General features: G+C 37.0%; 2 protein-coding genes across 2 annotated transcripts; one reads left to right on the top strand and one right to left on the bottom strand.

The window, feature by feature from the left end:
- The first annotated feature begins 5,224 nt into the window (after window positions 1–5,224).
- On the top strand, window positions 5,225–111,527 carry PSMD1 (proteasome 26S subunit, non-ATPase 1). The gene is made up of 25 exons (XM_061188366.1): window positions 5,225–5,385; window positions 9,427–9,470; window positions 10,107–10,180; window positions 10,372–10,541; window positions 13,874–14,079; window positions 16,957–17,100; window positions 19,232–19,458; window positions 21,961–22,021; window positions 23,082–23,210; window positions 24,368–24,456; window positions 24,929–25,007; window positions 25,504–25,677; window positions 27,560–27,671; window positions 28,223–28,419; window positions 29,397–29,492; window positions 31,522–31,586; window positions 71,565–71,679; window positions 80,828–80,944; window positions 87,859–87,961; window positions 93,063–93,232; window positions 94,972–95,064; window positions 96,503–96,589; window positions 97,163–97,309; window positions 109,170–109,325; window positions 111,308–111,527. Exons 1-24 carry the CDS (start codon window positions 5,370–5,372, stop codon window positions 109,314–109,316), a joined length of 2,862 nt encoding a protein of 953 aa, XP_061044349.1. The 5' UTR covers window positions 5,225–5,369; the 3' UTR covers window positions 109,317–109,325; window positions 111,308–111,527.
- On the bottom strand, window positions 39,583–54,361 carry HTR2B (5-hydroxytryptamine receptor 2B). The gene is made up of 3 exons (XM_061205769.1): window positions 53,839–54,361; window positions 44,853–45,053; window positions 39,583–40,472 (listed from the first exon to the last, which is right to left on the bottom strand). Exons 1-3 carry the CDS (start codon window positions 54,359–54,361, stop codon window positions 39,583–39,585), a joined length of 1,614 nt encoding a protein of 537 aa, XP_061061752.1.
- Window positions 111,528–111,792: the final 265 nt, after the last annotated feature.

Here is a 111,792-nt window from a genome sequence, read left to right on the forward strand (position 1 = left end):
TACCAGGCACATATGTAGCTTTAAATTTTCTAACAGCCACATTAGAAAAAAAATCTAAAGAAACAGGTGAAATTAATTTTACTAACATTTTTATTTAGCCCAGTATGTCCAAAATAGTATCATTTCAACTGTAAATATAAAAAAAATTTTTTTAATGAGACATTTTGCATCTCTGAAACCCTGTGAGAATTTTACACTTACAGCCAATTCAGATATTAAATTTTTATCCAATATACTTAATCTGTATTTAGATTTCATTAAATTTATAGTTGAAAAAATAGATTCACATCCTCAAATTGTTCCAAAGATACTTAAAAAGTTTCCCAGTGACTGAATTGGTACCAGTCTTTAAATTTCAATAAAATAAGATTTTAATTTAAAATCAGTTTCCTGGGTTGCACTAGCCACATTTCAAGTGGCCACCTGGGGCTAGTAGCCACTAGATAGGACAGCCAGAGTGCAGGAGATCTCGCTTGGGGGTTCATTGTGGCTCCTCCCACCCCTGGCCACTTGCCCAGAGCTGGTTGGTCATCATAGACCCTCCCCCCGCCCCCAGCCACCCCTCCCCCCGCGAGGGAACAGTGGCTTCCAGCATCATTTCATCCAGGGCAGATTTCCGGTTGCCCACGATAGGCGTTGCCCTCCTGGACACTGTCCTTAGAGGGAAGAGAGCCCAGCGTCTCCGATGGCTTCCGGGTTCTTTCGTGCCTCAGTCCATCCAGAACAATTCCAGCCCCAGCCGGGCGTTTCCCTCCAGCCAAGCACCTACCTACGGGAGGCCCGAGTCACCGTCTGCGTTTCACGTTTCTGCTCCCTGAATAAACGCTTTTACTCTAAAAGCACGTGGCCTGAGTGCTGTACAGGAAGCAACCACTAGCCTCGTGGCCAGTTTTATTCCTCGCTGTTCTATGCCAAGCCCTTGATTAGAGCACCTCCCCTCACAGGCGGCGCCAGGTAGGTGGACCAGCCCCCTCTACAGCAGGGCTCAGGTGACCCCAGGGCTGCTGTGCAACAGGGATTTGATCCCTGGTGTCCTGGCACCGACACCCGCCCTTTCCACCTTATCACTGTGCAGCTCAAAAAGCAGTCAAGCCCAGTTCTTGACAGGAGACCGAGCCCTCCTAAGACCCAGGATTTAAATGCCAGAAGGCTCGCGGGTTGAGGGGATGGGGGTGGGTAGAGGTGGGTGGTCATAGAGCGCTCGCCCCTTCCCATGTGCTCAGCCTTCTGGGGAGCGCCGTGACCACTAGAGGGCGCCGCGTGGGCCAGGGAGGTGCTTCGGCGAAGGTTCGGACTGAATCCTGCTCAAGGTGGGCACATCCGCAAAGAAAAAGCAGGGTCACGGTTTCCTCCCGTCACCCTGACAGAGGCCCCCGCCTAGCGCGTAACTGTGTGAGCCCACAGCTGACCTCGTTTGGGTTTTTTTTTTTTGTAAACTTTGGATTTATTTATTATTTATGGCTGTGTTGGGTCTTCGTTTCTGTGCGAGGGCTTTCTCTAGTTGCGGCAAGTGGGGGCCACTCTTCATCGCGGTGCGCGGGCCTCACTGTCGCGGCCTCTCTTGTTGCGGAGCACAGGCTCCAGACGCGCAGGCTCAGTAACTGTGGCTCACGGGCCTAGTTGCTCCGCGGCATGTGGGATCTTCCCAGACCAGGGCTCGAACCCGTGTTCCCTGCATCGGCAGGCAGATTCTCAACCACTGCGCCACCAGGGAAGCCCATCGTTTAGGGTTTTGAGATCTTTTGTGTTATTCCTATACTTGGAAGGAGATAGTTGTTTATGAACAGAGCACTGGGTAAGAATTCTTTCTGTGGTTTTACCGTGTCCTAAATGTCCTCTAAAAAGAGCTCATTTTAGAGTCTTGGAGAGGGCAGGGGTTTCTGAGACATTGGTCTGAGTTCTAGCCTTGTGCCAATAACTAACTGACCCTGTGTTCATCCATTCATCCAACAAATATTTATTGAGCACCAACTATGTGCCTGACCCTGTGCTAGTTACTGTAGGGGACACGGAGATGAATAAGATGTGGCTGTGCCCTTGAGTCGTTCCTTGTCCAGTTGGGACATAGGCAAGAAAACATGATTATAGCTGTGTGGGGTAAAGGCTGTAAGGGGACACATGGTGGGGTGGTCAAGGAAGGCTTCCTGGAGGAGGTGCTGGGGATGAGGGGGAGAGGCCTTGAAGACAGAGCGGAGAGCAGGTACTGAGGTCAGAGACAAGGTACCATGCCCGCACAGCCTTTCTGGGAATCGGAGCAGTTCAGGATGGCAGGAGTGTGGCACACAGGGCAGAGGGGTGGGACATAAAGATGGAGGGTAAGCAGGGTTGGGTGAAAGTCCTGGAGAAGCTTGGAGGAGACCGTCCCTGCCTTCCTTGTTTTGGGTAGTGCTCCAGCCTAGCTGTGAAGAATGGCCTGGAGAATTGTGCGATGGTGAGCAGGAAGTCAAGGCTGTTGGGGACTGTTGCAGCCAGGAAAGAAGAGGGGGAGATGACTAGGGGGTAATGGAGTGAGATGGGAGGCTGGGCTGGTGTAAGAGAGATTAGGGAGGACCAGATCTGGTGCAGACCAGGTAGGGGGGGACAGAACAGTCAATGGTGCCCTCTACCCACCCTCTCCCTGGGGGCCCTGCTTCAGTAGCTGATGGATGCCCTTCATCACACTGGAATCAAGGCAGGAGACACACATGCAGCGGGGGCAAGGGGGGGGGCCGCAATGTATGCAGCTTTGAGGTCGTTGAATTAAGGAGCATCAAGCAGAGATGCCTGGTAGGTGTGTGAGTCTGATGCTCTGGAGAGAGGGCAGGGCTGCAGGGGTACATTGTAGGGCCACCACCTTGTCCATGGCAATCTGAGGCATTGCACTCCCACAGGGAGAACGGGGAGTGAGAAGAAGGCTGTGCACAGAAACAGGGAAGAACAAAGCAGAAGAACAGAGCCCAAGATGGGGACTCGGGGTTTCAAGGAACAGAGGCAGTGGTCAGAGCTGAGTTTTGAAAAAGATTGCTCTGACTGAAGAGTGCAGAATGGAATGGAGAGGGAGAAGCCAGAGGCCTGGGACAGCAGAATGTCCAAGAAGAGAGGGACCTCTCACAGGGCTCCCATGGGGCTCAGATGAGACTGTGGCAATTACAAGCTCAGCGTCCCAGCCAGAGACAGAATCGTCCTTCCATAGAGAATGTCTTCTTTTTGAAGAGCAGAGGTGGCAAACTGGCCACCTCTCTGCTTTAAAACATTTTGAATTAGTTGCCAACATTTTTTTTTTGAGATACAATTGACATATAACATTGTTTTAGGTGTACAGCCTAATGATTTGGTATATGTGTATGCTGTGAACTGCTTATCACTATAAGTTTAGTTAACATCCGTTACTGCACAAAGTTATAATTTTTTCTTGTGATCAGAACTTTTAAAATTTACTCTCTTAGCAACTTTCTAATATACAACTGTAAGTCGTCATGCTGTACATTCATCCCCAGGACTGATTTATCCTATAAATGGAAGTTTGTACCTTTCCACCCCCTTCACCCATTTCACCCAACTTGCCAACATGTAAAATTCCGAGGATTTCACACAAAATTCTGATTTCTGGCTTTTCTTGGCAAAATCAGAAGCTCTCACGACAGTAGCCCTGCATTTGGCACTGCAACACTGTCGGAGCTGAGTAGCCATTGCTCTCTTTAGATGGGGCATCACTCTTCATTCTGTCACAGTCACCACCCCCCCCCACTGCTTCCCTGACACTAGTGTCAGTTGCCGTTCACCATCCTGCTGAGCTGGTGTTTTCTTACACTCGGCCTGCTTCACTCATTCCCGTTACCTGTTAGCATTTGTGTCTGATTCTTTTAGGAGTTTGGGGCGCACAAGTATCTTTATGTGAGGGATCAGCCAAAGTGCCTCTGTAAAATAATACTCCCACGCACTCAATCTATTTGTTTTTCATGCACACCTCCGAGGTAAGTGTCTTTCAATCTGAGCTACAGGTTCTTGAAAAGTGTTTAATAATTATATTTAATATATTTTAACAACCATAGCCTAAGAATACTAATTTAAAAAAAATTCACACATGCCCTGGGACTTCCCTGGCGGTCCAGTGGTTAAGACTCCACGCTTCCAAAGCAGCGGGGCACGGGTTGGATCCCTGGTTGGGGAACTAAGATCTCACATGTCATGCAACTTGGCCACAAGAGTAAAAAAAAAAAAAAAAAAAAAAAAAAAAAAAAAAAAAAAAATTCACACATACGCTCAAGTGTGTCATAAACCAAATTTTATTTCAACTGCAAAACATTGGCTTGTGCCACTGGGTTACATTGTTTTGAGAAGGCCTCAGAAATAAGCTTTAGTAATCACTATCCAGTTGAAGAGTAGCTTGATAAGACTAGTGGCTTTAAAATGCCACCATTTGTCACAAATCTTTGTCAAGGTTTTCTCAGTACTGACTATTGAAGTAAATTGTTTAGTAAAGCTGGTATAAGACTGCAGATGGCTCTCACAACAGGCATTCCAAATTAGATACAATAAAAAACAGGAACCTGTCGCTACAGAGGGAGAGGGGAACTGGTCAGATGTAAGACAAGAATGGAAAATTTGTTTTTCCTTCAGAACACTTTTCACTGTATATCTTTTTATATTTCTGATTTTTAAACCATGTACAGTATTAACTATTCCAAATGTAAATAAAAACCTTCATTGTTCAACTTTATTATAAACCAGTGCTTACTTAGGGATTCATCGTGCTATGATTGTAAAGCATTTATGTTTGGATTTCTTTGGAAGCTGGGCCCTGGTTTTTAAAAATAATGGAAAATCACCCTTCTAAGAAAACGCTCTTTGCCCTCCCGGGATCCCCAAAGGCTTGGCTGGGGCGCGGGGTGGGCGCTGCAGGGAGACTTCCTGAGCAGCAGGTGGCGCTACGAGCCCCGCGAGCACCTCTCCTCAACCCGTTTTTCTCAGCAATGGCGGGTGACGGTGGGGGCGGGGGGGGTCCTTTCTCTAGGGGTGGCTATTCTGAAGCCTGATCCCAGGTGCGGACGAGGGTTCCCATTCCCGCGGGAGCGCTGACCTCGAGGAGGATTAGAGAACACCATGGAGCTCTCCGTGCACCCTCCCGCGCGAGGCGGGGCGGCAGTGGCGGCATGGAAGACACAGGCCTGGGGAGAATTCTTGCCAGGCGGCAGGCGGGACAGCGGGCAGCCCCGAGGCGGGCGGGGTCCTGGGTGAGAAGCGAGCCGGTGGCCTGAAGAGGCGAGTGACTGAGCCGGGCACCCGGGGAGTCAGGCGGCGCGGCGGAGCGAGCGGCAGGGAGCTGACAGATAGACGGCGCGGCCGGGGCGGCGAGCGAGCGAGCGGGCGAGCTAGTACGGGGCGCAGCCATGATCACTTCAGCCGGTGAGTGGGATCGCAGCCGGCGCCGAAAGGGAGGAGACGCCACGCCGGCTTTTAGCTGAGTCAGGGCCGGTGACTGGGCACCTCCCGGCGGAGCACCGGCCTGCGCGGCTGCTCACTGCGCGAGGCTCACCCCCCGTGCCGGGGGCTGGTAGTGTGGCCCGGGCTCTCCGGGGGCCCCGCGACCCCCTCCGGCTCGGGGGAATCGTGCTGGGTTGACCGGCTCGTTCTTCCTTCGCAGCCACACCCCCGTGGCCGGACAAGAGGGGCTTCCTGGGCCCTTCTCCGACCCCGACGGGTTTTCCTTAATTCCATTCCTCCGGCGGTTGACCATGTGGGGCCGTCCGAGCCTAGTCCTTCCTTGCAGGTGGTTAGGGTGGGATGGTCCCCCCGTGCAGCCGGACTGTAAGGCAGCCCATGCTACTTAAGTACTTCTCGACCTGACCTAGCACTTTTCTCTTTAGAGGGAAATCTAAATTAAATTAGGCTTGAGGCGGGTCGTTTCTGGGTCTGTTCTAAGGATATTTAGTTAAAGCATCTAGAGAACTTTCGTGTTCGGTGAAGACAGCATCCTGAAGGCAGACATTATACTGAGAATCCAACTGTGGTTTTGAGGCTAGATGCTAACTAGGCTGCCTTGAAGAAAGAACTCATGGGTGTGCGGGGCAGGTTTCCTACACTTGACCGTTGTGTGCGTAGACCGTGGAATGACGTTTGCAGCGGGATAAGCTGTAGAAGTCAGGTTTCAAGTGGAGATTTTTAAGCCCCGGGCTGCAGATTGATGTGCACGTAGCTGTCCTCAGCCTTGGTGCCTTTTTTCGTGCCTGCTCACAGACCTTTTTCTCGTCCTGTTTTACTCTACACTTGCCCCACAAGTGCTTTGCTATAAACAAACTGATAATCAGAGGACAGTAACTTGTAAGGAGCTCCAAACCATGTGTTTATAAGGATTGCTTAAAGAAATTGGTGGAGACATAATAGTTCTTTTTAAAGACTTGAAGAGCCGTCACCTGTACATGGGATTAGAGTTTTGTCTCCAGTGGGTGCAAATGATTGGGAGATGAATTTTAGTTCAATGTAAGGAAAAGCTTTTCCATCCAGTCAGAGTTCTCTAAAGAGAAAATTAGCACTAAATTTCTTGCTGCTTGTAAATGTAGGCCTCATTGTTTTTCAGATCCCTCTACTTAGCCCACACCACCTTCATCTCTTGCCTGGCTTGCTTTGACAGCCTTAAGATTTTGTTTTTCCAACAATTACCTCCGTATAGTCCATTCTTTGTGTTGTAGTCAGAGTATTCTTTTTTAAACCATAATCACATAATATTTTTTTTTTGGTTAAAATCCTTCAGTGGTTTCCATTGTGCTTATAATAAAATTCAGGCTTATAGGCCTACATGATCTGATTCCTGGCTTGTCTTGTACTACTTTTTTCCTCACTATACCCTAATCATACTGGCCTTTCTGTTCCTTGAATATGTCAATTTCTCTCCCCTACCTCAGGCCCTGTCACATTCTTTTCCCCCTTTCTAAACTCCTCTTCCTCAAGTTTTCCCTTAGCTTGTCAATCCTTAGCTTCCGCTCAAATGTTAGTCTTTCCTGATCATTCTATTAAAACATGCTGCATCCCTCCCCCTCAGCTGTCCCCTCTCTTCATTACAGTCCTGTAATTACTTTGTTTACTTGCCTGACTACTGTTTTTCTCTCTGTGGTAGAATTTTGGGCGGGAAGCTTTTCATAATTCTTAGAACAACTGCCGAGCAGATGACAGAAGTTCAAAAGTATTTCTCGAATGAAGAAATCAGTTAGCTAATCAAATCAATAAATCAGTCACCAGAGTATTTTAAGTAGAGGCTGAAACAACACTTGGTGGGGATTTAATAGAATTTAAACCTAATGATTTTTGAGGTCTTACTCTGAGACTCGGTGGTGATAGCATAGTGTGTATTCGTTACTGTCATTGGTTACGTTTACTGGATTACTTATCAGCTTCTGCTCCAAACCTTTTGTCACCTGGTTTCCTGTCCTTTGGCTCTCTATGGCTTAGGATCTGTCCCGGGTGCTAAACAGAACCTAACAGGTACTAGTTTGGATTAGTTAGTTTATTTGTTCATTTATTGGCTAGACACTTGCAGGGCGCTAAGAACACAGTGGTGAATAAGAGGTCAACATGTACTGTTAAGTTTTTCCAAGAGGTTTGGCTGTGAAAGGGAGCGGAGAGATAGAGATAGGTGGTTACTGGAGGGAGACATGAGAATGAATTTTTTTTTAACATAATAAAGGAAAATTATGCGTAAAAGCTGTAAAACAATAGTCTCCTACTCCTCTTTTCCCTTATTCCTTGAGGCAACTGTTTTCAACTTTTAAGCTGTGTCTTCTGGAGCATACCTTTATATTTATAAATAATATGCTATTTAAAATAATGCTGTAAATCGATAGAGCAACTTTAGGTAATATCTGCTGACTTCATATTATGGCATAAGAGATTTTTTAGCATCCTGAAACCTTCCCCATTCCCCAGGTGCACCTCGTCCCCCATCTATAGGTGAGTTCTGTTGTTTTTAAGATGAGAAATATTTGCGTATGGAGTGTAGGTATTTGATTTAGTTGTGTTCCATGGACAACGGCTGCATTTCTAAGCCAGGACAACCGTATAACACATTAGTCATAAGTGAAACCAAACAGCAGAGTATACAGAAATCAATCACCTCTTTTGGTAAAAGCAGTTCAGACATACCGTTGATTGATGGTAAGGGAATGGGTAGCATTTTTAGTATTTTGATAAAGCATTCTGCCATTTATGATCTGTTCCACATTTAAGGTACTCTTGTCTATCAGCTCTTTCATGTCACTAGTTCACAATCCCCCTCCCCTCCCCTGATTGCATTCTTTAATCTGTCTTCTCTTCATGCTGTCAATTCAACCTGTCTGTTTGTTATACCAACCTAGAGTACCAAGAAGTTCCTTTTATCTGCTTTCATGCTTTTTGAACAGTAGTATGCCATAGCTAGAACCATGGCATAGTTTTGTTTGCTAAATTTTGTATCTTTTCCTGTATGGCTCTCTAAAGACGAAGCTATTTGGCGAACCTACACTTACCAGTTAGAAATGGCTACATCTCCTAAGGAAAGTTGCCTTGACACTTTTTGTATCAGCTCACAGTTTCAACTCAGTGTTCTGGAATGATTTTAAGACCTACATGGAAAACATATCTGAGAGACAGTTTAGTGTCCTTCATGGTCCAAGGACGGTAATTTCCCACATCTTTTTTTCTAATAATCCCTTTGCTGTATGACTGTATTTCAGGGTGCAGTTTTTTGGAGAGGACAGTTATTTCCTTTACTCTCCAGTGTTAGTGCTAATCACCTCAGGGTCACGTGGGGAATGCTGTGCTTCAGTAATTGAAGTCAGAACAAGTGAGATTGCTCATCATTTAGCAGAGCCTTCTAGGTTACTTGTGATACAACAGAGGTGCCTTAATATAGGCATCTTGAAATAATCGAATTATTTTATTCTGTGAGTTGATGACTAAGTACTCCTGCTTTTGTAAATAATTTTATAACTCTTGGTTTATTTTGTGTGAATAATTTTATTCAAAAATTGTGTAGGAAAATTTCTCGTTTTGGTCAGTAAATTAGGCCAGTGATTGTCAAACTAATGAATATCAGTATTACAAGGAAGGCTTATGGCTCCATTACTGGACCCCATCCCCACAATTTCTAATTCAGTAGATCTGTGATGGGGCCAAGAATTTTTATTTTTAACAAGTTCCCAGGTAATGCTAATGCTAATTGATCCAGGAACCATGCTTTGAAAACTGTTGAATTAGGCAAATAATGTGATATATATGGTATTATGAGGGTTTGATAACATAGTTAATTCTTAAAATTTGAAATATAAACCTTTTCAGTTTTAAAGAAAAATAATGATTCCTCTAGTGAAGTCACCCCTCAAAAAATACTTTTTTTCCAACTCTGATATATTTTTGACTAAGCGTTAGTTTATCTTAGGATATATATTTCATAATCATATACTTTTTGTCTTATAGCTGGAATAATTTCTCTTCTGGATGAAGAAGAACCACAGCTTAAGGTATGAGTCGAATAAAAATTAACTGGGCTTAATATGAGTACTTCGAAGCTCTTTGAATTTAGTGATATCTGTATATCTTCTTCCATTTAAAATAGCCGTCCTACTTAGTCTATACCTAGTCATTGAAATCTAGCCCGAGGACAGGACAGTATTTTGGCAACAGCAGTGGTTTTCCCTAGAGTTTAACAAAGCTGAGGCAAATAAATCTCAGTGTGGCACCTGGAAACCACCCCCCCACACACCAGTTTTCTTATCAACGGAAATCACAAAAAGTTACTTCTGTATCACATATTTTAAAACTATTTTCATTTGACAAAAATTTGGAATATACTTCGGTTGGCTCTAGGCACCTGAATTCATTTATATCCAAACCAGCAGCCTAGAGTCAATCTTATACATACTGTCAAAGAAGAAAAATGTTCAGTATGATAAGGAATGACATTATGTTTTATGATTGAAAACAGAAAGGAAGTGTGTAAGCCCAATGGAAAACATAAGTCAGTTGGTAAACTTTTGTATTTGTCATTTAGTAAATATGACTTAGAATTTGGCCACTGATTTGTTGGAAACTTTTTTTTTAAGGAAGTATAATGGTAAGTCTGTCTCAAAATCGAATTTTGGTTTTATCTTCTACAGGAATTTGCACTACACAAATTGAATGCAGTTGTCAATGACTTCTGGGCAGAAATTTCTGAGTCTGTAGACAAAATGTAAGAATTTACTTTATTTCTATAAATTGGAATAAAGTAGATCAACCTTAATTATCTGTGGATGTGGGTCTGTGGCTTATTAATTCATTTAGGAATTTGCTGCCACTAAATCGCAACTTGAGTATTTAGATTTGGAATTTTTAAGGAGAACCACAGTTTGAACTAGGCCTATACTTCCTAATTTCTTTCAGAGAAGTTTTGTATGAAGATGAAGGTTTCCGGAGTCGGCAGTTTGCAGCCTTAGTGGCATCTAAAGTATTTTATCACCTGGGGGCTTTTGAGGAGTCTCTGAATTATGCACTTGGAGCAGGTGACCTCTTCAATGTCAATGATAACTCTGAATATGTGGAGACTATTATAGGTAATTATCTTCCATCTAGTAAGGTTTTATCTTGTTGGCTTCTTTCTTGCTCTAGTACATATAGCATTTTTTTCCCTGAATTTTTGAGGTTGCCACATTTCATCTAAATTGAAAGTTCATAATCTTTCTACAGTAATTTTATGCAGGCTGAGTTTTTAGATCTGCCTTAGAATTCTGTGCTTTGTTATTTTTTGTTGTAATGAACAGTAACATGAATAACAGTAATAATGAAGACACTCTACTCACAAAATATTTTAAGAATGAATCTAAGAAATTATTCAGAAACAGCCAACTTAACACAAAGATAGTTATCTCAGTGATTATGTTTATCTCTTTTCCGATGAGCATACTGTTACATGAAAAAATTAAATCTGATTTTTGTGAATAACAGAAATTAAATGATAGTAATTTATAGAGTTGTTTCTAACACAGGAAATCATTATTGAGTGTTTCCATTGTACTAGGCACTGTACTGGTCGTTCTTCATAGCATAGTTTATTCCACAGCTGCCCTGTGAAGAAGGAGCTAGCCTTGTTTTACAGATGAGAAAACTTGGGTTTCAAGATGATAAAGACACATGGCTATTAAATAGGAGGATCAGAATTTAAAACCCAGGCTTACTCACTACGAAATCCATACTGTTTCTACTAGTAACCATTGTTTTTTTATTTGCTTCTGTATTTTTGAAGTGAGAGGGTAGCACACAGGTAAGGTTCGGGATTCTCTATCTTGTAAGTTGAACCAGCTCTGTAAGAGTTTGTTCAAAGCTTTTGTAGCTTTAAAAATGTTTGAAAACTCCTGTTCTAATAGATGAAAGAAGGGATTGCATACCCTTCAGACGTGTCTTTTTGACTATCAAGCTTTAGATCATAGTTACAGAGAGCCCAAGAGTGTGTTCTCTGTCAAGTGTGTATAGTATAGTTTTTTGAATTGCTGATTAAGAGGAGATCTGCATTATTCACCTGAACCCTTAAAAGGAGAAAACTGGTATTCTCTTTCAGAAATTGGGAAATGCTGCACAAGGCAGTCCAGAGAGGTACTTTTCAAATGTCCCTGAAGTTTGAAGTAAGATTTTGTGTTCACATTTAAAATTTTTTTGCCATGATGGTGTGAGAATGTTGCAAGTAAGTTTATTGTTGTTGGGAACTCACTGAATTGGAGTTTTCATCTGTGAATCCTGTGGGAAGAACAGATGATTTTAAAGAATAGACCGTATCATTTGAAACCAGAGCACTTTCCCTACATTAAGTTAGAAATGGTGAGTTAAGTGCATTTATCTCTTTTCTCTTATTTGAAGGATTTTTTTTTTGATGAATATTGATAATTTTTTCCAGTGGTGATCTGCAAGTGCTTGCAATGTTAACATTTTACAAATGATGCTTTTAATCAGGACAGCTGGTCTGTAAGAGGTTATGAGGTGGTAGATGCCTTCCTATGTATCATCTTAGTCTTAGCTTGTAGAAGGTGATTGTTGACTGGTAGACCAGTTCTGTTTGCTTTTCTTTGTGTGGAAATGGGGTTCACCCTTCTAGTTTTCTTGGGACTATTAGAATGGATTTTTTTAAATGTCAGTGAGATTTGTGAGAGGATATATAAAATAGAATTTAGGAAAGCCTTCCTAGGATCTTAATGAATGTCATAAACAATACACTCAGAAAATTCAAGGCTAGAATTTTCAGTCTTCTCCCCATTGTAATAAGACTTCAGCTAGGAATGAGGCTCGGTTCTGGAATACAGTTATGACATAAACCTGGTAAGTGAGAGCACAAGTCTCATTTGAAACCTGGGAGGTAACATTTTTCTTCCTCAGTTATTAACTAAGGAAAGCTCCCCAAATGTTATAAATCTGAGATTCCTTTCTGATGAGGTAGGGGTAATGTTTCCTCACAACTGCATTTGGTTCAAAAAGCTCATATTAGGGCCTGGTAAAGATTTTCTGCAACCAGAATTGTTTAAGGTCTGCTTTGTGAGTGCCACTTAGTTCTTACTAACTGTACCTGAACCTGCCTAATTCTACCTGGATGGACCCTGAATGTGGTATATTCCAATTTATAAAAGTCCTCTGCTTCCCCCAAAATATAGACCCATTAACATGGGCCATCTAGTAGACTAGCAGTTCTTTATCCTAGTTCAAATCATTTCTGTTTCCTGGGACTATAGTTTGCAACTAATTAATCTTTTCCTTGTACCTTTCTCTTTGAAAGGGAGGGTGACAGGCCAGTGAGTTATAGAGAGGATAACTACTATATATGTCATTCAGCTTGAGTGGCTGTTTTCCTTAAGAAAGTGGAAGAAGGTTTAGGGAAATTTCCTTTCTTGGTTGCTCCTAAAAAGTTTAAGGTATGATTGTAAAGTAGTGTAAGTTGTAAACATGATACCCTTCAGTATGTTGCCTCTTCCTCCCCATTCACCCAAATCATGGTGAAATGGGAAAGCCAGATTATGCACATGCACCACTGCATGAATTTTCAGACTCCCTGTTTGGGGGAGAGGGGAAGTATGTGTGAATAGGTTCAACCTACCTCACATTGAGACAGTGAATATTTTAGCTGATTGCCGGAAAGGTTTTTGGAAATCTTGGGATTGCCTTTAGAACCTGTGGCACATTTCAGGTCATAGACAGACTCTCTACTGTCAAGGATCTAATAGTTTCATTAATGTGAAGAAGTGTAATTTATTGCCATGTGATAATTGCTACAGTAGGGTTTTTGTTAATATCCTCAGTCATGGCAAGTGTTTGTTTTTGAGAGTGAAAACAGCAGCTGTTTGTAGCCAACTCTGTAGAATAAGCAGTTTAGTCAAGTTGAATAACATAATTTTGAATAATAAACAGTAACAAGATAGAAATTTTTTTTTTTAATTAATTAATTTATTTTGTGGCTGCGTTGGGTCTTCGTTGCGGTGCGCGGGCTTCTCATTGCAGTGGCTTCTCTTGTTGCAGAGCACAGGCTCTAGCTGCGCAGGCTCAGTAGTTGTGGTGCACGGGCTTAGTTGCTCCGCGGCATGTGGGATCTTCCCGGACCAGGGCTCAAACCCGTGTCCCCTGCATTGGCAGGTGGATTCTTAACCACTGCACCACAAGGGAAGTCCTAGAAATGTTTTAAATAATGTCAGCTTACTGGAATTAGTGTGTAGCCCTGCAGTGTAACTGTTATGAAGGGAACAATATTAATTTGAAGGTATAACTTACAGCATTTAAAAAATTTGAAATTTGCTCATTACTCCATAGTCATCCCATAAGTTTTTTTTATGATTATAAATGTAGGCATTGTCCTTTCTAGTAGTATAGCCCAATTTACCATCTGATCAGAGTTATTTTATTTTCTCTATAGCAAAGTGCATTGATCACTACACCAAACAATGTGTGGAAAATGCAGATTTGCCTGAAGGAGAAAAAAAACCAATTGACCAGAGATTGGAAGGCATTGTGAATAAAATGTTTCAACGATGTCTAGATGATCACAAGTATAAGCAAGCTATCGGCATTGCTCTGGAGACACGAAGACTGGACGTCTTTGAGAAGACTATACTTGAGTCGGTAGGTAGATGATGGGATTTTAGAGATTGCTATTGATGAAAAATCAGCAGAGCAAATAATTAAAACTGAAAATTGCATGGGTAGTGAAAAGAAAATCTAACTTAGATATAATAAGGTGCCCTTTTGAGAAAAATTTTATTTTTATATTTATAAAATGTAAAATATATGTATTTTATATTTATATTTATGTTTATAAATGAACCTTGGCTGTGTTTTGTGTTTGTCGAATAGTTGCTTTTATCTTACCACATTTATTCCTTTGAGGTCTTGCATGGGGAAGTTGTCTTAATTACCCTGCCCTTTTTAAGAAGACTATATTGGCAAACTACTATTGTAATGCATTTATCATGGTTAAAACTATAAGCTACATTCCTGGTTTGGGGGTGTTTTGAAATAATTACGACAGTTGTAAGTTACCAACCAAAGTGGTCAGAGAGGTGCAAGACTGAGTTAAAAATGGACATTGATCTGCATGCCCACTTTGCCTGCCTCACTACCTATCCTTCTCCACAAGCTAGCTCTTTGCACTCCAGCCATTTTGACCTTGTCTCTTCTGCTAGATGTACCATACCCCATTCCCCTTGCCAAAAGTATTGCCCCTGCCAAAAACATCCTTTTCCTTTTCTTTCTTGACCTGCTGTATTCCTGTTCAAGATTCACAGTTCAGCTCAACTGTCATTTGTTTACAGACCCTTCTGTCAATCCCTGCCAGGCATACCCTCCTCAACCCTTAGGTCCAGCTAGGTCCCCCAGATTATAACCTCCTTAAGGATAGGTACTTTCACCACTGGATCCCCAAAGCCTAAGGCAGTGTTTAGCAGCAGTGGTAAGATTTGTTTAAATGAGTAAATGAATGAATGACCCAGTGTCGTAGAACGACCCTTATTTTGCTCTGTTTGATTTTTGTGCAGTTATAGTTTCCCCTTGTCTTCAGGTGAATAGAACTAAAATATTTGTTTTTATTCATTCAACAAATATTTTTTGAGTGCGTATTATGTGTCAGACACTGTTCTAGACATTGGAGATACAGTGGCAAACAAGACCAACAGAGTTCCTGCCCAAATGGAATAATCCACTGGGGGAATAGGCAGTGTAGCCTTATTCCCTATAAGGTAAAGGGGTGATAAATTTTTAAAGAATAAAGCAGAGTAAGAAATGTGTATTACTTTACATCCCAGTGCACATACACATATAGATGTAACTTAGGATGAAATAATACCTACTTTTTCTACTTATGATGTAATCCTGATATTTTAAAATTGTATTTCATTTTTTAAAAAATGCTAGTCCCATTAAGTTGATTTCATCATGTATACGCTGATAGGTCACAACTTGCTTTTTAAAAAAAAGTTTTTTTAATCATTGAACAAAGCTATCTTTAAATTTTATAGTACTTTACAGTTTTCACAAGTTTCACACACGATTTCATATAATCCTATAATAACCCTTTTTTATCCCCTACTCCTATATTGCCCTTCCCCCTTCCCTGTCCCCAATGATAACTACTAGTTTGTTCTATCTGTGAGTCTGCTTTTATTTTTTGTTTTATTCACTAGTTTGTTGTATTTTTCAGATTCCACATATAAGTGATATCATGCAGTATTTGTCTTTCTCTGTCTGACTTATTTCACTTAGCATAATGCCCTCCAAGTCCATCCATGTTGCTGCAAATGGCAAAATTTCATTCTTTTTTGTGGCTGAGTAGTATTCCATTGTGTATATACATTTGTGTGTGTGTGACACCCCACATCTTTATCCATTCGTCTGTTGATGGACACTTAAGTTGCTTCCATATCTTGGCTATTGTAAATAACACTGCTATTGGGGTGTGTATATCTTTTCAAATTAGTGAATTTTGTGAATTTTTAATTTCTCAACTCGCTTTTTGAGAAGTACTCCTGTAGCTCTTCAGCATGCTTGTTTATGCTGAAGGACTTTTATAGGTTAGTATGTCAAATATTGGGTATGCTTATTTATGTTGAAGGACTTTTTTAGGTTAGTATCTCAAATATTGGGTATGCTTTGAAGAACCACAAGGTAAACATAAATAATCTGGAGGGGCTTCCCTGGTGGCACAGTGGTTAAGAACCCGCCTGCCAGTGCTGGGGACATGGGTTTGAGCCCTCGTCCGGGAAGATCCCACATGCCGCGGAGCAACTAAGCCCGTGTGCCACAACTACTGAAGCCCGTGCACCTAGAGCCCGTGCTCCACAACAAGAGAAGCCACTGCAGTGAGAAGCCCGCATGCCGCAACGAAGAATAGCCCCCGCTCGCCACAACTGGAGAAAGCCCGCACGCAACAGTGAAGACCCAACGCAGCCAAAAATAAATAAATAAAATAAATTTATTAAATAAATAAATAAATAAATAATCTGGAGTCAAAATTTCCTCGGGAGAGCACCAGCTAGATGTGACAGCACTCAAAGCTTGAGTCACTCAGAGCTGGAGAATAGTTCTATCACATTGTGTTCCTGGCCAGTGAGTATAGGCGGTAAGTCATGATGATTAGCAAGACTAGAGGCAGACACAATTGAAAAGCATAGCCACTTGGTATATGTACAGCTGTATAGATCATTTTATAATAATTAACAGCACCACCACAGTTATAGTATACTATGGTCATATAGTCATGATCCTGGATGATCACTAAATATTTAATTGTTTTCAACCTATTTTTTTTTCATGAAGACAGGGAAATAGGTAATTTTCTTTTAAGATTTTCATCTAAAATGGTTAAAAATTTTAAGTTTTATTGTTTAAGTAACAAATCTTTAGCTGCCTAGAATGACTAAAGAATATCGATTAAAATAATTTGATTTCTAAATAAACATGCTTCAGTAACCAGATAATCATGTCTCTTCAAATTATCTCTTTCAGAATGATGTCCCAGGAATGCTGGCTTATAGCCTCAAGCTCTGCATGTCTTTAATGCAGAATAAACAGTTTCGGAATAAAGTACTGAGAGTTCTAGTTAAAATCTACATGAACTTGGAGAAACCTGATTTCATCAATGTTTGTCAGGTAATAACATTGCATTACTTTACACTGTACTGCTGGGCCGTGCCTCACTACATTACATTATATAACATCACATCACTGTAATTTCATACATGTATCTCAATTGATCTTTACAACAGCCTTGTGAAGATACTTTATGCGTTTATATTCCATTTTACTGATAAGAAACAGAATCTCTCAAAACTAAAAAGCTGTTTTGTTATAATGTGTTATTTCTATGTATTCTTTTTTTCATTTTGAAAATAATCCAAGCATTTAAGGAAATTTTTGAAAATGAGGTCAAAAAAAAAAAGAAAAGGTAAAAACGGTACCTCTGTTATGTCATTCTAAAAAGAATTTCAGCTATAAAAATTATCTTTGGTTTCATTCCCCAAACACCAGCCAAGACCTTTGGGTATATTTTCTTTATCTCTTTTCATGTATGGACTTGCTTGCACACTTTAAAAAAAATTAAGACAGTATAGAAAATATATAAAATGAAAAGTGTATCTTTCCCTTTCCATTGGCCTTTTCCCAATTAAAAGATTCATAAATGTTTTTCTTCCACCTACTAGCACATGTGGAGCTACCTCATTCTTTTCAATGGCTAGATTGTGTTTTATTGACAAATTTTTGTATTCTGCTTAGAGCACAGCATTTTATCATGCATTTGGTTTGTTATTTTTTCATTATAATGTGTTCTCAATATGTGTTTCTATCCTCTATACATATTTAAAATTTAGATTAATACATCCTTTTTTTGAATGCTTTTTTTTAAAATTGAGTATAGTTGATTTACAATATTATGTTAGTTTTAGATGTACAGCAAAGTGATTCAGGTTTTTATTTTTTTTCCAAATTATTTTCCGTTATAGGTTATTACAAGATACTGAATATAGTTCTCTGTGCTGTACAGTAAATCCTTGTTGCTTATCTATTTTATATATAGTTTCTGATGCTTTTTAAACCAAGTGTGAACCACAGAAAAAGCTGGAAGAAAAATATCCACCTTTATATCACCCGAAGTCTACCTAACATTTTAGTGTATTTCCTTTCACTTTTCTCTGTATAGGTTTCTGGAGTTTTGTTTGCTTCTAAATAGTTTTTAATAGTTTTTAAAATAGTTTTTAAAAACTTACATGAAAAACAGTAGTCCTCTGCCTTCTTTCTCTGTGTATTGCAGTTTTATTCCTCAGAAGTAATTTTATTTCTTTTAGCTATTTTATTCCTTGTCCCTGTAAAAATTTTTTTAAATTTATTTTACATTTTTAAAATACATTTTTGAACAGATAATATTACATTCACATGATTCAAAATTCATGAAGAATCAAAGGATATACAGTAAAAAGTCTTCTTGACACTTCTTTCCTTTGGCTCCCAATTTCCCTTCCCTGGAAGCAAACAGTATCAATTATATATTTCCTTCAATTTAACATTTTTTCATGTTTTAACGTTTCACAAATTCTTGTACAAACTCTTTCTTGATTGTGCAGTAGTCATTCAGTGGATATACTTTGCCTTTCTTAACCAGTCTCCTGGTATTGGTCATTTATTTTGTTTCCATAATTTCCTATACTTAATTTATAATAACTTTGGTTAATGTGTTCATTTTGAAATTGAGTTATTTGCTGCTTAAGGGAACAAGAAAATTTAAATTGAATTCTTAAAAGAAAAATCCTAAATTTATTGGGTGGTTTTTGTTAAAACATGTGGCAAATCCTAAGAGTAGTAAGAGAAATGCTTCAAAACGGTCATTTTAAAATGTGCCTCTTGTCCTGGCCCAGCACAATACAATGTGTTAAATGAATGAACGACTCCTACAATTTATGGTAAAGCAGAAAATAAGTTACAGAGCACTTGATAGCGATTTATGGATAAGATTTAAAGAAGCCAAGATTCATTCACCAACCGGTTATTGAATATTGCTAATTGCCAGGCACAGTGTTAGGAGCTGTGAATATAAGTTGTATGGATTTTCTTATGGAAGGCAGATTCCATTTTCAGGAAAACTTTGGTGCCTGGATCAGAACTAGAATGCTAGACTAGATAGTCTGCCCCAGTTTGCCTTTACTTATATTTGTTGACTATCACTCTCTAAGTATCTTGTAGACAAAGTTTTCAATTATTATGTAATTGTTCTTTATCTGCATTTCAGTGCTTAATTTTCTTAGATGATCCTCAGGCCGTGAGTGATATCCTAGAAAAATTGGTAAAGGAAGACAACCTCCTGATGGCTTATCAGATTTGTTTTGATTTGTATGAAAGCGCTAGCCAGCAGTTTTTGTCATCTGTAATCCAGAATCTTCGAACTGTTGGCACCCCTATTGCTTCTGTGCCTGGATCCACCAATACGGGTACTGTTCCAGGATCAGAGAAAGACAGGTATAAGTATCTTTTTCTGTATCAGAACGAATTCAACAATCTTTATTTCATTTTGAGAATAGATATTTATAGACAACATAATCTAAGAATAAATTTCACCATTAGCTTTCATAGATTAGCCTCTTACTAAAGCTATTGCTCTGTTTTGCACTGTGCTGCATACATTAAGGAAAACCAAAGAAATGGACCCTTCTGGAAAGAAATGGAAGTGGTTGTCTGATGGGGAGGGTGCCTGCCAGACAGCATGTGTGCTATCTAATCAAGTAAATTAAAAATCTCAGATAGGGCTTCCCTGCTGGTGCAGTGGTTAGGAATCCGCCTCCCAATGCAGGGAACATGGGTACGAGCCCTGGTCTGGGAATATCCCACATGCCGCAGAGCAACTGAGCTTGTGCACCACAACTACTGAGCCTGCACTCTAGAGCCCGCGAGCCACAACTACTGAAGCCCGTTGTGCCTACAGCCCCTGCTCCGCAACGGGAGAGGCCGCCACAGTGAGAAGCCCGTGCACCGCAGCAAGGAGTGGCCCCTGCTCGCCGCAGCTAGAGGAAGCCCGCACACGGCAACAAAGACGCAACGCAGTCAAAAATAAAATAAATAAATTTTTAAAAAAATCTCAGATGGGGTAGGTTGGGCTAGATTTTAGGCATTTGGGTTAGATATTTGTACAGTTAGAAACATTCTCAGCTTTTTTTTTTTTTTTTTTAAACAAGGATGTTTCCTCTCACTAGTCCTTTTTTTTTCTTTTTTAAATTTCTTTATTTTTATTATTTTTGGTTGTGTTGGGTCTTCGTTGCTGTGCCCGGGCTTTCTCTAGTTGCAGCCAGCAGGGGCTTCTCACTGCAGTGCCTCCTCTTGTTGCAGAGCATGGGCTCTAGGCGCGCGGGCTCAGTAGTTGTGGCTCATGGGCTCTAGAGCACAGGCTCAGTAGTTGTGGCACACGGCCTTAGTTGCTCCGCAGCATGTGGGATCTTCCCGGACCAGGGCTCGAACCCGTGTCCCCTGCATTGGCAGGCGGATTCTTAACCACTGGACCACTAGGGAAATCCCCATTCTCAGCTTTTTTAACGCTTTTATTAGAACTAATAAAAATTACTGTAAGTCAGTAGTCTTGTAATCTTCATTTATTTAGGTTTTCTTTCATTTCTCTCAACAGTGTTTTTGTAGATTTTAGTACAGGAGTTTTGTACATTTTTCCCTAAATTTATTCCTAAGTATATTAGGTCTTTTAATGCTGCTGTAAGTGGTACGTTTAAATTTCAATTTCCAATTGTTTGTTGCTAATATGTAGAATTACAATTGATTTTTCTATATTAATGTTGAATCCCACAACCTTGCTTTAGTCACTTATTAGGTCTAGTAAATTTTTTTTATAGATCCCTTTATAGAATTTTCTACATAGGAATCATGTCATCTGTGAACAGAGACAATTTTACTTCTTTCTTTATAACTTTCATATCTTTTCCCCCCTTATTTTTTTCTGCATTGGTTAGGAAATCCAAACATTCTTCCTTTGTTCCTAATCGTAGGGTAATAGCATTTAATTTATTTCTTTTTGATTTTAAAATTTTCTTTCTCCTTACCCTCTCCTTTTCTTGTGTTGTGTTTATTTGCTTTCATGTTCTTTCTGAGTTGATCTTAATTTCTGAAGTAATTATCCTTCTTCTTCCATTCCCAGTTTTTCCCTAGTTATATTATTTCATTTCTGATATATAATATTCTTTTATATCTTGTAAAAGTTTTCTTCATATCTTTGACCTCTTTTCAAATAATTTTTTCTTATAATAGTGAATGGGATTTTACTTTGATCCTTTTCTGTGGTTTATCTTTACTGAAATTAGTTTTCCTAAATATTTACAAAGGAGGCTTGTTTAGGATACTTTTTCTAATTTCCCTGTTCTCTAGAACTTCCTCTTTTATTGTGTTTGTGGAGTTTTAAACAAAATGGTGTCTTATGTTCTGAGATCTCCTGGCTCTGTTTCCTTTCTCACTTTTATTTCAGCCTTCTTTTTCCCTCATTTCTGCCTTCTTAATTTGGATTCTGTGCCCAGCATTTTCTCCTCAGTGTAGTGCTTTGACCTAGAAGAGGGTGTTGGCTGGTTCGTTTAAGAGTTGTTGAGGCTCCAGCTGCTTTGCTTCAGACTGGTCTTTGTGGCTCGTGGTGGTGTATCTTCACCTGACCGTGTTTTGGGAATCTGGGAGATACTTTGTCACCTGGTTTTGTTGTCCATATATTTTGCTAACCTAGTTAGTTGCTTTGCGTGTTTTTATGAATTTATTTGGTGGAAATTCAGTAACTGGGTTGCCTCCATCTTATTTTACAATCTTTTTTGTTTCCTAATGGCAGTACTTAAGAAGTAATTAACTTTTTTCCTTGCAAAATATTTAATTTGGACATGGTTCAGACCTTCAATTTGATTAAAAGGAAAAAAAAAAGCCACCCACACATACTATTCAGAAAATATTTATCACATTAGTAACTATTGGTTCTCTTCTTTTTAGTGACTCAATGGAAACAGAAGAAAAGACAGGTAGTGTACTTGTAGGAAAGACACCAGAAGCGGTAAGTGTGCTTTTTGAAGTTGAGGTTGCCATTTAAACATATATTTCCACACTATACTGTAAATTATTTAAAAGTGTTTCATACCTGCTTTTATGGAGGTTTATTATTAAGTTTGATACCAAAGTTATTTTATAAAAATGGATTTTCTATAAAAAGTAAAATTTTAAAGATTCATCCCAGGGAATTCCCTGGTGGTCCAGTGGTTAGGACTCGGCGCTTTCACTGCTGACAGGGCCTGGGTTCAATCCTTGGTCAGGGAACTAAGATCCCACAAGCCACACAGCACGGCCAAAAAAGAAAAAAGATCAATCCCAGAAAGCACTTGACTTAGAAGAAAGCAAATCCTCAGATCCTTATCAAAGAATGAACTCTGTCCAGAATAACTCTGAATTACCTGTCACAGGGTGAGAAAAAAAGTATGGCTTCTAACAAATAAATGGCAACTTATCATAGAGGGGGAGGGGGTAGTTTAGTTGTCTTTATTTTTAGTATTCATGGTGTGTGGAAGAGTGGGGCAAGGATTAGAACAGTGGTCTGTTGGATGTAACTGTTTCCTCCATCAGGATTTTTGGTTTCTGGTTATCAGGTGTATAAATTTCAACTCTTCTTTCACGTGGTTGGAGAGTTGTGTTGATGGCTTGGTAGTTCATGAGATCATATATATGTGTTGGTTAAAGGTGCTTTTTCTCAATTTGGAGGAGGGAGTTTCTCACCTAAACTATAAGTTAGCTGTGTATAAAATAGTTCTCCTTGCATATCACCAGTAATTAGTTACTCTTTTACAGTTTTTTTTAATATTAAAATATTTTATATTGGAAGCGAGTTTGGAATGAATAGCATTCTTCCATCAGGCTGGTATCATATCTCAATGGCATCTAATAAAGAAATAAATTACTCTTTCTCTCAAATAAATGATACATGAGTTTTCTAGATCCTACTGTTAAAATATGGGTTTTGTTGTGTGTATGACTGTGAATTTCACTGGTTTAGGGCTGTTAAAATAAAGTTAGCTTACTGGATTTCAGTAATACAATAATTTTCATTCTTGTTTGTTTGGCAGAGTCCAGAGCCCAAGGACCAGACTTTGAAAATGATTAAAATTCTAAGTGGTGAAATGGCTATTGAGTTACATTTGCAGTTTTTAATACGAAACAATAACACAGATCTCATGATTCTAAAAAACACAAAGGTAGGAAATTCATCTGTAATGGAGGCCTTTTTCTTATATTTATTTATTTCTTTAATAAGTACTTATATTTATTTCCTATTAAATAATTTGTTGCATTTTATTCCTGATCAAGGAAATAAGTATTTTTAAAAAAATAACCATGGGAGAAATGCTTGATCTTGTTGAAGAAGAAAGGGAATTAATACTGATTGAGCTCCTGTTTTTTGTGCTAGTCTCTCATTGGGAAGTTTAGTGGCTTTTTTTTTTTTTTTAGTCCCACTTTTTTAAGGTAGCTTTTATTTGGATGTATACATGTGGCATTTGGACAAATACCACAATCAGAACATTAATACAGGTTATTTGTGTGTTTGTTTTTCCCACTGAACTGCAAACTCCTTGAGAATAGGGGTTCTTACCTTGATATTGTAACCTTTGTTGAGATATTGATCCTAACAATTATTAATTTTAATTTTTGAACAGATTATCTATTCATCTGGTTCAAAAAATGTTTTAATATAAAAAGATACATAGTACAAAAAATCTTCCTGCCTTGCCTGTGTTATTTACCCAGTATCCTTTCCCAAAGTCATTTATTCATTTTTTATTGTCATATACTATTCCATTACTAAGCAGTTGTTTGATTGAGGCATATGTAATCATGCTTCTCCAGACTTTCAAAATAATTTTTACAGATGGCAAAAAGAATAATATAATTTGCATTTATGGCAATTTTCTGATGTTTATCTTTATAATGCAGTCTCATTAAAAATAAACAAAATAACTTTGGTGATTGCCAGAGTTACAGTGCCAGAAGAGGTGCAGCATTGCTCCTCAGGTTACCCCAATACTTTGGAGACCTTGAGCAAGATACTGAAGAGAAATGGCAAACTATTCAGAAACCAAAAATTAGAAAATCTGCTGCGTAAATTCCTACCTAAAATCTACTACTGACCTCAAGTTAAGACCACAAATAAAACTTTGTTTGACTTGCTTGTTTTTTATAAGCTAGCTATTTAATGTTTATGAAAGAAATATCCAAGATTCGTATGTTAAATACCAGTTCAGTTTATTCATGTTTTCACCGCAAAACAGGGCCTCTTAACTGTGTGTGTTCACGTGCAAGCTTGCGTTTGTATGAATACTTTGCTAATATTAAAAATCTGTATTTGTTTTTGTAGGATGCAGTAAGGAACTCTGTGTGTCACACAGCAACTGTTATAGCAAACTCTTTTATGCACTGTGGGACTACCAGTGACCAGTTTCTTAGGTAAATATGCTTGTAGTTTCCCACTTTGGTTTAAAATTGTCTTTGACAGAGACTCTGTTGACATTGTCACATGGATGTGGGAAACTTTCCCTGCCTGACAGTCCTGAATTTTAAATTCTACTTTTCTATTTTATAAATTTTTTTAATTGCATATGCCTACTTGTTTTGAGGTAAAATTAATTTTCTTTATTAGTTGCCTTGAATATAGGTTTTTGAATGAAATACATTAAGCTTAGAAATTTGATACAGTTTTGCTTTTGTTCATAGTGGAATTACATGTCATGCATTTTTTAAAAGTCCTCAAAATATTAACAACTTAGGAGGTAAAATGGAATCATCAGTAACTTGAGATCCATAAAGTAAAATGATTTGTAACAGTTCAAGGTGAACATTTTAATGCTTTGACATTAGCATTATAAAAAGCTTTATGGAATTCATTTCAGTAGTGTTGCTGAATTTCCTTTTCTTACAGAGATAACTTGGAATGGTTAGCCAGAGCCACTAACTGGGCAAAATTTACAGCCACGGCCAGTTTGGGTGTAATTCATAAGGTAATATATACCGATCACTGTGAGCAGGCATCAGAACAGAAGCAATTTTCCTGGAGTTAAGAAAAAAACTAAAGTTTACTATAATTCATTGACAGGTACATTTTGTTAAATTGGATCAGTCCTCATACAGGGAAGGATAAAGTAAAGAAGAAATGTGTGTTTGTTTTTTTTTTATAAAAAGTGGAAATCTTTTTCCTGTGAAGACTAGCTAAGACATTTCTCAAAATGAATTGAAATAAGTTATTTGCATTGTCTAAGATGAATTTGGGGAACTGTTATAAAACAAGGAGGGGATGGGAATTGCAGCATTTGTTTCTAACCAGGATGTGACTGGGTCATATAAAGTCTGTCTTCTTGTGTGAGTGATAAAGTTGCTTAGGAGAGAGCCCCACTTCCCCCTTCACTCTGGAGAAAAAGCAATAATCATAGAAAATGTTACATCTTCTTTTCTCTAACTTTCCTTTACTGACACCTTTGTGGTGGCTCAAATTTACAGGGTCATGAGAAGGAAGCATTACAGTTAATGGCAACATATCTTCCCAAGGACACCTCTCCAGGATCAGCCTATCAGGAAGGTGGAGGTCTCTATGCACTAGGTCTCATTCATGCCAATCATGGTGGTGATATAATTGACTATCTGCTTAACCAGCTTAAGAATGCCAGCAATGATGTAAGTATTAGAATGGAAAAATGAATTCCCATTACTTAAGAGTCCAGGGACACATTATATTTGCCGAATTATTTTAGTGAATAGAAATTTTGTAGGATTCCCAAACCAGTACTGTTCTCATTGAATCTTTTCTTTCTTTCTTTATTTGGTTGCGTGGGTCTTAGTTGTGGCAGGTGGGCTCCTTAGTTGTGGCTTGTGGGCTCCTTAGTTATGGCTGGCCAGCTCCTTAGTTGCAGCATATGGGCTCCTCAGTTGTGGCATACAAACTCTTAGTTGTGGCATGCATGTGGGATCTAGTTCCCTGACCAGGGATCGAACGCGGGCCCCCTGCATTGGGAGCATGGAGTCTTAACCACTGCACCACCAGGGAAGTCCCTAGAATCTTTTCTTTTGAAGGTAGTTTCCTCTCCTTCTCCATAAGCTAAAATTGTGCTTCTCAGTCCTTTAAACCTTGTGTGTGAGGAGCAAAATAAAGTACCAGATATTTACATTGATAAAATATGTGCTGTATTCCCACACTTCAGAGTCTTGTTATGTTATATAAGTGACTTTAGTGATCATTTAGCCTAATTCTATTATTTTTCAGGAAACTAAAGCCCAAAGAAATTGCATGTACTCTTTTGGGAATCAGAATTCTTGCTTGTTTGATCTTTGATGATTTTTTAAATGTAACTCTTTTGGAAAAACTTACTAAGCAGCCCTGTTCTTTTTTTAAGGAACCTTGACACATAGGATTTTAGACTTTAACTTTTATGTTAGTCTCTTTTAGAAGGCTATTGGGAGAGTAGCTAAGTGAGCCAGAAAATTCTGTCCTACTTCAGTGAAAAGACTGAGGCCAGTAGGAAGGTCTTTCTCAGCTAATAAGCTCCCTATCCACAAATCATATAGTTTATACATATCTCTACCTCATTTCCTCTGTTGGTCTCAGGTAAAAATTTTCTTGTCAGATAAAACTTTTTGGTTACCAGCAGTAAAACCCTCTGCTTAAACAAGGAGTTTATTGGAAGTAGCTTATTTAATTAAAGGAAAGGCTGATGAACCAGTTCTCACAAAGGTTAAGGGCAGGGCAGTTCTGGGAATCTAGATAACAGGAACTAATGGGATCATCTCTTCAGGGCACTGCTGTCAGGGTGAATGAACTTGAAATGTTTTTGGTCCTTGGGTCATTCCACCTAAGAAAGATTAAAATTCCAGAGGAGCATCTGATTGGCCTGTCTTGGGTCACAGGCCCACACTTCTGCTAGGGGAAGATGGGAGCTTATTTTAAGTGGTGGTCCCACCAAGACACGAACCAGTGGGGAGGAATATTCCCCAAGCAGGAATGGGGTGCTGTCACCAATAAGAGGATACTGTACATTCAAAAGTAACAGATCACCACAAAAGTGTTCTTCAAATAAAGACTAACTTTTGGTCTTGACACCATTTTCTCCCACTTTATTCATAACCATGAAGTTATGAAGAAACTTTTTTCTCCTCTATCTTCAGTTTCCTTCTATGCTGCCTCCCTCAGTCCACAAGCATCTTCAGGTCTCACCTATCCTAAAAAAATCTTTCCTCACCACTTGCTTCTCCCTTTTAGTTGTTGTCATCTTTCTCCTCCCCTTCTCATGTAAATTTATTAAAAGAGAGCTGTACTGTCTCCACTTTCATTTTTTTCATTTCCTTCTCAACTCACTATTATTTTGCTATTTTGCATCAGCAAGCAGCATTCTTTTGAAACTGAAATTGGTGAGATTACCACTGGCCCTCTGTATCCTTTGATCATACTTCCTAGGCCAGCTGCTTTCCATGCCTAATATCACAGTGTATTTTGAAATTTGAATGAAAGCTTGGATTTTAAGTGCAGTGTACCAAATAAATGGAGCCCATCCTTTTTCTTTAGATTGTTCGACATGGTGGCAGTCTGGGCCTTGGTTTGGCTGCCATGGGGACTGCACGCCAGGATGTGTATGATTTGCTAAAAACAAACCTTTATCAGGATGATGCTGTGACAGGTAAGTGATTCTTTCCAAAGATGACAAACTCTAGGATTAATTAATGTAACTGTAATATTTGTTTTCTACCTATATTTTGTGGTCTCTTAAAAATCTAATAGATTTCTCTATTTGCCCCATTTATCAAACTCATCTTATAAAAATATGTTTTGTGATATATAGGCTTTTTAAAATGGTATATCTTGTGTGTATGTCTGTATAACTGACTTTTATAAATAGAAGTTTATTAGAGTGATCTGCTTGTATCCTGGGGCTGTCTATACTGCTTGGTGATAATGTAGAAAAAATATTGCCATAATGTCTCCTTTGAAATCACTGTAGGATTTGGTAGTGTATCCTATCAAGATTTAAAAGGAAAATAGCTGTAAATATATGGATGTACTTCCACATAAACTATTCTTCTTTATATCTGATGACTTGAAAAAATGCTCTCAGAAGCTAGTGGTTGTTTTGATAGTTGATGCTAATAGTTAGCACTTCCAATAGGATATGTTTTATTTACTTTACATACATGACTCTTACTCTTTAATGTTTTGCTTTTCACTCACTAGGGGAAGCAGCTGGCCTGGCCCTAGGTTTGGTTATGTTGGGCTCTAAAAATGCCCAGGCTATTGAGGACATGGTTGGCTATGCACAGGAAACTCAACATGAGAAGATTCTACGTGGTCTTGCAGTTGGCATAGCATTAGTGATGTACGGGAGGATGGAAGAGGCTGATGCTCTCATTGAATCTCTCTGCCGTGATAAGGTGAGATCACATATTATTCATCCTTTTTTCCCTGCATTTCCTCACCCTCTGGTTATTATATCCAGCATTTACAGAAACACTTAACCTTTACTGGAAATTATCTCTATTCCTATCAGAACTCTTAGGCACATTTGTTGATAAAACTTCTCAAAAGATATATAAAGCCTAATAGAATTTAGGAAAGAAAAACACTGATTAAAAGAGGTGAGCAGGGCTAATTTGAGAATTTTAAATTTAATCAAGACTTCAGTGATTTTCAAATAAGCAGATTTAGAAAAGTTCTTTAGAAATATATAAGTTGATTTCTTTTAGAAATAATGTTTTGGGGATGATTTCATAATCATTTAATAAGATATAAAGTTTACTTCATTGTTTTTTCATCAAGAAACAGTGCCAATCTCTATACTTATTTATTTGGGTGAGATTTTTTTCCTTTGCCTTTTGTTTTGTTTTTACAGTGGTATTGTATATGGTAGGTAGTCAGTGGTAAACGGTACTGTCCTCTGTAATCTGATAAAAACATCCACTGCTATAGTTTGTTGATAAAACCACTAATTATTTTGCTCAACTGTCAGACTCCGTATCTCTTCCACTCAATGCTCAGTGCCCAAGAATTAAGTGGTAAGGTAAAAGCAAGTTAGAATGTAGAATTAGAAGCAAGCTTCTTTGTTGTTTGACAAATGGAAGTTGAGAATCTTAGGGCAGTGAGTGTTGGTATTGGGCTTGAGTTTATACTTTCTAAAAAGTGTGAGGCAGCATAGGCATGTTGCACAGAATATTGGGAATTAAAAGCAGTTAACTACTACCATATTAGAGTCTTTTAATTCTCCATTTGTTTAGAGAACTGCCAACCACAAAATGGTGCTCCTTGAGTTCATCATTTCTTACCTAAAACCAACTCCCCTGATGGATGAAACTAAGCCTGTAGAAGTTACTATCTGAAATAAGTTGATGATTGACATTGAATTATTTCTTAGGATCCAATTCTTCGACGATCTGGAATGTATACCGTGGCCATGGCTTATTGTGGTTCAGGTAACAACAAAGCTATTCGCCGCCTGCTACACGTTGCTGTAAGTACTCTGACCTTTCTTGGATAGACATGGAAGAGAAAGTTTGCAGGCGGACACTAAATGTGCTGATGACTGCACACCCACACCACATAACTACCACCAGCGGCCCCAGGTTCAGATTCTCATTCATGGAGCACAGTCAGCCGTAACCTAGCGCCAGGTTCACTTAGCTTTTCAGAAGGATACAGGAAAGGATAACAGTGTGTCTATTTGAATGAAAGTCCTTAAAGTCATTTAGGGGCAACTTCTGAAACTCTATTCCAAGGGGCACCCTCATTTATAAGGGACAAGACCGTGTGAATGGATCCAGGAACTTGGACGTGCACTAGAACACAGCAGGGAATGACTCGGAGTCTTTGGCATCATTGAGCTTACAGCATCGTGGGGAATACAGATGCCAGAACAAATTAATACAAGTGTAATGAGAGTTACAACACAGAAAATTCAAACTGCGTAATCAGCTGCTCCCTTTAAGGAACATGATATGTCTTCCCGTCTGCAAATAAATTGTAAAGCATTCGTCTAGGACTTAAACACACCTCAGGAGAATTGTTCCTGGGTATTTCATATTTATTGTTATGATCGTGTATGGAATTTTCCTCCCATTACATTTTCTGCCAGGTTATTATTGGTGTAAAACAAAAGCTATTGATTTTTATAGATTTATTTTGTAAACTGGACACCTTATTAAACTCTTTTATTGTGCTTAAAAAAAAAAAGACCATGTGATTGTGTGCAGCCACCCCAGGTAGGGAAATCTAATGAACAATAGGAATGACTTCTTTTTACAGCCTGTGAAGTTAGCTTCCAGGTACCCCTAAGGGACATGCTCTATGACAAGAGACACGTTGCACAGGAAAGCCAATGCCCATGTTTTCCAACAGGCTTTTTCCACTCAGAGTCACCCAATCCAGGTACAGTTTTTCAGTGATAAATAATGTTGCCTGATAACACAGTGGACGTTCCATATGTCTTAACCCAGTAGGTTTCTACCATCTTGGTGCTGGGAGATGGTAGACCCAAGGTCATCTTCCCATGCAGAAAGGGTTTAGAGCTATTATTATTTCTTTCTTCCTAGAAATATTCACATTGACACAATATTTATTAATAATTTATTACTTATCAGTGCAGCATGTGGTATGTTATAGATGGTTGTATTTTGCTTGAGTTAGGACATATGGTTTTGAAAACAACATTGAAGTAATGGTTAGATTTTCAACGTGGCCCACAAAAGCTATGGTAGAGCTGAAATAGTCTTTACAAGTAGCCCTGCATCTTAAACTTCACCAAACTATAAAGGCTTCTAAGCCTTGAAATGAAGAAATTCTCAGATGAATTTTTCTTAATTGGGGTAAGACATTCTAATAGAGGAATACAGTAGTCCCCCCTTACCCACAGAGTATATGTTCCAAGACCCCCAGGGGATGCCTGAAACCACGGATAGTACATATACTATGTTTTTTCATATACATACATACATACATACATACATACCTGTAATAAAGTTTAACTTATAAATTAGGCACAGTAAGAGAATACCTGAATTGCAGCATCACTACTCCTGTGCTTTGGGGCCATTATTAGGTAAAATAAAGGTTATTTGAATATAAGCACTGCAATACCGCATCGATCTGATAACTGAGAGGGCTACTATGTGACTAGTGTGTGGATAGCATATACAACTTGGATACACTGAACAAAGGGATGATTTACATCCCAGGCGGGACAGAGTGGGATGGCGTGAGATTTCATTACAATACTCAGAATGACATGCAATTTAAAACTTATGAATTGTTTATTTCTGGAATTTTCCATTTAATAAATATTCAAACCACAGTTGACTGTGGGTAACTGAAACTGCTGAAAGTGAAACCATGAATTAGGGAGGTGGCTACAGTAATATGCTAATGAGATCTAGTTTACATTTAAATGATGTGGGCCTCTCATATCAGTTTATTCTAGTAATGTAATGAACGTAGTAATAGGATGCATGTAGTATAATGTAATTATCCTTGAAATTTTTTCCTAGGTAAGTGATGTTAACGACGATGTCAGGAGGGCAGCAGTAGAATCACTTGGGTTCATTCTCTTCAGGTAATAATTTCTAACTTCTGATTCTATTTATATTCCATTTCTATTTGTAGTTAGTAATTAAACAGAAACTAAATATCTGAGGAAGCATATCTAGGTTAGAGTGAGGACCATATAACAATAAAGTTAGTACTGTTCCTCTGAAAAAGAAGCCAGTATGTTTTGAGAGTCTGAGATGCTCTTTGAGAAGCAGTAGTCCTCTTCCCATGTATATTGGTAATTCATATGGGGTGCTATCTCTCACACAGACTTGCAGAGTTCTTGAAGCTCTTTAATGAGAGTGAAAGGTATTAGGTTTTGTTTAAATGCAAAAGAGTGAAAAATTTGCAGATTTGGAGATGCCCTTGGCATTATAGTATGGTTGTGATTTAGAGGACACACTCTGAAACCAGTCTGCCAGGATTGAATCTTGGCCCTGTCACTTACTAGCTGAGTGACTTTGGGCTTGTTACTTAGCGTCTTTGAACTTCGGATTCCTAAGGGTATAGTAATAGTACCTAAGACTGTTTTTTGACAGTTAAGTGAATTACTATGTCTAAAGCCCTTGGAACAGTATTTGGCACTAGTAAGTGCTATTCAAGTGTGTATGAGTAGTGGCAATTGTAATAGTTAGTGGTGGTAGATGCAGTAGTACTTCTTACAATAGTTCTTCTCTCCAATCTCATATACACTGTTTCTTTTCACTGAGGTACTTTATCTTAAAATGCAACATAGGAAAATTAAAAGTATTTCTTTCAGCTCGTTTTTGGGCACTGCTTATTAGAGTTTACTTGTGATGAAATTACACAGTAAAATAAGTTCTGAAGGTACATGTAAGATGAGTTTCATGTACTTTTAATCTTTGGTATAGGTATATATATGTATTTTTTTTCCAACAAATATTTACTCAACATCCACTGTGAACTGGTTAGAGGACCTTCTCTAAGATGCAAGATAGGAAGTTACTGCAGGCACTAAATATTTTTTTCCTATTGTGGATAAAAATGTTGAATAAAACAGCAAAGCACACATCCATATAGCATGTTAATAGGTTTCTCCTTACACCAGTCAGTTTTGTTGAATGAGGTTGTTGAACAAAATACTAATCTCCTTCACTGTATTACCTCTAACCCTCATTTGTCTAACTTGTTCACAAAGACGCTAGAGAACTTTCACTAAATCCTAAAGACGTAGTATTTATACAGATCTACTAGTCTGGTACCTCTAAAACAGATTATGTGGTTAATTGGTTATTATTGTTTTTAGTAAATTCATAGAAGTATCACGTGTTCATTGATTCCTTTTCTGAGATCTGATAAAACCTATTTGTGTTAAGCTATTCCACATTTTTTCAAAAGATCTACAACAGACTCCATAGTTTAAATTTCTTGAGTCCTATCTCTTTTTGAACATTGGAATATTTAGCTACATACAGTCCTTTTGTATCTTTTTTTTTTTTTTAAGGGAACGTTATTTATTTATTTATTTATTTTGGCTGTGTTGGGTCTTCGTTTCTGTGCGAGGGCTTTCTCTAGTTGCGACGAGCAGGGGGCCACTCTTCATCACAGTGCGCGGGCCTCTCACTGTCGCGGCCTCTCTTGTTGCGGAGCACAAGCTCCAGACGCGCAGGCTCAGTAGTTGTGGCTCACGGGCCTAATTGCTCCGCAGCATGTGGGATCTTCCCAGACCAGGGCTCGAACCCGTGTCCCCTGCATTGGCAGGCAGATTCTCAACCGCAGATTCTCAACCACTGCGCCACCAGGGAATCCCAGTCCTTTTGTATCTTTGCCATTTCTGTTTTTGCTCAGATTTGTCAACAGTGGTTCTACAATTATATTCACAAGTTCTGTTTCAGGGAAGTGATTCATTTAGCTTAGAGACTTGAACTCATTTAAGGCACCCAGTCTCTTCACCTGTTTTGCATTTTGATCAGTATTAACAACATTACCTTCTATCTTTCTGGTCTAAAAAGCATTCTCCTGAGACAAAAGATGGAAGCAAAATAGAAGTTGAATAGTTCTGTTTCCTTCCTGTCATCTTTGGCATATCATTCTAGCCAACCTGTGATGCTAACCTTTCCTTATTTTTGTGCTAGAGTTTAGACACAGTTGAAAACCAGAAACAAATGGTTTTATTATTGCTATTCAGGGAGGTTTTTTTTTAATTCTTATTGGAAAACTAGATAATTTGTATATGGAAACTATATTCTTCTAGGTGTACCCTTAGTAACTATTGGCCTGTATAAAGAATCCTACTCATGATGGTCTCTTCCTTTGTTTTATCTATTCATTGTCGGCTGCTAACTGTTCCTATTAGTCACTTTATATTTTATATCATATAAATCAGTCACCTAGTGTGTGTATTCTGCCACACAGGAAGTTGAGCTTTCGTGAAAACTGTTTTTCTTCCATTTTTAACCTGACAGTGCTTTGCTCTCTAATTATCAAAATTCATTTCTGCCCTTCTATTTACTGTAGCTTACACATGTGCTCAATTCCCAGTTTCAGCAGCAGATGTCTTCCATGAGCTGCTTTTAGGCTTTGCTAAGATCTCTACTACTTATGATACTCAGATCCAGCTAATGAGTTGTTTATGTGCTCATTATTTCTAAGGGACCATTCAGAGTTCTGTTGCTGTTGTTGTTTTTTTCTTCATAATATGATTCTTATAAGAAGTAGAAACTGGAAAAGATTTTAGAGATAACTTTGTCTAAAACTTCATGGATGAAGAAAATTAAATGTAATCAACTTGTCTAAGGAGGTGCAGTTAAAACCAAGTTCTCTGATTTTAGATTGTTGTCAATTCCCTGGAGTGATAATTTTTAAAGGTGAAAAAAACCTTAGAAATAAAACAGTATTCCCATTTTTTTTAAAGAGAAGAAAATTGAATTCCAAAATTGTTAACAAAACTTGCTGTTGTCATAGAGCTGAATGGTAGAACAGAAATTCAAAACAGGTCTCAGGATAGACCAATGCTTTCTCTACCATGCCTTTCCTTCAGAGCGCCTTCTTTCTGAGTGGCTCTGATAGAACATTTTTATTCTCAAATTTCCTTATTAAGTTTAATATTTGGAAAGTTTCTGTCCTGTATCCTAAGAATTAGTAAATGTTTTCTGATGTGTCATCGGTTGCTTTCTTAGTGTGCTCCATTTTATCATTTCTTCCCTTTTAAATGTCACTTTTAAAATAACCACAGACATTTGGCCCCCTTGAATTGTGTTTTAAGGATTTATTTCTTCTTAATTTTTAAAACTTCTTTTAAAGTGTACTTATTGGACACAAATACTGAAAACATATCAGTAAACACGTATTTGTACTTCAGCAACTAAGGTGAAATTGTCTTTGTAAGAAACTAAAAATTTTAATGTATATTATCTCCTTTATTCTTAGGATAGTCCAGGGAGTTGTAGTATTTTCACTATTTCTTTCTCCTGGTATTTGTGGGTTATATGTTCATAATCTATATGATAAAAATAGAAAATTAAATTGAAAAACATTCTTGCCAAGTTGAAATGAACCTAGTGTATTTTTTATCCAACAATTAGGTGATTCGTGGGTCCATTGTTATTAGTCTAGTCAGCAGATTTATTATCACAACTCTGTACAGTACTGTGCTTGGCACTGACTGAAAACTCAGTTGGAATTGAACAATCTGAATTATTTCATCTTCACATCGGAAAGGAAAATGAAGAAAGAGGCTAATAGAAGTATTAGTTTTTATATACTTGTTAAAATTAAGTTGCTATAATGGTGAACAAGTTGATGGTCTGATATAGACCTTTCTTAAAATTAGATAATCTTCAATATCCGTAGTCATCTTTGCTATGACTTAAGCTTACAATATAACACTAAATATTTCTCAATTTATACATTAATTTACTTGCAGATATGGATGGATCTCACAAGATCAGAGGGAGATTCTTGGTGCAGATATTTTTTAGACCACGAAAATGGTTTCTTGAATAGAAATGTGTTGCATCATCATAGATCCTTAGCATTTGAAGGAATCCTAGCAATCAAATAGTTACCACCAAATGCATAAATTATCTTTACAATATCTCCATTCACAATTTTATATCAATTTGGTACATATTCTCTGTGTGCTGTTTTCTGTTTCTGCCTCAGTGTCTGGATGCTGTAACTTCCTTGTTTTTTCAATTCTTCCTTCTATCTGCATCTTTGTTTTCGCCTCGCATTCAATTAACAATAAATATGGAATAGAGTGAAAAAATTTTTTTTCAAAATTATTCTTCTAAATAGGTACAGTCTATTCCTTTTCTTTGAAGGTAGGACTATTAAAGAGAGTCCCTTTGTTGCCATAGCGGTGGTTAACTTCGAGATTTGCTTTTAAATACAGACTTCCTTAAAATATTTTAAAATAGAAATATCAGTTATGTATCAAAATGCTAAAAATTTTGTACTTTGTTGTACTTTTTCAGGAATAGTTTATATTGGAGTTGTATTTCTTTTTCTAGAATCTTCTGGAAATACTAGAATGATCTCTCATTAGCTCTCAGCTAACTGTAAGCAAGGAATTTTTTTTCAGGAATTGAAGCTGAACAGTTTAAAGGTCTTATAGTTAATTCTGTAGGTGTGCATATGTTTAAGCACATACACAAATTTGAAGTCAGTATAGAGCATGTGGGAAGATATTCCTTCTAATCTAGATTGTCTGGGGATAGAGCTTTGCCAGTAAGATTGCCATCTCTAGTATTTAAATTTTCTGAAACAATTTTATATGCCATCAGATACCTAAGACACAGTTTGGAATACTGTTGGAGTGATATCTGAAAACTTAATCTCTGACTTGGCAAGAATGTAAATCTTAACATACGCCAAACACTTCATATTAGAGACTGGAACCAAAATAGATAAGAATGATTTTTTTTTTTTTTTAAGGAACGTAAATTATTTTGCCTCTTATTCGAGATAACCCACCCCCTTTTTTTTTTTAACATCTTTATTGGAGTATAATTGCTCTACAATGTTGTGTTAGTCTCTGCTGTATAACAAAGTGAATCAGTTTTACATATACCTATATCCCCATATCTCCTTCCTCTTGTGTCTCCCTCCCACCCTCCCTATCCCACCCCTCTAGGTGGACACAAAGCACCGAGCTGATCTCCCTGTGCTATGCGGCTGCTTCCCACTAGCTAGCTATTTTACATTTGGTAGTGTATATATATGTCCATGCCACTCTCTCACTTCATCCCAGCTTACCCTTCCCCCTTCCTGTGTCCTCAAGTCCATTCTCTATGTCTGCATCTTTATTCCTGTCCTGCCCCTAGGTTCTGCAGAACCATTTTTTTTTTAGATTCCATATATATGTGTTAGCATATGGTATTTGTTTTTCTCTTTCTGACTTCACTCTGTATGACAGTCTCTAGGTCCATCCACCTCACTACAGATAACTCAGTTTCGTTTCTTTTTATGGCTGAGTAATATTCCATTGTATATATATACCACATCTTCTTTATCCATTCATCTGTCGATGGACACTTAGGTTGCTTCCATGTCCTGGCTATTGTAAATAGAGCTGCAATGAACATTGTGGTACATGACTCCTTTTGAATTATGGTTTTCTCAGGGTATATGCCCAGTAGTCGGATTGCTGGGTAGTATGGTAGTTCTACTTTTAGTTTTTTAAGGAACCTTCATACTGTTCTCCATAGTGGCTGTATCAATTTACATTCCCACCAACAGTGCAAGAGGTTTCCCTTTTCTCCACACCCTCTCCAGCATTTATTGTTTGTAGTTTTTTTGATGATGGCCATTCTGACTGGTGTGAGGTGATACCTCATTGTAGTTTTGATTTGTATTTCTCTAATGATTAGTGATGTTAAGCATCCTTTCATGCGGAGATAACCCACCCTTAACACTGCTGAAAAAAGAGTTGTGGCAAAAATGCCTAAAGTTTTAATGATTTAGGAGTTAAATTTGTAAGGTATACTCTTTCTGGCAGATGACGTAGAGCCCATAAGATCTGTAATAGAACCATGTTCTAGGAAAGGATTCTGCCATTTGAATTTTATATACCTGGTTCCCTTATGCTGAGTGAGCTTCTCCATAGCCAGCATATTTCTTGTGATAATTTTCTTAAACTGTGTTGCCTGGAAGGGAGCAAGGATGGAGCAATAATAGGTTGAGGCATAAGAATGGGTCAACCTGGGGCTTCCCTGGTGGTGCAGTGGTTGAGAATCCACCTGCCAATGCAGGGGACACGGGTTCGAGCCCTGGTCTGGGAAGATCCCACAAGCCGCGGAGCAACTGGGCCCATGAGCCACAACTACTGAGCCTGCGCGTCTGGAGCCTGTGCTCCACAACAAGAGAGGCCGCGATAGTGAGAGGCCCGTGCACTGTGATGAAGAGTGGCCCCCGCTCGCCGCAACTAGAGAAAGCCCTCGCACAGAAAATGAAGACCCAACACGGCCAAAATAAATAAATAAATGAATAAATTTATTAAAAAAAAAAAAAAAAAAAGAATGGGTCAACCTGAAAAGGAAAGGCTAAGATATGGGCTGTCTTCACTGCAGATTCCCTCAGGCTACATTTATTCACCATTTATGTGAGTAGCATAAAAATAAAATATCAAGGGCTTCCCTGGTGGTGCAGTGGTTAAGAATCCGCCTGCCAACGCAGGGGACACGGGTTCGAGCCCTGGTCCAGGAAGATCCCACATGCCGCGGAGCAACTAAGCCCGTGCACCACAACTACTGAGCCTGCGCTCTGGAGCCCACAAGACACAACTACTGAGCCCACGTGCCACAACTGCTGAAGCCGCGTGCCTAGAGCCCATGCTCCGCAACAAGAGAAGCCACTTCAGTGAGAAGCCTACGCACCACAACGAGGAGTAGCCCCTGCACGCCGCAACTAGAGAAAGCCCGCGTGCAGCAACGAAGACCCAACGCCGCCAAAAATAAATAAACAAAATAATAAAAAAATTAAAATATCAAAAGTAAATAGAATTGGCTACCATTTACAGAGTACCCACATGAACTCATTCTCATAAGAACCCTATGAAACATAGATGAGGAAACTGAGAAATTAAATATTTTTTGTAAATTCAATCAGTTAGTAAATGGCATAGATTGGATTTATTCCAGATCTAGTAGTGCAAAGTAAAGTAACAAAAGGATGAATAAAAAATTTTGTACCAGAAGTTCAACCAAGTCTTTGGGGAAGCTTAGGCAGCCATGATCTCATTTATAAGATCATTAAAATTTAGGTTCCTGGATTAATAAAGTCCCATGCCTTATTGCATGCTCTTTGAGAAACATAATGCACAGGCTCTTTGAGAAACATAATGAGGTTTAGGTACCCAAGACTCGTTTCATTTGCTTTCTCCTCCTCCGGTGGACCCACCTCTGCTGAGTAGATGCCTGGTGTGAGCCATCTAACAAACAGCTCTAGTTCTAAGACCGTGTCACTTTGTGTGATATCCAACTACTCTCCCTACCCCTTCCATCAAGACAGTTTCCTGATCAGTGCAAAATTGTGACTACATTTAACTAAGCCAGATTATGAATGGCAATCTCAGCTTACCTTCAGATGTGATCATTATTTTATGCACTTATTTTTAGTCCTCTGTTCCTATCACTGTTGTTCTGTGTTATGCCTTATGTCTTTAACGCCTTGAAGACAAGGTTAATACTTGTTTTGTTTATTTCATTCTTAGCATAGCTTTGCATACAATTAGGAACTAAATAAATTCTTATGGTGACATTGTTTTTTTGTAAGCCAGAAGTTTATTGATTTATTTAATTTTATTTCATTTGACTATCTTAACATTTAACTAGTGTGCTGCATTGTTTTAATTTGCAACTGTACAAAAATGATTTTTTTTGTTAGAATAATTTTGCCCAAATAAAGAAAATTGGATAATCTTAATACATAATTCTTAATTTAAAGAGATGATTTTTGATACATGATATAAAGTTCTTCTTTATGTAATTCTTGGTATATTTATATCTTCTTTATCTTACTCATCATTATATTAGTTACATAAAAACTGTGCCATTACTCTATACATAACTGATTTGCTCTTCAGTTTTGTCACCTTCATTTTCGGTGAGAAGTGTATCTAATAAAATGATTGATGAAGACTGAATGGTTGAACTTCGGAGCCTCATTGGGCTCTGGTACATGGCAGGATTAATGCCATTTCGCATTCTATGTTTCATAAAAAATTTGGAGTTCTCTGCCATTGGATTCTGGAAGTACACATTACCGGAGCATTTTCTGAGAGTTTTTACTGATTTTGTGGCCTGGTAATTGCAGGTGATGTACCGGCCAAATGCATCCCGAAATGTCTTGTTGAAGAGGGTGTAGACCAGAGGATTCACCCCTGAGGAAACATAGCCTATCCACACAAATATCTCCAGGAGCATTTTGAGAGTAGTCTGGTTGCAGGAATCACATAAAGCTAAAGTTATATTTGTAATAAAAAAGGGGCACCACATAAACAAAAAGAGGAAAAACACAATCCCTAGAACCTTTGAGGCTCTTTGTTCATTGGAAATGGTCTGCACTGACTTTTTTCCTACTGTGGACGTTCTTCGCATAAGTATGTCATCACTTGCATTGGGCAGGGTTTTGTCCTTGTGAGAACCATCCAGCATTGCCACTTTTTCTGGTGATGAGCAAGGTGTTTCATCCCTTTGGAAAACTGTGGACACAGTCAACCACATTAGGCGTTGAGGTGGCTTGTTTTTGACCAAGTAAGCTTTCTTCTGTAAAGCATGGATAGTGAGAAAGTAGGTGACAATCATGATCGCCAGAGGTGTAAAGAAGGACGCCAATGAGCCAAAAAGCATGAAATTGCCAAAACGATCCTTTGTCAGCCCACAAGTGATGTTGTTGGGGTTACCCACATCAGTGTCTATACCTTTAATAGGGACTGGAACGGCAATGCCTAAGGAAGAAGAAACAAGATAAATTGAGTTACTTTATGACCTTTGACTCTTAGATTAGGTCCTTTTAAAGTTTATCTTACTGACTTTACCCTATTAGTGTATTATAATTCCTGGTACCCACAATGCAGAATCTGTCAAGCAATAAATCAATGGAAGATTTGACAAATAGAACCTAAGTAAGCAAACCTGCTGTTTTTAAAGAGATTGGTTAGTGGTTTCAGTTTTATAATTAAAGCTTCCCTAAAACCATAGTGTATACATGAAATAGTAGAATGTCTTCATTTATTCTCCATTTCTCATTATCTATTTTTGTTTGTTATCTATCCCAAGTTAAGGAAAAGAATTCAGAAGAGAAGCTGCTTTTATCTTAATATCCAGTGTAGTTGAGCTAAAGAGACTTAAGAATACATTCATGCAATATCTTAATTCTGAGTAGATACCTATTTTATAATCTTTGAGGTTACACAGTTTCATTTAACAGACAGTTTTATCTTTTGATATTTATGAATGTCTTTTAACCTTTTCTTTCTGACTTCTTAGGGAAAACTAAGGGTTCATTGTTTTTTTTCAAATGCTACTTAAAAATTTGAGAGCGAATGGATCATGAGATTTACTTGCTTTTTTTTTTTTAATTTATTTATATATTTATTTTTGGCTGTGTTGGGTCTTTGTTGCTGCATGCGGGCTTTCTCTAGTTGCACTGAGCAGGGGCTATTCTTCATTGTGGTGCGTGGGCTTCTCATTGCGGTGGCTTCTCTTGTTGCAGAGCATGGGCTCTAAGCACGCGAGCTTCAGTAGTTGTAGCACGTGGGCCCAGTAGTTGTGGCTTGCGGGTTCTAGAGCGCAGGCTCAGTGGTTGTGGCGCACAGGCTTAGTTGCTCTGTGGCATGTGGGATCTTCCCGGACCAGGGCTCGAACCCGTGTCCCCTGTTGTGACAGGCGGATTCTTAACCACTGCGCCACCAGGGAAGCCATGAAATTTATTTTCAAGATTGAAGGTTCCTCTAATAAAAATGAAAGAAATGTACCTCATGCTAATTTTATTATACTTTAAATACCGTGAAGTAGGTATTTAAATATGACCTTGCTTATTAGTGAAGTAGGTTATTAGCAAGACAACACAAGGGTTAACCCTTATCCTTTCCCTTTGAAACAGCAAATACTTTAAAATAAGTCTGAATTAACTGATCTTTAGACACCTCTAGGAAGTATCATGAAAGAATTCACTTTTATGAATCTAAAAGTACTCCTATCATCTGCATAGCCTTTTTATGGTAGCAAAGAGACCTTGACAAGAATATATTCCTCAAACCCTTTCTAATGGAGGCCACTGCTTTTTCTACTTTTCCTCAGGTATAACACCAGAAAGAGGATTCTGTATACTTTCTTTTCTACACTAGGGGTCAGCAAACTATAGCCCAAGGGCCAAATCTGGCCTGCCTTCTGTTTTTGTAAATAAAACTTTATTGGAACACAGCCATACCCATTTGTTAATGTATTATATATGGCTGCTTTTGTTCTACTGCTGCAGAGTTGAGTAGTTCTGACAGAACCATATAGCATCTGTAAGAACAAAATATTTACTGTCTTGCCCTTTATAGAAAAACTTGGCTGGCCCCTCCTCTACCCTGTTACTTCCAGGTAATCATTACACTGTTCTTTCCCCACCCCAAAGCACTTCCCTTTTAAAGTCTGTTTAAGCTACTTATACCACTCTATTCTCCATCCAGATCATCTACCAACCTCCAGGATATATGTCTGTCTTCCTTAATGGTTTCAGCCCCTTGCTATAGTTTTCTATCCACTGTTAACCTTGCTATCATCTTCCATGACTCCATCCCATTTATTACTCTTCTAACACCTAATTTTATATTTCTTGAACTCTTCAACTCCAATGCACTCCTGAAGACATCAATCCATAAGTCCACTTAAAACTACCCCATAGGGACTTCCCTAGTGGCACAGTGGTTAAGAATCTGCCTGCCAGTGCGGGAGACACGGGTTCGAGCCCTGATCCAGGAAGATCCCACATGCCGTGAAGCAGCTAAGCCCGTGCACCACAACTACTGAGCCTGTGCTCTAGAGCCCGTGAGCCACAACTACTGAGCCCGCGTGCCACAACTACTGAAGCTCGTGTGCCTAGATGCTCCACAACAAGAGAAGCCACTGCATGAGAAGTCTGCACACCACAACGAAGAGCAGCCCCCGCTCGCCGCAACTAGAGAAAGCCCGTGCGCAGCAACAAAGACCCAATACAGCCAAAAATAAATAAATTAAAAAAAAAAAACTGGCCCATATCTAAAATCATGAACTCTGATATTTCCCTTTCTTGTCCTGCTACTCTTCATTACTTCTCTTTACAGTTATCTTGACATCTAGTGCATCCGTCCTTCTCTTTTTTCACATTCCATTAACTCCCATCAAGGCTCAGGTTACCTTCCCAACCAGCTTGTTGGTCAATGACATTTAAGTTTTCACTAGTATTTTTTATACCTTACCCTCTTATTCTCCTTTCGCCTTACTGTTGTCAGATGTTACCTAGGATAACTGTAAATCCAGAAGAAGAAAGTGAGCTCTTTTTTTTTTTTTTAGCACTTTGCAGAATTTAAAAACTGAACTAACCTCATTATTTGCCTTTTCTTTTACAAAGTCACTAAATTGTCATCGGTTCTACAACACAAAGTGTGATGAAATGAAAATGGCATTGATCTTGGCCTTTGTGCTAAAAAGCTGTTAAGTCTTTAAGCCAACTGTTTAAAACCTCTAGGTTTCTTTTCTCATCTGTAAAAGGAAAAAGTAGATTTGTAAGATTCTTCTAAGCTGTAAATTTGGGGTCATCTTTTTATTCTTTTCTTCCTGTATACTTATCACTTAGTATTAGTCCATCTTCCTGAATGCAAAGATTCTTTTTCTTATTTATCTTTGTATTCTTAGTACCTAACATATCATAGGTACTCTATAAATTTGATTATCCAGCCTTGATTGAGGTACCAACAGGCTGTTTATTGGCTTGATTATATTTCAGTTTTAATGTTTTAATTCTCTTAAGGAACCATTTCTCCTATTTTCCCTCTACCTTTGCCCTGTTCTCTCCCCCCGCCCACGCCCCCCCCCCACGCCCCCCCCCCCCCCCGCCTCCACCCTACCGCAACACACACTGTTTCCCTTTCCTTCTCCCTTATCACACTGAGCTTACCAAAAAGGTGTGGGTTGTTTGACATGAACTACTTTAGTTTTCCTTCTCTCCACTCTAAATTTTGGCAGTTGTCACCCATCCATGCCCTTTCCGTAGCTTCTTTTTTAGGGGCCTCTTCTATCGATCAGCCTCTGTCCCCAAAGCTAGCCTTTTCTTTCTGCTTGCAGATATCTCCATTCTGAACAGAGTTTTCCTTGACCCTAATTTCTTCCCAAGCCAGACTAGTAACAGTCCTTACTTTTACCTCCAAACTTTTCAAAAGAGGGTTGGCCTTTGTATCTTTATTCCAGGAATATAAAGGTCATTTTCAGTGTCTTGCTTTCTTGTTTTTTTCCCCCAGCGTTCTTTTTTCTGATTAGGGAGAGAAGTTACATCTTTTTCTTTCTTTTAGCATTTTCAGGTCTCTCTTGATTTTTTTTCCTCTTTGAATTTTTCCTTACTAGGAGAAAGTGAATCTGCTGGCAAACTGTTAATGATCATAGTAACCGTTGTGAATCTGTTTGTTTTTCTGATACTAACTTACTTAAAAGATTTGAGTTATCATTTATGCTGTACTTCATGCTAAGATACTCTAATATAGCAGCTATCTTTGAGTATTAAACATGGGCACAGGGGCATAAAACAGTTTAGAAGTAATGTGATTTCTCCCAAAAATTATTTCTGAACATCATTTGTATCTCTCTTAAAACTTGTAATTAAGCATGTTCAAAACACTTAAACAGACAGTAATGCCTTTAGTCTGCGTACATATTGGTTTCCAAGGTGAATATATGAACTTTGATACCTGCATACAAAAAGTTTGGTTTCTTTTTGTTTTTGTTTTTGTTTCCTCTTTTCCTATTTATCTTCTTAGGTGTGATTTAAGATGCATTTCATTTTTTTTTAAATTGTTGTTACTTTAATAAAATTTCAAGATTCTGCATGCTACCCAGACCTTAATGATCGGTTGACAAATATGAAAACTGTTTTCAGATTTAGTCTTCCTGCATGTCAAAATCAAGCCTTGAACTTTTCTGCTTTTTCACACTTTTTGCTGATAGTGTGCTTTAGAAGCTATATGATGAATGTAATGTTGTGAGGAGCTTGTATTGGTGTAACAGTGTCTACCAGGCCTGGTAATCTCCTAGCCAAATGAAACCAAAGGCTATATACACCACCCCACACCCTGACATTCCCCACATACCTATTGAAATTAACCACACCACTGTAATCTTGATGAATGCTGTAGCTCGTGAGTTATATTGATTGGCCTGGATTGGCTTTTTGATGGCTATGTAACGATCCACTGAAATGGCACAAAGATGCATGATGGATGCAGTAGAAAAAAGAACGTCGAGAAATAACCAGGCAGGGCATAGAACGAGTGGGAGGGGCCACATAGCCTCTGAAAGAAAGAAAAACAAAAAAACATATTCTCAAAATGGCAACCTTTAATCTGCAGTTTCTTTTTTAAGTGATACATATTTTTTAACCTTTTTCTGTATTCATCTGAAATTTTATGACTTAAGCTCCAAGGTAATGTTTGACTTCAGATAATGGAGTCAGTAATATTAAATACATTTCTGTAGATGGTACCCTTTAAATACATTTTCTGTTTTGTATAATAATTACAGCTCTTTTCCTAAATCAGTTTAGCATTTTTAGCATTATTTTGACCTTTGCTCTTTTGTGTGTTCCTTTTGTGATCTTTTAAAAATGTGTACAGTGTTGCAACTGGAACTTAACCTTACTATTCAGATAAAATTTATTTTTAAGCTGCTATTGTATTTTTAAAAAAAAAAAAAAACATTTACCAAATAGAGGAAGCAGTATAATGTGGCAAAAAGAATATTAGCATGGCAGTCTCAGTGAGGCCTGGGATTTTGGCTCACTTCTAGCATTAACTAGCAGTATGATCCTTGTTTATAGCAAACTCTAATTTGGTGAAATAATTAAGTGGAATGACTTGAGTTTTCCTTTTGACAGAAATAGTTCTTAAATAAAGTTTGCAAAAGGAATGGCTTCAGATTATTCCAAAGAAAAGTGGGTTGTTACCCTTCCAATATAGTCCATCCTTCACTCCAAGCAAGGAGATGTAATAAGCAGTACAGACTTTGGTTTAAAAAGAAAATCTCATTATTAAGCATAGTACTTTATTTAACAAATTCTTATTTAAAAAGCATTTATTCTATACCTCATACAGTCTGAAACACTTTAGAAATATTAACTTTTTAAAAAATTTCAGGTTTGGGGTATGATAGTTTTCCAATAAATTTACTTAGACGAGTATTCATACATATATGAATGTGATACACTATGCATTATACATATACTCACTACTAAATTTTGCAGTCTTAAAACAACTAAAATTTATTATAGCGTTTGTCCTAGAGTATTTCAGTTAGAATCCATTTTACAAACACACACAGATTTTAGAACTTGCTATAAAAGCAAATTCCTCCTGTATAGAACAAATGTCATACATATGAGATTATATAAACCCTTTTTATGGTTTAATTGTATGTCCACTGACATGTAAACTACTTTTCTTTTCCTGGTTTTTGCGAGTATATCTGACTTTGACAGGTATAAAATGATTGAGATAATTGAAGGGGGAACCAAGATAACTATCTCAGGATTTCAGAGCACCAAGAGACCCTTTAGTTGTAAACTGTTTAAATTCAGGAAGCCTGGGGGGGGGGGGGTGGAGAAAGGTTAGTATCCCAGACCAAAAAAAGACCATAATTTAGGGAAAGAGGTTTTAGATAGACTTGAATATGTCTTTTTCAAGACTCAAGTAGGATCTCAGTGAAAAATATTTGGAGACTTCACAAAAAAAGGTAGGTAGCAAGGCTGACAAACGCACCTTTTGGTGCCTTCTGTTTCCAGAGTTGGTATGTGGCATTCTTAATAGGAATATTAAAATATTTCTTTTTAAAACAAAATCAGTATGAATTTTTTATTGAAAACGGATAAATGATTCCTTGGTACTTGGTTCCATGTTCAGCAGATTCTTTAAAAAGGATTTAAAGCATTAGGTGGAAGGAGTAATTCATACTTTTAAGTAAGTTACTTTAATCAGACTCTTCCTACTTCACTGAATTGGGGGTGGGGATAAGGGACAGAGATGATAAATTATAGTCATTGAGCTGGAAGAGACCTTAGAGATTATATCATTGATTTTGCAGATGAGTAAATTCTGGTACAATTAAGTCTTTGAATATGAGAGGGAGCATTTATTTATCAAAATTTAAATGTTAATTGGAAGTGTTCTTTAGGACCTTGCTACTCAAGGTGTGCTCGTCAGATCAGCAAGGATCAGCATCACCTAGGAACTAGTTAGAACTGCAGGCTCTTGGGCCTCATCCCTTAGGTACTGAATCATACTGCAGTTGAAGGAAATACCCAGGTCATCTGTATGCAGATTAGTGTTTGAGAAGCACTGCTTTCTTGAAAAGGTTGTGTATAGAGTTTGCTGGCGTAGGATAGGCACTCAGAATTCCTCATAGAAATGAACTTATGGAAGACTGCTCAAAATAAACAAAGAAATAAAGTATGGCAGAGAAACTTGTGTTTAGAATGAATCTAATCAATCAGACTTTCTCCCTCTTAGCCGTAGTGTTCAGTTTTCCTGTTAACTAGTGTAAAAGGACCTTGAACAAAGGCAACAATGTACTCTTTGACCAGAGCTTAAGCAAATTTATGGTCTAGAGTGGAAAGAATCATATATGATAGATAGTTTTGCAGTGGAAGCTACTTGAAGTGAGGCTTCATCTTAAACTATCCTGAAGTTCAGATTTAGAACTGAGTAGGAAGTAGAAAAATAGTCAAGCCTAGAGCTACAACCAGAGATGTTAATCATAGTTAAGGATTTTAAAAGGCAGATAATTAATGTCTTATATCTTAGGCTTCCTTTTTTTAAATGCATACTCTCCATCATCTTTTAAAGTGGGTTGCTAATAAATTTAAACTTGCCTATTTAGCTATTCTAATTATGGATTATATTTTTTTAAATTAAGGTCTGGAAAATTCTAGTCATAAATCTAGTAGCCGTGAGTAGGAAGCCACAATAGAATTCTCATATGAAAAGTACACGTCTTTGGAATTGAACTGCCTGACCCACATACTTCTAATTGTGAGCTAAGAGGGAAAGCTCTTTAGTGCTGGTTTTAGTTAAGCCTGTGAAACCTTGTTAGCCTCCTTTTCCAACATAATGAATTTATTTTATAAACTCCAATTTTGGAACAGAAAGTGGATAGTGGATATTAAAATTAATGCAGATCATTAAAATTTTATTACTTGAGTGCTTTCTTAATTGATAACAGTAGAGATGTTGAAACGTGATAGAGCAATTTCTTAAAGAAAGAGACTGAGGTTTAGAATTAAGAGTGATGGATCTTTTTGATTAACCTTTATGATTCCAAGTTTCATGAAATACTAGTGAATAGACTTTTTATTAAACTAATATAAAAGTAACAGATGACTGCATTAAATAGAAATCTTTTATACAAAGCTAAAATAATTGCCTAAGTAGAAATCACGTAATACAATAATTACTATTCCGAGTAACTGAAAAAGGTTAACTTGGTATGGTGAGATAGGTTAGCTATTCAAAAACTTATATGTTATTTTTATTAGGAGTTTTAATTTGTTTTAAGGATTTATAATTTCATTTATTTGTTACAATGTATTATGTCTAACTTATTTCCATAAGAATGTAATGTATTATTTTAAATGGAACATAAAAAGAAAGAATCTAAGGGAAATAAGTTATCAGGTACTTTAAATTAATTACTGCTGGGGCTCTAAATTAGACTTTTTTTAATAAAAGCTAATACAGAAAGGGGAAGACATTTAAATTATATAGTATTTGTTGTCCCACAAAGAGAAAGCACACAAAATTTCTCTGAAAAACAAATCCCATTTCCCATCTCGTTGCCCTATCCACTTCATTAAACTCAAAGAGGAATTTACTTCCAATAAGGTTTGAATAATGGCATTTCTTTGGGTGCCTAAAATAATTACAAATTGATAATTATAGGAGCAAAAAAGTCTTAGATGAGTCTTGGATCATGGACAGTTCGTTATTTATCTAAAAATATTAGTAGCACAAATATCTTGTTTAAAATGAAGACTTGTATGCTGTAAGTACCATCATACATAAGGGGTGGTAGAATTGCCATTCAGTTACATACGTTGCTATTTGTCTCCCAAGGAAGGTTCAGTAACTTCTTAGACCTATGTCTAGTATCTTCCTCAGAAAAGATGTCTGGCAGTCATTTCAAGGATTCATGCAAGTATTGGTTAAGACCCACGTATTCTGTATCATTTAATATGAAATATAACCTTAAAAAAATACTGGGTTCTGCCTTGTCCCTAGAGAAAATTCTATGGCCCTCCTGTTAGATCGAGTTATTTAAGATATAAATGTTGTCTTTGCCAAATATTATAGTTTTGGTTGATATGATTTCTCATTTCATTTGAGAAAGCAGAGTAACAGAGGTTAAGAGTGTGAATTCTAGAATCAGTTCTCCTAGGTTCAAATTTTATCTCTGCCGCTTACTTATTCCTATGTCCTCCCTTGTAAAATGGGGATGATAATAATAATACTGATTTTATAGAGTTGCTTTGAGGATTAAATGCAATAATACATGTAAAGTGTTTAAAACAATATCTGGCATAGAGAAAGCACTCAATAAATGTTAGTTCTTATTACTATTATTGTTTGACAGAAACTAGCCAACTAGCCCAACCATTAAAACACTCCCACTTAGAAACAATGAGCCATATATATCATCAGTATAAAACCTGGTATGTTTGTCTTCCTGCCTGCTGTAGCAAGAGTGCGTGCATCCAATTAAACTTAAAACTGTACTTCAAAAAAAGGGCATGAGAACATGGTTAACTGTTCAACTTTTAATTAAATTTGTCATGAAAGTATGCCTTTTACTAAAGTTGAATTTTAACTATGTTATATATGTGGCAAAGAAGCATAAGTAACCGATGTGCATTGCCAAACATTGCCATGCCTTTTTGTTTGTTTTTTGTTTTTTTGTTTTGGGTTGTTTGACTTTCTTTCTAACTGGTATAAAAACCTGAATTTTTAAACCATAAACTCCATTTCTTGATGAGGTAAACTAATTTTCATCTGAAACCTGCTTATCCTTTGGGTAAGTTTTTAGTTTGGAAAGCTGAGTTATGTCATTAGTTTGGAAAGTAATTGACATTAATCTCTGAATCTGGCACATAAAAGATTTCCCTTTTGAGGATTTAAAGACTATTTTTAAAGCCATTCCAAGAGGACTATGTTCGTTGAGGTAAATAGTTCATGAATGTATTGGAGCAGGACAAATCCTAAATGGCTCTAATGTCCGAAAAGGACATAGTTTTCAAGTACATGTTTTTTTTAATCTCAGAAATTCTTATGTTTCTATATTTATCTTCTGGAAAAGACAGACCTAGATCAGTGCTTAAATTTTTATTACGAAGCTTCTGCTTTGTTTTCGTTATTCTTGTTTTTTCATTACATTTGAGCATATGAGGTATTCTGGGGTTAGATGTCTAATATAGTGTTTTAAGCGTTTTGAGTGATTTAATACTTATAAATATTTTTCCTTGGTTTTTTAAAATTTCCACCTTCCAGAAAGAGGTGCCTTTAATTGCTTTGCTCCCTCATTTAAGAATTAGGTAGAGCAGCATTTCACTGCATAAACGAATAACTGATTTTTTTTCTTTTACTGCTATACATTTATCTCATCTCTGGTGAAACTCACATCCAAACTAAATCTTTTATTTAAGTATATAAACCCTTTGCATGTTGTACTGATACTTGCCAATTATTAGTGCCTAAAACGTGCTGGGACCTACTTGACAATTTCACAAGATATTGGCAATGGAAGATGTAGCATAACCATTTTACAGACAAGGTGATTGAACTCTGATATGTTGTTAAGTGACTTGCCTAAGCCAATACAAGAGAACCAGGATTCAAAGCCTAGGGTATCTTGCTTCAAACCCCCATCTTTCAGCCATTTTATATACCCTCTTTCAACTGTACCACAGATACTGTTTCAACTTACAGATCATGAGACATGGATTAAAACTTGTAAATAAGCCAGTAATGACCAATGAATGACCAAATACTGTATTTTCTCCCTTTACATTTTTAATCATTTATTTCATGAGAGAAGGCAAAGCTCAGAGACGTTCTTAAACTGTGAATAATCTGTCTTTTTTATATTGGCATATGATGTTCTGTTTTCCTTTGCGTCCTACTCAAGTATTTCTAACCTAGGCAACTTCAAGCCTTATGTTATAAGCTACTAATTTGTGATCATGATTTTTAAGAATTATAGACAAGACAGTAAAAAACTGGAAAGTAAAGGTTAAGTCCAATGCTCCCAAGGAGGAAGAAGTGACAGAAAAGTTGATGTAGCACAATTTATTTGAAAGACCATGTTATGCCTGCCAGTCATAATAACCTTGGAAAAATAGAAATTCAAATAGTATATAATCAAATTTTATACAAATTATTGGTTGAATAAAATGCTTCTCAGTGTAAAAGCCACTTTAAAATTTTCAGTGCTCTCCTTTTTTTTAAAAAACTACATTTTATTAGAATATAAAGTTTCAGTGTTACTTTCATTGAATTTCCCTGAGATAACTAAAATAACTTATGTCATTCATAGTGGTAATTAGTTTGTTTATGTTTACAGAGCCAGGGACACTTTTGTTTGTACAGACTTCAGAAGTTCTGAAGATTATCCCTATAATGAGAGAAAAATACACAAAATCTACTCCTGCATTTTAAGATTACAGAAATTCTTATAAATGCATTAATTTAGAAAGTCTTAGTATTTGTTAACACATGAAAGGCTATCAAAAAATCTTAGTATTTGAAGTCAGGTCCCCATTTATAATATGTGCAGTTCCCAATTTATGAATGCATCCTTTTGAAGCTTTTTAGAGGGCAACATGCATTTTCTCATACATTTTCTCATAGAAATAGAATAATGTTTTCAATAATGAATTAATGCAGTAATATTTTAAATAGTGGTTAAGTTCCCAGGTTAGTTTATTTTTAAAAATCTACTAACCTTTCTATATAGCTTAATTACTGATAGTAGAAGTGTTTCAGTCTATGAAAGAGTTTATTTTGTAATTAAAAATTTACATTTGAAAGAAGGAAATGAGGTTAAAAATGTAATAATTATTTCAGACATAGATAGGAAGACATTCTACATATTTTATGTTAAAATATGTTGGATTTTCTGCTGACTCTTATAGCTAAGAATATCTTGGGCCCCAAATATTTAAATATAAACTTAGTTTTCAGCTGCTATATACCTACTGTTTTCCTGTGGAATACATGGGATTATCACTGTTGTCTGCTTTTGTGTTTTGTTTGTCAACTTACTTTAATGCCATGAAACTTTGCCTTTTAAGATTCCTTAACTGTTTAGCTGTTGATTTAAGTATCTGCCACAGTATTTTGCAAAGACTAATAGATGTTTGACAGACTCATGGATTTTAAAGTTAAAATTCACTTCAATCTCATTTATTCAACATAACATCAATTAAATTTTGTGGTAGTATGAGACGAGCATTTTAACATTTTTTGTACACCTAGCAAAGCACAATTTAAAGAGTGATTTGACATATTAAACTATTGTGTGCATGGAGATAAGAGTTTGAATCAATGCCTATACAGTCTTTACCATATATGCATAAATGTTCCTGCATAATCCTCATTTATTTCTTTTAAACTTTATTCAGAATTAAGATTGTTTAGGTTCTCCTTTAGAGTGAAGATTTCTTAATTATTTTCCATGGTTATGTGTAGCACTAGATTATTCAAAAGGTTGCAAATTTGTAAAAGGGAGGGGAATAGACAGGCAATATTAATGATTAGAGAGTCTTTAAAGCTGAAAACCTTATTCATTACTGCATGTCCTGCCACAGAATTTAAAGCCTGGGTAAGTGCTGATTTAGAATGGGAAGTTTTAGCCCGTCACCATCTGATTATATATGGGGGATCAAGTACTTAATTTTAGATATCTTTCTGTATTTACTTATAAAAATGTAACATTTAAACCTGAATACAATAGTTTGAATGGCAGTTTTTCTTCACCTTCTCATATATATTCTAGTTAATAAATTTTACTTCTATAACCTGAAATATTTTTATCTTCACCATATAAGCAATCCAAGAAGCCCTATCTGCTACAAATAATCATTTTTCTTAAGCAGTTAATGAATGGAATATCAATTAATGTCAAGAATTAAATAAGTTAAATATTCTCTTAATGCTGATTCTTCAGAGCCCTCATAATTCATCATCAGAATTATTTGTGTTTACCCAAATTCTCTAACTAGAGATGATATGCATGAATAGGAAACTACTTATATCATTTTAATATTGTTATCTTTTTTATCAATATTATAACTAAGATTTCAGTTCTAATTATATTTTAAATTATTGTAATAACTCAGGTTTTGATCCCTTATTTTAGTAACTTAGAGGTCTGATTCTTCTAACATATATCAAGGACACAAATGGTCAGAAATCATAAAAATTAAACAGATGGATCATCTCTTGAGATGCTCTGAGCCAGACCATTCCTTCAGCAACTAAACATAGTTTTTTGTTAACAAGACACATGTGTAAGACTTGTGTTTAAGTCTTAAGTACACAAACTATAAAGAGATATAACAAGACTTTTTAGAACAATTCCAATTTAAATTGGGGTTTAGAGATTTATATTGGAACTTAGTGATTCAAAGACCTTATGATTAATAATTAACCCAGCACATTAACTGTCACAGCAGTGTCCTATATATTGCTTTATCAAGAAAAAAAAAAGTACTAGTAATGGGGTAAAGTATAGGTCTGTTCTTCACAATAATTTTTAGGTAATGTATGCAGAATATATGAATATTGCTAACTTGGATGACTTTTTAAATGATTTTGTTAGGTGGCTGAGGAGGGAATGGAATTGTTTCCAAGAAATTATTTTTTGCTCTTTAAAACTGATTATCAACCATAGAAAATGATGGAAAATGAGGGACTGTTTACTCACTGTACCTTTAAATAGTCCAAGTCCATATTTAAAGATTAAATGAGTATCCATTTCTCTAATAGTATACCATAGTTCGGTGGTTTGATGGCAGGAACAAAGTGAAATACTTACCAAACATTATTGTCAAGAGGGCAATCGGCATCACAAACAATCCAACCAGCAAATCAGCCACTGCCAGGGACATTAGGAAATAATTGGTAGCATACTGTAACTTTTTCTCCAGTGCAACAGCCAGAATAACAAGGATGTTTCCACCAATTGTGGGTATTATCACCATGAGTATCAGAAGAGCTGCCCAGCGCAGCTTATTTCCCTGTTCCTCAACAATCTGTTTCATTTCGTCTGGTATCGATTCTGTCTGTAATCCAGACCAGTTAGAAGAGATTAAGTGGTCAAATGAGCTCTGCAAAATGTGCTCAGGAATTGTGCGTTGTTCGAATATTCTATAAGAGAGAGCCATTCGTTGTTTTTCTTTAATTAGATCCAATTCCAGACAGTGGTCAGCATGGTCAGTAGCTAAGCTGGTCATCTGCGTTTTTAAGCCTTTGTACCCATGCCAAAAACTCAAGGCCAAGGTTGACTCCTTCCTTAAAAAAAGAATTTCAAGTTCTATAAAATTAGAGCATACATACATTTGTCCATGTCTGTAGGTAAGGCCCGAGTGTTTAGTATTCTGCAGAGGTTCAGGTTTCAGAAGGCTTAGTGAAAGAAACTGATAGCTGTGAAAAAAAGACTATATTTTGGTTTCTCTCTCTCCCTTTTTTTTTTTCTTGTAGTGGTGGAGTCGAGTTTGAATTTGAATGCCAGAGAGTTCCCCCTAGATATAAAATATGCCAATTGCATTATTTTATTTCTTTATTTTCAAAACCCAGTTTAAAAAAACAGTTGAATTTATTAGTAGCTCCTCCCTTCTCAATAAGTCTCTTGTGCATTTGTGACAATGCAGCCAATTCTCATAAACGTATGCCTGGTATGCTCCAATTAATGAAATGAGATATATTAATTTTTTCAGTGGTATAATAAAAACCTAGGTGTTTCTGACCCTTGAATGTCTTTTTACCTTTACTTTAGAATATGTACAGAAGATTAGAAACATCAGAGCACCAAACAGTTCTGAATAGAACTTTTCATACACACTGGCCATCTACCTAGAAACACTCCAAGCCCCCCTAATGTATAAATAAATGATTTACCAGCTAGGAATCCTTATTTGTAATTGGGTTTTGTCTGAGCAGGTTTATTTTAATACTGATATAAATGCCATTTTTGTAAAACATTTTAGAACTCCTTTAGTTTGAAAGAAGGGGAGAAAATAAGTATTACTAGAATCCAGATAATTGTTTTTACTTATTTCATCTTTCAAAGAACGCATGTTTCTGCAACAAATATTTTCCAAATTTATCACTTTATGTTTATCGCTCTATGCCAAATTTGAACCAGTTCTTTTTTGGTTTTAAGTAGTAATTTTTTTCTTAACCTTCCCAGTTTCCGAGGGAAGGAGGGGAAGCTGAGAGGAAGATTAAATCATTTATTCATAAAATCTACAAATCCCACATTAAAAATCTCCCCTTTAACATTTGTAAATTTTTCATTTTGGTTTTTTTAACCACTGAATAGAAATAAAAGATTATGGTAGCAGAGTTTGTGAAGAAAGAAAAAAAGAAAACTCTTTAGATCAACTCTATATTTATTTGTTAAATACTTACCTCTCGCTTGCTCTTTACTCTCCCAAGCATGTCATCTTATCTGCTCAGTAGACCTGCTTGCTGCTGTGACTGAAGTCCTCCTCCCATTGACTTATTCTGAGCCTCCAGCGCTGGTGCTTGAAAGCAATGAAACAAATGTGTTGTATAGCTGTAAGCGTGCCAAGGAGGTTATTTCATCTTTGATACATTCATTTTTACAGAGTAGCAGCATTCATTATAATTCATAAAATCACTAGTTAAGTATGTTGAACCAGTTCATGACCCTTATTCAAGTTATATTCTTAAGAGCTCTCTTTAATATTGGGGGGACTGTAATAAACTCTGTCATTTTAGCTTAACGTAGTTTTGTTTTAGATTAACCCTAGGCTGTTTTTCCCATTTGAGAAAGAATAAGATACAATCTAGAGATACTAGAGCTTTAATTTTGTGAAGGTTCTGCCCAGTGAACCTTAGAGTGATTTCCAGAGCTCTAATTTCTACCAGTGAAACAAGATTCTTATCCAGCTTTTATGCCTTTGTTGTGGAACACAATTAATTTGCTCTGGTTACAACCTTATATAGAAGAACACAGAAAGGTTTGAATTTTACATGCTTACATAAGTTTTAGAAGAGACTTTTTCATTGCTTGCTTTTAAAAAGATGACCTCTGGATTTGGGAGTTGGTTCATTGGCAGTTTTTTTTTTTTTTTTCACATATATTGGGGAAAGTATGTGATATATAATGAAAATATATTTCTGCCTTATTTCAGAAAATTAGTGTAAAAGTCTTATCAGCTATTCTATCTGAGTTTTCCTTAAACTGTAAGACTAGCTTAGTACTAGAACTTCAGCATTCTCAAGGTTTCCTTTTAAAAGATCATCATAGGGGACTTCCCTGGCGGTCCAGTGGTTAAGACCCTGCGCTTCCAATGCAGGGGGGCGCGTGTTCGATCCCTGGTCAGGGAACTAAGATCCCGCATGCCGTGTGGCAAAAAATAAATAAAGATCATCATAGATTGCTCATATTTTTAAATTATTTAATTACTTCTACATTGGCAACAGCATTTATGCCGTTTCAAATTTATATTCCTTGTGTGAAAGTTACTGGAAAATATTTTGTTCATTTCAGTTCTACTGAGCACTTCAGATTTTATTCATTTTATTTATTTCATTTATGCTGTTTTATTTTAACTCAAAATTCAATATTTTAGAAAAAATATTTACTAAGAATTTTGGATGAAAATGAATAAAATAATCCTCAAGAACAATCAGATGGATTTTAATGTGCCAGAATTTCTCTTCAAGACTATGAAAATATCTTAAAATACTGCTTTATTCTGAACCACAATTTGACCCCTATGCTCATGCAGGCAGATAGGTATCTGCAAAACAAGTAATGTCAGATTGAAAATAGCATCATTATATTTAATGAAAAGACTTGTATGAAAGAAACTTTCATTGATTTGTGTTTACAGATAAATTTATTAAAATATTCAATGAGTATATTATAAAAATACCAAACATTATTATTTTATAATACTGTGCCAATACTGAACCTTCTCACCCACATTCACTCACTTTCTTTTTTTTTTTTAATATTTATTTATTTATTTTATTTTTGGCTGCATAGAGTCTTAGTTGCAGCACGCGGGATCTTGGTTGCAGCATGTGGGATCTTTTCGTTGTGGTGCGCAGGCTCCAGAGCACGCGGGCTCTCTAGTTGTGGCTCGCATGCTCAGTAGTTGAGGTGCATGGGCTTAGTTTCCCCACGGCATGTGGGATCTTAGTTCCCCTGCCAGGGATCGAACCTGCGTCCCCTGCATATGAAGGCGGATTCTTAACCACTGGACCACCAGGGAAGTCCCCCACTTTTTTTTTTTAAACCTTAACTAAAAGTAGTTAAAATTGGTTCTTGGAATGTTTTTATTTTATTTTTGTATTTTTAATTAGTTTAATGGCTAAAGGACATAACTAGTTAGAACAACTACTTATTTGGCAACCTTGAGTTATTAGAAGCATAGCTGATAATCAGAGAGAAAGCAAAATAATGATAATAAAAGGGTAGATGAATCTCTCAGTTGGCAAATAACTAAACCTGTGCTGTAAAACCTCACGCACATTAGGCAGAAGGCTGTCTGTAAGTCCCCACTCCAAATCTTTTTGCTCTAAACACACTCACAAAAACTCTCCCCCATCTTTAATGAAAACAAACATTTGCACATGGTGGTAAATCTAAATAGTACAAAAGAATATCCATTGATAAATTCACTCTTGAGACAGTTTTTTTTGTTGCTGTTGTGTTAATATGTGAGACAGTTTTAACAAACACGTTTCCCTCCCTTCTCCAGAGTAGAGTAACAAATTAAGAGGTGGACAAGCACTTTGGTAATAGCAAACAGGGCCAACTAAAAAAACAGGAATTAAAAAGTGTAAGCTTGTAGGTCTACTCAGAATAGAGACTTGTAGCTCTCATAACTCAGCCCTCCACAACTCTGTGGTATAATAATTGATATCATAGTGTTGACTACCATATATTTAATAAAGGTTAAATCATCTTTATTCAGCTCTGTTTTGGATGACAATAATACATGAAGTGCATTTTTTTTTAATTTTCATCCAAAATGACAAAAAATATAAAAATATGATTCTAAATGGTAGAATGAGATTTCAAATATCTGGAAACTTTATTTGTGTAGAATATCTCATTTACCAAGAACTCCAGATAAATTAATTCTTACTAAAGTAGCTTAAAGGTCAGACTCAAACTCTAATCTGACCATAACCAAAACACCTAATCGGTGCCTTTTTTTCTAAAATACTTAATTTTATCCCTGATGCCTTTTAATTTATTGAACAGATTCTGTCTTCTACTTAAAGGGGCAGTCTAGTATCTTTTATAGGTTTAGGAAGACAACTTAAATATCAGTCAAAGATATTTTTTATCTCTCAGTCATAGTATCTTTCAAACACTAACACACTAAGGAATTTTTGACAATATGTGGATTGTGTCCATTACATATTCATTCATTTGCAAAGTATTCATTGAGTTCCGTCAGCTTGTGGAGATACAGTGATGAACAAGATAAACATTTTCTGCCTTTATATCAATACAATTTATAATTTTATGAGGGGTGCAAACGCATATACTGATAATTATAATATAGATATGGTGCAGCTAAGACTAACTCACTTCAACAGGGCCCTCGGTGCAGCTCAAATATTTCTTGGCCTTTTTTTTTTTTTTTAATTCCTTTCTTGTTCACTCTCTTTGATGAGATCAGTGAAAGAGCTAAAACTTCACTCATTCTTCCCTGATGACTGAATTTACCTCTTATTATTATTTATTTATTTATTTATTTATTTATTTTTGGCTGTGTTGGGTCTTGGTTGCTACGCGCAGGCTTTTTCTAGTTGCGGCGAGTGGGGGCTACGCTTCCTTGTGGTGCACAGGCTTCTCATTCCGGTGGCTTCTCTTGTTGCGGAGCACGGGCTCTAGGTGCTCGGACTTCAGTAGTTGTGGCACGTGGGCTTAGTTGCTCCACGGCATGTGGGATCTTCCCAGACCAGGGCTTGAACCCATGTCCCCTGCATTGGCAGGCAGATTCTTAACCACTGAACCACTGCGCCACCAGGGAAGTCCCTTACATCTTATTTTAATGAAAGACTTAGACCAATCTGAAAGCTCTGTCACCTTTCAACTTCTTAAAATGTCTTTCTTTTCATCCATCCTATCGTTTGGGATCATGTTGTCATTCCTCTTTACCATAACTAACTTCTACTTAAATCCTTAGTCCCAACTCTTTATGGTAATTCTTTGCAATCTTGCTGAATAAAGTATCTTCTTTTTCACACATAGAATCCATGCCTTAAATATTCATTTCCTCAGCTTTAACTTCTTTCTTGCAGACATGCTCAGGTTTACAGTTAGTGAAAAATAAAACCTTTCTTTGTCCCTTAAGTCTCTTTCCTTCATCATTTGACTTCTTTAGAGAATTGCCTATCCTTTTTCCTTCTTACTACCCACCCAATATATAACCCTTGTAATCAGATTTTTATCCTCAACATTCTATTAAAATAACTCTTAGAAAGTCACTAATTAACACCAATTGTTGATTTTGTGCAATATTCATCACTATTGACTGAGCATTTCTCTTTAAAACTTGTATCTTTTTTTTACTTCAAAGACACCCTATCCTGGGTTCTTTGTCTTTCTTACAGAATCTTTTCTAAGTCTTATTCTATCCTCTTAATATGTAGATTTTCCAAGGTTCCTATCCTGTTGACTTTTCTCCCTCTTCATTTTCTCCTTGCATTCGCTCTTATGGTTTCCCATTGACTTGTTGAAAAAAACTCCTAAAACTCTATTTCCAACCCAATGACTGTGATCTTGTGGTCATGAGATGAGACAAGCAGCATACTTAAGGGCTAGGAGACCTCAGACAAACCAATTTCTCTGAGCTTTAATTTCTACATTTGTAAAAAGGAGGTGATGTAACCTGCTCTGCCGACTTCACAGCAGCATTTGACCCAGTTGATCATTTCCCCTTCCCCTTCCTTAAAATAGTTTCTTTGCTTGGCTTCCACTAGACCACACTGTTGGATTTTCTCCTACCTCATTACTACTCCTTTGTAGTCTCCTTTACTTGTTCTCTTTCATCTCAACCGCTTTAATATTGGGGCTCCTCTGGGACTCATTTCTGGATCTCCTCTCCCCTCACACTTGGTGATCTCAGACACACTTAAGGCTTTGAATACTACCTATATACTAAAACTCCCAAATTTGTATCTCTAGCCTAGACCTTTCCTTCAAACTCCAGACTGTTACATTCAATTACCTACTCAGTATTTCCCTTAGATGTCTAAAAACATCTCAAACTCAAAATGTCCAAAATTGAACTTTTGCTCTTTCCCTCCAAATCTGTTCTATCTATTGGTTTCTTTATCTCAGTTAAAGGCAGTTGCATTCTTTCAGTCTCTTTTTTTTCACGTCTTACCATCAGGAAATCTTGTTTATTCTACCTTCAATATATGTACCAAATTTCAAACTTTTTCCCCCATGTTCATGACTACCACCAAGTCACAGTTATATCTTAACCAGATTTGTGAGATAGCCTCTTAACGCATCTTTCTTCTACCTTTGCCCTCTGGTCTCAGTAGAGCAGCCAAAATTAACCATTTTTAAACAAGTCAGATCATATCATTCCTTTGCTTAGAATCCTGATTGCCCTTCACTTCACTCATAGTAAAAACCAAGTTTCCTATAATCTGGCCCTGTTTTCAACTACTCTTCCCCTCTTCACTACACTTGAACTATTGGCCTCTTTGCCACTCCTCAAACATGCTGGGCATCATTCCCCCACAGGGCCCTTGCATGAGCTGTTTCCTCTACCTAATATACTCCTTCTCTGGGCAGCCACTTGGCTCACTTCTTCACTGCCTTTTTTTCTTTGCTTAAATATCACCTTATCATTGAAGCCTGCCTTGACTACTCTAATGAATACTGCAAAATGCCCCCTTCTCTTGGCTCTTCCAATACGCCTTACTTTGATTTACTTTTTTGGTTCTCCTTAGAACTTCACCTTTTTACTTACTTTATCATTTATTGTTTATTGTCTTTCTCCTACTAGAATGTAGTCTTTGTCTTTTTTGTTCACTGTTCTCTTTGAGTTTATCCTGCTTGGAGTTTGTTAAGTTTCTAGTCTCTCATCAAAATTTGGGAAGTTTTTGGCCATTATTTCTTCAAGAGTTCTTTCAGCCTTCTCTTTCTCTTCTCCCATTGGGACTCCCATTATGCGTATATTGGTATGTTTTGTGTCTCCCACAGGTCTCTTAGGCTCTGTTCATTTTGCTTCATTCTTTTTCTGCTCCTCAGATTGGATAATCTCAAGTAACCTAACTTCAATTCTCAATTAACCTAACTTAATATTATCAGTTAACCTTATTTGATTCTTTTTTCTGCCTGCTCAATTCTGCTGTTGAGCCCCTCTAGAGAATTTTTCATTTCTTAGTTTGATGATTTGAAGGGCAGGGGGAAACATGCTGATAATGCTGTAACTTTCTGAATGTTGCACATTTCTCTAGGTTCAGGGATGCAATCTGAGATTTTTAAGAGCCATGTTTCTTATTATGGTGAAGTAGCAATTTCTTTATATAAATCTTTTCAATCTACTTTCTTCTTACCTATTTGAGATATTTTCACTCCATTTTGGCAGCACCTGAAAGAAATTAATCTGTTTGGAAACATACCAAAAGCTTGTCTAAAACTATAATTATTTTTAGTTTTCTGAAGTCCAATAAGATGTTAAAAAAGAAATATTAAAGATTGGACTAAATTTGTAAGGTTTGGGGCAAGATCTGTGTGATTGTGTTTTCCTTGTGGTACTTTACACGTAGTAGATAGATAATTCAGTAAATACTAAATTGATGGTTAAAAAAACTACCGTAAAAACTGAAGTAAAAAACTACAAATAGCAGTAGCTTAGGATACAGAGTTTCGTGGGACAGAAGTGTGTTTGGGAAATGAAACTGTTTTCTTCTTTTTCAGTTATTTTTGTGATAATATTTTATGTATGTTTTATATTGTTATGAAAACAAAATTCAAAATGTTTAATATCTCCCCTCTTTTAATGGTATTCACTTTTTATTTTTTTTTTTTATTTATTTATTTTTTTAAACATCTTTATTGAAGTATAATTGCTTTACAATGGTGTGCTAGCTTCTGCTTTACAACAAAGTGAATCAGTTACACATATACATATGTTGCCATATCTCTTCCCTCTTGCATCTCCCTCCCTCCCACCCTCCCTATCCCACCCCTCTAGGTGGTCACAAAGCACCGAGCTGATCTCCCTGTGCTATGCGGCTGCTTCCCACTAGTTATCTATTTTACATTTGGTAGTGTATATATGTCCATGACACTCTCTCACCCTGTCACATCTCACCCCTCCCCCTCCCCATATCCTCAAGTCCATTCTCTAGTAGGTCTGTGTCTTTATTCCCATCTTGCCACTAGGTTCTTCATGACCTCTTTTTTTTTTTTTTTTTTTTTTTCCCTTAGATTCCATATATATGTGTTAGCATACTGTATTTGTTTTTCTCTTTCTGACTTACTTCACTCTGTATGACAGACTCTAACTCCATCCACCTCATTACAAACACCTCCATTTCATTTCTTTTTATGGCTGAGTAATATTCCATTGTATATATGTGCCACATCTTCTTTATCCATTCATCCGATGATGGACACCTAGGTTGCTTCCATGTCCTGGCTATTGTAAACAGAGCTGCAATGAATATTTTGGTACATGACTCTTTCTGAATTATGGTTTTCTCAGGGTATATGCCCAGTAGTGGGATTGCTGGGTCATATGGTAGTTCTATTTTTAGTTTTTTAAGGAACCTCCATACTGTTCTCCATAGTGGCTGTATCAATTTACATTCCCACCAACAGTGCAAGAGTGTTCCCTTTTCTCCACACCCTCTCCAGCATTTATTGTTTCTAGATTTTTTGATGATGGCCATTCTGACCGGTGTGAGATGATACCTCATTGTAGTTTTGATTTGCATTTCTCTAATGATTAATGATGTTGAGCATTCTTTCATGTGTCTGTTGGCAATCTGTATCTCTTCTTTGGAGAAATATCTATTTAGGTCTTCTGCCCATTTTTGGATTGGGTTGTTTGTTTTTTTGTTATTGAGCTGCATGAGCTGCTTGTAAATCTTGGAGATTAATCCTTTGTCCGTTGCTTCATTTGCAAATATTTTCTCCCATTCTGAGGGTTGTCTTTTGGTCTTGTTTATGGTTTCCTTTGCTGTGCAAAAGCTTTTAAGTTTCATTAGGTCCCATTTGTTTATTTGTGTTTTTATTTCCATTTCTCTAGGACCTGGGTCAAAAAGGATCTTGCTGTGACTTATGTCATAGAGTGTTCTGCCTATGTTTTCCTCTAAGAGTTTGATAGTGTCTGGCCTTACACTTAGGTCTTTAATCCATTTTGAGTTTATTTTTGTGTATGGTGTTAGGGAGTGTTCTAATTTCATACTTTTACATGTACCTGTCCAATTTTCCCAGCACCACTTATTGAAGAGGCTGTCTTTTCTCCACTGTATATGCTTGCCTCCTTTATCAAAGATAAGGTGACCATATGTGCGTGGGCTTATCTCTGGGCTTTCTATCCTGTTCCATTGATCTATATTTCTGTTTTTGTGCCAGTACCAAACTGTCTTGATTACTGTAGCTTTGTAATATAGTCTGAAGTCAGGGAGCCTGATTCCTCCAGCTCCATTTTTCGTTCTCAAGATTGCTTTGGCTATTCGGGGTCTTTTGTGTTTCCATACAAATTGTGAAATTTTTTGTTCTAGTTCTGTGAAAAATGCCAGTGGTAGTTTGATAGGGATTGCATTGAATCTGTAGATTGCTTTGGGTAGCAGAGTCATTTTCACAATGTTTATTCTTCCAATCCAAGAACATGGTATATCTCTCCATCTATTTGTATCATCTTTAATTTCTTTCATCAGTGTCCTATAATTTTCTGCATACAGGTCTTTTGTCTCCTTAGGTAGGTTTATTCCTAGGTATTTTATTCTTTTTGTTGCAATGGTAAACGGGAGTGTTTTCTTAATTTCACTTTCAGATTTTTCATCATTAGTATACAGGAATGCAAGAGATTTCTGTGCATTAATTTTGTATCCTGCTACTTTACCAAATTCATTGATTAGCTCTAGTAGTTTTCTGGTAGCATCTTTTGGATTCTCTATGTATAGTATCATGTCATCTGCAAACAGTGACAGCTTTACTTCTTCTTTTCCGATTTGGATTCCTTTTATTTCTTTTTCGTCTCTGATTGCTGTGGCTAACACTTCCAAAACTATGTTGAATAATAGTGGTGAGAGTGGGCAACCTTGTCTTGTTCCTGATCTTAGTGGAAATGGTTTCAGTTTTTCACCATTGAGGACAATGTTGGCTGTGGGTTTGTCATATACGGCCTTTATTATGTTGAGGAAAGTTCCCTCTATGCCTACTTTCTGCAGGACTTTTATCATAAATGGGTGTTGAATTTTGTCGAAAGCTTTCTCTGCATCTATTGAGATGATCATATGGTTTTTCTCCTTCAATTTGTTAATATGATGTATCACGTTGATTGATTTGCGTATATTGAAGAATCCTTGCATTCCTGGAATAAACCCCACTTGATCATGGTGTATGATCCTTTTAATGTGCTGTTGGATTCTGTTTGCTAGTATTTTGTTGAGGATTTTTGCATCTATGTTCATCAGTGATATTGGCCTGTAGTTTTCTTTCTTTGTGACATCTTTGCCTGGTTTTGGTATCAGGGTGATGGTGGCCTCGTAGAATGAGTTGGGGAGTGTTCCTCCCTCTGCAATATTTTGGAAGAGTTTGAGAAGGATAGGTGTTAGCTCTTCTCTAAATGTTTGATAGAATTCGCCTGTGAAGCCATCTGGTCCTGGGCTTTTGTGTGTTGGAAGATTTTTAATCACAGTTTCAATTTCAGTACTTGTGATTGGTCTGTTCATATTTTCTATTTCTTCCTGGTTCAGTCTCGGCAGGTTGTGCATTTCTAAGAATCTGTCCATTTCTTCCAGGTTGTCCATTTTATTAGCATAGAGTTGCTTGTAGTAATCTCTTATAATCGTTTGTATTTCTGCAGTGTCAGTGGTTACTTCTCCTTTTTCATTTCTAATTCTATTAATTTGGGTCTTCTCCTTTTTTCTCTTGATGAGTCTGGCTAATGGTTTATCAATTTTGTTTATCTTCTCAAAGAACCAGCTTTTAGTTTCATTGATTTTTGCTATTGTTTCCTTCATTTCTTTTTCATTTATTTCTGATCTGATCTTTATGATTTCTTTCCTTCTGCTAGCTTTGGGGTTTTTTTGTTCTTCTTTCTCTAATTGCTTTAGGTGCAAGGTTAGGTTGTTTATTCGAGATGTTTCCTGTTTCTTGATGTAGGCTTGTATTGCTATAAACTTCCCTCTTAGAACTGCTTTTGCTGCATCCCATAGGTTTTGGATCGTCGTGTCTCCATTGGTATTCACTTTTTAAATTTTTATAAACTAGCCAAGAAATAAAGAGAGCAAGAAATGTTGCTAGAATTCCCACAACATATAGCTCCATTGTTGAGAACAAATGCAGCTAGCAAATTTGTAATTGTCTGAGTAAATATACTTCTAAATTTAACATATCAAAATGTAAATATGAGGAAAAGCTAAGTCATAGGTAACACATTTTGTGCTAATCAAAGTGTTGAATTCCTTGCTCTCTAACTATCCCCAGCCAATATAACAAAATCCACTATTTCTCCTGTGACTTGAACATTTCTAGACATTTATTTTTCTAAATATGTTCACAGAGACATAGAGATGAACTTTTATTGCTGATCAGGGATTCGTCATTTAAATACTTAGTTTTAAATGCTGATCCAAAGCCATTAAAACAAACTACAGGAATTATTTTGTGACATTATCTTAAAAGACATAAATGTTTACATAGAAAAGCTAACATTCAAGGAGAGTCAGAATTATCTAAAATAACTGAGAAAAAGCCTTATGAATTGTTATTAAAGAGTTAGTGTATTTTCTATTAATTTGCAGGTTCTTTCTCCTTCCCTTGCCTTGCCCCCCTCTCTCTCAGTTGCATCCCTGTGTGTAATATAATGTGTTTTTTGGTCTTCTATATTTCCTGTAAATTGATAGTTAGATCTAGAGGCTTGGTCACATTCAGGTTCAATTTTTCACTCTTTCTCTTCTCCTTCTCCTTCTTCTCCTTCTTCTCCTTCTTCTCCTTCTCCTTCTCCTCCTTCTTCTCCTTCTCTTCCTTCTCCTCCTTCTCCTCCTTCTCCTCCTTCTCCTCCTTCTCCTCCTTTTCCTCCCCCTCCTCCTCCTCCTTCCTCCTTCCTCCCCTTCCTCTTCCTCCTTCTTTTTTATTAAGAAGGGGCTGGCAGTGCACATAAGGTGTAAGGTCTAGTTGTTTCTCTTTTCATGATGTTAGCGTCTTTGATAATGATGCTGTTGTCCATTAATTACCAGTTTCAAAATGGTGATTATATAATTTTATCATTTATTAGCTTAGTTTTAAAAATTATATATATATACCAACATGTATGTATGTATTTGGATAAAGATTAATGTAAATTTTGCTTTCAGTGAATGTTTGCATTGCGATCATTGCTTAGAAAAATTCTTTTGTCCTTTTAGAGCTGCCTGTTGAAAAATTAAAATAAACCTAGAATATTATGATTTTATTGTACTCTTGAAGAGGTTGAATGTCTAAGCTAATTAAAGAATTTGTCATTCCTTGTCTTAACAAATTTTCTGAAGAAGGTGTCAGAGTTGGAACTATTATTAGACTGAGAAACATAAAAGAATTTTTTATGTGCTTTTGAGTTTATAGCCCTCACAACCTATCTCAGTCTTTTATGGTAATCAACTAGGTAAAGCTCTCTGCGTTAGGCTTCCAGGCAAAGCTCTGTATTTATGTTCGCAGGCAAATTTTTTTTCTAAACCTCATGAAATTGTTAATGCCCTATTCTAAGTATAATACTTTTAACAAGTGGGAGATCATAAAATAAATGAAGTTTTAAGATACGTTTAGGATAAGCTCTTTGTGAGTCACTTTTCCCTGGAATATCCTGTCCTTGCTGCAGCTGAGGGGCAAGGTAAGTAAAGTGTTCTCTGTGCCATTAGCTCCCTAAAAGTTGGTGAGGAAATCTGGAGGTCAGAACCCTGAATATAACCAGCTTTCTAGGTTTAATATCCAGCTTGTTTTACATTGTTTTGAATGAACTTTTGGGTATGAGTTGCCTTACCTTTCTTAAAAAATAAGAGCCCAAACTACAGCATGCTAGTAACCAAATTCCTGGTTCTGACCCAAAGGCAATTTCTGGTTATGCATTTAGATTTTAGTAATTATAGTATAGTATTCTACTCTACCACACCACTAACTCCCCAGCGTAAATAAGGTGGAGCAGATATCATTTTATGCATGAAGCAGTTAAGGCTAAGAGAGACTTAGTGATTGCCATTCTATTAATAAATGGCTGCACTAGAATTGGAATCCAGGTTTTTCAAATTCCAAGCCCACGTTCTCTCTACCACAGCATGTTGAAAACGAAAGGGAGAGGAGGCAGAGAGATCGTTTAAGGAATCACTGTATTATTTCAAGTGAGAGATGATCAGGGCCTAAAACAAGCAGTGCAAACAGAAACAAGATTTAACGGTTTCACTTGATTGGGCAGATTAGATGTGGGGAATGAGAGAATAGAATGATTGAAAATGTGAGTTTCCTTGGTGTATAGATGAATAGTCACGGTGGAAAGAGAAGCAGTTTAGGGGAGGGGTGCCCTTTATTCCTCTTTCTGTACAGAATTCTGTGTATTGACTGAGGTATTTGTGGACTATTTAGTTAAAGACGTTCAACAGGCACTTCAAAATTCAGGATGCTGCTCAGATTATTTGGAGTCTGTTGGTAGGGAGTACAAGGGAATTAAACAGAGGGAATACTCTTAATTCCTGTGTCATTATGTTAATCCTGTGGCACTTACCTGATGAAAATATAAATTCATAACTCTACCAAGGGACTACCGTGAGGTTTATGTCCTCGCCAAATTCCCACTGCGAAGGACCAAACCCATATGCTTAGAACAGTGTTTCTGCCTATATACGTATAGTGTTATATTTTTTCCTCTTCTAGGGAAGATAGATTAGAAAAAAGACACATATTCTTGAAAGCATTTTGATTTATTAATGCGATTTAATATTGAGGTTGCAGAAAATATTCAATAAACAGTAGTTAATAGCCAGTATGTTTTTAAAAAAAGGAATTCATATGTGCACTTTATGGTTGGATAATATGGCAGTGATTTGTGCATATGCCCTTGCACAATTCCTGCTCTCTGGAAGGTTGTACACATAGTAAGTTGGTAAGATGACTGTTAGCTACAAGCCAAGAAATTTTATTGAAACAACAAATCAGAACTTAGTTACCTGTTCCAGTGTTTTACTTTCTAAAGTAGGCCTTCCCTAGCCCTTTATGTGGTCTCCCTGCTGGGAACTTAAAAGCACATAAAATTAAAAGACACTCAATTAGCCCTTTTGAAGTAACTCAGAGGTACTTGTTAACTCTCTCTTTTTTGAGTTAAAAACTTAAGTGAGGAGGGGAACAAGGAAGGGCCTGATATTTTTCCCAGTGATTAACCCTCAGGCCTTGAACCTAGTAGGAAATACTTGTTGGTCAAGTCTCTAAATATATATTTAGTTTGGCTGCCTTTGTCTTTTATTAAGTAATAAAAATTATTTTATCTTTAGTACCTAGCACTGTGCTACTAATTTATGGGAAAAAGTACGGAAGACACAGTCTCAATCCTTGCCCCTTGAGACACGTGCAGTCTTGAGTGGTTTTATTTATAATTTGTTATGTGATAAGATGTTTGAGTTTGTCAGAGGATTTGAGTATCAAAGTATGGAGAGAACTGGGCTTCCCTGGTGGCCCAGTGGTTACGAATCCTCCTGCCAATGCAGGGGACACGGGTTCGAGCCCTGGTCCGGGAAGATCCCACATGCCTCAGCGCAACTAAGCCCATGTACCACAACTACTGAGCCTACGCTCTAGAGCCCGCGAGCCGCAACTACTGAAGCCTGCATGCCTAGAGCCCGTGCTCTGCAACAAGAGACGCCACCACAATGAGAAGCCCACACATCGCAACAAAGAGTAGCCCCCGCTCGCCGCAACTAGAGGAAGCCCGCGTGCAGCAACTAAGACCCAACGCAGCCAAAAATAAAATAAATACATTAAAAAAAATTATGGACAGAACTTTTAAGTTCTTAGCCCAATGCAAGTGAAAAATAAAAGTTAAACAATGACGGGACTTCCCTTATGGTGCAGTGGTTAAGAATCCGCCTGCCAATGCAAGGGACACAGGTTTGAGCTCTGGTCGGGGAAGATCCCACATGCTGCGGAGCAACTAAGCCTGCGCACCACAACTACTCAGCCCGCGCACCTAGAGCCCGTGAGCCACAACTACTGAGCCTGCACACCTAGAGCCCATGCTCCACAAGAGAAGCCACCACATGCAATGAAGAGTAGCCCCTGCTCGCCACAACTAGAGAAAGCCCGCACACAGCAACGAAGACCCAACGCAGCCAAAAATTAATTAATTAATTAATTAATTATTTTAAAAAGTTAAACAATGATGCTGTCAACTACAGTAATTCTCCAGCAACCTCTTTGGTATGATATCACCTTTAAAATTTCATTTTTATTTCATAGGAATATTTCTCATTGATGAAATGTCCTGTAATAATGAACACTGATTTAAAACCTTTGATGATTCGTTCATTTTTAAAAGCCATAGAATCGTAAAGTGGAACAGACCTTATGGAACTTTTAGTCCAATTCCTTCTTTTTCCGATGTGAAAAGGGATCCCAGAGTGTATGGTTAATCGAACCTTGTCTAAAATTATCCCAGCTATTTAGAGGCAAAACAGGAACTAGAACATGGGTTTTTTACTTCTTATATAGCTTACTGTTATTTACCTCAGTACTCATTAACTGAAAGCATATGTGTATTTGCTCATTTGTTTTTATATTATTCCTGCATGATAGTCAAGAAATATTATCTCTAGTTACAGAAAAGAAAATTTAAGTGATTTGCCTAATGTCATGTACTAAGAAATTAACAAAACTAAGACTAGAACCCAGATCTTCTGTTTCCTAGTACATTGCTTTCTTTATACTACTTTTCTGTATTGTTGCCACTAGATTGTTTACAGATTTTTCGTACTAGGAACTAGCTTCATCAAACTGAGAAAGAACATTTTCAAGAAAGAGTGATAGCAGAGTTCTACCTTTTTTTCTTTTTTGAGGTTATGGTTGATGTATAATATATAAGTTTCAGGTGTACAACATAGTGAGTAACAATTTTAAAAGATTAAGTTCCATATATAGTTACCATAAACTATTGGCTGTATTCCCTGTGTTGTACAATATATCCTTGTAGCTTATTTATTTTATACATAGTAGTTTGTACTCTTAATCCCCTACCCCTATCTTGCCTCTCCCCCAAAATTCCACCTTTATAGACAGTTGCATAAACTTGGCTCTAGTCCATTTGAAATTTGAATTTACCATTCACTGGAGTTTGAGGCTAGAGGGCAATTTGAACATAGAATTATAGATTTAAATTGGTCTGTAGGTAATAACTGCTTTCATTCACAACAGGATACTTTTTTTAAAAAACGTTCTATTGAAATGTAATATATTAATAGTCTCTTTTTTAAGTTTTTATTGAAGTGTAATATACATCTAAAAACATGAACATAATTAGCCTACAGCTTGATGAATTTTCACAACTGAACACACCTGTGTAACCAGCACCTAGTTCAACATCAGTACCAGCCTTCTAGAAACTCCCCTTACACTCTCTTCTAGTTACTACCCCATCCTGCTGCCCCCTCAGGAGTGACCACAATAACAGGATAGTCCTTCAAGATGAGATCAGATACTTCATTTGTCAAGGTTGTCCTCTCTTCTGTATTTGCTGCAAATATGAAGAAGATGAGAAAAGAACAATTTCTCTATTCTTATCAACACAAAAATAATTGCTGAAGACAAAAAAAATCAGAATTTTTTCATACCAAGTCTTATTTAACAATTTAATATTCAATCAGAGTAATACTGGGATATTTAAATCTTTTGTGCAGCTTTGGAAACATCTTGGAGTCTCTGTAAGTGACTTTTGTCTTCTGAAACAAGACACAGAGTAAGCAGGAGTTATAAGAATGGACGTAGGGCAGCGTTCCCCCATCCCCATTACCCACCCCCCGCCCTGGCCCGCCCCATCTCCCATGGCTGTTCCCCACCCTAGAGAAGACACAAGGGAATGAGTAATGCTGTGATGCAGAGCTGTGGTTGAGGGATCACTGATATGTTCCTCTTTCTTCACATATATTCTCTGAATGTTGAAGATCGCTTTCTAATATCAATAATTAGAATTCTGTTGGAGATTTTTAATTCTGCAACTTCTGTGTTAAATATAACTCTCTTGTTTCCCATAACTTTCAAAAAATTGATTAAAATTCTTCCATCTTGATTTAAAATATGTTATCTATAACACTGTCTTCACTTTCTCTGTTTCTCATCAGGACCCCTGAACAGTGCCCCAGTGTCGTTTCATTGTTGTCAGAGAGTTACAATCCTCATGTGCGTTATGGAGCTGCAATGGCCCTGGGTATCTGCTGTGCTGGTACAGGAAACAAGGTAAAGGCCAAAGCCAATGCGGTCAGTTCTTTTCTGGCGCCAGACTGTTTTCCCTAGCCGAAAAGTTTATGTAACAGTTGTAAAAATACAAGTGTGGTGTGATCTGTAAGACTTAACTTGCCTCACAAGTTAAGCTTCCCAGAACTTCCTCACTTAACTATGCTGGATTGCTCAAAGCCGTTTAAGAACAAACCACCACATTACATGGATGGCTCTAATGAAAACAATGCTGTTGAATTTTTTATGAAAACATTGATTTCTTTAAAAAGAAGAAATAGTATTTTTTTCTTTGAAGAGCTACTCTGGCCATTTTACATTGTTATTTTACATGTTTAATTTGCATAATAAGTATTGTGGAAATCAAAGTTCTTATTTGAGGCCACCACAGTCAACTCAGTTTGATTTTTTTGTGTGTTTGTTTTAAGTTTATATTTAACTGCTGTTTGCCTGTTTTCTCCTCAAGAACATAATAGATAACCTGGTATTTGTTAAGCCCACAAAAATGACAAAATAAAGAGTTGGGTTAGGTACATTGATGATTTGAAAACAGTTTGTCATGAGAGTCATAAAGAAATGCACCAACGCTTTAATAACAAGTATTCTTGATTCACAGCAATAACATAAATCACCACATTTTGCCTTTCATAGAGCACATGAACACACCTAGGCCAGTTCCCCAAAAGGTGCACTTTTCTTTTAATAGCACACAGGCGTGTGTGTGTGTGTGTGTGTGTGTGTGAAAGAGAGAGAGAGAGAGAGAGGGAACAAGAACATGGTTATATTCCCAGTGTCTTTACATCAGAAAGGAGCCACTTTTTAAAAATCATCTCTTGTCCAAACTAAAGTAAAGCAAAGCATAATTATTAGTTTATTGATTGATTCCAGGAATTAGATTTTAACTTGCTTGACTTTTTCTCTAATAAATAGTATTAGTATTGGATACAAATAATTTTTTTCTAGTCACATAAAACATTATTGACGTTAGGAATTAAAATAGGCATTTTCACTATATGTGGCGAGAATTGTATAAAAATTTATAGAGACATGACCTTCCAATATTCTCATTCTGTCTCCTTACCCTGCTTTATTTTTCTTCATAGCACTTATCACCACCTGACATATTTTTACACCTGTTTATTTATTGTCTGTCTTCTCTCCACTGAAATGTAAGGTCCCTGAGAACAGAATGTTCACTGCTAAAACCTAAAGTCAGACCTGGCACATAGTAGAGTTTCAGTAAATATTTGTCAAATGAATGATGAAGGGAAGATCATTTTAAGGATATGATGATGAACAAGTTGGACATGGTCTCTGTCCTCACAGTTTTGTTTTTTAAATGTTTTCATTTCTTTTGGAGGAGAATTTCTTACATGAGAATGTATCTTCAGTTTTATTAGAAAAGTCATTGTGTGTATAAAATACAGTTTATAGAAATTGGCCTTCATTTTTTTCTAGGACACATCTGTTCTATAAACAAAGGAAAAATATAGTTGGATGTTTTACTAAGTATTTTCTCCCTCCGGTGTTTAGTAGACATTTATGTCAGACCTCATAAGTTAAATGTAAATTAGATTTTTTTCTTTCCAGATTATTCTAAACTTAATATGGTATCTAGGAGCAAATGTTCTTTGAGACACAGTATCTGACAAGTTAATTCAATGAAAATTCTTCATTACTCATACTAAACAAGTCTGCTTTATTTCTAGATAGTTTGTATGATCTACGTATCAATACCTATCTGTCTGAAGCTTGGCACTTTAATTTTGTTTCTTAAAAGCCTGAAACACCTATTTATTCTAAAATGTATCTTTGAGGTCATATCACATAACTCAAAGGCCAAGTTAGTGTCTTTTAACTTACAAGTTGGAAATTTTCTTATATTTTTATCATGACTACTTCATAAACAATATTGACAATATGAGTAACGTTTGCAAAACTTTCTCTTCTAAACAATGGCACTACATTTTTCAGGGGAGTGAGGAGAAAGAATACATTTATATGGTATTTGTATTATCTGTTAATCGCTCTGATTTTTCTTTTTTGAATTTTTGAATTTTATTTTATTTATTTTTTTATACAGCAGGTTCTTATTAGTTATCTATTTTATACATATTGGTGTATGTATGTCAATCCCAATCTCCCAATTCATCACACCACCACCACCACCACCACCATCCCCCCGCCACTTTCCCCCCTTAGTGTCCATACGTTTCTTCTCTACATCTGTGTCTCTATTTCTCCCCTACAAACTGGTTCATCTGTACCATTTTTCTAGGTTCCACATATATGTGTTAATATACGATATTTGTTTATCTTTCTGACTTACTTCACTCTGTATGACAGTCTCTAGGTCCATCCACGTCTCTACAAATGACCCAATTTCATTCCTTTTTATGGCTGAGTAATATTCCATTGTATATATGTACCACATCTTCTTTATCCATTTGTCTGTTGGTGGGCATTTAGGTGGCTTCCATGACCTGGCTATTGTAAATAGTGCTGCAGTGAACATTGGGGTGCATGTGTCTTTTTGAATTATAGTTTTCTCTGGGTAAATGCCCAGGAGCGGGATTGCTGGGTCATATGGTAATTCTATTTTTAGTTTTTTAAGGAACCTCCATACTGTTCTCCACAGTGGCTGTATCAATTTACATTCCCACCAACAGTGCAAGAGGGTTCACTTTTCTCCACACCCTCTCCAGCATTTGTTGTTTCTAGATTTTCTGACGATGCCCGTTCTAACTGGTGTGAGGTGATACCTCATTATAGTTTTGATTTGCATTTCTGTAATAATTAGTGATGTTGAGCAGCTTTTCATGTGCTTCTTGGCCATCTGTATGTCTTCTTTGGAGAAATGCCTATTTAGGTCTTCTGCCCATTTTTGGATTGGGTTGTTTGTGTTTTTAATATTGAGCTGCATGAGCTGTTTATATATTTTGGAGATTAATCCTTTGTCCGTTGATTCGTTTGCAAATATTTTCTCCCATTCTGAGAGTTGTCTTTTCGTCGTGTTTGTAGTTTCCTTTGCTTTGCAAAAGCTTTTAAGTTTCATTAGGTCCCATTTGTTTATTTTTGTTTTATTTCCATTACTCTAAGAGGTAGATCGAAAAATCTCTTGCTGTGATTTATGTCAAAGAGTGTTCTTCCTATGTTTTCCTCTAAGAGTTTTATAGTGTCTGTCCTTAGATTTAGGTCTCTAATCCATTTTGAGTTTATTTTTGTCTATGGAGTTAGGGAGTGTTCTAATTTCATTCTTTTACATGTAGCTGTCCAGTTTCCCCAGCACCACTTACTGAAGAGACTGTCTTTTCTCCATTGTATATCCTTGCCTCCTTTGTCATAGATTAGTTGACCATAGGTGCATGGGTTTATCTCTGGGCTTTCTATCCTGTTCCATTGATCTATATTTCTGTTTTTCTGCCAGTACCATATTGTCTTGGTTACTGTAGCTCTGTAGTATAGTCTGAAGTCACAGAGTCTGATTCCTCCAGCTCCATTTTTTTCCCTCAAGACTGCTTTGGCTATTCGGGGTCTTTTGTGTCTCCATACAGATTTTTAGACTTTTTTGTTCTAGTTCTGTAAAAAATGCCATTGGTAATTTGATAGGGATTGCATTGAATCTGTAGATTGCTTTAGGTAGTGTACTCATTTTCACAATATTGATTCCTCCAATCCAAGAGCATGGTATATCTCTCCATCTGTTTGTATCATTAATTTCTTTCATCAGTGTCTTAATAGTTTTCTGTATACAGGTCTTCTGTCTCCCTAGGTAGGTTTGTTCCTAGGTATTTTATTCTTTTTGTTGCAGTGGTAAATGGGAGTGTTTCCTTAATTTCTCTTTCAGATTTTTCATCATTAGTGTATAGGAATGCAAGAGATTTCTGTGCATTAATTTTGTATCCTGCAACTTTACCAAATTCATTGATTAGCTCTAGTAGTTTTCTGGTAGCATCTTTTGGATTCTCTATGTATAGTATCATGTCATCTGCAAACAGTGACAGTTTACTTCTTATTTTCCAATTTGTATTCCTTTTATTTCTTTTTCTTCTCTGATTGCCGTGGCTAGGACTTCCAAAACTATGTTGAATAATAGTGGCGAGAGTGGACATCCTTGTCTTGTTCCTGATCTTAGAGGAAATGCTTTCAGTTTTTCACCATTGAGAATGATGTTTGCTGTAGGTTTGTCATATATGGTCTTTATTATGTTGCGGTAGGTTCCCTCTATGCCCACTTTCTGGAGAGTTTTTACCATAAATGGGTGTTAAATTTTGTCAAAAGCTTTTTCTGGATCTATTGAGATGATCATATGGTTTTTATTCTTCAATTTGTTAATATGGTGTATCACATTGATTGATTTGTGTATATTGAAGAATCTTTGCATCTCCGGGATAAATCCCACTTGATCGTGGTGTATGATCCTTTTAATGTGTTGTTGGATTCTGTTTGCTAGTATTTTGTAGAGGATTTTTGCATCTATATTCATCAGTGATATTGGTCTGTAATTTTCTTTTTTTGTCATATCTTTGCCTGGTTTTGGTATCAGGGTGATGGTGGCCTCGTACAATGAGTTTGGGAGTGTTCCTTCCTCTGCAGTTTTCTGGAAGATTTTGAGAAGGATGGGTGTTAGCTCTTCTCTACATGTTTGATAGAATTCACCTGTGAAGCCATCTGGTCCTGGACTTTTGTTTGTTGGAAGATTTTTAATCACAGTTACAATTTCATTACTTGTGATTCGTCTGTTCATATTTTCTATTTCTTCCTGGTTCAGTCTTTGAAGGTTATACCTTTTTACGAATTTGTCCATTTCTTCCAGGTTGTCCATTTTGTTGGCATAGAGTTGCTTGTAGTAGTCTTTCAGGATGCTTTGTATCTCTGCGGTGTCTGTTGTAACTTCTCCTTTTTCATTTCTAATTTTATTGATTTGAGTCCTCTCCCTCTTTTTCTTGATGAGTCTGGCTAATGGTTTATCAATTTTGTTTATCTTCTCAAATACCCAGCTTTTAGTTTCATTGATCTTTTCTGTTGTTTTCTTTGTTTCTATTTCATTTATTTCTGCTCTGATCTTTATGATTTCTTTCCTTCTGCTAACTTTGGGTTTTGTTTGTTCTTCTTCTCTAGTTCCTTCAGGTGTAAGGTTAGATTGTTTATTTGAGATTTTTCTTGTTTCTTGAGGTAGGCTTGTATAGCTATAAACTTCCCTCTTAGGACTGCTTTTGCTGCATCCCATAGGTTTTGGATCGTCATATTTGTCTCTAGGTATGTTTTGGTTTCCTCTTTGATTTCTTCAGTGATCTCTTGGTTATTTAGTAACGTATTGTTTAGCCTCCATGTGTTTGTGTTTTTTACTTTTTTTTTCCCTGTAATTGATTTCTAATCTCATAGTGTTGTGGTCAGAAAAGATGCTTGATATGATTTCAATTTTCTTAAATTTACTGAGGCCTGTTTTGTGACCCAAGATGTGATCTATCCTGGAGAATGTTCTGTGTGCACTTGAGAAGAAAGTGTAATCTGCTGTTTTTGGATGGAATGTCCTATAAATATCAATTAAATCTATCTGATCTATTGTGTCATTTAAAGCTTGTGTTTCCTTATTAATTTTCTGTTTGGATGATCTGTCCGTTGGTGTAAGTGAGGTGTTAAAGTCCCCCCACTATTATTGTGTTACTGTGGATTTCCTCTTTTATAGCTGTTAGCAGTTGCCTTATGTATTGAGGTGCTCCTGTGTTGGGTGCATATATATTTATAATTGTTATATCTTCTTGGATTGATCCCTTGATCATTATGTAGTGTCCTTCCTTGTCTCTTGTAACAGACTTTATTTTAAAGTCTATTTTATCTGATATGAATATTGCTTCTCCAGCTTTCTTTTGATTTCCATTTGCATAGAATATCTTTTTCCATCCCCTCACTTTCAGTCTGTATGTGTCCCTAGGTCTGAAGTGGGTCTCTTGTAGACAGCATATATATGGGTCTTGTTTTTGTATCCATTCAACGAGCCTGTGTCTTTTGGTTGGAGCATTTAATCCATTCACGTTTAAAGTAATTATCGATATGTATGTTCCTATGACCATTTTCTTAATTGTTTTGGGTTTGTTTTTGTAGGTCCTTTTCTTCTCTTGTGTTTCCCGCTTAAAGAAGTTCTTTTAGCATTTGTTGTAGAGCTGGTTTGGTGGTGCTGAATTCTTTTAGCTTTTGCTTGTCTTTAAACTGTTGATTTCTCCATCGAATCTGAATGAGATCCTTGCTGGGTAGAGTAATCTTGGTTGTAGGTTCTTCCCTTTCATCACTTGAAATATATCATGCCACTCCCTTCTGGCCTGTAGAGTTTCTGCTGAGAAATCAACGGTTAACCTTATGGGAGTTCCCTTGTATGTTATTTGTCATTTTTCCCTTGTTGCTTTCAGTAATTTTTCTGTCTTTAATTTTTGTCAGTTTGATTACTATGTGTCTTGCTGTGTTTCTCCTTGGGTTTATCGTGCCTGGGACTCTCTGTGCTTCCTGGACTTGGGTGGCTATTTCCTTTCCCATGTTAAGGAAGTTTTCGACTATAATCTCTTCGGATATTTTCTCTGGTCCTTTCTCTCTCTTTTCTCCTTCTGGGATCCCTGTAATGCGAATGTTGTTGCATTTAATGTTGTCCCAGAGGTCTATTAGGCTGTCTTCATTTCGTTTCATTCTTTTTTCTTTATTCTGTTCCGCAGCAGTGAATTCCACCATTCTGTCTTCCAGGTCACTTATCCATTCTTCTGCCTCAGTTATTCTGCTATTGATTCCTTCTAGTGTATTTTTCATTTCAGTTATTGTATTGTTCATGTCTGTTTGTTTGTTCTTTAATTCTTCTAGATCTTTGTTAAACATTTCTTGCATCTTCTCGATCTTTGCCTCCTTTGTTTTTCTGAGGTCCTGGAACATCTTCACTATCATTATTCTGAGTTCCTTTTCTGGAAGGTTTCCTATCTCCACTTCATTTAGTTGTTTTTCAGGGGTTTTATCTTGTTCCTTCATCTAGTACATAGCCCTCTGCCTTTTCATCTTGTCTGTCTTTCTGTGAATGTGTTTTTTGTTCCACAGGCTTCAGGATTGTAGTTCTTCTTGCTTCTGCTGTCTGCCCTCTGGTGGATGAGGCTGTCTAAGAGGCTTGTGCAAGTTTCCTGATGGGAGGGACTGGTGATGGGTAGAGCTGGCTGTTGCTTTGGTGGGCAGAGCTCAGTAAAACTCTAATCCGCTTGTCTGCTGACGGAGGGGCTGGGTTCCCTCCCTGTTGGTTGTTTGGCATGAGGCAACCCAACACTGGATCCTACCTGGCTCTTTGGTGGGGCTAATGGCAGACTCTGGGAGGGCTCACGCCAAGGAGTACTTCCCAGAACTTCTGCTGCCAGTGTCCTTGTCCTCACGGTGAGACACAGCCATCCCCCGCCTCTGCAGGAGACCCTCCAACACAAGCAGGTAGGTCTGGTTCAGTCTCCTATGGGGTCACTGCTCCTTCCCCTGGGTCCCGATGCACACACTGCTTTTTGTGTTCCCTCCAAGAGTGGAGTCTCTTTTTCCCCCAGTCCTGTTGAAGTCCTGCAATCAAATCCCACTAGCCTTCAAAGTCTGATTCTCTAGGAATTCCTCCTCCCATTGCCGGACCCCCAGGTTGGGAAGCCTGACGTGGGGCTCAGAACCTTCACTCCAGTGGGTGGACTTCTGTGGTATAAGTGTTCTTCAGTTTGTGAGTCACCCACCGAGCAGTTATGGGATTTGATTTTATTGTGATTGGCCCCCTCCTACCATCTCATTATGGCTTCTCCTTTGTCTTTGGATGTGGGGTATCTTTTCTGGTGAGTTCCAGTGTCTTCCTGTCGATGATTGTTCAGCAGTTAGTTGTGATTCCGGTGCTCTCGCAAGAGGAAGTGAGCACACATCCTTCTACTCCGCTATCTTGAACCAGTCTCTCTCTCTGATTTTTTTTAAATAAATAAATTGACGTGAAAGGAAATCTGAAGTCATTCCCCCCATGTTCCCCAAAAAAGGATTCAGTTTATTCTTTCTTGGCTTTGGAACAAAAGACATTTGAGAAATGACATACTGTATTAAAATAAGTTTGATAATCATATAAACTAATTGCTTTGTTCCTCCAAATTTATACCTACCTAAGGATCTTGTAAGGGGCACTGAACAAAGGTCCTGCAGGGTGTGTAATAGAAGTTATATGGAGTAAAAGAGTTCTTGGTCAAATACAATGAACAGATGCTGGGCTATGCAAAGGTCTAGTAGTTTCTTTAATAAGGTTTCTTGAACCTTTTGTTATGATATGTACACTCCTGGAGCCCTTGGTGTGCTAGATACATTTTTGAATTGCAAGAGGGGATGATATACAGTATGCAGGAGCTCCCAAACTTATTTAATCAAGGAATCCTGTTTTCATAGAACTGGTATTCTGAAGAATATGATATTGGGGATATCCTGGTAAACATTTTGGAAAATCCCACCATATGTGGGAAGTATAACCATGGAATCATGTCTAGTCCTATTTGACTTAATTTCTGTTGCCATTCTCCTAGCAGGTAAAATCCTTTTTGTTTTGGGAGTTTTGTTTCTCTTTGTTTTTTGTTTGTTTCAATTTACATTCGATTTATTTAATTTTTTAAATTAGGTTTTGTAAAATCATCTTAAGATATTATCTTACTCTAGTATTTGAAGGAAGTTGGATACTTAGAGTCAGACTGGCCTGAGTTTGCTACACTTATGTGATTTTTGGCAATTTACTTTACCTAACTCTGTTTCTTTGTTTATAAAGATTGTTTTGTATTGCTGTTGTTGTTGTTTTAGGATGAAGAGGATTAAATGGATAATATATATAAAATACCTCCCACTGCACCTGGAAAATAATAGGTGTTTATCAAACATTAATCTCATTTTTTCTACTTTCTTTTTTATCTCTTTTACCCCAAGACAGGAGCACTTGTGTTGTAAGCTTCCTTTTCACTTACCATCAATTATATTGAAACTTAAAGCATACTCAGTTCTGACTGTTGCATCCAAGTAGTCTTAAATTAACTTGTGATTACAATGTTAGATGAAAATATTGACTTAGAAAGACAGTAACTAATCTGAAAATTTAGCTATATAAACTTTATTAAATGGTTTTTTTTAATGCTTTCAGGAAGCAATTAATTTGCTAGAACCAATGACAAATGACCCTGTGAACTATGTGAGGCAAGGAGCTCTCATAGCTTCGGCTCTCATCATGATCCAGCAGACTGAAATCACTTGTCCCAAGGTGAGCAAACAAAAAAATTCTCTAGAAGAGAGCTGGTTCAGGCTTTTCTTTGGTAGCTTATCTTCTTTTGAGGACATTTCTACCTCAAATATGGTGTACACTGAACTCACAGAAAGTAAAGAGGTAGGAGAATGGGAAAACTTTAAGTACATAATACTCTTTGATTGCATTTTTTATAAATTTATGGTCACTTTGTTAATTCAGGTATATAGCCATACTTGAAAAATTAGAACTCATGGGTTGACAAAATCATAAAAATCAACTTGAATTTTTGCCTCCTGCTGTCCTTTTAAAATTTATTCAGTAAGATAACTTGTTCCTGTGATACAAGATACAAACTAAGTGGTCTGTGATTTTTTTTGGATCCATCCTTCTGAGGTAATAAAAACTTTATATAGTATATACAATCTCAGTTTAGAAATGAGTACATCCAGATTCTCTGTTAGAATGTCATTGCCCTCATTGGAGATCCCTTGGGCAGGGTTTCAAATGGCTCCAGGAAGGCTTTCTTTCTTCTTTGACCCACATCTGTCCACAGAAACACTATTGCATTTTTTTGCCCTTCTTGTAGGTAGGAGTATAATAGGCTCTCAGTGCAGCTTTGCCTGCGTCTCCCTCTCTCTCCCCCTCCCTCTCTTCTTCTCCCTCCCTCTCTCATTGCTTGTGCCTCAGTCAATAGCTAATGCCTCATAACTCATGTGTCAGATGTCAGTGCACAGTGACCACTGATCATACTAGGCTCACCACATGCTCACCACATGGTCTCTCTGAAGCCCATCTCTAGGCTTAGAGTTAGTGGGAAAGACTTAAAGCCCAGTTTTCCCCGTAGAGAAATCCTTTTCACATATCCTTCTATTGATACAATCAAGTCCTCATATATACTGTGTGGATGACCCCATAACAGATTTTGAGGCATCTGTTTTAAAATTTCCTCATGATAGTCTCTCAGACCTCATTTCAGACTTTGGTATCTAATGTATCTTGGCACCTCACCCAGAACTTCTCATTTTGTTGAGAAACAGAAAATGCATAAATCTTATTACATATACTGAAAATTACCATGTTTGACATGTTTAATGGATGTATATAGCTTATGCAGTGATTTCAGATCTTTAATTCTTAAAGTTAGGGCATTTAACAACCTTGTATAATTCTGCTCCTATATAAGAAACAGTCAAAGAAATTGACAACAGAAAAAGCCACTGGTATACTGTCTTCTGCCTCATTAAGCAGATTCATTTTTAGCAAAGTATCAATAGATAGACTGGGGGGGGAGGAGAAAAATATTTCAGAACTCATTGATTATTCTGTGGAACTTTAGTAGATTTCCTTTTCTGAGCAGTTGCTATCATTTTTGTTGCTGTCTTTTTTTTTTTTTTTTTAATCCAGTCCTCCTACTCTCCTAAAATCACTTTTAAGACTTATAAAAATTGGATTATTGCAAAAATAGAATCAAACTTCTCATCCTCTTTTAATAATACATTACTTAATATATTATATCTTCTAGAATATAAACGTCTTTTCAAACAGACCACATTTCTTTTTGGTTTTTGTTTTTAAATAGAACAGTTATGAGTAGCTTTTGCATCTTTTATTTCTACTTTTGATCTTCTGTTGAGCTTTATCAGCTGGAGGTTATCCAACTGAGTAATGTCATTAAAGAAGGAAGTTTGGCCATCTAATGCACGTCCCCTAACAGTAATATATAGATATTTATTCACTTTGACCTTGCATGTTGCTTTCTTGTTATATGTATTGTGAACATGACAAATGTTTTGCCATCTTCCCATCCTCTGCTGTAGGATTTCATTGATTTTATAACCATAAGCCCTGCACCAACAATGGCAGAGTACTTTGTAATGGGGGTGGGGTTAGGTTAGGGTAGGCTGTATAGTTTCAAAAACCTTTCAACTATTTATTCTAATAAACAAATAAAACTTTTTCATATTTAGAAAATGTAAAAAATACAGCAGTTTAAATAATTAGTATTTTGTAATCATTCCATAAATTTTGTTGAATGAAGTGTTAGCTGATGTGAATATGTGGTGTACACTTGCATCTTCACATTGTATCAGAATCTTGGGTATTGATAAGAATGTTAAAATGCAGTTATAGCTGGTAGGCTGTGCCATTAATATAAACTCAATGGGGAAAGTTAAATGTGTACCCCAGTGACTACAAAAGCAAAAGTGTATACAACAAATGTTCTTTCTGGAAACACTATCCCTTAGAGTAAAATTGTTACTCAGTTCATGAATCCTTAAACTTTAAGTTCTGTTTCATTGTTTTCTGCTCTTAAGCATGTGATCAAGAGCTTTGTAGACTATAGTTTATATCTCTCTCTTACCTGATAATTGCGAAGAAGGCAACATTGACATTCTGGGAATTCCCTGGCGGTCCAGTGGTTGGGACTTCGCACTTCCACTGCAGGGGGCACGGGTTGAATCCCTGCTCCGGGAACTAAGATCCTGCAAGCCACGTGGCATGGCCAAAATTTAAAAAATTGATATTCTTTTGGGATGGTATGTGATATTGCTGAAAAGAAAAAGCTGTTAACAAGCTTGAAGAGAAGTAAGTTCTCGAGGCTACAGAGTCCTAGTCACAAGGTTACAAACCAGTCCATGAAAATACCTTGAAATCAAAGATCAAGTGTTAATTTCAAGACTATAACCCCCTCCTCAAAGGAATACAGAAAGGACATTTCTCAGATATTTTGTGAGATTTTTAATGGAAATTTCCAAAGGAAATGTTTTTTATGCAGTCATGATCTACCTCACATCCTTTTACAGCACGCTGTCTTAACACTAAGCTCTATACATTGTGGTCTTAGTTTAACTCCAGTACATCTTTGCTTTTCTTCTGCCAGTTTCTTGCTCACTCACTCTCACAAACATAGACCCCAGAACACGCATACACCCTTGGGTGATTACAAACCCAATTTAGAAGGCTCTTAGACCAGAGGTTCAGAACCATTTAACTAGAATACTGTTCTTTTATAGGTCCTTGGAGTTATTTTGTCTCCAGAACCCAACTCTTTATGAAGGATCTATCTTCTGTTTTTGTTATTAAATGAACTCCACTGTTAGCAGTTATTTGAACATGTATATAGCAAGTATCATATATAGAATCAGATAAAAATATTAAAGTATAAGAATGGGATCCTGTGCTCCTCCTTGCCTAATATCATCTAGCCTGAGGCCTGTTAACAAGGAAGCTTCTCCCACCACTGATATGTACCCTTTTTGGAAGTAGGATCATATTTGGCAAAGTTTTATCAGCTTTTGCAGTTTTAAAATAAATCAGCATGAACTTTTATATTATAAGGTTTTATTTTACAGCATAACACATTTTTAAGTAGTAATTTGTATTACCATATTGTTGCCTTAAGTAAGACAGGGATTTGGACCCTAAAAGTGTTGGTGGTAATATAAAGAAAAGGCACAACCAACTACCATGAACAAAATAATACTAATAAAATTGAGGAGGGAGCTGAAAACATCACTTGGGATATTGATAGTGGGGAAATCATGATAGCATTGCCAGGAATCTTGAAAAAGAATAAAGATAATTTTCACATTGGGCATGTTAAGTTTGAGATTATAGCAAGTCAGTTGGAGATAAGATGAGAGCATAGGAAAAAAATCAGAACTAAAGAAAGAGATGGGAGCTAGCCCAGATAAATTATATAAGTTCATGGCCCTTTATCTGCAATTCCAATTTACAGAAAGGTCTGAAAACTAAGAGTTTTGTCTGTCTTTAAGGACTCGTTTGGCTGTAAAATCTGAGCCAGTATGAACTCATTTATAGCCTTTATCCCATTTAGTAAATATTCATTTTGCTGCTTCAGAAATATTAATTTGGTTGATTATGGGATATTACCCCCATGCTCCACTGGGGAAATTGCATAATTTATGGTGTGTGCACCATGTCACCTTTCTAAATTCTGAATTCCAGAATTCATCTGGCCTCAGTGAGTTCGTGGAAGGAATTATATACCTAGTTGAAGTCATAAGAGCTAATGTAATGTCATAGAAAGAGAAAAGGGAAAAAAAAACTCTAAAACTGATCCCTGATGTACAGCTTCATTTCTATATCCAGGAAAACAGGAAAAAAAAAAAACAGGAAGAGACATACCTAGGTGATAAGTAACCACAGAAAAAACGTTTACGGAACTTTATGCCCTTCTCCCATCCTTTATTTTTCTCTCTGACATAGAAGTATGGGTTTTGTTTTTTTCCAACAGTATAAGGTGTATAGAGTTAAAAACATGATGAGTGTTTAAAATGCAGGATTTGGAGAAGGTAGATTTTAGATAATCAGGCACAGCAGAAGACATGGTTCACAGTATTGTCTGAAATTTAATGGTCTTTTCTGTGAGATTATCATAATATAAAATGGGAAATTAATATTATTTTCTCTTACAAATTCTAATTTGTTTTATGTGGGGGCCATACTATTCATAGCGATGAAATTGAGTCAGAAAATAATGATCCTTAGCCATGACTGCAATTAATTGTTTGTGATCACAAGCAAGCCAGTCATTTTACCTATCTTGGTTCCATTTTTCACATCTGTAAATTAGGCAGAGTAGACCAGATGGGCCCAAAGTCGCCTTCCAAATGTAAGATACTATCCTAACCTACTAATATAATAATTCTTTATGAAGAATCATAATAATGAAAATTAAGTTACTGCTGCATAAGTAATGTGAGGAAAAATTTTTAAGTGATGAACAAAAACTAGCTTTTTAAAGTACTAGTCTACTTAATATTGATTGGATAAACCCATTATGTATTTGCATTGATTTTTTTAATTCCATCTTTCAGTTTCACCAAATGTTGTCCTGTTGTTTGGGGTGTGGTTTTATATTTAAATTCTTCCTTATAATGTACATACAGTGCTTTGTCCAGCGTTTCTTTTTGTAAGTTCATGAACTATTTTGTAAACTGTTAGCACATAAAATTTCCATCCTATATAAGGTAATGTAAGTATTCATCTAAAATAAGTTAAGAATCAAAGGAATTTGACCTGCTGAACCAGAGTAAAAGCATCAAACCTTAGGATTTTTAAAACTAGAAGGGAATTTTGTGATGATCTCATCGTGCAGGGTTTTATAGTTAGAGAAAGTAAGATGTAAAGAAGTGAGTGGCTTGCTAATGGTCATATGCTGGGTAGTGGCAGAGTTAGTTCATTGTTTTCCCTATCACATTCTGTTGTTGCCTATGAATAAATAAGTGAGAACCATTTTAAGGAATATCATTTTGGTAGCAGTATTTAGGTTGCAGAGAGAGGATAGTCATGGAGGACTGATAGGACTCTGCTCTGATATGGTAAGACAGCCATGCTTACTGAATCATAAAATGCCTTTTACACATTACTTTACATATGTATTACTTCATATAGTCCTTACAACAACCGTGTAGGTGTTGTAATCCCTGTAGAGACGAAGAAACTGAGACTCAGAAAAGCCATGTAACTTACCCAAACAGCTTATTAGAGCAGAGGTATTTATAAGCCAGTGTTGTCTGACCCTACGTTAACTCTGCACCGTATCACAGTGTGGCCTCCCGGACCAAGATAAATGAAAAGGGCAAGAGATTCTGAAAGAATATGTAATGCAGATGAAATCAGTATATTGGGAAACTCAAATTCAATATTTCCTGCCTTTGGCAGATTTGGGGAGCTCTGTGATCATGTGCTTCTTGAACAAGCCGACTTCTTTCTGGGTGCTTACCATTTGAAAAGCACTTGGTGGGAAAATAGAGAAGTGTAAGACATGGAGGAAGCATAAAATATTTCCCTTATTGTCACCCCAAAATCAGATATTTTGATGAGAACATATATTTTATAAATATTATTTTCTAATTATAAAAGTAATATATGTTAATTTTAGAAAATACAGAAAATAATAAAGAAACAAAAATTACCAGTAATCCCTCCCTGAATGAGTCAGCATGTATTCCATTTTGGTGTGTTCTTTTTTTTTTTTTTTACGATTTTTTTTCCCCTTTTTGTTTTTAATTAATTAATTTTATTTTTGGCTGCATTGGGTCTTCGTTGCTGCGCGCGGGCTTTCTCTAGTTGCGGCGAGCGGGGGCTACTCTTCGTTGGCGTGCACAGGCTTCTCACTGCGATGGCTTCTCTTGTTGTGGAGCACGGGCTCTAGGTGCCTGGGCTTCAGTAGTTGTCACACCGGCCTCAGTTGTTGTGGCTCGCAGACTCTAGAGCACAGGCTCAGTAGTTGAGACCCACAGGCTTAGTTGCTCCACGGCATGTGGGATCTTCCTGGACCAGGGATCCAACCCGTGTCCCCTGCATTGGCAGGTGGATTCTTAACCACTGCGCCACCAGGAAAGTCCCTTGATGTATTCTTTTGGTAAGAGTAATTATTGTGATGTGTCCTCTGAAAATTAATGTGTATGCATAATGAAAATCTTTATTGTATATGTGAATATAAATCCAAAATATACCTCACACAGCTGCAGTGAAAGGTAATTTGTTGTAAGGTAGAATTGAAGGACTGTGCCCATTAGGAAATCTGTAGGTTGATGGTGAACAGAAGAGGTGTAATTCAAAGTTCACTGAAAGCCTTAGTGTTCACTTGAGCTGTTTAAGCCTGCTGACTAACAGTGGTGCAATATGAAATCATACTCAGCATTCCCCTGAGTCTGAATCATCCACTGTGGAATGAGGATTGAAAACAGAGCTGGTGCTCCCATACCAGAAAAGTCATGACATCCATGATTTCAACCATGGGACTGTTCTCCCTTCAAATCCGGTCCAGATCCCTCTCTTTTTGAATGTTGTGAATCAGAACTCAGGTTTCATTGCCATTTGAGCAGTCTATTCCCCCCTCGAAAATGACACAGCAAGTGAATAGAACTAGACTATAATTCTTTTTTTTGTTCCTTCAGGTGAATCAGTTCAGACAGCTGTATTCCAAAGTCATCAATGATAAACATGATGATGTCATGGCCAAGTTTGGCGCTATTCTGGCCCAGGGCATACTGGATGCAGGTAAATGTTTTTAAATCTTCCAGATTAATGTGTCTGTTTAAACTAAATCTAATGAAATATCTGTTCTAACTATATGACAAAGTAGAAATTTAGTCTGGGACAAGTTATTCCTGGAGAAAATTTGGACCCTGCAGTTCATAGAAATAATTTAGTAGAGTTAAGACTGCAGACTATTACGGTTTGAATCCCAGTCCCTTTACAGTACTAGCTATATTTCCCCTCTTTATGTCTGTTTTCTTGTTTCGTAAGGTCTACCTCATAGTGTTGGGAGGATTAAAAATATATGTAAAACAACTAAAACAGTCCCAGTCACTTAGTAAAGTGCTCAGTGAGTGTTGGCTGATTTCTTTTCCTTTAATTTTCTTAGTATATATCAGTTTTAAACAAGTTGACATCGGAAATTTTTTGAGGAAAAAATTAGGTTTTAGACAAATTCTAGCAGCTAAATCATCCGAAAATAAGATACATGGAATATTTGCCTAGTAAACGCATAGCACACTGTACCAACTGGCTCTTGAATTCACATTCTTCACCACTACACTATGGTTTATTTAGAAAGAGATGGGCTACCCTTTCAAGATAGAATGGTGTGCTTTAGTACCTTGGACTTGGGGTTCATTCAACCTATTCTTTAACTGTTATTACTGGTGATATCTCACTCAGTAGGGTAGAAGGGAGGAAGCATAACTATTTCATTATTCAAGTGTGAGATTCTTTTTCTAACTGTACCCTAGGCATGTAGAATATAATCTTTTTCATTAATCTTTGCTAATTTGGAAGGTAAAACAATAGTATCTCAAGGTTTTCATAGTAATTCTATTACTAGATGAGCTTTTCTAAAACTTGTTGGTTATCTTAATTCTAATAAAAACACTGTTAGTCATATTTATTGCAACCATTCTTTTATTGGTCAACTAGAAATGTGTTTATATTTCTAGTGAAGGAAATCAGAGAAAGAAGCTGAAGTTTTTGATATCGTAAGTTTTTTTGTTAACCTTGTCAGGTTTTGTACTTAGAGTATTTTTTAGTCATATTAAGATTTTCAGTGTCCTTATTTTTTAATTTTAGGTAATCTCCCTTATATATAAGGCTTTTTAAAAAAATCTGTCTCCTTTCTAATTTGATTATATTATCTTTTTCTTAATTAGATTTGCTAGAGATTTCTCTTTTTGTTTATATGCTATTGCTAGTCTTTTTTTCCCCTAAATTCTTTATTTTTGCTTGACTCTTATTTGCTTTTTCTTTCTTTTTTAGAATGTTGGTGCTGTTTTCTAAATTTTTTTTAAATTAATTTATTTATTTATTTTGGCTGAGCTGGGTCTTAGTTGCATCACGCAGGATCTTCGTTGCAGCATGTGGGATCTTTAGTTGTGGCATGCGAACTCTTAGTTGTGGCATGCATGTGGGATCTAGTTCCCTGACCAGGAATCTAACCCGGGCCCCCTGTATTGGGAGCATGGAGTCTTAGCCACTGGACCACCAGGGAAGTCCTCGTTTTCTAAATTTTTGAGGCAAATACCCTTCTCTTTTAATCCATTTGTCTAGTAAAGTTTGTTTTGTTTTAATTTTCCAAGAAGTTGAGAGTTTTCTGCTTAAATTTTTAGTGTTTAACGTACAATTTATATTTTTCTCTCTTTTTAATTTAAAGATAGGTCATGGCAGCTGTATATAAATAAGGACAGTATTCTATAGAAACTTTAGATGAAGTAAACCATTTCAGTTCTTGATGGTATTGATTCTCTCCCATGTATAAATGATACAGACATTGACATGCCATAGTTTCTCCCTTCTCGTTCTTTGCCACCTTCCAAAATTTTTATATTATGTTTACATTGTCATAGCTCGTAACATTTACATACTCTTGTGAAATCATAATTCTCGCAGTTTGGTCTTAGTTTCATATTTAAAGGGATTCAGTGCTCACCACCATTTCTTTTATTGCTGCTTCTTTTTCCAAGGTATCTATACTAAGACTTGACACTTAACTGACTGGATTTTGTCAGTCTCTAGTTTACATTCGGGTTCACTCTCTATGGGTTTTGATAGATGCGTAATGATATGTATCCATCTTTACAGTATCATACAGAATACTTTCACTGCCTTAAAAATCCTCTGTGCTCTACCTTTTCATCCCTCCCTCCCTCCCCACCCCCCCTAATCCCCAGGCAACCACTGATCTTTCTGCTGTCTCTATAGCTTTAGTTTTTCCTTTTCTAGAATGTTATATAGTTGGAATCATACAGTATGTGACCTTTTCAGATTGGCTACTTTTGGTAACTGGTTTTTAAATAGGATTTAGAAGTAACATTTTACCACTCCATAATCTTTTATGTTTTCTTTTAACTGCTAGTTTTTGAAGTTTGTGGTTTTAGGCTTCAACCCTTTACTCATTCATTCAGTACTACTAAATTAGAGTCATTTGTTAAGAAATTGGGGAGAGAATAATTCTTTGTTTTAGCTTTATTCTGCCATCTTTACTAGAAGTCCTCTCTCTGGTTTCCCCTCCTTCCTCTTTGAGCCCTTCTCTCCTTCCATCTTTTTTTTTGTGAGTGTCTATTTGATCTGTGATGAACCAATCAAGTTTTGATGCTTCTTTCCATTTCTCTTTTTAGTGTTATTAAGTACATAAAAGTTGTGTACTGCCATATTTGCTATTAGGAGCATAAGATTATTTTCTTACCCTTTTTCACTTTGCTAATATCCTTTCATCCTGGAAAACATTTCTGCAACTGCATTAGAAAAAATTTTGGTCCTGTAATTTATCTCTCAGAAGTTAATGGTAGTAGAGAAAATCTGGAGAGGGCTACTTCAAAGGAATGAGTGAAGTTTATGAGAACTCACTCAATGATTTGGTTTCTTCAGGGAGAAAAGCTGAAGATTAAGAAAGTTTATGGTGAAGTTTGTAAAACTGTGCAAACACTATCAATAGAATAAACTTGTCCTTGTTTTGTATTAAATCTCAAACTATTAGAACTAAAGGCTAGTTTAGTTTCTAAGTCTGAAGAAGATAGGTTTCATTAAAGCAAAATTCAGCTTCAAAACTTAGATCAAATATCACATTCTCTAGGAAGCCTTTCCCCCCTCTTCTTCTACTGTATTCAGCCTCCACCATGGGTTAGGTGGGCCTAGTACCCAGTTATATATATCATAATACTTTTATGCCTTATTTTAATTATCTAATTATCTGTCTTCACTAGATTGGAGGCTCCTTGGAATCTTTTTCAGTATTTCAAAATTCTTAATATATAGTAAGCATTCTGTGAATATAGGGGTTAGAATAGGGAAGAATGTAAGCAGACAGTAAAAGTATAACTCATTCCTGTTGGAAAAACACAATTAAAGTATACCTGATTTATTTCTAGGTAAAATCTTAAATGAAATATCTGTAGAGGGAGTATTAAGAAAATCTAGGTTATTTGGTTGAACAGTAGAACCCTGATTCTTATAAAAAATGCTTTTTGGCTTAGTAAAGTTAGTACTGACTTCCTAACTCCAAGCAAAACATGAAGGCAGGACTTCCCTGGTGGCGCAGTGGTTAAGAATCGGCCCGCCAATGCAGGGGACACGGGTTCAAGCCCTGGTCCGGGAAAATCTCACATGCCACAGAGCAACTAAGCCCGTGAGTCACATCTACTGAGCCCACGTGTGACAACTACTGAAGCCCGTGCACCTAGAGCCTGTGCTCCGCAACAAGAGAAGCCACCGCAATGAGAAGCCCGCACACCGCAACAAAGAGTAGCCCCCGCTCACCGCAACTAGAGATAGCCCTTGCGTAGCAACAAAGACCCAACACAGCCATAAATAAATACATACAAAACATGAAGGTGTCTGTGTGATATTGAGATGAAGAGAAGTGAAATGTGAGCAATGGAGATCCAGAATTGGAATTCATATTAGGATGGTGACTAGGCACAAACAAGCCTTATTTGTATGGGCTATATTATATAAACTAAAAGATTCGTGTCTCAAAGTTCTGGGGTCCAACATTAACACTGTTACTATAGGCCAGAGGCTGCAACACAACAGCCCGTGGGCCATACCTGCCTTAAACACGTTTTTGCCTGCCTAGCAAAATTTTGTCCGAAATCCAGATTCAAGTGTACTTTTAAAAACAAAATTACATAGTGACCCTGGATCTAACACCCCTAGTAACATGTCCTCTTTAAATATGACATGAACTTTTCAGTTTGCTTCAATCCACACTGCTTTCAGTCCAACTTTTCTCATTTGTTTACCTGACCAGTTCCTAAAGACGTTCAAGTTTGCAACCCCTGAAGCCTCCTAGAATCTCAGCCTTATGAGGGCCCAGTAGAGATCTAGCTAACTGATACTTGGATCTTAGTTCTTGTTCACTAGCTTTCAAACTGTGTTTCTCTGCACTCCCTCAAGGGATAGTCTAGGGGACGTGGAAAGAGGTGGATTAACAGGTCAGATTCAAGCCCAAAATCTCTTCTGATTTAACAGAATTAGCTCTGATTTCATTATTTTACATATTGTGCTTCCTCAAAAAAATTTTTCAGTTGAATCAAGGATTGGATATTAAAATTTTTCTTTTGTTAGTGGTAGTGCTCTAGTTCAAATGCTCAAGTTCAAACTGTCATTTTGCCAATGGGAAAAAAAACTTTTAGAGGTAAAGTGATTTGTCCAAGATCACAAGGGTAGTTAATCTTGGAGCTGCCTGCATTCAGACATGACTAAAGCAGAAAGAATAAAAATAAGCAAACAGTATTTACCTCTTGTCTCTTTGCCATTGTTTACAAATATGATATGTACTAAAATTTTACTTTTTGTTTGCACATTAAAAGCCAATGTACAATATAGATTAATATTTAATTTAGCATACAAGTTCTGATATCCTTCAGGCTTAGTTTTTGAAAAATGCCTACCTATATAGAAAGAAGTTCTAAATTACCCTTAGTCCAGTATTTCCAATTTTGGAGACCCTAGATAGCTCATTGGCTAACTAATTCCAGTGACTTCATATTAGATTTTAGAACTATACTCTCGAAATAATCACCAAATTCTTCCCTAGTGTAGTACTTAGAAATCTTTATTATTGCTCAACTAGATTCATGTTTATGATTTCTCTCCTTTTCTACAGGTGGACATAATGTCACAATCTCCTTGCAGTCCAGAACTGGGCACACCCATATGCCTTCTGTGGTTGGCGTCCTTGTCTTTACCCAGTTCTGGTTCTGGTTTCCTCTTTCACACTTCCTGTCATTGGCTTATACCCCTACCTGTGTCATTGGCCTTAACAAGGACTTAAAGGTATGTTTGTGAGACCTCAGTTTTATACTGTATCTTCACCGTATCCTATTTGCCACCCACTCACGAGGATTTTCATAAAATTTTAAAGATTAGTTGGCATCTTATTAATAAAGTATTTTCCCTTCAGACTGAGTCATCACCTTATTGAGAGGAGTGTGTTGGTGGAAGTTTTGAAAATCAAGTCTTTTCACTATAACTGTGTAACCTCGGGTAAATCAGCTGAGAGGGATTGGTAAGGGGGGGTAAAATAGAAAAATATGAAAAGGCTTTATAATCACTGATGAATTTTATTTAATATTGAAGGTCTGTGAGAGCTGTTGTAGGATTCATGCAGATAAGTGACATGATGAGATTTGCATTTTAGAAACATTCTGATATCAGTGGAAATTTGTTACAATGCTATTGCAATAATCTGGGCAAGGAAGACCTAAACTAAATCTTACTAAGGAAGGAAGGTTTGAGACAGGGATATGTTTCAGTGTTATGTGATGCTAGAGCATTTGATGGAAGAAAGGATTGTTGCTAAAGGGAAAACAAGATAGGAGGATGTCCCTTTGGTAGTGGCAGAAAGCAAGACCAGCAGTGAGGAGCCAGGGACACTGACAGAAAGAAACTAGTCACTTAAGTCAAAGACTTAAGGTGATACATTCCCTGTCATCACACTATCCTTTTTTTTTTTTTTTTAAATGAGGTTTTTGCTTATGTCTTTTTTCTCAGTCCTATGGCCTGATGACTCACTTTCTTGGTCTTGCATCCTCTCAGAGGCTTTTTGATCTTTAAATAACTCTTACATTTGGTCATCGCCATTGTTAAAACATTCTGTTAAGTTTTCAGAGTGGAAAAATTTTACGCCAAAAAATGGCTGGTAAAGATTGAGTATTTCATTGAATTGATTTTTTTCAGTATAGCTGTATAGCCAATTAATTATCCTCTAAGTGTTTCAGTATTAAACTACTCACATTTGTAAATATTGAGCAGTTTTATCTCTCAGAGCAAGAATCTTTTGTTTTCCCAATCCCTAACATTTAACATTGTGGTTAAACATACTGTATAATCTTTAGGGACTTTTTCCTCTGGCACACAATTTTATGATCTCTGTTTCCATTCCTTACAGTGAAAGTGGGATGGAAAAGACAAGATTGCTTGTCCAAGTAAATGTGATGCTCATTACCATTCTCTTGGGTAAATAGAGAAAAATTCAGACTAGAGAACTTTAAACCTGGTCAATAAGTAATGCAAAGCCAACTTTTCCATTAGGCTCATGCTAGACTCTTGTAAGGTGTGATTATATGGTGTAGAAACTGTATATGGACGTGTATAGGTTGTTACTGTGGTACAAGGAAGGGACATGGAAGTTAGGTATGCAGGTTAGATAATCAGAAGACACTTTACAAAAAAGGTAATAGTTGATCTGATGCTCACAGCATGAGTGGGACTTAACCCTCCGAAGCAGGGTGTGTGGTCAGTAAAAATGAAAGGGATGCCTGTTTAAAGGCACAGAGCTTCAAGAAAGTATAGGGAACCACAGTAGTTCTGTAAAGCACCTCAAAACTAATTCAGTGAAAGAAGAGAGATGCCTTTAAGGGAGGAGTGGTAACATAATTGAATAACTGTGTAATTTAGCCAGGATTGAAACTTCTGGCACCCCTTGGCATCTGTATGCTTGTTAAGAGCATATAATACTTAAATCTTGATTTTGATTATTTTAATAGAGGGGGGGAATTCTCTTATTTCTTCAGATGCCGAAAGTTCAGTATAAATCAAACTGTAAACCATCAACATTTGCATATCCTGCCCCTCTGGAAGTACCAAAAGAAAAAGAAAAGGAAAAGGTAGGTTTTTTGTTACTTTGAGCGCCATTTATACCTATATAGAAGCTGCTTAGTGTTTTACTTGGGTTTGTTTTAAATATTGTTATGTTTTAAAATAGGTATTTTTAAAGTAATACTTCTCATAGTAAAATCCAACTATATACATAGGAATATAAAGTGAAAGCCCTTTTCTCTCCTGGTCATCCAAGTCCCATGTTGCAGGGATCACAATTTGTGAATCCCTCCAAATGTTTTTTCTGCACATAGCTATACTTTTTATACCACAAATCGAATTATTCTCTGTGTGCTGTTCTGCATCTTATTGTTTTCACTTTAACAATTTTTTTTAAAAACTTTCAATGTGTATTGATCTCTTTTTTTCCAAAGCTGCAGAGCAATCCCTTTGTGTATACATCATTGTCTTACCAGTTCTTTATCTGATAGACATTTAAGGTTATTTCTGATTTGTCACTGTTACAAATGGGACTGGAATAGAGTTTTTATACATGTATATTTGTGCACTTGTACAAGTATATCTATAGGTTAGGATCTTAGATATGGAATTGCTTGATCAAAAATAATACACATTATTTATTTTTATAAGTGTTAATTAAATTTCTTTTCAAAATGGATATAACCAATTTATACTCCTCCCAACCAGCATGAAGACACTCATTGATACGTGTTAAGTTAAAGTATGGTGAAATTGAGAGCTGTGCTTGCCCCTGTAGTTTTCTCAGTAAAATTACCCTTTATGACACTTGAGGTTTAGGAAAATGATTTTTTCCCTCAAGAGAATGTTCCATATTAGCCAGTTGACTATTTGCTGTAAATGTTATAGTTAAGTAGGGATAATTATATAACTGACCAAATTTGCGGGTGGTAGGTGATGATATCCTTTGACAACAGTATCTTGTTCATCAGCTGTGTTTCAGGGCCCCCTCCCTTTTGAGTCTAAAACAAAGGCCGCTTTACACCATTACTGCCCAGCCTTTCGAAGTACCTGTTTCACCTTTGATTTCAATGAGACCCATCAAGGAGGATAATTCTAGGTTAACCACTCACCCACTGTGGATTACCATTGTAGGGCATCTAGTCCAGTGAGAGATCTTTACGACCAGGTTTGGAGAAAATTTTTGTTTTCCAGTGCTTTCCCTATGAAGTAAAAAAGGATGTGGCACCCAAATCTCTATCTTAGAAACTTATCATAGCAAATTCACATCCAAGGTATACTACAGATCAAAAAAAATTAGAGTTATACTGGACACAGGCCTCTAGGAACTAAAGATTTACCTGATGACTGTAACAGTAAGTTATCTTTATATTCCCAGATTATTTTGTTCTTTATGATACTTACTACCAGGAAACAGAATAGTACTGTAGAACTGAATTCTCATTGGGCTTGTACATTTGCGTGTAAGTAAGGGATTACAACGATTTACCCTGTTCACTCCTCTAGGTTTCCACTGCTGTGTTATCTATAACTGCCAAGGCTAAAAAGAAGGAAAAAGAAAAGGAAAAAAAGGAGGAGGAGAAAATGGAAGTGGTAGGTATAACTTGGTGGTCATATGGGTTGATGTAGCTTTCTCTGTCATGGTCCAGATTCTTCCTTAGTTGAACATTGTTATACCTTGCTCTTGGCTTCCTTTAAATCATTATCCTGTTCCAAGCATGGAGACTCAAAATTTTAATTGGAAGAGACTTTAGAAATTATACCCATTCACGGGAAGAATAGAAGGGTACAAATCAAAAATGAGTTCTTGGAGGAAATGACAACTAAAATGAGTTTTGAAGGGCAGAGTAGGATTTTCATCAGACAGTGAGATGATGGTGGTAGAGAGAAAAGCGCTTTCAGGCAAAGGGAACATCGTTTATTTTTGAATATCTCTGATGATAGAAAAACCTTCTTACTCTTTACAACTAAGTTAAATATCATTCTCACCCCCAAGCAGAGTTACCATCTCTCTTGTCTGAGTCTGGTATCACATTACTTCTACTTCCGTTATGTCTAATCCTAACTACCTTTTGCACCTAATAGTTGCTCAGTAAATTTATTAAACATTATTCAGTGATGTAGAACAGACGTGAACCTTTATGGGGCTATTTTTTCCCCCCCTAGGATGAGGCAGAGAAAAAGGAAGAAAAAGAGAAGAAAAAAGAACCTGAGCCAAACTTCCAGTTATTGGATAACCCAGCCCGAGTTATGCCTGCCCAACTTAAGGTCCTAAGCATGCCAGAGACCTGCAGATACCAGCCTTTCAAACCAGTAAGTCACCAATGGCCCTTAGCTATATACCAGTAGGATGTTAATCTGTAGGGCAATGGAATCTTTATAGAGAAGGATAAATCTCCAAAGTATTGGGAAAAGCTCTGTAGTACTAATAAATCTCTTAGCAAAAGAGAACATTCCCTTCCATTCCGTGTAGATTTGGGGAGACTTTTCTTTGTGTGACCCTGCAAACATCCTTCATCTACCAAAGGCTTACATCATGGAAGTTTCTAATACAGCATAGTGATTTGGACCACAGACTCTGGAGCCAGACATCCTGAGTTTGAATCCTGATTCTACCACTTTCAGCCTGTGAGACCTTAAGCCAAGTACTAATCCTCTCTTCCTCAGTTTTCACTACTATAAAATAAGAATTATCATCCTTAACTCATAGGAATGTGATTGAACAAGGTAATACAGTTAATACATAAGCACTTAGAGTATTCTATTTTACAATTAGAAAAGGATCTTCATGCCATTTAATTTATTCTAGGGCAGAATGTTTCATGTTAGAAACAAATGCTGATCAGAAATTTGAGCCCTGATAATGTCTTTATTTTCTAGGTTCTTGTATCTCAAAAACTAGAGAACCATTAGTAGACATATTTAATACATTCAAATCCTGGACCTGTCTAAAATGTCATAGACGAGATTTCTAGATCCTTATAGAAAAGTAAACCCATTCTCATCAGCTTGAAGGTGGTCCCTGATGGTGGTGACAACTCTTACCCACAATTGTGAGTCAAGCTCTTACCTGACTAGATTATCAGCTAGAGGAGACAAGGGCAGAGGATGGAAGATATTTAGTGGAAGAGCTAGAATTGGGCAGAACTGAGTTTATATTCCAGATCTGCCGTTTCTTAGCTGTGTAACTGAGACAAGTCATTTGATTGCTTCGTGTTTCAGTTTCCTCATCTAATAATTGGGATGGTGATACTACCTACTGCCTAGGAATATTGTAAAGATTAAATAGGTTGTTATATGTGAAACACTTAAAACAACATGTGGAACATGGTAAATCCTCAGTCAGTGAATATTACTTGGTGGTGGTGACAAGTCATCAGCCATCTGTGGGCAGCAGGCAGTCAGGCCAGGAAAGACAGAATAGCTTGCAGGTCTTCTCCCATCTCCTATTAATTTTGCATTACTAGGACCTAATACTGCTTGGTCTGTAGTGTCGAAAGAATGAATTAATAGAACCACCAATGGACACATTAAATGTAGTCACTATCTAATCTGCAACCCAACTCGCTAAAGTGACATGTTTCCAGAGAATATATTCTAACAGCATCCTTTCACAACTGCTCGTGCCAGGACAGGTACATTAGTACACAACTAGTGAATACTTTAAGCACACAAAACACCTAGTGATTTTGACAATTATGAAGAACTAAAGAGAGCAAAGTATATGCTCAGTGTCATGAGGCCATATGAGGAGACTGGTTTTCCTCAGCTGGAACTTAATTGATTGTTAAGCCTTTGCTCAAAATACATCCGAGGAAGCTGTAACAGTTGTTCATTTACAAGCGAAAGGATTTCCTCTGTCTGTGCCTGGCTGACTGTTGAAGGTGTGCCCCAATCACACACATAGCCCCTCAGCAAAGACTCGGAGACTTATTGTTCCAGGTGTTTAAGGACATCCCTGGCTAGTCATTAGCTGTCCAATCAGGTAACTGAGAGGAGACTTCAGTGGTCACATACAACAGAAAATACTTTATAGAAAAGTCACAAAACAGACAACAGCAAACCCTAGGGAGGGGTGAGAATTTGATTTCCAGAGTTGCCACATTATATTATTTAAATGTCCAGTTTTCAACAGAAAATTACAAGACATACAAAGCAATAAAACATGACTCATACACAGGAAAAAAGCAATTAATAAAACTGTCTCTGAGGAAGCCTAGATGTTGTACATAATAGGCAGACTAAATCAACTAAAATATGTTCAAAGAACTAAAGGAACTATGTCTAAAGAACTAAAGGAAAGTATAAGAATGTTGTCTTAACAAATCATGAATATCAGTAAAGAGATAGAAATTGTAAAAAATAATCAAATAAACATTCTGGATTTGAAAAATACAATAACAAAAAAAGGGTGAAGAAAAAATGAACAGACCTGTTAAAAGCCAAGCATACCATTATACACAGAAATGGGATAATGGGAGTCCCAAAAAGAGAGAGAAAAGTATAGAAGAATATTTGAAGAAATAATGACTGAAAACTTCCATAATTTTATGAATAACATTGATCTACATATCCAGGATGCTCAGTGAATCCAAGTAAGATAAAGAGATCCACACCTAGACACATCATAATCACACTGTTGAAAGACAAAGAAGGATTCTTTTCTTCTTTTTCTTCTTTTTTTTAACTGAGGTAACATTGGTTTATAACAAATGTAAGTTTTGTGTATACAACATTATAATTCACCTTCTGTATACACAGCAGTATGCTCACCATCAAAACTCTAGTTTCCATCCATCACCATACAATTGACCCCCCTTTCTCCATTTCACCCTCCCGCACCCCCCCAGAAGTTACTGTATTCTCTATGGTTTTTTGCTTTGTTTTGTTTTTGCTTTGTTTTGTTTTGCTTGTTCATTAATTTTTTTGTTTTAGTCCATATATGAGTGAAATCGTGGTATTTGTCTTTCTCCATCTAACTTATTTCACTTAGCATAATACCCTCAAGGTCTATCCATGTTATTGCAGATGGCAAGATTTCATCCTTTTTTTATGGCTGAGTAGTAAGTATTCCATTGTGTGTGTGTGTGTGTGTGTGTGTGTGTGTATCACATCTTTTTTATCCATTCTTCTATCGATGGGCACTTAGGTTGTGTCCATATCTTGGCTGTTATAAATAATGCTGCTATGAACATAGGGGTACATATATCTTTTCAAATTAGTGTTTTCATATTCCCAGAAGTGGAATAGCTGGATCATTCTTTGAGGAATCTGCATACTGTTTTCCACAATGGCTACATGCATTTACATTTCGACCAACAGTGTACCAGGGTTTCCTTTTTTCCACATCCTCTCCAACCCTTGTTATTTTTTGCCTTTTCGATAATAGCCATTCTAATGGGTATGAGGTGATATCTCGTGGTTTTGATTGATTTGCATTTACTTAATAATTAACAATGTTGAACATCTTTTCATGTGCCTGTTGGCCACCTGTATCTTCTTTGGAAAAATATCTATTCAACTCCTTTGCCTTTTTTAAAATTTAGTCATTTGTTTTTTTGTTGGTCAGTTGTAAAAGTTCTTTATATATTTTGGATATGAACCTCTTGTATGATGGATATATGATTTGCAAATATCTTCTCCCATTTGGTAGGTTTTCTTTTCATTGATGGTTTCCTTTGCTGTGGAGAAACTTTTGGTTTAAAGTAGTCCCATTTGTTTATTTTCGCTTTTGTTTCCCTTGTCTGAGGAAACATATCCAGACAGATATTGCTAAAACCAATGTCAGAAAGCATACTGCCTGTGTTTTCTTCTAGGAGTCTTACGGTTTCAGGTCTTACATTCAAGTCTTTAATACATTTTGAGTTAATTTTTGTGTATGCTGTAAGAGAGTGGTCTGGTTTCATTCTTTTGCATTTGGCTGTCCAGTTTTCACAACACAGTTTATTGAAGAGACTTTACTTTCTCTACTGTATGCTCTTGGCTCCTTTGTCGTAAATTAGTTGTCTGTATATGTAGGTTTATTTCTGAATGTTCAGTTCTGTTCCATTGATCTGTGTGTCTGTCATGTCTATTTTTCTGCCGATACCATGCCGCTTTGATTACTACAGCTTTGTAGTATAATTTGAAATCAGGGAGTGTGACACCTCCAGCTTGGTTCTTTTTTCTCAGGATTTCTTTGGCTATTCCAGGTCTTCTGTATTTACATTTTAAAATTTAGGATTTTTTTTGTTCTATTTCCGTAAAAACAAATGTCATTGGGATTGTGATAGGGATTGCATTGAATCTATAGATTGCTTTAGGTATATGGACATTTTAATATTGTTAATTTTTCTAATTTATGAGCATGAAATGTCTTTCCATTTCTTTGTATTTTCAGTTTCGTTCAACAATGTCTTATTCAGTTATCAGTATATAGGTCTTTCTCCTCCTTGATTAAACTTACTCCTAGATATTTTATTCTTTTTGTTGCAATTGTAAATGGGATTGTTTTCTTAGTTTCTCTTTCTGCTAGTTTGTTGTTATTGTATAGAAATGCAACAGATTTGACAGAGAATCTTGAGAGCAGCAAGAGAGACACAACTCCTCATCATGTACCCAGAGCCACAATAAGATCAACAGCTGATTTGTCATTAGAAACTATGGAGGCCAGAAAGCAGAAGGTTGATATAGTCAAAGTGCTCAAAGAAAAGTCTCAACCAAGAATGCCATATCCAACAAAACTATCCTTCAAAAATGAAGGCAAAATTAAGACATTCACAGATGAAAACTAAGAGAATTTGTTGCTAGCCAGCCTTCCATACAAGAAGTACTAAAGTGAACCCTTCAGGATGAAGTGAAAGGACACAGTAACTTGAATCCACATGAAAAAATACAGAGCACTGGTAAACATAATTATATAGGTAAATATAAAAGATAGTATAAGTGTATTTTTGTTTGTAACTCTTTTTTTCCCTCTTTTTTTTTTCTCCATTAATTTTTTAATTGAGGTATAGTTGATTTACAGTATTATATAAGTTTCAGGTTACAACATAGTGATTCACAATTTTTCAAGGTTATACTCCATTTCTAGTTATTGTAAAATATTGGCTATATTCTCTGTGCTGTACAATATATCCTTGTAGTTTATTTTATACATAGTAGTTTGTACCTCTTAATCCCCTGCCCCCATCTGGTCCCTCCCCCTTCCCTCTCCCCACTGTAACCACTAGTTTGTTCTCCATATCTGTGAGTCTCTTTCTTTTTTGTTATATTCACTAGTTTGTTTTATATTTTAGGTTCCACATATAAGTGATATCATACAGTATTTGTCTTTGACTTATTTCACTGAGCATAATACCTTCCAAGTCCATCCGTGTTGTTGCAAATGGCACAATTTCATTCTTTTTTTATGGCTGAGTAGTATTCCATTTATTCTTTTTTATTCATTCACCTGTTTATGGACACTTAAATTGCTTCCATATCTTGGCTATTGTAAACAATGTTGCTATGAATATTGCAGTGCATATATCTTTTCAAATTAATGTTCATTTTCTTCAGATACATACCCAGGAGTAGAATTGCTAGATCATCTGGTAGTTCTAGTTTTAGTTTTTTTGAGGAACCTCCATACTGTTGTCCATAGTGGCTGAACCAATTTACATTCCCACCAACAGTGCCCAAGGGTTCCCTTTTCTCCACATCCTTGCCAACATTTGTTATTTGTGGTCTTCAGTAATTCTTAAGATTATGAAGGGATCCAGAAAAATTCTTTATCAGATGAGTTGGTCAGAAAATGTGGTCACAGAACTCTAGACCAGAGGGACCCCACCCTGTGGCCGGAGTCTGCCCTCACCCTGTCCCCAGGGTGGCCAGCTCACCACCCCCTCCCTGGTCTTTTTTCCTCTTATCTGATTTAAAAGACAACTGTACAGTGCAATCATAAATTGGTGTTGATGTGTACACACTGTATAAAAATGTAATTTGCGTTAAAGTATGTCTTAGTCTGTTCTGGCTGCTATAGCAAATTGCCACCTACTGTTTAAGACTGGGTGGCTTAAACATCAAATCTTTCTTTCTCACAGTTCTGAGACTAGAGGTCCAAGAACAGGGTGCCAGCATGAGCAAGTTCTTGGTAAAGGCCATCATCCCAGCTTATAGACAGCCCTCTTCTCATTGTATCCTCACATAGCAGAGAAAGAGAAGTCAAACTCTCTTCATGTTTCTTCTTATAAGGGCATGAATTTCATTCCTGAGGGCTTTGCCTTCATGACCTAATTGCATCCTAAAGACCCACCTTCTCATACCATTACACTTTGTGGGGGTGGGGTAGGATTTCAACATATGAATTGGGGGAGGGGACACAACATATAGGTATGTTTGGCACATACGTGAGCCATACAGAACCATGTCTGGCACACAGTATGTGTATACTAAAGTTGGATATTGTTATGATTATTCTTATTATATATGGCAAATAAATTTCTATCTGTTTAATCAAAAAAAGGGGGGAAGACTCAAATTACTAAAATCAGGAAACAAAGAGGGGACATTACTACCAGCCTTACACATTACTACCAACCTTACAGAAATAAAAGGATTATGAGAGTATACTGTGAATAACTATATGTCAACAAATTAGGTAATTTAGATGAAATTGACAAAGTCCTAGAAAGACACAAACTACTACAACTGACTCAAGAAGAAATAGTAAATCTGAATAGATATATAACAAGTAAAGAGATTGAATTAATAATCAGAAAGCTATAAAGAAAAGCCCAGGACCAGATGGCTTCACTGGTTAATTCCATCAAATGTTTAAAGAAAAAATAGCACCAATCCTTTACAAACTGCTCTAAAAAAATACAAGAGGAGGAAACACTGCCAAACTTATTCTATGCGGCCAGTATTACTCTGTAGTAAAACCACGCAAAGACATTACAAGGAAAAAAACTACAGAGCCAATAATTAATGTTCACAAATTGGAAGATTTAGTATTACTCAAGATGGCAGTACTCCCCAATTTGATCTATAGATTCAACACAGTCCTTATCAAAATCCCAGCTGACTTTTTTTGCAGAAATATACAAACTGATCCTAAAATTCATATGGAAATACAGGGGACCCAGAATAGCCAAAACAATCTTGAGAAAGAAGAGCAAAGTTGGAAGAATCACACTTCCCAATTTCAAAACTTACTACAAAGCTGCAGTAATCAAAACTGGTATTGGCATAAGGATAGACATCCAGATAAATGAATTTAAATTGAGAGTCCAAAAATTTATGGTCAATTTGACTTTTTTTTTTAATTGAAGTATAGTTGATTTACAATGTTGTGTTAGTTTCAGGTATACAGCAAAGTGATTCAGTTATACATTTATGTATATATCTACTCTTTTTCAGATTCTTTTCCATTATAGATTATTATAAGATATTGGATATAGTTCCCTGTGCTATACAGTAGGTCCTTGTTGTTTATCTCTTTTATATATAGTAGTGTGTATCTGTTAATCCCAAACTCCTAATTTATCCCTCCCCCCCCACCCTTTCCCCTTTGGTAACCGTAAGTTTGCTTTCTACAGTATTATCTGTGAGTCTACTTCTGTTTTGTAAATAAATTTGTACCATTTTTTTAGATTCCACAGATAAGTGATATGATATTATATTTGTCTTTGTCTATCTGACTTTCTTCACTGAGTATACGATAATCTCTTGGTCCATCCATGTTGCTGCAAATGGCATTATTTCATTCTTTTTTATGGCTGAGTAATATTCCAGGGTGTGTGTGTGTGTGTGTGTGTGTGTGTGTGTGTGTGTGTACACATATATATACCACATCTTTATCCATTCATCTGTCAATGGGCATTTAGGTTGCTTCCATGTCTTGGCTATTGTAAATAGTGCTGCTGTGTGCATTGGGGTACATATATCTTTCTGAATTAGTTTTTCTCTTTTCCAGATACATGCCCAGGAGTGGGATTACTGGATTATATAGTAACTCTGTTTTTAGTTTTTTAAGGAACCTCCATAGTGTTCTCCATAGTGGCTGCACCAATTTATATTTCCACCAACAGTGTAGGAGGGTTCCCTTTTCTCCTCACTCTCTCCAGCATGTATTATTTGTAGTTTTTTTGATGATGGCCATTCTCATCTGTGTGAGGTGATAGCTCATTGTAGTTTTGATTTACATTTCTCTAATAATTAGTGATGCTGAGCATCTTTTCATGTGCCTGTTGGCCATCTGTATGTCTTCTTTGGAGAAATGTCTATTTAGGTCCTCTGCCCATTTTTTGAGTGGATTGTTTGTTTTTTTGATACTGAGCTCTATAAGCTGTTTATATATTTTAGAAATTAATCCCTTGTCAGTCACATCGTTTGCAAATATTTTCTCCTATTTTGTATGCTGTCTTTTTGTTTTATAGTTTCCTTTGCTGTGCAAAAGCTTTTAAGTTTAATTAGGTCCCATTTGTGTATTTTTGCTTTTGTTTCCATTACTCTAGGAGATGGATCTAAAAAAAAATTTGCTGTGATTTCTGTCAAAGAGTGTTCTGCCTGTGTTTTTCTCTAGAAGTTTCATAGTATCCAGTCTTACATTTAGGTCTTTAATCCATTTTATGGTCGATTGATTTTCTTCAGTGGGGAAAGAATAATATTTTCAAGACATGGTGCTTAAGACAACTGGATATCCATATGCAAAGGAATCAAATTGGATCCCTACCTTACAGCATATATAAAAATCAATTGAAAATGGATCAAAGACTTAAATGTAAGAGCTAACACTATATCAACCCTATCTGTAAATCTTTATGATCTTGGATTAGGCAGTGTTTTCTCATATGTGACATCTAAAGCAGAAGCAACCCCAAAAAAAGATAAATTGGACTTAAGTTAAAAACTTTTGTGTTACAAAAGACACTCTCAAGAAAGTGGGAAAAAACCCCAGAGAATAGAAAATATTTTCAAATCACATACCTGATGAGAGACTTATACCCAAATACATTTTTTAAAACTCTTAAAACTCAGTGATTAAAAAAAAAATGTATTTTTTAAATGGGCAAAGTATTTGAATAGACATTTCTCCAAAGAAGATTTACAAATGGCCAAAAGCACATGAAAAGATGCTCAACATCATTCATCATTAGGGAAATGGAAATCAGAACCACAAGGAGATAGTTCATAATACCCTAGGATGGCTATAATCAAAAAGACAATAGGTTTGTAGGTTAAAGTTAGCAAGGATATGGAGAAATTGGAACCCTCATATAGTATGGGTAGGAATGTAAAGTGTTGCAACCTCTATGGAAACCAGTTTGGCAGTTCCTCGAAAAGTTAAATGTAGACTTATCATATGACCCAGCAATTCCACTCCTTAGTATATGCCCAAGAGAATGAAAACTATGTCCACACAAACACTTGTACACTAATGTTTATATCAGCTTTATACATAATAGCCAAAAGGTGGAAACAATGCAAATGTCCATCAAGTGGTGGATGGTTAAACAAAATATGATATGCACAATGCAGTATTATTCAGCCAAAAGAAATGACATACTGATATATACTCCACCATGTTTGAAACTTAAAAACCTTATCCTAAGTGAAAAAAGCCAGATGCAGAAGGCCACATAATGTATGCTTCTGTTTATTTGAGATGTCCACAATAGACAAATCCATAGAGACAGAAGTTGCTTTAGCGGTTGTAGGAGCTGGGAGTGGGGGATGGAAAATGATGGCTAGCAGGTGCAGAGTTTCTTTTACATTGATGAATGTGTTCTTGAATTAGATAGTGGAGGTGGCTGTACAACTTTCTGAGTATCCTAAAAAAAAAATCACTGAATTGTATACTTTAAAAGAGTTCATTTATGTTATGTGAATTATATCTCAATTTTGAAAAAAAGGAAGAAAAGACTGCCTCTGTGTGTGTGCAGTGAAGAAAGGGGTGCCCCGTGACTCATTCCCTCCAGAACCCTCAATGGCAGGGTCATCAGATCCTTCCTCAGACATTGCATTTGAAAGAGGCAACTTTAGGGTTGTTTTGTTTGTTTTTTTTTTAGTATTTATTTATTTCATTTTTTATTTTTTGGCTACATCGGGTCTTAGTTGTGGCACACGGGATCTTCTTTGTGGCATGCGGGATCTTTTGTTGTGGCGTGCGGGCTGTTCTCTAGTTGCGGCGTGTGGGCTCTGTAGTTGTGGCATGTGGGCTCCAGAGTGCAGGGGCTCTGTAGTTTGTGGCACGTGGGCTCAGTAGGTGCGGTGCATGGGCTTAGTTGCCCCACAGCACGTGGGATCTTAGTTCCCCGACCAGGGATCAAACCCGCGTCCCCTGTGTTGGAAGGCAGATTCTTAACCACTGGACCACCAGGGAAGTCCCAGCAGCTTTAGTTTTGAAAATGGGTGGCATTCCTACTCTGTTTCCTGTCCATCTTAAAAGAAGTCTTACAGAGAGTGTGGAACATTTGGCAGCCGGAAGTGTCCCATTGCCTCTGTCTTCCATTGTCACTAGCCTTCTCAGAAAACAGAATGTCATATATCCTATTCTCTGCTTAGAGAGTGTGAACTTTCTCTCTAACATATAAGGCATTAATAAATCTAAACCATGTAGCTATAAAAAGCTCTTCCCATATGTTGATTATATTGCAGGATTTGGGCTGGAGCATTCCAGTTAAGCATGAAATAGTACCACTATGATCTGGAGCCATATATTTCCAAAATGCAGGAAGTCCTTTAGTGAACATGGGTATTTTCTGTTGAGTAAAAGATTGATCTCCATTTGGTCCTTTAGAAGGTTCAAATAAACTTTTAGACCATGGAGTATTAGGATAGTGGCCATGTTACTCTGTTCTTGGATGAATATTGGTATTAAAGGAAGGGTCCATTCATAAAATGGCTTTTCTTCAAGGAAAGCAAACTTTTTAAGTGAAAAGATTATAGATTAATGTGTATGAATATGTATGTATTGAGAGAAGGGAAATAGTTTAGAAATTCATGAAGGCACACCAGTTTTATAGCATGGCAGAGCAGAGTTCTGATGAGTAAAAATTAGATTAGGTTGAACTGCAGAGATGCTTATACATATATGAATCATTTGCCTAACGTGCTTGGGCTTCTTTTCCTTCCCAGTAATGTGCTTTGGTAGAAATATGTTTTTTCCAGATGTTCCCTCCACTGTTGACTGATTTAATTACAGAGAGCAGCTTTCCATTTCCTTTGACACAGGCAAGCAAATAGAATAAGATTAGCACACCAGAGATGGGCAGACAGTTTGATTTTTGAATTTACCTTTCGCTAATATGTTTGGGAGAGGGCTTAATAGAATTGCTTCTACACTCTACTTCCCTTTTGTTTCCAGTCTAGTTTTTCACTGTCTCACATCACAAGGATTTGTAGATTATAGTGAAAAACACTCAGATATTTGTGATACTCATATTGCTCTATCATTCTGAAATTGCTGGAGAAAAATAGGCTTTTCATTTCTAGATTGTCTCTTGTGTCCAAAATGATGTTTTTCTCACAAATGATAAAGTATCTGTTAGACTAGTGTGCGTCTCAAACTTTAACATGCATATAAATCACCTGAGGATCTTGTTAAAATACAAATTCAGAGATCTAAAGCGGGGCCAAGTTTTCTGCGTTTCTAACAAGCTCCGAGGTAATGAGAATGCTACTGGTCCAGGACCACACACCGAGTAGCAAGGCATTAGAATACCATCTTTGGATAGTAAACGTTCTCCCTGCAGTCCAACTGAGGCTAGTACAGTACTGAGAAATACTTCTTAAATTGGGATGTATCATCCAAACAGCAACACCACATGTTCTACCATCCAGAGCCACTGGGTTAAATTTGTAGGTACTCCTATAGATTACAGTTATCTTTATCCTTTCTTATGCACATTGGCAATGATGTCCTCATTCAGTCCTCAGACTAACCTGAAGGAATAGATCAGGAAGATTTTATTAGCCCCTTCTTACGTTTGAACAGTTTAGTTAAGTCACTAGTGTAGCATCACACAAGCACAGATGCCCAGGTTTCCTGACTCTCATCTAGGAAAGTGTAGTTCCATCCCAGTTCTTTATTTCCAAACCATTCTAGTAGCCTTGAGGTACCATTTAACAAATATGCACTCAAGATTCTGGAGCATTCTGGAAATATGAGTGGAGCTTGTGCTTCTTCATTGCTTGCTCTGTTTTATAGCTGTCCATTGGAGGCATCATCATTCTGAAGGATACCAGTGAAGACATTGAAGAGCTGGTGGAACCTGTGGCAGCCCATGGCCCGAAAATTGAGGAGGAGGAACAAGAGCCGGAACCCCCAGAACCATTTGAGTATATCGATGACTAAGGACCAGAGGTGTGTGTGGAACAAAATTGTATATCAAGGGAAATCTCTTAGTCGGTTCTTCACAAATGTTTTATACAGAGACTTGGTCTCACTTTTTCGCTTTTGTACTTAATCCCTGTTTACCTAAACGGTATTAAAATTTACCCTTCTTTGACCTCTTCGTGAATATGGAATATACCAATTCCTTTTTCCTTCTTTGCCTCTCTACCCTCTAGTGTTCTACCAGTGCTATTCAAAGTGGCTGGACTGCAAACTGATTTCATAGGTCCATGACGAAGTAGGGAGCTTGCTCCAGAATGTAACTCAATGCTTCTCTCATCAAAAAAGCCTTGTTACCCACTAACCCCAAAAAAGTCAGCTGAGCTGACAGTCAGCTCAGTGATGGAGGTGATTTCCATTTTGATGTAAGCTCCTTGTTGTGGATCAGTTATAGTTTGTGGGCGGGCAGTGGTCCGTAGATCACACTTTGAGTAGCACAGGTCTAAATTCCTCACTGATTCTTCTCTCTCTCTCTTTTCTTTTGGCAATACTTTTGGCACTAAAAGCCTTACCATTCATTTATTCGAGAAGCTATTGAACATCTAATATGTATAAGCCATAGTGTTTATAGGTACTTTGGGGTCAGTTAGACTGTAACACAAAGCTTTGTCCAGTTGAAAAAGATTATTATTATGCCAGTGTCCTAACAATGTTGAAGGGTTTTTTAGATGCAAAAGATTGCAATTTCACGAAATTGTCATTCTGTTTCCTCCAATTTTTTTTGAATGGTCATCACGTATCTGAAGATGCATATAAACTGTATAATCAAGGTTCTCTAATTCCACCCTACTACAAGTACGTTGTCAAACAAATATGAATTTATTCTACTCTTTAAAGAAAGTAATATCAGTATCATTTATTACATTAGGACAAAAGAAAAATACATTTGAAATGTCAAGTTGCAAATCTAGCGCTGTGAGTGTTACACACTAAGTAGCAATTAATGAAAGCTTTTATAGAAATCTCAGATAAATGTTAAGGCAGAAACCCTGCTATTAGTAGAAAAATATATTCAAGCCTCCAAGAGACAGTTTGGAGATTTATAACTTCCCTTCCTGCTTTTGAAAATTGTCTTCCAGCTCTTGATGGTTTCCTAAGCTTTACCCAACCAGCACATGGCAATATTAATACCCTGAGCTCTCAGTCTGTGTGCAGAACTGAACTCACATTAGCCCTCTTCAGCCTTTCACAATACCTTACTGAAAACCCCCTGATTAAGTCTTTCAAGACAGTTAACTACAAAATGGCTTAGAAGTTTTCAGTTGGAAATTGGATTCTTGTTAGTTTTTTTTTTTGTATTTATTTATTTGTTTACTTTTGTATTTATTTATTTAGTCTGTGCCGGGTCTTAGTTGCGGCACACGGGATTTTAGTTGCGGCATGCAGATTTTAGTTGCGGCATGCAGGATCTTTTAGTTGCAGCATGTGGACTTCTTAGTTGCAGCATGCGGACTCTTAGTTGCGGTATACATGCAGGATCTAGTCCCCGACCAGGGATCGAACCCTGGCCCCTTGCATTGGGAGCGTGGAGTCTTACCCACTGGACCACCAGGGAAGTTCCCCTTGTTAGTTTTTAAAAGGGTAAAATATCCAGTCAAATGAGAATTTGAAAACTATAGTCTGTCTTAGCACAAACTGTCATATTAGGACTGCATCAGCAGGGTTAGGGGCTAGTTTGTTTTTTTTGTTTGTTTGTTGTTCTGGTTTTTTATTTTGGGTGGGTTTTTTTTGTTTGTTTTTTTGCTGCACTGTGCAACATATGGGATTCTAGTTCTCCAACCAGGGATCGAACCCATTACCCCTGCAGTGGAAGCGTGGAGTCTTAACCATTGGACCACCAGGGTAGTCTATAGGCTAGTTTTAGACTTCAACATCTAGTAGTTTGTTTTGGGTTCTTTTAATGTGTTTAAAATAAAGAATAACCCTAGCTTCTCCCTCTCCCCCTTCCCCAGGATCTTATTGCTCACCTGAAGAAGAGTGTCCAGGCTTACATTGGAAACGCCTGTGAGGAAGTTCATGCTGAGACCTGCTATTCACTGCGTGTATTATTGCCTCTGTGCTGACCTTGTGTCCAAGTCTTTGGTTGAAGAGATGGTATATGACTATTTAGTGTTCTCTTTCACACAGCTTGGTTTTCAAATAAATATATTAAGATCTTCAGACGGACAAGGACTTCTTGTTTGTTTCTCAGCCTGGATTTTAAATAAATGAATCTAGTACTCTTTCCTCCCACCATGAAACGCCTAAACCCACAGAGCTAAATCTTTGATTGCTGGGATGAGTATGCATGACTTTAATATTGGTGAAAGAGTTAAACTATTTTATAGATTATTTGAAAAATAATGGAAAAAATAAGAGAAAAACAACCACCCTTGTTTATTACTCCAAGAATTCTCTGCATTTTTATTAATGGGATTGAGGGTGTAGGGTGGCATCA

Source organism: Eubalaena glacialis, chromosome 1, assembly GCF_028564815.1.
Source record: "Eubalaena glacialis isolate mEubGla1 chromosome 1, mEubGla1.1.hap2.+ XY, whole genome shotgun sequence".
Taxonomy (NCBI): Eukaryota; Metazoa; Chordata; class Mammalia; order Artiodactyla; family Balaenidae; genus Eubalaena; species Eubalaena glacialis.

What these genes read in the sequence shown, in the direction of transcription:
- PSMD1 (XM_061188366.1), top strand. An exon ending in AAGAAAAAGAAAAGGAAAAG is followed by an intron (nt 95,065 to 96,502) that starts GTAGGTTTTTTG and finishes TCACTCCTCTAG; the next exon opens with GTTTCCACTGCTGTGTTATC. An exon ending in GATACCAGCCTTTCAAACCA is followed by an intron (nt 97,310 to 109,169) that starts GTAAGTCACCAA and finishes TCTGTTTTATAG; the next exon opens with CTGTCCATTGGAGGCATCAT.
- HTR2B (XM_061205769.1), bottom strand. Translation starts at nt 54,361, where the DNA reads ATGTATGTATGCTCTAATTTTATAGAACTTGAAATTCTTTTTTTAAGG. An exon ending in CCTCTTGACAATAATGTTTG is followed by an intron (nt 45,054 to 53,838) that starts GTAAGTATTTCA and finishes TCTTTCTTTCAG; the next exon opens with AGGCTATGTGGCCCCTCCCA. An exon ending in GGTGTGGTTAATTTCAATAG is followed by an intron (nt 40,473 to 44,852) that starts GTATGTGGGGAA and finishes CTTCTTCCTTAG; the next exon opens with GCATTGCCGTTCCAGTCCCT.